This window comes from Amaranthus tricolor, chromosome 4 (assembly GCF_026212465.1).
Source record: "Amaranthus tricolor cultivar Red isolate AtriRed21 chromosome 4, ASM2621246v1, whole genome shotgun sequence".
Taxonomy (NCBI): domain Eukaryota; kingdom Viridiplantae; phylum Streptophyta; class Magnoliopsida; order Caryophyllales; family Amaranthaceae; genus Amaranthus; species Amaranthus tricolor.
The window spans coordinates 548,273-665,713 of record NC_080050.1 but is presented as its reverse complement, the minus strand read 5'-3'; the positions used below and the strand labels follow the sequence as shown (position 1 = coordinate 665,713).

The window sequence follows — 117,441 nt, the reverse complement described above, 5'->3', positions numbered from 1 at the left end:
CTTATTCCAAAATGAACCTTTGATTCAATTCTCTTTACCTTTTCCTTTATTTGGTCTACCATGTAACAAATATAAAAAAAAAATCAGTACTTCATCAATTTTTTACTTGCATGCAGACACCTTTTGCATTGTTTCGGTGTATTTTACGGGTTTTATTTGTATTTGGAGTTATATACAACTAAAAATTACAAAAATTTAATATTATGAAAATATCCAAGAGACGAAGAAAACAAGATCTTACTTGACTATACTTTTTCTTATATACTAACCGCAATATTTGATATATCATTAAATGATGAACAATGCAAAAGGTAGATTAGGAACAACTAAACATCTAATCGATTTATTTTAACAAATACCCCTTCTGTTCCTCTAGTTTAGCATGATTTTTCACTTTGAGTTGTTATTCTCATTTTGCATCATTTTTATATTTAGACAATAACCCATCACTTTCATTTAATCACATTCATATATTTTAATTTTTTTTATTTCATCCATATAATTCATTCTCTATTAATTTTATTTATTATTAATATTATATATCATTATTTTCCTTATACAACACAAATTTTCTCTTTTATTACTATTCTAGTAAGACATAGGGATATGCCTAAATCTAAATTCCTATGTTTTCTTAATCTTGATAAACATATGTGACTAAAGTTCCTCTTTTCACACTTGTTCACCAAAAAAGCATCCTAAATCTTGTTGTGTTTAATTTAAAATAAAAATAAGATCTAGACTTTGACTAATGATTTGTGCATTGAATTGTATATTTAAGTCATATAATAAAAGCTGTGGATTTGGTATTGTCTTGCATAGTAAATACTACTCTTAAATAAGTTTAAATTGGATATTTATTTAGTCCTCTTATTAGTATACCTTATAAATGTTAAGGATGTGAACAAATTGCTGATACTTGATTACATGAGTTGATATGATAAATTGATTTTATTAACTGGTTTGATCGGTTGGATTTAAATTTACTGTTATGATTTTGAGGAGCTTGTTCAAAAACATCTTATTGATAACAATAAATTGTTTATACCAGCTAATTTATCAAGTATTAATGTTGAATGATTTGACCATCTAAATCTCTATTTGTAACAAAATAAGCTAAAATTATTCAATAAACTATTTTGTCAAACACCTTATAATCAATCGGAAAAAAAAAATAATGACAATTGAAATTCGTCTTAGTTGGACTAAATATTAATTTTCTAAGGTAAAAATTATAGTTTCGATTTTTATTATTTCCCTTCTTTTTACAGCCTAGCTATAATTATAAAAAAAATAAATAAAAAGGTGGTATTGTCGGTTTTAGCAAAGACAAATTTGTGCATTAATTAAAGCTTTAACCATCTTAACCGTTAGATTCCTGGGGTACAAGCTGGAATTAAATCATATTTATGCCTTTATTTACTTCTCTGCTAAAATTTATTCTTGTTATTATTATTAATTAATGAAACAAAATAAAAACGTAAAATATAATAATATTGTAAAATATTATTTTATTTCATTAATTAGCACCCCTATGCTCCTTTTTTGTACGTTTCCATTAAGATTTAAGGCAACAAATTTTAATTATGGTAGTAAGTTTACATGGAATGTTCCATGTGACAGTTTTATTTATGAAACTCTATGATTAATTTTTACAGTTTTCGTCAGAGATAATTTGGTGAGATTAGGAATTAAGATATAGAAATATAAGATTTTGTAATAATACGTAGAGATGAATTCAGAATACTAATATAAGACGTATAAACACCCCTTATAACACATTTTCAAGTAGTAATTTGTAACACCCGAATTTCCTCCCGTCCTTTACGGTTTTGGTCGTGAAGAAAGGGAGAAAATTCGGGTGTTACATAATTAATGAGAATAGATAATTTTGTAAAGAAAAAAGCATGATTAGAGTAGGACAAATATGATCATAAATCATATTAAGTATAGTTTTCTAGCTAATTTACATTAAGTTTTTTCTACCATTTCAATCATTTAGTACCAATAATCAAACAAGTATGGTAAAGTTGGGCCATATAGATGATTCAAAATTGTTTGGCAAACGACCAATAGTTTATAGCTAATAGCTGATTGAAGTGACTGATTTAACTAATTAATTTTACCAATTGATTTGACCAGCTGACTTCAAACATGCTGATGTGAGCAATTTGTTGTAAAATAGGAGATTCATAATAGCAAATTGTTTCAACAAACTAATTTACCAAACAATATAACATTAGATAATTTGACTATTTGACCATCTTATTCAAACACCTCCTCTCTAAGCTTTTAATATTTTCGCAACTTTTATTTTTTTTAGTTTTATGACAAAATGATGCACAGGTCAACGCAGTCGAACACACCCAAGTAAATAAATTCCACATTAATATTCTGATAAGTCAGAATCCTGATAGACTTACATAATCTTGAATTTGATTGTATATTTAATTTACTGAGAAAATATATGTTTACTTTTCATTTATGCTATCCTTAAAAAGAGAAAATTAAGCTAAAATCCAGGATTGCATAAAAAAAAAAAAGAAAGCATTTCCCAAAGTATCAGGAACTCTCATTATATATCCATATTTAAGTTTATTTTCTTCCAACTTACTATATTTAGAAACCATATACGACTACCAAACCATTAACCATTCCTTTTTTATCTCATGGAGTAGAATCCTTGAAAACATAAACAAAACATAAAAAAAAAACCCATGATCATCATCAAATTATAGAAACAAAACTCTAATTTACAATTTTCTTACAAAATTTCCTGTAAAATTTCTTGTTTTCTTGCCTTTTTTGCTTTATTTTTTATCTGATCATATAATTTTCTGTAAAAGTTTTTTGGTTTTATGGGTATGGATTGTCGCATTCCTTTTCATTTCACGTCTTGATTATAGTTTTTTATGAGCGGATTTTCTATAAAAGTTTTTTTATTCTTCAAGTGTATGGGTTGTCGTCTTCCTTCCCGCTTCACACGCCCTTATTCCTATGAGCGGAATACACTGAATATGATGATGATGATATAATTAATGAGAAATAGTAGGACAAATATTTCAATCAAAATTTGTAATACAAAAAGATAGCAAAAATAGCTAAGGAAATAGAATTTGGTGAAAAAAATGCATGGAAGAAAGGAATTGGCAATGTACATGCCTTTCCTTCTTCCATGCAAGAGGTGGATAATGATGAAATGGAGACACCCATGATGGGTGGTGGGCCCATGACGGAGCTCCACCCTGCACAGTCTGCGGTGCTCATGACCGCGGAGGAGGAGGAGGTGGAAGACGAGGAGGAAGAGGGTGGAGGAGATTACCCTCCTATAAATAGTTTTGAAGATGTTAAGTATATATGGTGGGAAGAGTCTTATAAATTATGGGTTATTGCAGGACCAATTGCCTTTAATATACTTAGTAATTATGGTATTAATTCTTTTACTAATATATTTGTTGGACACATTGGAGATGTCGAGCTCTCTGCTGTGGCTGTTGCTCTTTCTGTTTTTGGAAGTTTTGTTTTTGGTTTCATGGTAAGCTTTCCTTAAATAGAACTCTTTGGTTTTTATTCTATTAGTTAAGTTTTCATGTTGCATTTATAGCTTCCTACTTTTGTGTCTCTCTTTGGCTAATTGGGAGTTTGGGTCTTGGAAAGAAACTTATAATATATATTAAGGTTATAATTATCAGTTTAAATTTTTAATTTAGTCAATGTTTTGACATTGTAAGGGTTCTTTTTTTCTTATACTCTTCATTTTAAGTGAAACATCCACACTTTCTGCCCCAAAAAGCTCTCACGTGAAGGGGCATGAACCTAGAGTTCGGTTTAGGGGTCGGATGTATGCGACCTTACTCTTGTTAGTCACAACACTAAAAAAGTGAGGTTGTTTCTGATTGACTATTGGTAGCAAATATTATGTGCAACTTCACATATATAAGAAATAAAATTGATCTAATAGTGTAATTAAAAATAATCCACATCTAAATAACAAAGATGTTAGGGACAAAACCGATATCAATGATTATGAGGAGAGCTTGTGCAACATCCACATTTTCAGCGCAAAGACCTCGGATCACGTGAAGGGGCATGAACCAAAAGTGGGGTTTAGGGGATCAGATGTACACAAACATCATGTACAGGTGCAGCTTCACGTAAATAAGAAATAACGTTGATCTAATGATGTAATTAAACGATAATCCACAACTAATATGAGATATAAATATATATGTAACTGATCTTTTATGTGATTTCACAGTTAGGCATGGGAAGTGCATTAGAGACGTTATGTGGGCAAGCCTATGGAGCAGGACAAATACAGATGCTAGGAGTATACATGCAAAGATCATGGCTAATCTTGCTTGGTGCTTGTTTCGCACTTTTACCACTCTACTTATATGCTACTCCGATCCTCAGGCTCCTCGGTCAGGAGCCTGATATAGCGGAGTTAGCAGGGAAGTTCACCATACAATGTATCCCTCAAATGTTTTCACTTGCCATAAATTTTCCGACCCAAAAATTCTTACAAGCGCAAAGCAATGTAGCAATCATGGCCTATGCCGGTCTCATGGCCTTGATCGCTCATGTCGTAATGCTTTATTTTTTCATTGAGGTGTTCGGATGGGCTACTATGGGTGCTGCATTGGCCTTTAATATCTCTGCTTGGGGGATTGCTTTGGCTCAAATGTTTTATGTATTTGGTTGGTGTAAGGATGCTTGGACTGGCTTCTCTTGTTTGGCTTTCCAAGACCTTTGGCCTTTTTTTAAGCTGTCTTTTGCTTCTGCTGTCATGATTTGCTTGGAGATTTGGTACTTCATGAGTATTATTATTCTTACTGGACACCTTCAAGATCCTGTTCTTGCTGTGGGTTCCCTATCTATTTGGTATGCTTATATACTTTTTGTTTACCTAAACAAACAAATGATTGTTGGCTGGAGCTGCTGAGTGTAGTTCTTGTTTGGTTTGACTAGCTATAAATATTGACTAATCAGATAAGTTTTTAACTAGTCAAACAAGATATGAGCTAACATAACTCCAACCAATAGCTACACACAGTCATTTGTCAAACAGACCCAATGTGATTAGTATACCAAAGACATGGATATGCATTGGAGTTAAACTTAAACAAAATGTGTGTTTGTTTGGCAAATCATTGTTAGCTGGAGCTGTTCGGTGTAGTTACAGTCTGGTTTAATTAGTTGGAAGTATTGACTGATTAGCCAATCTTCCAACTTGTCAAAACAAGTCAAGAGCTTCGACCAACAACGTAACTCCAACCAATAGCTCCACACAGTCATTTGCCAAGCAGACCCAACATGATTAGTATACCAAAGACATGGGTATGCATTGGAGTTCAACTTGAACAAAATGTGTTTGTTTGGCAAATCATTGTTGGCTTGTGCTGTTGGGTGCAGTTACTGTCTGGTCTGACTAACTGTAAGTATTGACTTATCAGCCAATCTTCCAACTAGTCAAACAAGACAAGAGCTTCTCCCAACAACGTAACTCCAACCAATTGCTCCACATAGTCATTTTCCAAACAAACCCAACGTGTATGCATTGGACATAAGCTTAAACAAAATGTGTGCTTGTTTGGCAAATCATTGTTGGCTCGAGCCGTTGGGGGTAGAAACTGTCTGGTTTGACTAATCAGCCAATCTTCCAACTAGTCAAACAAGTCAAGAGCTTCGACCAACAACGTAACTCCAACCAATAGCTCCACACAGTCATTTGCCGAACATAACCAATTAGTACACCAAAGACTTGGGTATGCGTTGGAGCTAAACTTAATCAAATGTCATTATTATGCAGCATGAATGTAAATGGATGGGAAGGCATGATGTTCATAGGAATCAATGCAGCTATAGGGTAATGTCCTTAATTATATCTACAAATTCTACAACAACTATTTGGTTATGTGCTAAAACTAGCTAAACTTTTCAGGGTTCGAGTCTCAAATGAGCTCGGATCAGGGCATCCAAGGGCAGCCAAGTACTCGGTTTTTGTGACCGTGGCTCAGTCGCTTTGCATAGGTCTAGTTTTTATGTTCAGTGTGATGCTCACAAGGAACCATTTTGCTGTAATCTTTACAGAAAGTAAAGAAATGCAAAGAGCTGTTGCTCATTTAGCTTATCTTCTGGGCATTACTATGGTTCTCAATAGTGTCCAGCCAGTCATATCAGGTACATTTCAATCATATTTATGTCTCTTATTTCGATAAGTCCGATTCTCGATTACGTATTTCAATAACTCGTTGAGTCATATGTACTTATCGTCTATCTGAAGCATGGCTGCCTTTTAGCCCATTTCGGATAGCCAACAATCTAGGGCTTCCAGAAATAAGGGACCTTAAATATTAAATAGTGCTATTCAAACCCGGTTCCAAGCAACACTTTTTAAGTGATTTGTTTGTATGCTTTTTTATATTTAAAGTAATTTTAGAATAAATAGGACTTTAAAAATCTTTGTCCCCATAATCTGAAGTTACAGATGATTATTAACAAGGTGAGATTGGTTGTAGATCTGAACTCTAAATTCCTACCTGGATGGAACCCATTTAATGAAACGAAAAAATTATTAATTAGATTATGATATTAATGATTTTGAGTATGTTTGGTTCTATTATTATTTAGGTGTTGCTGTTGGAGGAGGGTGGCAGGCTTTAGTTGCATACATAAACCTGTTTTCTTACTATGTTATTGGATTACCTCTCGGATTTTTACTTGGTTACAAAACTTCTTTAGGTGTGGAGGTATATTGTTATTGCTTATACATAATCCTTTGTCATTTCAATTATTTCATCTATGCATAAGGTGTCTACGATACACGGACGATTGGAAATTTACTCGACTTTATAATTAAATTCGATTTGACCTGACTTTAAAATAAATTTAAAATTATATAAAAATTAATGTGATATAAAACTCGATTTTAAACCGACCCAAAACATCTGATCAGATTTCGATCAAATGACTCGAATGAACACCTCTAGGCCATGCGTGTTTAACCAACTAGGTTGACATTCTTTTATGCTATATTTTACACCATTTAATATTTATAGGTTTTTAATTAAATGATCTGAACAATAACCTAAACAGGTTCGAACCTGAATCCCCTTGCCAAACTTAATATGATTGAGTGTTATCAGGGTATTTGGATTGGAATGATTTGTGGGACCAGTCTTCAAACATTTATCCTAGCCTACATAGTTTACAAAACGAATTGGAACAAAGAGGTAATATTCTATTTTTTTTTTTTTTTTTATTTTGTTCCAAATGTCAATATTAATTTCCTTAGTGGTTAATTAATCCACAGGTAGAAGAAGCTTCAGAAAGAATGAGAATATGGGGTGGACAAGTAGAAGAGTCAGTATATGATGAAAGAAAGTCTCTTGCCTTGGTTATAGTCCCCTCTGAATCATATGTTGACTAACTGGTTAAAAATTTTATAATTGATTTCGATTTTGAACTAACTTTAAAAATAGATTTATAATGATATAAAAATTCACGTGAACACAAAATTCGAATTTAACCTGATCTAAAATCGATTCAATAACTAAAATAAACATCTATATAAACAACGCTGCACAAATATGGTCGATTAGTAGTCGAAAATTTTTTCTATTATGACCAATTAAATGTCATCATGTTTTGTAAGTTGTATTATTGATCGATTAGATATCATTTAAGGGGTTGATTTAACGAGGATTAATCGATCAATAATAAATATGTACGTTTGTTTGTATAAATAATTACAGTATCCGTGTGATGCACATCTTTAATGATTTATTGTGGCATATTTGTATAAATGAATTAATCATAATTAAAAATCAATAGTTGAAAGTAGTATTATTGTTATTCCATTTTGTTGTACGAAGTTGTATATACTTTTATATTAGTATATGTGTTCGTATAACGTAGGAATGTGTTAATTGTTGATTTATATAAGTTCAATTGGAAAAGTTGGCAGTTATATATCTAAATTTTTCAATGTATACATCACAGGGTAAATAACATAAAAAATTATTACAAACACAATTATATAATTAAATAGACAATTTAGAGTAATTTTAAGTAATTAAGGAGAAAATACCTAAAATAATCCAACATTTTATAGATTTTTTTTATAGAAATATCAATATTTAATTAACCATGAATAATTCCAACCTTATGGTCAGTTATCTAGCGACATTGTTGCCCAAATGATGTCCAATTTTATTAGGTAAATTGTTACGAAAAAAGAAAAAATAAAATAAAAAATAGAAATAATAAAAATTAAAAGGAAAAACCAAAAGAAAACTTACCTGATTTCTCTTTTTATTTCAATTTTATTTTGATAATTTCATTTTGTTTTTACTTTTGAATTTTTTCGCAAAATTACTTGTTTTACATGTCATAAGTCACTTTGGTGCATTCTTAACAACAATCTCTATAGTTAAGAATATTCACAGTTAATTATAGTTGGAATTGTTATAAGAAAATCAATATAAGATTGAATTATATCTGGGCAATTTTCCTTTAGTATAATTAATCATATAAACTATATATATAGCTAATACCAATTAGTACATAAAAATGGTCAAATTAATTAATCTCAAATAATTAAAATTAATTACAATCTATAGAAAATAGGAATAAATCAGTTAATGGATATTATAAATATAATTAAACTAGTTTAGAAGCCCGTGTGATGAACGAAATTTCATATAGAGGTATGTATAAATAAAATTTTTAAAGAACGATCGCAAGAAAAATATAATCATTTGTTTAATAATAGTAAGTAAATTCTATATTGAGTTTTTTAATAAAATAATTACTTTGGATATTTACAATATAACTTACAAAAATATTTATACCGATCTAACTCTAAAATTATACTAAAATACATTTTTGATGGTCTCTTCTATTAAATAAAATAAACTAACTATTCATGAATGAATTAAGTTTTTTTTCAATCGATTCAAATTAATTTATTGGGTTTTAATTTTAACCTAATTCAAACATCATTTAATAAACTAAATTAATATATTTTTTAAAAAAATAGTTCCTTACTTACATATAATTTTTTTTTGTAAGTTATTAAACTACCAGCATAAAATCTCTTGCAATGCACGAAGTTTTTTTAAAAAAGATATAATAAATATAGTTTTCCAAGATTGTGTAATAATAAACATACTATGTACTAAAGATGAAGTAATAATTGTTATTATATGGACTATAGTGATATGACATCTTTTATTAATAAACTAAAATAGTTTGTAAATGATCTTAAACATGTGGAATGAAATTGTCTTATAAGTTTTTAAAAAAATTGTCTTATAAGTTTTTAAAAAAATTGTCTTGTAAGTAAAATATAATTGATTCATTGATTTGTCTATCAAATTACATATAAATTCTTTTTGATATAGCTTGTAGTATTTATCGTTCCCTATAATGTTGCGATCTGTAATATAAACAAACTAGTATACAAATTTCTGCAATGCACGAAATTTGTTAGTATAAAAATACCTATAAATAAAAATTTTAAAAAAGATGCAGTTGCATATTATGGTGAACATGATTTGAATGGCCCACATCACATTTTAACCTGTAAAAAAGTTTTCATTTAGCAAAGCTCTATAAAATCATCATTTGCAATTTTCTTGATCTTTTATAGTATTGTATGATTGTATGATTTAATCTAATAAAATATTTTTGAAAATTTACCTTTAATACTTAAAATCATATTTTTTTTTGAAAGATAAAATCATAATTAATGCAATAAATCTTTTGAATATCAGACAATTACATTTGAACCTATAAAAATGCTTCATTTGGCAAAACTTTATAAAATCGTCATTTGAAATTTTTTAAGTTTTTATAGTGTTGGATACATGATTTGATCTAATAATTTTTTTTAAAACTTACCTTTAATACTTAAATCATAATTAACGTAATAAAATCTTTTAAATATCACACAATTACATTTTAACCCATAAAAATGCTACATTTAGCAAAACTCTAACCTATAAAAATGCTACATTGAGCAAAACTCTACAAAAACGCCATGTGGAATCTTCCTAGTTTTTTATAATATTGTATGAATTTCCATAGATCGAATACAAAATTTAAAAAACTTAAACAGAAAAATTAATTAAAATGGTGCTAAAGATAAAGTAATAATTGTTAATATGCGGTGATATGACATCATTCATTTGTATAATAAACTTAAATAGTTTGTAATGATATAAACATGGGAAATAGAATTGTCTTGTAAGTTCTCTAAAAAAAACTATTTTGTATATTAAACATAATTGATTTATCTCTTAAATTACATAATTCTTTTTCATATATCTCGTTCTATTCGTCATTCCCTAATTTGGCAATTTACAATTATAAACACATTTTCTATAGAATACAAAAAAAACTTAAACAAAACAATGTTGCTAAACTTAAACCATAGAAAATTAATTTAAATGGTTTTTCTATGTGTCCTTTTGTTTAAATGATCTTTTTCTACGATACTTAAGTAAATTTTGATCATTCATTAACTAAATCTATTAAATATATTTGACTATACATAAAATTTAAAAACTGAAACTAATAATTTTATCAATCTACAAATTAATTGGTGGTCACAAATATTATAAATAACCAAAATACTTTTAGTTAAGTACTTCAGGACGAACAACAACGATGTGACGATGATGATAAAGCTAATTATAAAATCATGACTAACATTTTTCTAATTATAAGTAAATATATAATATAAGATACAAAAATAAATAGAAATAAAGCCTATTTTTTAGCTGGTATTTTTTTATCAATTATGTGTCCTCGTATTAACATTAATTGATAACTAACGTACTATTTATAGAGCAACAAATATGTAAATTTTAATAATTTATACAAATGCATATTCTAAACTAATCTTCATATAGAAGTATAATTCAAAGAAATATTTGATAAAATAGAATAATTTTCTACATAATCAATATCTTTTATTTAGTAAAATGAATAAACAGAATTTTTTCATAACTATAGTTACCATATAACATTAAGTTTCTATAATATATTATGATGACATTATATACTCCTATTATGATATCAAAATATTTAAAATAAATTCTTTAAATAAATCCCTAGGTATGACAATAATACATGATAAATTGACAATTACTCTCTAAACTATATTATTTAGGAATAACATTTTGTTTTCATAAGATCTTTAGAATAATTAAACCTTTTTTTTAAAACCTGGTTAAAATGATCTGTTAATTTTGACAATTAATTATTTAATTAATTGACACATAATAATGTGTTAACCATAATAACATTTGACAAAGCTCTCAAAACCTGTCATTTGTCTTTTTATAGCAAAATTCATAAATAGTATGATTCAAGATTCTTATTTAATTAAATAATTGTAATAATACAGTATTTTTTCCTTAAATGTAGATTAATTAAAATTATTAATAATTTTTTTCCTTAAATACATAATTGTAATTGAAAAATGAATTTATTATTGGTATATGTAAAAAGGATTTGTCATATTTATTAAAATTGACACATTATGATTGACTGATTTTAAATATCAGTTTATTTGTTTCAATTTAACTTTGAGGTTTAGTATTGTAAACGGATGTAATTAAATTGTGTAAATATTCAGTTGATATAATCATTAATTATTTCCTTGATTTCAAATTACAATATAAACATTTTTAATCCAATCAAAAAACACAAACAACACAACCATCCTAAGTCTCCCATATGTTATTATACATCAAAATTAATAGATTTTATGATATCTAGATGTAGAGGATAGATAAATCAATTTTCCTTCCATAATTCGGTATCTTGTATGATTTGTTGTTTTGCTCCGTTGATAATTTGTAATCCTTGATTCACCATTATTTGAGTATCTGCACGTTTACAATCTAACATCCCTAATTCTGTTTAGAAATCAAGAATATATCTATTTTGAGAAATGAAAATACCTTTTTTTTTATCTAAATACTTTAATCCCCAATAATTATTTTAATCTTCTAAGATCTTTCATCTCGAATTCTGGAAATAATTTTTTTCTTTGGACTTCCTATTTCTTCGTTATCACTTTCTGTGATAATCATATCATCTACATATATATAATGAGACATGCACTCAAATTTCCTCTTCTTTTTAAGAAGAGTGGGTGATCTGAATTATTTTGCTTGTACCCGAGCTTTTTTATAGCATAAGTAAATCTCTCAAACTATGCTGTTGGAGATTGTTTTAACCCATACAAAGCTTTCTTAAATCTAATCATTCTCCTGTAGAAAAATCTTTAGACAAACCTAACGGAGAACAAGTAATAAGTTCTGATCTGATCAGAACAGTTCTGAACTAATCTGAACAGTTATGATATGATCAAAACAGTTCTGATCTGACCTGAATAGTTCTTATCTGATCTGGTCTAGTCTGGTCTTATCTGACCGATCTGATTTCAATAAAATAATAAGTTGAAGAGAATAAGGCCTTAAAAATTACAATAATATAAGTTAGATTTAATATGTAGAGTGCAGGTTGATGATGAATTCAACAAATTCCTATGTTTATAAGTATTGTGGGCTAAGTGCATCGGCGAGGATATTTATCACAAGACATGTTTTGTAATAGTATTAAATAGTTATTTTGAACAAGTTGTATCTTAAAATTATTTCAATTCTCAAAGGTCTATAAATTAAATTAAACTTCAATATAAGTAATTCTTACAACACAGACATGAATTTTAAGGTCATCTTGAATCTCAGGTCGTGACGGTCTTAATCATTATATCTTTTGTTGATACTTTAATGGTGTTATTACAATATTATTAGTGTTTAGGCTGTTTCAACCAAATAGGGTTAACGGTTAAGTATTTACCTTATATTCTTACATATGTATCGACTAGTAGCGTAAGTAAAATATATTTCCTCCGTTTCATAATACTTGTAATATTTGTTTTTTCACGCAGTTCAATGCATTAATTCAATCCTTAATATCTATGATTACGTATAATAAAAAAATTATAAAATTTTATATTAATAATTTTTACAATAAGACAAATCAAACAAGATCTTCCTTGACTATGTTTTAACTTATAGATTAAAAATTAATCACAAATTAAGAGTGATGAATGAATAGTGTCGTATTCTAACGTTGCAACTAATATGGAACGGAGGAAGTATAATGATTTCATACTTAGATAGTCATATCACAGATTACATTTTTGTTAATAGTATATTGAATATACTTTTAAAACTGATGATAATTCATTGATAAAAGAGTCATACAACATCTACATCAGAATAATAACAAAAAAAATTCATAAAAATTGAGATCAAATAACAATCTAATGAAACTTTTCCATAAAATTAAATCAAAACCTCACAAAATACTAACAATAGGAATATGATAAGTCAAAAACACAAATCAACAATACAAATTTACATATAAGACAAATAATTTAAATTTCAAATTTCAAAAATAACCTAATATGTATAGACTCAATGATTTATAAAATTCTCCATTCTAATTAAACACTCTAGTTAAATATTAACCATAGTTAAGCACTTTTCCTTCTCATATAAATCAAATACCAAACCTAATGAAAAAGTTCCAAAATTTACAAAATCAATAAAAAAAATTCTCTCTCTTCTTCACCCCCCAAACCCAAAACTTTTCCTCTCCTCTCCTATAAAATCCCTAATTCCTTCTCTAACCCTTTCTTATAAATTCCTCTCCTATAAAATCCCTAAAATCTCTCAAATCAACCTCTAACTCATTAGTTTTCCCTACACCCAAATTCTAAATCTCAATTTTTTTAGGGCACCCAAAACAAATACACAAAATATACAACAAAGGGCCAAAAAGGGCCAAAAGCCAAGCCAAGCATAGGAAGAGAGAAAGAAAGGTCAAGGAAGTCTCCATTTCTCTTAATTTTCTCTGGTACGTCTCCCTATATCTCTCTTCTTTCTCTCTCTAGAATTCCAAATAAGACATCTCACTATTCGATTTTTTTTCGAGGACTGTATTTTTTTGTGGGGAACGGGGGGGGTGAAAACCCTTGAAAATGTTCAAAATTTTCAAACTTCCCGCTTTCTCCCTCTATTTTTTTTACTTCAACCCTTTTCTCAATTGTGTTTTTGTAAATACCCATGTCCTATTTTTGATCAATCGAGCTTGAAATTGAGATTGATCACATCATAAACCAAAACCCTAATTACATAGTTGATGAAATTGTAGACATTGTTTAGATTTATACGAATTTTGTTGTTTTAAGCTGTTTTATTATGTGGGTTTTGTTTGTATTTTGGATTTTTTGCAATGTAAAGTAATTTTTGGTTTAGGGTTTGAATTTGAAAATCAATGGCAGGGTGGTCGAAGTTAGAAGGATGTAAGTCCATTAAAAAGCTCGAATTATCATCAATTTGGTCTTTTAGTAGTGCAGAATCTGATTTTAAACATGCATTTGTTGAATTGATTTCCGTTTTCTTAGAAGAAAGTTGTAAATGTTCCCGACCTGTACCTCCGATGCTTGGAAATGGGCATTCAATTGATTTGCTTAAACTGTATTTTGTTGTGAAATTAAAAGGTGGGTTTGACGCGATTTCAAGTAAAAAGCTGTGGAATGAGGTGGGTTTGCTTTATGGTTTAGGTTATGGATTTGGGTCTGCTTTAAAATTGATTTATCTGAAATATTTAGATTCACTTGAGAGTTGGCTAGTGAAATTGCCAAGCAGTGAGAGCGCGAATCGGTTCAATACTGGCGTGTGGTCGAAAGGGGTTTTGATGGCACTAGGGTCAGAGTATGGTAGTTTCGTGTCGAATGTAATCGAAGGAATGAGGGAAAACGCCGATTCTTACTGTTTGAAAGAGGAAAAGAGTGGGATTAGCTATGTATTAACTGAGGAGAACAATGAAAATGAGAAGGTGGATTGGAACAAGTTTGTTATGAGTTTTGGAGACGAGGATTCAAATGAAGATAGTTCGAAGTCGAAGCAGGATGCCGAGATGAGTTTTGTTGATGGTGTGGAGTTTTCAGGTGAGAATGATAGTTTTAGACAAACAAAGAGTGAGATGAGTTACGCGGGCGTTTTTTCGTCTGATGTATCGGATGATGGGAGATCATCGGTTGGATTTGGTATGGCGGATAATGTGGTAAAGAGTTGTGAATTATCTTGTGATTCTAAGAAATGTTCAAATGAAGATGAGGAGTTGGTTATGGATTCTAGTGTTTCAAAGGAGGTTTCAAGTCTTAAGAGAAAGAGGGATGATCTATATGGAATGCTCCATTGGATGTTTAAAGTTTCTAAGAATCCTACTGACCCGAAAATTGGGATTATTCCTGAAATCCATAAGTTAGCAGCATATGGAAATGAGAATTTTGGGAAGCAAGTTTTGTTGGTTAGAGAAGCTCTGTTCATGAAGAGGAAGATGAGCACTGATCAATCTATTTATCAGGTATTCTTCTATTCATTTCTCTTAACTTTTTGATGAAGTTTGGTGTATGTTGCTCCATTTACGCCCGTTTGATAGATGGTAATAAACAGAGGTAATGACATTGAAACAAGTGTATTTTGGTTGAAAAATCTGTTGACTACCTTGATGACCATGCTTGTCTAATTTCAATCATCTAATTTTCTTCGTAAAATTCACTTTAATGTGTTAGATGGTAATGGAATTTTGTAAACAAAAATTTTTTTTTTGTGATAAAAGTTTCATCACTATGAGAATAGCATGGATCTTTGACGAAATTTTACGTTATAAATCATTCTAACCATTACCACCATTTAGTATCACTAACCAAATGAGCCATTTTCTTTATGATAAAGTTTGGCATATGGCACTTGCATTTAGTAGACGTCGATTGGAACTATGATTCTTCTATGTATGTAGTGGCGAAGCTTAGATTTTGAATTAGGGGCTAAATTGTCAATATACTAGCAAATTAATCACCATATAAAAAGTTAAAAACCATTTAAGCTATAGAATTTTTAAAATGATATATACTAAAATGAACTAGAATCATCGTAAAAATTATATTTAACAAATAGAGTTGAAGCTTCCCTATAATTAACCTTTTTTAAAAACAATTTATTTGACTCTATATATATATATGTCTACCAAGTCTCCATAAAAACAACACTATTAAAATTAAGAAAGTAAAAATTAAAGGAAAATTTACCTTGAATAATTCAATCTTTTAATGATTTTCCTAGGATAATCTTAACTTTTTATTAATCATGAATAATCTAAACTATAAAGTAACTTACCTACAAATATTGTTGTGCAAATTATGACTTGCTTTTGTAGGTAATTAGCAATAAAAAAAAAGAAAAACTAAAATAAAATGACAAAAAATAAAAAACATAATCTTTTCCCAACAGCCACCCTTCCTCCCACCCCACTACCACCATACTTCCCATCACACTGTCTTCCACCCCACTTCCCACTGCTCTGCCACCATATATACCTCCCTCAACTTTTGTAGAGATATTGTTGTGAGAGACGATTTCTTAAAAGTTGCATAGACCGTCTCTAATGGGCCGGTTTATTATTAAATATGACTTGTTTTTAATCAAACATTAATGGGCTGGCCATTTGCGAGCTGTCTTTCAGAAAGACGGTTTCTCGAGAGACTTGCTGTATTATGCACAACATATGCTTTAGGAGGGAGAATCTATTATGCAGTAGTAATGGCATGGGTGTACCACATATTTTCCTATCGTTGAAAGTATTTTTCTTGGGAAAATAAACTTAGTTTCATAGTGGATTTTTAAAAGACATAGATGATTTTCCAAAATAAATGGCTTGAAGAATCTTTTCCAGGCACCAATATGTTACAAACTTGGCTAATTCACGTTATATCTCGTACAATTGGTCTAAGATGAAGGGTTAAAGTGTCCTATTCATATCCTTGAAGGTATTTAAGTTCAAATAAAGAGTTTGAGTAATATAAGTTGCCTTAAATTTACCCTTTTTCCGAAATATATTTGACAATCACAACCAACAATTAATTTTCCGAACTCTCTACACGTATGATAATAAAAAAATAATTTTTCCGTATAACTTTTTTTAGAACACAATAATGCTAAAGTGGTATGTAAGGAATGATAATGAGTGGAAAATGTAGTAAAAAAAAATGATAATAAAAAGAAATGTAGTAAAATCATTGGGACATCTCCTCACAATGGAAAATGTAGCAAAATTTGTGATCAGAGAATAATACAAAACACAAGCGATTGGAAAAAATGAGTGGATGTAAGGAATGAATATAATAAGTTTGTGGTTAAGATTAAAAGAAAAAAACAATATCGTTGTCGAAAGGACAATGTAAGAAAGTGGTATAAAGTGAGTGCGACAAACAAAAATAAAAGTAGGTGCAATTTCATGGGGATAAAGAGAATATCTGGTTAGTTTTTTATCTCTTGATAGAGAATCCATCACAAAAATGAAATATGGTACATTTATGATACTTCTATATCTTAGTATCTAAACTCCCTTATTCAAAGGTTTGGAACTCTTTTAAGGCATTGGGTACTCTTGACATTCATTATGACTTCTTTAGGTGATCATGTCTCCTCAAAGTTAGGTTGAACATAGTCGTTAGCTTGAGACATTTCTTAAAACAGCTAAAAAAGCGGTTTTTTACACCTTTACAACGCGAGAAATATCAGTTTTTCTTTTTTAAAAATCTTTACAACGTAGCCAATGTGATGTGATGCTTATCTATGCTTAACAAGTGTGAATGTTATTTGATACAAGTGCTTTTGTGGGATTGTTTGTTGTTTGAATCATGATGGTCTTAAGAGTGCAATTTCAAGGGGATAATTTTTCTTGTTGAAGTGTAATTGAATGTTCAAAAACTAGTTTTTCTTATTTAGACATCACATCAGTTGAACCATTGCTATTTGCTTATTATTCCTTTTGTTCTTTTTTATTCTCAAATAAAATATTTAAATTTTAGAAACCAGCCTTTGACAATGAATTCAATCTATTTAAAAAAAAAAAAAGATTTAAGTGCGCATGCATGATTTGTTAAAGGAATTTGATACATTTTTTTAAAAAATAAAAATCATTAAATGTAATTGTAAGTTTATCATATATCTCAATGTATCACCTCAAAAAAAATTAATTATATTTATGATACAATGATATTAAAACGTGTATAGAGAACAAATCAATAATATGTTGTTAATTATGTGCAAATGACGAGTATATCATATTTCTTTTTTTTATATACTTTTAACATAAGATAAATATATTGAACATTGTTAACCCATAATTTTCTTCTAATATGTTAATATTTTTTTCCTTTTTCTGTATGTTTACATCTTTGACTTTCTTTTTTTAATTTCCAATGGATGATTTTCACTTTTTTCTTTAAAAATGTACTAAAAAAATGTGGTTTTCCAATAGAACATGCCCATATATATATATAGAGAGAGGAGGGATGAATAAAAAGCGTGTGCAAAATAAGAAGGATAAGAAGCATTCTACATTCTTAATTTCAATAAGATAAAAAAAATCTAAGTTCACGATCGAGCTAAATCACTATGTGATAAATCTGAAGAATGTTCTTAATTTTAACATAGTATCCCTTTATACATATATATTGATTAAGAAAAATCATTTTCATCCTTCTTATTTTTAGTACCCTTCTTATTTAATCATATATATATATATATATATATATATATATATATATATAGTACTATATGATATGAAATGATGATTCGGTATCTTATTTCGTAGAAAAAGCAGAAAATGCACCCATCCATGTTTGATGACAACACTGCAGCAGAGAGACCAAGATCCAGTCCCAGGCTCCTCTTTGAAAACTCATTGAACCCCAACCATTTTAAACCGCCTTCTGCAAACGTATGGCGTCCAAGGCAAAGGCTAGGGGCTCAAATTGACAAGCAACCAACTGCGTCAATCTATACAAATCGTCCATGCCAAAGAATCCCTATCGGAGAAGATTTCCAGGCAGTAGTACCTAAATGGACAGGCGTGGATTCTGAAAGCGACCTGAAATGGTTGGGTACTCAAGTTTGGCCATTAGCGAAGAGGGAAAACACCCATCTGATCGAAAAAGAGCCTATTGGAAAGGGAAGGTTAGATTCTTGTGGGTGTCGATTTCCTGATTCCTCCGAATGTGTAAAACTTCATGTGGGTAAAACGAGAATGAATATGAAGTATGAACTAGCTTCCGCGTTTTATGCTTGGAAGTTTGACAAAATGGGTGAAGAATGTAGCGTTTCATGGACTTCTGAGGAGGAGAAAACCTTCATATCTATCGTAAAACAGAATCCATATTCTCTTCACAAGCGTTTTTGGAAACAAATGTGCGAGGTGTTGCCCAAAAAAAGCTGGACCGATCAAGTGAATTACTACTTTAATGTCTTCGTGCTGCGTCGTAGAGCTTTCCAGAATAGATTCACACCGCGGAACATCGACAGCGATGATGATGAAACCGAACACAGATCCGCAACCAACTCTCTTGGATATCGCACTGCTGAGTCTCGTCCATCCATATCTTCGTCAAAACTACACCTAAACATGAAATAGCAACACCATTTAGCGCGATTCTTTGGACGCGAGTAATTTTTTGAAGTATACAAAGAACACGGCTATCTTTCCGACTAACTTTTGTTCGGCCAAATCAAATTTTTTTCCCGGTTTAGCAACACCACATACCACCTCAGTTTTGATTTTTGATACAGTTGGCAGGTATACCTTGTTCTGATGCTGCGTTGTGTATGAACGGGTTTCTTTCTTGTTCCTCGATACATTTAGGAATGCAGATGTTTAAACTAATGGTTGTATATATCAAAAACACGCTCATGTCGTCTGAGCTAAGTTTCGAGATCGAGTGTTTGGATGCTCGAGGGCGGTTTTCAGATGATCAGAATGTGCATTTTGCCTGCTGCATATCAAGTCAAGTTTGCAGTTGCATTTTGTTGATGTGTGTTTATGCATATTTCTGAATATTGTTATGTTTTTCTTTCAAATACTTTTGTTCTGTTTAGTGATTCTACTTCATTCATCATCATCAATGGATTTCGCTTATTACAAATGATTTGGCACTGACGTTTCTTATTGGTGTTCTCATTTCTCACTATTGCTTTTTGTGAGAAAAAATGGGCCAGGAAAATTGTCCTAATAAACTAATCTTTGCTTGCTTCGTTGTAAGTAATTTATCTATGGTCTGTTTGGTTAGTGGTATTAAATAGTGATAATGAGAATGATTTATAGCATAATATTTCATCAAAAATTTCATGTTATTCTCATGTTTATGAAACTTCGATCATAAAAAAGTTCTTTTTTATACAAATTTCTATTAACACCTAATGTCACTTATTCCAATGGTAATGTATTGAAATGAAATTTTTGAAGAAAATGAGATGATTGAAGTTGGATAAGCATGACCATTAAGGCAATAAGAGATTTTTCAACCAAAATTATACCAACTATTACCACCATTTAATACTACCTACCAAACGGACTACTATTGTTTATAATCATGTTCAAAGCTTCTTTGTGATCAAGCAATTAGGAATAAATAGTAGTTGGGTACTTGGGTTTATTTTTGACAATTATACTGAATAAATATGTTTATAGAAATAATCACTAGTTGAGTTTATTTTTAGCTGATCGAGCAAATGTTAGTTGATTTGTTTTTAACAATTTAGCATAAATAGAAATTCCAAAACTGATATTTAAAAGAGTCATATTACATATAGCATTTTGGTCGCATTATGTTATATGACATGTATATTAGAATTAGTTAGTTAGAGTTAATTTAGAATCAACAATCAAAATACATAAATCTGAGATTAAATAGTGATCTTAACGAATATAAGTATGATTGTTATACATGATGTTAGCATTTTTGGATATTATTTTTCACATTGGTGTTTAATATAATTTTCAAGAAGGAAATGTAATCTTTTATAGGATAATGGAAACAAATAATACTATTAAGTTTTAATATTTTTCAACTATCAGTTTCAATCATGCTTCTTTAACTATCGAGATAAATTTATTTAAATTAACTTAAATTATTTTTTTTATAAGGATTTGTATAAATGATGAATTTGTCCATCTATCCTATTTCTTTTTCCGCTCCCCTATTATCTTTTAAGGATGGTGGCTAAAGAGTAAAGAGTGATGTTAAAACTTAGCCACACACATCATTGTAATCAACTTGTCCTATTGTACTTTGTTCATGAAGCATGTCCGAGTTAAACAAGTACAATAATATTCTATTTTTCATTTACCCTTTATTTTGAAATTTTAAATGGATTTAAAATTAATATAAACTAAATAAATCAACTAAAAGTCTTGTTGATCGAATAATAGACATGGCGCATGTGTTCAGAATTATCTCTATTAAAAATAATATTTTACAACATTAAAATCGTAAGATAATAGTTAAATTCAAAACTTCAAATATGGAAGATAAAGTACCTTCACCAAACTATCACCTCATCCTAAAACTATTTATTATCCATTGCTAATAAGTGAAAGAGCTAGGGAATGTTTGTTTCGAAAATGACTGTTAGCTGAAGTTGTTGGCTGAAATCGTTTCTTATTTCAACAAATGAAAGTATTGCTGATAATCAAACTATTAAAATCAGCTATTATGGAAATATTTAATACAAATTATTTGTGGGGTTTTAATTGTTTATTAGATTAATTAAGAAACATGTAAAAGGTCAAATACTAATGAAAAAACTAATATTAGTAGCTTTTTAATTTTGTCTTAAAAGATTTAATTTTTATAATTTCATTTATCAAATAATTTTATTAAATAATTACTCAACCAAAAATCAATTACAAAGCAAATTGTCAACCAACTCAACTTCACGTAGCCTCCATAGTAAATGGTATCAAACAAATTATGCAAGAGGCGGCCTAAAATTTTGGATGGTTGAAACCTATTAGACAAGAAATCTTTTCAACTTTACAATTGGTCCCAAGCAAATCCTCACAAATCTCAATGATTATTAAAAGCTCATTTGTTGGTATTATTTCCCTCTCTTGTCTATTATTCTTTTAAGAAAAATAATATATACAGCCCTTATACAGAATTTAATATATACAGCCCTTAATAAGATAGAATTTTATATTTTATTTATATAATTTAACATAATTTTTGCTTTGATAACATAAAAATTTTATTATACTTTATTACTTTGAGTCTTTGACATTTATTTTTTTTGGGAAGTAAAAATAATTCTATAAATATTAATTATTATCCAATTTTTAGATTAAATTCTGTTGAAAAGTTAAAATTATTATAATAAATAAAATTTGTTTATCTTTATGTACCCTAAATATCATAACCCTTCTTTTAATTCTCTTATTGATTACTTATCTTATTGAACTCTTCATTTTGATACACCCAATCTAGTCAATTGTTGATACCTACTAGAGTCATATGAGCTAATTGTAGGTCATAAAATAAACCATATAATATGGCATATGTAAGTCAATATATAATTTGGTTGAGTTTTCCAATTGTGAGAATTAGGTTGGGAGCAAACACCAAGTAAGTTGAGCACTAAAAGATGCTCCTAATCTTCTTGCTGAATATGTAATTGTTAAAAGACAAGTTTTAACAACTTACACATTAATTGTGTTGTTATTGTTGTTCATACTTACTACTCAAATTGTTATGCCTAGATTATTTGTTTACCTTCAATTTATTTTTTTCCTAAATTTTGAACATCTAAAAAATAATTAATCATTATAAAAAAGATTTACACACACAAAAAAACTGGAGGGATGCAATAGAATATATATATATATATATATATATATATATATATATATATATATATATATATATATATATATATATATATATATATATATATATATATATATATATATATATATATATATATATATATATAAAACTTCTTATTTAGGTTAACTAGCATATGATGTTAACTATCGAGGGTCAATTAAAAATAATCTCTTAGATATTGTTATCACTAATAAGGATAAAATTGTGTACACCCGATCTTTCAAACCCACCGTAGGTGGAAGCCATTTAATACAATTGGGATATTGAAATGTTGTTGTTGTATATACTTTAAAACTATAATAAAATGGATAAATATATCAAGTTGCGAAACTTAGTTAGGGCCGGAGGGATCGCGCCCAGTACCAACTTTGTTTTGGCGATATATTATATGTACACCTTATAAATAAGTAAAAGTGCTTTGTTTGATGGTAAAGGTAATGTTTCATTGACGAAAAGGTACGTAAATTTTTACATTCTGAATTTTTAGCTGAAGTTTTTTTTTGGACTAGGTCAAGGTACCACTTAAAAAAATGTATTTTTCTTAGCAAAGAAGAAAAAGAATGTTTATGTGAAGTACACCTGTGTTTGTTTCACGCAATACTCATTGTGCACATATATTCAATAAAAGCACCAAAAATGCCTACTCTATTTTTCTCTCTTAAAAATGCCTACTTTTTAAGAGCATATTCTACTCTTTATTAGTCTTAAAAACCAACGAACTTGCTTTACCGTTTTAATTGAAGATTAAAAGTAAGCATTAATGATACAATAAATAAGTATTAAAAATAATATAAGTAGGCATTAAGAATATAATAAGTAAATATTAATCTTTTTAATGGGTTAGGCTTAAAATACGTCTCTTAAAAAGATGATCTCTTAAGAGATGAGCTGTTAATAACTCTTGTTCAAAGGTGGTTTCAGGCCCATTTAAGATATTTGATAGTCTAGGATTTCAGAAAAGAAGGGCTCATTCACAATTTTTTCCTCCTTACTTTACTTTCATTTTAAGTTTTACCCCAATTCAAAATAAAAAAAGTTGACAAATTCTTTAGTTAGTAGGGGCTAATCCGATTTTTAATTTCTTAAATTAAATGAAAAAATCTATTTTTATTTAGTTAACTGCTATATAAGTTTAACTTTAGATTGTTTGTATGGACTTGTTTCATAATGAGACAGTCTCATACAGTCTGAAAAAAGTTTATACTAACCTCAATTAAAAAAAAAAAAAATTTATACTTACCTTCCCTAAAAAAAAAAAAAAAGGTTTATACTTGCCTTATATTTTAAGTTAGTTGTAAACTTTTTTGTGCGGTTCTCAATGGAATAGGAGTGCATACTTTTTTAAAAAAAATCTTTTTCTTATTCTAATTAAATGTTAGATTTGATTTCACACACTTACAAATTTATTATATTAATTTTAAACATCTCTTACTTTGCTTTTGTTTTGAAATTAAAAAAAAGTTGATAATAAAATTTACTGTGAAATCAATTTAATAAAATTCCAGTTGATGATATTTTTAATTTATATATTGAGAATAAGAAAAACTAAAATTAATTAATAAATACCGTAAAAAAATAATTAAACATTATATATATATACATATATATATATATATATATATATATATATATATATATATATATATATATATATATATATATATATATATGGAGTAGAAGTATTAAGTTTCTTGGACAAAGACAAATTGGGTAATATTTATCAATAACTGTATAGACCATATAATAAATATTTTGGATTATTTAATGTTAACGGATTACCGATCATTAGATGAAAATAGTTAGAAATTGGTAGTTTTCAACAAAATTAAGTCATTTTTGTCAAAAAATTATTATATATCATTGACAAAAAAGTTTCTATTAGACAACATTTTGAAATTGTTTATTAAAAATAAAAATGAAGACAAACTAACAAAACAAAAGGAGAGTATAATAAATTAATAAAAGTAAAATATTATATATAATAATTTTTATATACAGAATATACTAAAATAGGCATATGAACGAAAAGTGAAAATCATGCCTGATTGATTAATTTCGCAAGTTGGTAAAGTAATTTCGTAATTTGGTGAAAGTCGTGTATGTATGAATTAGTCTTGGGTTGGGCTGTGCCGGGCCTGTGAGCCCGGACCATGAAGCAATTTCAGCATTGTGGGTCCCTTTTATGCAATATGACTCCTGTCCTATCATTTTCTGGCTTCCTCAATTTGCTGTCTCCCATAAATCAAAAGAGTTAAACCATGTGAATGTTAGACTAATAAAAATTAATTTAATCTATTCAAACTATACAATTCATAGACTTGAGATTAAGATATATTTGGCAAATGGTTGATATTTAATTGTTGGTATCTAAATAGAGTTACTTATTTTATTAGTTAACTTTATTAATTGGTTTGAGCAACTAATTTTAAACACTTTGTTATAAATAGCTTGTTAAAAAATAGATGATTCATATCAACAATGCAATCAGTATTAATCAATTAGTTTATCAAACACTGACCCAATCTATTTCACCGAAAACCCCTAGCTTAGACTCATTCTTTAATTTAAACTTTGACCAAATTCTAATCCTGTCAAACTCAGGACATATTCTAGACATATTTCTCTTACTATGGAGTCTATAATTGTAAAAATAATTGAGTAAAACCACAAGGGTATAACTTATTTTTTGACCTGCACTTATTACTTACAGTGAATTTAACTCTGAATTTAATAATTTTAAATTCTATGAGTGCGAGTTTGAGTGATAATAAAAAGAATAAATTTTTTTCTAAAATGATCTATCTTAAATCTAAATACCTTGATAAATTTTAAAAATTTTCAAGTATGTATGACAATAAGTTTTTTAAAATAATATTTGTTTTGACATAAAAAAATGAAAACAAAAATCGATTTTATGTTAATCGAAAACTGAAAACAAAAGAACAAAAATAATACCTAACATGCCCAAAATTAATGGGTTTTGAAGTAATGTACACCCTCCGTAATTCTTATATTGATCTACTTTCTTATTTGAGTTATTTCTTTTATAAACTTTATATTTTATTTTTTAAAAAATTATACTTTTATCAACATGTTATCAATATAAGGATCCCCACTTGAATGAAAAAGGTGCAAACTGAAAGTAAACATATTATCGGAGTAAGAGAGTAATGTATATTATTTGTTTTAAAATTTTTAGTTATCGGTCATATTTCTAGTGTTTGTCTCATTTGAAATTGTATGTTTGTTCATATATTTATTCAATTGCTAATGTCTATATTAAGCATAATTAAAAAAATATTAGAAATTGAGAATAATAGATTATCCTAGTAGTTAAGGGCTATTTCTTTCACCATTGTAACAGGAGTCTTATTCTTTTCATCTAAAAAAAATTAATTCCTTTCATCCTTGCATGAACAGATATCTAGCTTACAATCAAATCAAAAAAATCAATCTTATTAAATTTATATTGAGACAAATTAAAAAAGATCTCATTTGACTATATTTTTAATTTATAAATTATAAATAAAATACAAGTTAAGAACAATTGAAAAATAATGTCAAATTTCAAATAAAACAAATAATATGTATATAAAGATTATATTATTTATTTTCGGTTTTTATGATGGATTTGCTAAATTCTTATTTTGACAAAAATTTCACATTTTCTCTTTTAATTAGTAAAAAAAAATTACCTATGTAAAATACAAATACTTCCTTCCTTTTTATTTTTTTGTCTAAGATTTCAAATATATGTGTGTGAGTTAAAATATATTTATGTGGTATGTGAATTTGTTAGATTTTTTTAATGTATAATCTTTTAGCGATAAAATTGTTATTATTTTTTATGATATGTATTCATATATATCAAAGCTCAAACATGTGCTATAACAACTGCAAAAAAAAAAAAAAAAGCAAATATGCAAAAAATAAATAAAAGAAGTAACAAAATTATTTTTATTGTATTCTATGAAAATATTTTTTATTGTATAAATGAAATATTCATGATGATTATTGTTAGTTAAAAGTTAGAATGTAACTCAACTTGAGATGTTATAATAAACAATCACAAGATACCTATGTAAAGGAAACGTTTAAATGAAGTGATCATGCCATACATAATTTTTTAAATAAATTTTATTATTGAACTTTTTTCTTTGTATATAAAACAACTCACCTCCTTTGACTTTTCTTGGGTTAAAAAGATCTAAAAAAAAAAATAATAATAAAAAATAAATAAATAAAAAAAAAACAAAGAAAGAGGTGTTTATGATAGCTTTTCCTTGCGTGCCTTGTCAAAAAATAAATCATCCACATAAAAAGTTGCTCCCTTTCTGTTAAGGGTTTTGCTATATATATATTTTTTCCAAATTTTAGTTAGTTTTATTAAATTTATTATGTGTCTATTTTTGATCTATGTGTCTATTTTTGGTCATAATTCCATTATTTCTTTAATTTTCATTGATATATTTAAATTATTTTATGATTACATATACATATTTAAAGTATTTTTTTTATGAGATTTATATATCTATCCCATTATACTATAAATCATATTTTTTTATCCATTTTTATTCAATTTTTTTATTTGCTAAAATTTTATCTTTATAGCAAGCAAACTATAAAAAATGTAGAAGCAATAACTAATGAAATTTGATGCTATTCTTTAAGTAACATGACATTTTCATATAATTCTGTTTAAAGATTCTTATAATATTTTTAAAAAGTAAACAAGAAGTATTCTCATAAATAATAAGCCACTTTTAATTATTTTTGAAGTATTAGGTAAGCCAATGGAAGTGACAGATGCAAAAATTAAATATAAAACCTTATCTAGGAAAAATAATATATATTTCAATTAAAATATAATTCGATTCTCTAAAAGTAATTTACTCACATGCTTTCCAAAGATCACAATTATAACTTGAGAATGAAGTCCATCTATGTTAAATTAAACATATTAAAACAAACTAAGAAAAAACTATGAAAATTATTTATACCATTTTTTATTATTTTATTATAATAGTATGAGGATAAAGTAAAAATTTATAACAATAAGAGATGAATTAATAAAGAAAAATTTGGTTAAGTGTGAAGTTATTTATTTATTTATTTATTGAGTAAATGGTTGTGTAGTTTGTATCTCACATGAGTTACCTTTAATTAGTTTCATGCATTATTATGTTGCAACATTTGTGCTTCAAATTGCCAAAATGAATTAATTTATGTTTTTCCCCATTTAAATAAAAACAAAAAGGAAAATATCAAGAGATAATGTTGCAAAAGGAAAGCAACCTATCACCAAGCCTATAATTGTAATGGTGATATCATCACGTCCACATGGTTAGTAGATGATGCATTAGTGAAGGAGATTGATTTGAAATTAAATTAATGAAAAAATATAAACAAATTGCTAATAGATTATTTGCTTATTGTTATTAAATACATGATGGTCGAAAATAGTAATATAAATAATGGAAATTAATCTAATTTTTTTACTACTTGCCTTGTATATATAAGTATAAAACGTTATATAATTTCATTATTTCTACGGTTCTACCTATAAAAATGAAGACATATTCTCCTAAGTTCCTTCTTATTTGCTATTTTTATTTTTAAGAGGAAATTCAATTTTGATGGATCACGATAATAGATGTAGCTATAAAATTTTTAATGGATTCAAAATTAGATAATAAAATTATAATAGTGGTTAAATGGTCAAAATTTAAAGATATATATAGAAACTTACAAATTTTGTAAGAAAAAATTACCAATTTAATTGCTAGTTTTAGTGTGACTAATTGACCTCATAAACCTTGAAGTTGATCCATCGCTTGTATATTACTTAAAAATAAAGCAAAAAATTAAATAAATAAAATAATTATGTGGATGTGACGTAAAGACATATTAAAATTGTCGATAAATTTTTAAAAAATTATCAAACTCCACAAAGCAACTAAAAGCAAAGGGAAAATAAATATGTCATTTTTATTTTGAGCAATTTTATTATAGCATTTAATAACTTTGTTTTAAAAATTTGTTGTGGATTGATTAATTATTTGTTTATGTTGTATAAAATAATCCATTTAAGGTTTATGTAGCAACTTAAATTGTCAAAGGCAAATGAGAGGCTTGCTCTAAAATGAATAGAATATGGAAGTACGTTTAATATTATTAAACTAATTCAACAATTTATTGGTAATCTTTAGATAAGATTTAGCATTCATTCAATTACTACCAAAGTTGGAATTTTTTTGTAGTTTATTCATAGCAAAGAGAGTCTGACAAAAGTGAGATGTGTCAAGAGATGAAATCAAAGAATCTTGAAAGTGCAACTCATTCTTATTTTTAGCAATAATTAAAGTTCTACTCCTACGTCCCCACTAAATTACTCCCTCTTTCCTTTCAAATTTTGCCAATTTTTAATATTGCATTTGTTATATTTGAATTTTACGCAATTTAATATGTTATTTTAATAATTTATAATTTATATTGAACTGTATTCAACTAAAAATTATAAAAAGTTAATGTTATGAGAATATGTAATTAGATGATTCAAATAACATTTCATTTGATTATATTTTTTCATACACATTAGCTGCAATTATAATTAATATTAAATAATAAATAATGTTAATAATAATAATGTAGTTAATATTTCATAACGGAGAAAGTATATTTTTATTGGTTTTTCTTTCAAATATTTGTGAGTCAAATTTAGTAAGACCAAATGAGTGAAATTGTATAAAAGGAAATTATATTAAAGTAAAAAAATTCAGAAAAAATAAAAAAATACGACAAATTTTAAAGATGAGAGGAAACTCAATTTACCTCATATTTTATTTTAATTTTTCTATTTATTTTACATTATTTTTTTATTTGGGACTAGACTTTATCACCTTCATTTAATTTCATCTATAAATTTAAACTTCTTCCTCATTTTCATAATACCGACAACATTTCAACTTTCCTACAATTCATTGCATTGCTCCCTTTGCCTTTAAGACTTTGCCACATTTTTTAGTATATATTTTTATTTTTATTTTTGCTATAGTTTTCTTTTATCAAAATGTTTTGCTACCTTCTATTATTCTTTTTCACGCATTTCAACTCTCAATTAGCATCACTTATAAAATCCAAAATTTTTCACTATTTTTAATTTTTTTGTTGCAATTTAAAATTAACTAAGAGTATTTTGATGATTTATATGCTTGACTATAAAAATTGATAATTTATATAATATCTCATTTAATTATATTTTTTTTATATATTACTGTAATATACTCATAAAATAAGTTCTAATGATGAAAAGCAACAAATCCTCATATTGCAATTGTATAATGGAACAAAATACAGTAATTATATATTTTAATATCAATCACACAATTAAATCTTCATAATATATTAAACATCTATTACGCTGAATGACGAAAATATTACTACTCATCGTATTCCTTACAAATCAAATCCTAAATGATGCTCCCTCTTATTCTAAATAAATACTTTATTCATTTTATTATATTTTCTATATTTCTTTTTATTACGCAACATAATTTATAATTTTGATCATATTTATCTTGAGTTTTACATAACTAAAAATCATATAAAATTCAAGTATTTTATAACGTATATAATATATCATTTGATTTTCCATACCTACCGTCTGCCAATACGTTATTTCAATTCAAAATATCTCAAATTATGCTTTGTTCAAAATTATATAAATCGATATTATTAAAAATTACATTAATACAAATCAAATAAAATTTACCTGTCTACATTTCAACTTATAACTTGAAAATAAATAATGTAAAAAAAAAATATTTAATTAGAGTAGGATATAGAATTTGTGTAATTCATTGGGAGAGACATAGTATGATAGAAGTATCAATAATCAATTCTAATTCTATTTATAACATTAAGCATTGGGCCCCCTTTTCTCATCTTAATTCTTCTACTTTTCCCCTTTCTTGTATGATCTTTTACCATTGTTCTTTACAAATCTCCCATTCTTGCTTCTTACAACAGGAAAAAAAAAATCTCTTTCTTTTGACTACCCATAAGATTTTTTACTGTAACAAGCAATCATGTCTTCTCCAAGCAAACGCAGAGAGATGGACTTGATGAAACTGTGAAATCTCTATCTTAAATCAATTTATAAGTTTGATTTTTATGATTTATTTAATCTTCTGATATGATATGATTTTTTGGTTCCTTTTTGATTTTTTTTATATTAAGTTTTTATTTTTTTCAATTGGGTTTTCATTTATGTTTGATGGGTTTGGTTGTTTGATTTTGTGAAATAGGATGATGAGTGATTACAAGGTGGAGATGATTAATGATGGCATGCAAGAGTTCTATGTGGAATTTCGTGGGCCCAGTGAAAGTAATATTCTCTACTGATTATTTTCTTTGATTTCATTCTATTTATCACTTGTTGGGTAATTCTGGGTTGGGATTTGATCAATTTGTTTGGGTTTTATTTATGAGTTCTTCTGGGTTTTACATGGTTTTGGTACTTTGACCTTTTGTGGATCATTTGGGAAACTTCCTTTAAAAAATTAGCTGTTGTTTGGGTGTTACTTTTTTATTGTCTTATTGATGCTAGACTTAGGAATGGTGGTTTTTCAGGGTTGATCCTTTCATGTTTCACTTCAGCTTTGAATCTGTAAAGTAACATATGTGTCATTAGATATACACATGCTTCTTTGTCTTGCTGAGTTTGCTGCGTAGTGTAGCACACAAAAGTATGGGTTTGTTTGGTTTGGTTTTGGGATGATAAGAAAAAAAGTTAAATGTATGGTTAGTATGAAAAGATGGATGGATTATGTGGATGGAATTTACTCAAGGGTCTAGGTCTTTTACAAATTAGAAATGGAGCAAACTCGATCGACAAACATTATAAGAAATATAACAATTTCAATGGGACAGAGCGAGTATTCTTCACTCAATAATGTTTCAAATTACTTTGCTTCATATTCTTAGGGAAGAGGCATAGTGTAAAAATGCTGTAACGGAATGATGATGCGGTAACGGAAGTGATACGGTTATTGTAACGCCAAAATATCGTTCAGAACCATAAGATATGATTTGATACAACCCAAAACACGATTTTTTTACACCTTTACAACGCTAGAAATATCGGTTCGTTTAATTTTAAAACCTTTACAATGCGGCCGTGCTATGCAGCCATGTTTTTACTCTATGGGGAGAGGGCGAGAGGTATTCTGATTCTTCACTAGCCCTTTTTCTTGAATTGGGCTCATCAGTTTGTGTGAATGTGGTTATGAGGTATGTATTTAGGAATACTTTACTGTATGTTTTGGAAAAAATACAACACGTATATATCTGATTTATAAAGAGAATGTTTGTGGACGGCTACAAGAGATACACTCACATATCAAATCTTTTGGAATTAAGGCTTTGGCATTGTTTTATTTTGTTGTTTGATGGATGCAATAACGGATTATATCCTGAATTTTGTTAGGTCTTTATCATGGAGGTGTTTGGAAAATGAGGGTTGAGCTTCCTGATGCTTATCCCTACAAATCTCCGTCGATAGGCTTTATTAACAAGATATACCATCCTAATGTTGATGAGATGTAAGCTACATGTATATTGCTCTAGTTGCATATAGCTAGCTTTGCAAAGTTTTTGTTGTTTGTTTGATTAGTTGTACTAATTTGTTTTGCGCTATCAACTCCAGGTCAGGATCGGTGTGTCTTGATGTCATTAATCAAACTTGGAGTCCCATGTTTGGTAATGCAACGTAGATTTCCAATATATTTTAAAGCTATTAACTTGATACTGAATAAGGGAGTTGTATAACATGCTAATGTTTATGTTTCCCAGATTTGGTAAATGTTTTTGAGGTGTTCCTTCCCCAGCTTCTTTTGTATCCAAATCCCTCTGACCCTCTGAATGGAGAGGCTGCTGCTCTGATGATGCGTGACCGACCTGCATATGAGAAAAAAGTTAAAGGTACTACTGTGATGAATTTTTATTGCAACTTAGTTGGCGTGGTTGTTACTAATTGAATTGTTTTTTCAAGCTCTAGCTGTTTTTATCTTTTTGTATACCTTAAGCTTTCGATGGAACTGATCTTTGTTCATGTCAAGCTACGCATACTATATTCATCAGCATATTGTCATGCAATATATTTCAATGTCAAAAGACCAGGGAATTTTTATCTGTCTGAAGTCTCCTAGCGTCTTTATGATGGAATTAGTTAAATAGTATGATCCTAGAGCCTAGGCTAAAGCCAGTCATGCACCTCAAGGCTCAAGAAAAATAAATTAAAAAACTTGAACCCACAAAAAATCCCAAAAGAGAAACAAAGTAAAAAGACAATAAGAAGATAAGAGAGCCTAGTGTAGCCGCCCTGAATTATGAAGGTAAGGACTAACTGGAATCAAGTAATAATCAAGTGGAAGCCAATCTTGCCATCACAATTTGGGGTTACTTAATTGATGAAACAAATAAAGTAAAATGCTTGAACCAAACTAATGCAATGTACCATACTCTCATCATACTATAGGCTTAGGAAATGAAAAATTCGAATATGATCCTACAAGACCTCCCCTTTTTCAAAATTAGAAATGAAAGTTTCACCTTGTTTGACTCTAAGTAGTTGCATCTTGTGTAGTTGTGTTTGTAACTTGAGAGATAGCTTTTGTATTGTAATGTGTAATTATCTTCGTCAAGACTTTTTTATGTTGGAATTTCTTGGCTATTTTACATTTTTTGGTCACTCAAAGACCTGTTGATGAGGTTTGTAGGGCTAAAACAGGAAACTTTATTGTGATCTCTCTGTTGATGATTTTGTCGGAAAGGAATGCTATGATTTTTCAGTGCTATGTGTCCACTCTGTCAAATTTAAGGGTTTGGCATTGTTGTTTTATGTTGTGGGTGTCATCTCCTATAATTTATGTGGGCCAATTAGTTGTCTTAATTTGGACTTAAGTTTTATTGGATTTTCCCAAGCATCTCCTTTTCTGGTATTATGTGAATGATTTCTTCCTGTTTGCTTCATTTGGTGGGCCTCATGTTCCCTGTTAGTATTTTGATTGAAAATATGCTATCTTAGAGAAGTATGAAAAAGATGTTAAGATTCATTGCCTTTGTAACCCTTAAGTTATAACTCATAAAATCTAATGGCATGGTATGTTGAATGTTGCACGAGTTATTTTTTGCTTATTTGATTGCATTCTTAGTTTTAAGAGTGGCCTAGTAAGTTGTAACTCAAGCTCGTTGTGACAAACAATAGTTCTTTCTTTACCCTCCAACACCTTTCCACTTCTCAATGTTATTGCACTTGCACCATTCTTGGTTTAGGTTCTGTTTGTGATGGTAATTTTTCCAAACCTCTAGATTTTAGCTCGCTCACCACTCCAGTAATCTGACCCATTAATTTTTCAACGTTTTTAATGCTAAATTATGTCTCCTCTTGAAATGGTATCATGTTACCTTGCATATTTATAATATTCCTTGTCAAAGCATTCAACATATTTTTGGTGGTCATGCAAGAAGTTGAACTTAGTCCTTGGCCTTGATGTGGGGGCCTAAGATAAGGTTGTTGTGGTGGCCTACGCTGCTCTATATGTTGTTGATTTCTTGATTGATTACCATATCGGAAGTTTGGATGATATCTCCATCCTGGATTGTATGTGATGAAATAAGGATCAGATCTCCTTGGCCTTGAAAACCAATGGTATTCACTTCTTCTTTCCCACATTCACAAGAACAAATAACTTTTTGTGCTTTATCCTTCACCATTAACTCACTCATCATTGATGTTATAGGCTATAGCTCGCACTTGATCTTCATGCTTTGCTGCATAGAACTAGAACTCGAACATTCTTTACCTGTTCTCCTATGGTGGGATCTTTTGTTGATTTGCCTAGAGCTTGAGATAGCTGTTAAATCAATGCCTTTGTAGCATAAGTGTTTTGCTAATGAAAGAACCTCTACTAGCTACATTTTCCCTTCTCAAATCTTCATTGAGACCATTGTAGAAGTATTGGATGAGGTCTTCATCGAAATAACCATGATAGGGGAAATCGGTACACAATCTCTTGACTCTTTCCCACAGAATGACTCATCACTTCTTTACTCCATATTGCTGTTTTCTTTCTTTCAAAGTTGATGATTTTGAAGTCGAATAGTACTTCTCAAGAAACCTTCTCTTCATATCCACTCATGTTGCGACACCCTGGGGGTAGATAATATAACCAATCCTTAGCCGCTTCCTTTTAAAGAAAAAGAGAATGTTATAAGTTTAACCTTCTCCTTTGTTGCTCCGCTAGGACTCACACTACTACTCATTACATGGAACTCCGAAAGATTCTTATTTGGGTTCATTCAACACATGGAATAAAGGTAGCAAATTGATCAAACCCAATTTTAACTCAAAAGTAGCACCCTCTTCTTATTTTGGATATAGGGGTTGATGATCATGAATTCATGATTAGGATCGTTGGACTCCCTAAATGTAAGGGGTTCTGTACGAGGCATCTCGTCTTCTATCTAAACTGCAAGTGGTAACGCAAGAAACTTGCTCTGTAACTCCTTCCTTAGCACGAAAAGCGTGATTGCACTGTTAGTTTTACACGTGTTAACCACAAAAAAAAAAAAGAATAACAACACACAATCCTCATTTTACCCTAAGAACACACGAGCCCTTTGATTTCTCTGGTTGTCTTTGACCTAACCAAAAATAAATTCACTTACTCTCTATTCACAACTAAATGTAGTAGTAAGGTTCGTATCAGTGTCACGTGATTCGCTAATCTCCTAGCAAATCGCATATCAACAAAAACAAATTATGGTCGGTTTTGGGTTATGCTTCGGAAAATTTGAGCGAATCATGTGACACTGATACAAACACCTATAAAGACTAGCATGACTTTTTTTTGTTACTGTTTTGATTTTTATCCCTTGTCTTGTTAGATTTACTCCACATACAATATGAAACTCTAGTGAAAAGGCCCTTATAGGTTCCACGAGGCGCGAAAGTCACTTGTTTAAGGGGGTTTATTTTGGCTCAATATTCCTCTGGAGACCCTAGCGTCAGTGGGAAGGGTTTTGGCGAATTTTGAGCCAGGGCTCTTAAGGCAATTTTCACGACTGTTAAGGCAATGCAGACCTCAGGGGCAAATTGATAAGACATATGAGAAGCCTCGTTAGATCACCACATGCCCTAAAGAACCATAACGATGCCAAGAAAACCATAGAATGATCTCGGAAAACCCCTTAGTACGTCCACTCATCCAGTAGGCAAATACACAAGGCTATACGGCTGAATATGCATCAAGGGGGTAATATCCACCAAAAATCCCATCCTTGGCCTTCTAGCGCTACAAGAAGAGTTTCAGAGGAACTTAAGCTGAGCCCTGGTGAGCCGGACGTGAGGAAACCGGGAAAGCTTCGTTGGGGTCTTATTTTTCCTCTTGTAGATCAAACTCCTAACTCTAACTCAATGCTCATTAATTTCATGGTCGATTGCGTTCACGATCTATTTGGGTATTTTAAATATTATCTTTTGGAACGGTGTTCCTAATACTCTCTGTCCCAAAAGAATTGCTACAAGTACAAAATTGGTGTTTTTTAAGGCTTAGGAGTAAAACGCATACTTTATGATCTCAAATATTCGGTATTATTATCACTAATCGGGGAAATTTTTCATGATTCTTATGTTTCAGAATACTGTGAGAAGTATGCAAAGCCAGAGGATGCAGGAGCTGTTCCCGAAGAAAAAAGTAGCGACGAGGAACCGAGTGATGAAGAATATGCTTCTAGTGATGATGCAATGGTGGGTGAAGCAGATCCATAGTTGCATGTACTCAACGTTATCTGATTAAATTTACCGTATCCTTTATGTATCTGTACATTATAATCACCTAGATCTGGTTAAACTAAACTAATCCCCAAGACTAATGTAAAGACATTTCACTTTAGTCTGTTGGGAAAATATTGTTGGGGAAAATGTATTTGCCCCAAAAGCTCCTTTTAAGCTGTTTAATCAATGTTCCTTGTAAATAGTTGTACTCTACCCTTTGTATTTTCTGCACTTCTTTATGTTTCTAATCCATTAGGACCCACTTTCATTTTGTTTACAACCTTCCTTTCAAAATCGACCTATACCTTCTCTGTGAATTTGCTATTAACAATAACATGTTGTAAGAAAGAATATCACTATTTATGGCAAACTGAACGACCTGAACTCTTTTTTTCATATTTGAATATATGGATTTGTCTTATGGTGAGACGGTCTCGTATAAGATGAGTTGATTAATATTTGGTCTATAACATGTGAGTAAAAATGTAGTCAATGAAGCATTGGAGTATTTTTCATTTTGTTTTTTGATTTTGCTATTGAATTGGTGCAAATTAAATTCTATGTGCTTCTACTTTTGTTTTCCCATGAATTTGCTTGCGTTATTTAGTATACTATTTTTAACCTTTAATATTTTTAGTTGTGTAAAAGTAAATATTATAAAATGTTGAACTTATAAAACTATAATTTTAGACAAACCAAATAAGATTTCATATTATGTTTATTCTTATGTAATATTCACAACAAAGTGAAACATCATCAATCCTTCATTTCCTTTTTTACCTCTATGTGTAAAATTTCAGAAGGAATCTAATCTAGATATCGACATAGGTGAATATGTTAATATAAAAATATCAATTTTATAGATTATCGTGATGCTTTCTTAGTCGTTTTTTAATATTGCAACAAAAAACCTTTGCACAAAAAGTTAAAAAATAGTACAATCATTTAAATTGTGAAGATGATTTCAATAGAGTTAAAAATGTGTAAACGAGAATTAAAAAAATAATAGAAACATTTCCATAAAAGAAAATAGTAGCAAAATAAAAACGATAAATTAAAATATAAAGTATCGCAAAATCATAAGGACAATACAAAGGGAGTAAATAAATTAAAAAGTTTAAATGATGTCATAATTAATTATATTGGTTAATAGCATAAACTATGATGAGGGACTTATCTTGGCTTAGGAGCTTTGGTTGGGTCGTGGCATCAACGTCTTTTGACCGTTGGATGCGGCTTTTTCTAATATTTTATAAAATTTAATTTGTTAACAAAAAATGGACTAATTCAAAATAGAAAGAACATCGAATTTCTTTACATGAAATATAATATAACGAGAGAAATAAAAATACTATTCAACCTCACTTGATCTGATCCGTTGTAAAAACTTCTCCTTTATGGGTATGAGTTGCCACCATCCGTCCCTCCCCAAACTCTGACCATAATTTTCTATAGGCAGAATATAATGGATATGATGATAATGAAGTGTGACAACTGATTTCAATCATAGACTAACTAACTCCAATCAGAGGTAGTAGTAGAATACTAGACACAATTGATTCAGCCATAGAAGCTAATATTGAAAGCAACCAAATATACAAATGTTAGCGTAGATGCCCACATTATATTATAACTTGAAAAAACAAAGTAACATAAGACAACGTCAAAGTAAAAAAAGAGAGCCATTAAGACTAAAATGGACTAATACTACCAACTGTACTTGTACCAATCTACTACTACTACTCACCCTATACCTGCTTACACTTTTACTTTCAACATCAAATGTGTTTTACAATCACATAAGGTTTGGCCGCCTTTTTCCCGAAACTGTCCTCAATCTCTTCACAACGTTAGCCCATCCAACACCACTACTACCACCACTTCCATTCGCCTGTTGAGCCGACTGATTAGCCCATACTTGCTGTTGGCCTACCACTCGACTCTCCCTTGAGTTTGATATCGAGCCGGGGCTCCTTATACTACGCCCCATACTTGGAGGAGAGACTGGTCCTGTGGACCCGGACCTCGTATTTCCAACAACAGGCTTTTCTCTGTCTTTCCTCTTTTTCTTGCAAACTACAAGATCTCCTGGATGAGTCAGCAAGGGAGAGTCGTCTTGCTGCCCCACGTCTCTTTCTCGGCTGTTGCTGTTGCTTCCGAGTCTTGATTCTTTCACAGGCATATGGGAACGTGTAGTCCTCAAGTCTTCACTAACCATATTGGGTCCTCGTAATGACTGCCTTGGTGATGGGCTCATCTCACGTTCGACATCGTTCATTAGTCTTTGCTTTCTATTAATTTGTGATGAAGATGGAGATCTCAAGGAAGCAGAACCTGCACTTGATGGTGGACCCGAGAAGGATACGGTGTTTCTAGCCTCCTGGACAACATCCGGAAAAGGACCCTTCAACGTATCCAGAAACATTTCATGAAATTTCTTCGCTTCACATGTCACCTGTGCACGCAAACAAAAGGCAGTCATAATTCTGCAGAGAAATAAGGATATGGTCAGCTAAACTTCGGTGGGTCGTGTGTACGCAACCTTAATCTTCTAAAAACAAAGATGTTACTAATTATTGGTTAAGCACAAAAACACCCATATAGAATATCCAAATGAGAACAATGAGGAGCACTAGAGATGTAATAATCACAACTAAATCTGTTCAAATTATCATTATAAGACGTATAGACAGATTGATTATGGTATAATCATTTATACTTCTGAAATGAAAAATCATGGTTGATTGCAAATGAGGAAAACGTACCACATGTGAAAAACCGTAATACTGCACTGCATTTTTCAACATCAAATGCACATCGTTAACAACGTCCATCACACCACTATACTGCAGTCTGTCGATTCGATGATCTATTTTACGTAAATCTAACAATTTGCTTCCAGGTCCATTTATGCCAGAACTTTCAGTCTTTTTCCACAAATCTGATAGAAGAGGTACGACAACATGTCCTTCCTTGTCTAGTCTACTTTGAACCTTGCCAATCATGCTCTTGCACTGTAGATAGACAAAGAATTGAATTATACTACCACACATTTTGGCATTTTTCAGAATATTTTGTAGAAACAATGGGGTCCCATGAAAATCTGATTTTAGGGGAAGGTAAGACTGAAAGAGGCATAAGCCGCGTAACGGGGAGAGTCAGAAATACTAAAATTGGATGAATGTACGCACAATTTCCTTAAAAGAAGGAAATTAAACCATACCCTTTTCTGAATGAACTCGGACATCTTAGCACCGTAACTTGAGTTTCCAGAAGTGTTTGCATCTTTGTTACCATCCCAGCTGTCCTTGGAGTTCTCACCCGGTTCATCTGGTGGATTAGACAAGCTACTCAATCGACCGGGTTTAGTAGACGCATGCAGCTTTGATGTACTCCCAGTTTTCCTAGAAGGAAGGGTTCGGCGAGCTTTTGAAGACATATCCATATGATCTTGCTTCAAAGCAACAGGATCTACAGACCTTTTGGATTCCGATTCAATCTTCAGCGGTCTTCCAAATCTCTGATCCCCTAAAGATTGAGATTGAGATTGTGATGGATCTCCACGTTGAAGAGGCATCTTTTCTCCGTATCTCTCTTCTGACCTTTCAATGGTAGGCCTAGGTCGGAGTCTTATGCTACGTTTGCGTTTAATTTTAGGCTGCACCACCTGTTCATCTTCTCCTTCTTCATGTTCATGATTCCAACTCCCTGATTGCTGTATGTCCACATGTGAATCTCCAGACATGGCAATTTCCCCTTCCTCTAAGTCATCGAGCTGAACATGAATGATTGATGAATCAAATTTATTTTAGAAAAATAAAATTAAATAGCAATAGTGATGTTAAGAAGTAGAAAAGGCGAGAAAAGTACCAATTTTTTTGAACCAGAACTGGGCCTGGCATCTATAGCTGACAGAGTTGTGAACTTTTGAGAAGAAACAGAGGGCGAAACAGCTTGCACCATCCTTTGACTGCCGGATGACGATCCAGGAGATCCAGGTTCTACCATATGACCTGTCCTGGTGTTTCCGCTAGGTCGAGGATAATCGAACCCATCATTGCTGGGAGCAGCATCTTCCTCTATCAGATCTTTATTGCCTATAGCTGCTTCGTCGTCCTCTTCTTCGTACTCTCCAGCTTCAACTTCCTCTTCAGGGGCAGAATATCCATTTCTGTCCTCAGAACTAGCATCAGAGGATTCTCCATCGTCCAATTCAGTATACACAGGAACTTTCTTCCCTTTAAGTCGGCCCCTTCTCCTCTCAGAATCACCAGGATCCACTTCAACAGTGTTGCTAATTATGTCCTTTGATGGCTTCTTAGACAAAGCAGATATGGCAGCATTAACTTCCACTGTACTAGCACGAAGCCACTCGGGTACCTGATCATACCTCGTCATCTCCTCAATCCAATCAAATTCTTCGTCCATCTGATCAAAGAGCTCAACTTCTTCTTTACTCCGTGCAATCAATCGATTTACCTCCTGCAGAGAAGGAACATCATGAACGGTTTCTTGATATCTCTCTTCATCATGTAATAGTGTCTCTAGTGTCATCCGTCTCTCCTCATGTGTTGTTCTTTGATCAAAACGCCCGGCATTGATTACTTCATCAGCCATGTCAATCTTATATTGTTGAATATTATTCCTAATAAGGCTCTCAATTGAGCCCACATAACGATCTTTTCCTGCTAGATCATCCTCTAGGTCAACTGCTCCTTCACTTCTGAACTCGTCCTCCTTTAAATGACTAGATATTTTATCAACAACGGCTTCCATATAAATGACTTTTACTTCCCTGGTTTGTCCAATACGATGAGCTCTGGCAACTGCCTGTTCTTCATTTTTAGGGTTCGGATCAGGGTCATATATGATGACTGTATCAGCAGTCTGAAGATTTAGACCTCGTCCAGCAGCACGGATACTAAGCAAAAAAATGAAGCACTCGGTCTCTGGGTCATTGAAATCTACAATCGCTGATTCTCGATCTTCCAGGCTAGTAGTTCCATCAATTCGCCTATACAAGAGTCGCCTCCATTGTAAATATTCCTCCAGGATGTCTAAAAGCTTGGTCATTGTACTAAAGAGCAGCACCCGATGCCCAGTTCTTTGAAGTTTTATGAGAATTCTATCCAAGATCCATAATTTTCCACATGACTTCACAAGAAAATCCTTTGAAAAGTCATTAAAATACGGATAAGTAAGCAATGGGTGATTGCAAACTTTCCGGAGCTCCATACACCTATTATTTAAAGTTCTATAGGATCTAGCCTGGTAATAAGGATTTTTCTGAACCCTCAGCTCCTCATCATCAGGATCCACACGAAGAGTTCCAGTAGTTTTGACCCAGTCATATATAGCACTCTGGATAGCAGACATCTTACATTTTAAAACAAACGACACCTGAAATCAAGTTTAATGTCAGAAAGATAGAGCATAGAAAGTAGATAGCCAATATGAGATGTATCAAGATATATACCTTGGGTGGAAGGGAGCCTTCTACATCTTCAACGCGACGTCTAAGCATGAATGGCTCCAAAATCTGATGAAGTCTATGAATAATGATGACCTTCTTTTCAGTCTCAAGCCAATCATCTTCAGCATTATGTGATGGACCTTCCTTTTGAAATGGTTGTGAGAACCAATCATGGAAAGCTTTGCGATTGTCAAATACTTCAGGTAGAAGTAAATTTAATAGAGACCATAGTTCCTTCAAATCATTCTGCAGGATACAAAGAGCCATCATGAGAGAACCCATACAGACAAAATATCCATCAATATAATCTATTGACTATTGTCCATCCCTGCAGGGAATTATAATTAATTATCTATTTCTATAGGTGAATCACAGCCACTAGGGATGTAAGTAATTGGGTTAAAAACCGAAAACCAAACAAAATCCAACCGAATTAGTAATTTTGTTAAGATTTTTTTTAAGGAAAACTTACCTACAATAATCCAATCTTTTCTTGATTTTCCAAAAATAATATCATCTATCGATTAACCATGAATAATCCCAACTTTAATGGGTCTTTGCTTGGAATAGACCAAGGTTACCGGTTACCTCTTACAATAGGTCAAGTTGGCCAAAAAAAAAAAATTAAATGTATTTTAAAAAGTAAAAAGTAACCAAAAAAAAAAAAAACTTATGGCAAGATTGCTCTTCCAGACTTCCACCATGATCACCTTAGCTTCCACTCTCCCAAACCCCCACCATTGCCTGCCCCTCACAACCTAGTGCCCATAACCTCAACCCCCTCCCCCACCAATGTCCACCACTATTTGTAATGCTAACATAACCACAAAGCCACATCACCTTCCTCTGTTTTGCAAAGCCCATCAGCATTCTCTGCTTTTCTGTTTTGTGAAGGGGTTTCAGTGGTTAACATTGAGTTCAAGATAGGGGAAGGGGAGTGAATATAAGTGGTGGTCATCAGAATGAGGGAAGGGGAGGGGGTGTGTGATGATAGGGGTGTGGAAGACGGTGTGTGAGGATAAGGGAGGAAGGAATGAATGGCTGTGATGGAGTATTGGAGGTCTAGCATCTTCAGTGGGAAAGGGGAAGGCAGTGGAGGTGAATTATCTTTTAATTTTCTTAATTTTACTTTTGAAATTTAGTGTTTTTAAAAGTTGAGCAATAACATTTTGGTTAAGTGACACAAAAGTTGGGATAATAAATAGTTGCGATTTTTGTAGGAAAATGAGAAAAAATTTAGATTATTGTAGGTAATTTTTCCTTTTGTTTACTTAGTTCGGTTTGGATTTAAAATTTTAGTTTTTTTGGTTTATGACGTGAATTCGGTGATAAGCTAATAAAACCGAAAAACCCAAAGTTGATCGAATTGGACCAAACTATATATAAGGCAAACGGACTTTTAAGAGTAAACAACAATAGTTAAAATGTCCCGCATAAAAAAACTGAAAGCCCCTGACACTCTGTTCTCTTTCCTCAGTATTCAACCCCATTTCTACATATTTGTACTCTTGATGACAACAAGCTATTAAGGGCTCTCTTTACAATCCTCTTCATTCAAAAATGAAAGGACCTGATTATTTATTTAGTTTGTTTTTGCATTGATAGTAAAATGGTAAACCATTTTTCTAAGCGTGTTTTGCTTGAATAGTTAGTGAATACATTAAATCTTTGATTAGTGCAAGTTTCCTTTTTGGATTTTTTATTAGATATTGTTAATATTTGTTTCTAGATTTTTTAAGGGAAAATTGAAATTAATAATCTAATCTTTTGCTCAAAAGTTCATTTTTTATTAGTAGCATGTTGTATTTGCTCCAAATTATGTACTTGATGAAAAGAAAAAGATAGACCACTTCTACAATGGTCTCAACTTCAGCTAACAAAAACTCATGGGTCAATACAAGACTTTCCAGGCAATGTAAAAACATGCAGTGAAGAAAGAAATGATATGTTAGAGAGAGGAAGAGGTGAGAAAAAAGAGATCCGAGGGAGACCGAGGGAGACCGAGGAGGTCAAGGCAAGAAGCTTAAAGCTGAAGGTAACTCCAGCAGAAATCAAACCCAAAATCCCAAAAACAACACCCAAAACCACTTCAACAACATTAAAAATCCAAACCACTAAAAAGCCAGCTATGTGACAAGTGCAAGAAATGGCACTCGATGGGGTAAACTGTGAGGGTAAGGTTGTATGTCTAAATTGCGGCAAATTAGGCCATTTGGCCCAAGATTGTAGGAGCAAGAACCGGGAAAACCTCAAATGGTAGAGCATGACACTCGGGAAATCAGAGAACCAACGCAGCAACAACTCTTGGCTCCGCCTTGAATATAAAGGTGGTAATGGAGCCTCATCTTCTAGAGGACAAGGGAGCAAGCGCCGGGGAAAAGGAATACTCTTCGTCATTAACGCAACGGGGGAGCCTAGAACTTCAATGCCTAAAATGGAAGCTAGAGTCATTTACAATTTACTGTTATTGCTTTTGTTATGGTTCAAGTATTTTACTTGGGCATTGGTTAAACCTTTAAGTAACTCTTTAATTGAGTTGACAAAAGTCAATTTTCGCTTGATTAATGCTAAATTTTAGCTAGTTTTTGCCTTCATAATTTAGGATTTTTATTGTTGGAGTCTCAAGAAAAAGTAGAGTCTGATAAATCTACCACTTAATGTTATGCCTATCAATCTTGGAAAAAAAAATTGACTTAAATAAAATAAAAGAATTAAATATTTTGATAATGTTGGAGTTGGATGTTGTTGAAGTCAAATTTTAATTTGATTTTCAAATTTTTTATAAAGATATGACGAAGTCTATGTAATTGCAGTTAAAGTTGGGTTTTTTCCTCAAATTCACATCGAATTTGCACAAGTCGAGTTGGGCTAGGGTCGAATTTGGACTTAATAGTCATCCCTTCATACTATAGGTTCGTGGTTGACCCCTATCTATGGGACGCTATGGCATTGTTGTGATTCTATAAACGAACCCCAATGAAGCGTTAGATATTGCTATTAGATTGTGATAATAGAAATGAGTTGAAGTGTTAATTTTCACGTGTTATTCCCATGGTAAAGAAGTTGCCATCCTTAATGTGTTTTTCTTAAGAATTTTACATTATGCCTTATACCACCTTTAGGTGATTATGTTTGTAAATAATAATTTTTTTGAAAAAAAAGCATTAGAAATACTGTAAAAGTGAATTATAATCACTGTCAAATAGAATTCTAGTCAAATTACACTAAGTTTTCATTACCATTTCCACTATAAAAAATCAATAACCAAAAATACCATAAAAGTTGAACTACAAAATTGAGAAGTGCAAGTACACTTATGAATAGAGACCAAAGGTTTCCTCTGTTTTAAATTTGTTGCAATATTTGTTCTTCAGATCTTTAATTCTTTAATTAAGCAGATAAAAAATTAGTTTAAAAAAGAAGATATCATGAAATATGCAGAAAGAGAACTCAAATAGGATCTCACTTGACTTGATTTTCTTATACATTGGTAAGCAAAAATGAGAAAAGTCAAATACTGAGCACTTTGCAAATGTAGCAACTATAAAAACAGAAAAATTTACAAACCCCTAACAAAGCCACACAACCTGAATGCACAAGGACGGAAAGGATACAGGAACAGGTACTGATGAACATTAAAACCTCCAATAACAAAGAAAAAAAGCACCATAAATGCAAATATAAGCAAAGTATAATAATGCTGATTTTAATCACCAACATAAACTCTGTATAACACAACTTCAGCAGCACAAACAATATAGCACCAGAACCTGAGATAGTTTGAGTAGTACAACAAACCTGCAGTGGGGTCCCCGTCAACAGAAGACGCCTTTGGCAGCGATATCTATCCAAGTCACGTGCTAGAACTGATTCTCGATCTTTCATTCGTTGTGCTTCATCTATTATTATATACTTCCAATCGACTTTAGAAAGCTTTGAACGATCATACATGATAAACTCATAGGTTGTCACAAGAACATTGAATTTCATGGCTAGAACTTCCTAGGAAATCACAAAGAGAAGTTAATATAAGAAAGTGTAACGCATCAGTACATACGTAAATAACCTAAGCAAGTGGCTCTTACTTGAGTAAATAATTTAGTTCTTTGATCCTTAGTACCAACATAGTAAATGCAGGACACAGATGGCAGCCAGGTATGCAACTCACTCTGCAGGGAAAGCAAGCAGGTTTAGCAAAAATAAAAAAAGATACAGGCATTTCCATTCAATTAGGGAACTGCATTTACAGACCTTCCAATTCACCAAAACAGCATTAGGAACTATGATTAGATGGGGTCCATAATTCCCTTTAAACTCCATCAAGTAAGCAATCAATGACATCACCTGCAGATGGAAGAAAACAATTAACAAATTGCATCTCTTAGGAATAACACAGTCAAGTATAGTAAGCGACTACACGGAATTGTATAATTCACTCAAGAAAAGGAAATGATTATACTTCTACAATAAGAAAGAATTATGTTCAAAAACAGTAAGTGGCAGTGCAGCATGCACCCATGAATGAAAGGATGGCTACGGATAAAAAAGCTCATGTCCTTGAGGTGTAACGAAACAAATTATATACAAAACCAAGATACATTGAGTGTCATTAAGAGTGAAAGCTGAATACAAAAGGTTGCAAGGAAAGGACTAAAAAGAGGTAGTTAGTTCCTCTATTGAGTTCTAATTTTCCATGCATAAATGGAGTTATTTTTGCTTTCATTTCTCGACTTTTGAATACTTAACTCACAGTCTGGGTCTCGGTCTTGCTCCTGATCCAACAACAAATGCATCAATCCCAAAAGATGGGGAGGGGCCAGAAGGCTACATAATCCAAAACATAAAGCCATGATATCTCCTACAAACCTACTTTTCCATTCGCTCCTATGACCTATCTAGTGTTTATATGCTTATATGGTCCTCATCCAGCTCCTAAAAGAATAATCTCTCATTATAGAGTTTACAAATCCAGTTCAAGTAGCACCTGGTCTATGCATTTGCACTCCTAAGACAAGAAAAGGCTACACCCGGTTAGGCTTAGGACCTGATCTGCTAAACATTTGAAGGAAAAATGCATCATTAAGATTCATTCAGTCTCGATAAACAGATTCAAAGTCTAAAAGCCATTTAACCAACTGGAAAGGAAATCTTAAAAAACCCTAAACAAACTAAATGATAGAAAGGAGTTTTTGAACCAATTTCATGAAAAGCCTCTAATCAAACGATTAAAATTTATACTTTTATTCATGTACCCTTTACTTCATCTCACGCTAAATCAAAAAATAGCAATAGCCTGTAAAAGACATGATATTCATTGGACATGGTATGCAGCATGTCACCTGAACAGTTTTTCCGAGACCCATTTCGTCAGCCAAAATTCCGTTCAACTTGTTGTTGTACAGAGAAAGCATCCACTGTAAACCAACCTGTAAATAACATATTATGTCCCAAAGGTTAGAAGATCATCAAGATACACAAAAAAGAATCTTCACCAAAAATGCAACTTACTAGCTGATAATCTCGCAGAGTCCCAGCCCTCAACATGGAAGGTTGTCTCACAACCCTTTCATTTATAGCATGCGCAAGACTGTAATACCTGCTCAAATACAATAATTGGATAAATTGTAAGTTTACCCAAAAATAAATATTGAGAAAATATGACACAATTCATGGACTATTTTTTTAATAAGCAGCAAGTTACATACACCAAGACCCTACTCTTTTCACCTGAATACTGCTCAACTAAAAATATTACTGATACACACATGTTTAAACTGGATTTTACTCATTCCCTGTTGCTTTTCTTCAATGAAATAACTATAAATTACAGTTCAATCTGAGTTTCACAGATTAAGATCAATTATTTCTGATTAAAACTGATCTCTTTTGAATACAACATTTCGAATTAAGGTGAAGGGGCCTAAACAGTCAAATCAGGTCATTAAAGATGAAGGACCCACATTTGAAACCCTTGTCAATCAAATTAGAAATTAGAATCAGATTAATTGGAAAGCACAGCTAGCATTAAAATTTTAAGAGCTGGATGACATCAACAGGAACCACTTTACCCACTAAAAAATCACATGAAATTTTAACTTCTGGAAAATTAAACAATCACATACTTATTTACTGATGAATTATCCTTTGGTGCATTCATTTCAGAAAATTGATTCCTAATCATAACTTCTTCACCAGCACAAGCAGCCGCAGCTCTGACTTCTTCTTCTGAAAGACCCTATTTCCAAAAACACCATCCATTGTCCCAACGGATCAAAAAAAGATCATTGATCAAAATTTAAAGAACACACAACAAAAACTAAGGAGAACAAAATGGCCGAGCAAAACTCAACCAAAAACCTTGGTAGCTCAAGATCTTAAGCAACATATTTCAACCAGCTACAGCTAGCAGTCATACCTGCGCTCGAGCAGCTCCTGCTGCTGCAGCTGCTGCCTCTTGAACCTCTTGCTGACTTTTGGTAGCAGTTATTTTGCTCCCCAATTTGTGAAGATATTCTTCCGTTTGGGTTAAAAATGTAGATAGAACAGCGTATCTCTCTGCAGCATCACCTGAAATGCTTGTCTGCTGCTCCAGAAGCATTTCCCTATATCTTTCAACATCGTTATTCTTCAGCGCCTCCATCCTTTTATTTCTATCATCATCCTTTCTTTTTGAAAACTCTCTAAGCGTCCTCTCATGATATTTTGCAACACCTCGGTTTCGAGCAGTCCGGGCATCACGAATCGCCCAATGTGCCTCGAGAAGCTTCTTACGCCACTGAAATATAGACTTAAGCTGCTTTTCTCTCATAGCCCTCTGCGATGCTTGAACTTGCCTTGAGAGCTCTAAACGTTGTCGCTCACAAATACGGACAAACTTCCTGTATTCTCTGTCGTTCATTGCCATAATCTCCTGCTGCTCTTGATCAACTTGGTCTCTTAAACGTGCCTGAAGGTCCAGAAGTTTAAGCTTTTTTTCTTCAATTTGCAGTCGTAAAACAAGATCTGGCCTGATCCGCTTCCTCTCCAAGTTTACTGCTAACAATTCACCGATTTTCTTCAAGTTCTCTGCTCTTTTATTATTAAGTACTTCCATTCCTTCCACAGAAAGGACATCTTTGATGTCGTAAGCCAAGGGAATACTGTTATTAGAAATAACTGCAGAACCAAGAGAATCGTGTTTTCTAGTAAAACAGGGGAAATCAAACAATGGACCATGATACTTTCTACTTGATCCAACATCTTTCGGCTGGGATACTGAGCCAGTTTGCGGAGGTTTCTTAGCCTGTGTACTTTCACCAACAGATGTCGGGGATGCAATAGCCTTTCCCCTGTCCATACTTGCATCATTTCTAATAGGAATTTTTTGTATATTGCGCTCAACGTCTTGTTCAGCTTTAACAGCAACAGGAGTAGACTGTTGATCCTCCTTCCCAGAAAACACTGCAGGAGCCTCTCTAGTTACAGACGTTGCACCTGCCACATTACCAGGAACGTCAGTTGTTTTTTCATCACCTGTAGGAATCTCCTCCTTGAAGACATTTTTTGCAACAGCAGGAGGAGCCTGGGGAGTTTTCTCACTAGACTCCACATGCTTTTGACCTTCTTCAACATTCCTAGTAGAAAATTTCTCCTCTGTAGTAGAACCAGCAGGAACAACAGACTGTTGGAGCTGTGACTCCAGAGAAGGAGGTGTGATAGCTCGAAGTAGTTCCTGAGGAAGAGTGCTTTCCCCTTTCTGTAAGATAGGGCAAGAAAATGAGAAACACAAAAGAACATATTGCAACATCTTTAATAAGCAGTCATAAACATTACAGCAAAGAAAACAAATGATTATTATCCTTGTACTAGCACTGACAGGAGCCATTGATACTTCAACACACCTCCTTGCACTCTATAATTAAGCATTGGTGTTTAAGAGAGACATCATACATTTTGTGAACATACATTCCAAAAGAAAAGGGAGATTTTCAATATGCCCTTCCCCTTCCCCCCTCCCCCCCCCCCCCCCCCCCCCCCCAAAATACATAAACACCCTACAAAAACAGCAGTCAAAAAACTTAATCATAATGCAACGAAATTGAGGCATTTAAAGATGTTTATAGCATGTATATTTAGTTGTGGAAGGATATTGTGGGACAAACATAAAGCAAAAAAAACAGTAACTGTTGAAGTCCCTAGGGAATAATATACAGACAAAACCAGAGGCCCTCATACTACACAATTTTTAGTCTTGAGATTAAGATTGTGAGTAGAAATTGACAGTTCAGCAGCAAAAGATTAAGATCCCCGAGGATGACAACAAAACATAAAATGAACAACAAACAATGAGCAAAATTAAATTAAAAGGTGCTTGGATAATTTTCAAACCTTCAAACGTCTAAATGCAAGAATTTGCGCTTTGAGGACATGAAGTTGTTGTTTAGTAAACCCAGATTGGTGTTGGGAACTTTGGGATGGTGGCTGAACTGGGGGAGGAAGATGGTTTCCAGAGACTGCATCATTGGTTGCATTAGGCGGTCGAGGTGAGGACTGGTTCAACTGCCTCATATATTGCATCTGTAATGCTTCCTGACCAGTCGCTGTATTCTTAACATTCAGAGAATGTTCTGAACCTTGGTTCAAGTTCATCGAAGGCCGTGATGCCTGGACAGAAGCCATTCCGTTTCCCGCTGTCACTGGTTGCATTAAAGGGGTTGCGTTCTCTCTACCTTGTGTAGAAAACTGTGCAGGCAAATTGTTAGTACTGTTACTGATACCAGCATTGGAAGCGGAGCTAAATGGACCAGGTGGAGCTGTTTGCCTAGCTCTAGTAGGGCCTGATGACCCAGAAACATCACTGGACGAATTACCACGAGGCGAGCTTTCACTAGCAATGGGTGGAGAAGTAACCTGCTGCCTCTGCATAGGAGCAGGGGACGACAGTGAATTTCCTTCATTTGGTTTCTGATGAGCATTCATTCTAGACTGCATTAGTGGTATTAGCTGCGTCATCAAATTTGCATTCGCTGGCTGTGATAGATCAATATTGCGCTCACGCGCCCATGCTTGTAACTGGGCAGCAACCGCCATTTGGTTATTTCCCATGCTTTGAATCCCTTGCTGAGCCTGTTGATGTTGTACAGGCCTCATTATATTAGAAGAAGCAGAATTTCCCATTGTTTGTATCGGAGGCTTTGCCTCGCTCCTCTGCTCAGAAGCTCCCTGCTGCCCTTGTTCTATCTGCTTCTCAGCACGAACAAACTCAGATGATTTCTTTGATGCCACTGCCTGGACCTGGTTGGTAGACTGCATTGAAGCAAGCTCTTGCATTTTCAGATTTGCCATCCGCATATCCTGGTCCTTTACAGATGAAGGACTTCCAATTCCCAAGTTGGCTTGTCCCTGAGGTTGCATGCCTAGAACAGATTTTTGCTTTGCATTCTGTAAAGCATATTGCATATATGCTTGATGGACAGGATGTAGTGCTTGTTGCTCATGAACAAGATTTTTATTTTGACCTTCTTCACGTAAATGAGGGGACCCATGCTGCTGCACCATCTCAAGGTATTTTCTTTGCTGCTGTGCCAATTGCAACGAGCTCGGAGATGCCATGAAATTAGACCCTCCCATGACACCTTGGAAGCCTGGAGGTTGAAAGGCTAGGATGTTTTCATTTCCTTCAGGTTTTCGTAGTAGTTGATGTTGCAGTGCCTAAGAAATTAATTATAAAATATAAGAACAAATATCCTACAAATCACAAAGAAATGTTATACATTACTGCTATCCAGACACAATACCAGAATTTGGTGCTATGCAGCCAGAAGGATAGACATTTACAAAATTTAATCTTAGTGAAAATCATCAGAAGTCAAGACACGACCAATAGAATTAACATCATGGTCTTAAATCGAGAACATAAAATGAAAAATGGATAGCACGGTAAATGTGAATCAAACAAAAGCATGCAGCAATAAGATGTTGATCTAACTAGACCATACGCAGTAGAAAGCAGAAAATGAGACGCTCCAACCATATATTTTAGAAAGTCTCTATCAGTACCAATCCTGTTAGTGACACTAAAACTTGATAAACAACTAAAGAATGCCTTACAAAAATCTGCATATTCTTGCTGGAGCCAAAGCTTTTTAGTACTTGGTTCAAATTACAATCAACTATAGAAAAATGGCTCATTAAATCATGCGCACTTCTGACATTTGCAATCAAGAATCAATCGACGCAACCTCTTTGTTTTACAAGAGTAATGTTGTGTACATCCAACACCCAAACCCCTCCAAGGTATTGGTAATGGAATGGAATATACATGCAACTCATGAACTACAGCATAAGTTTCCTTCAAAAACGAAAGTATATCATAATGTTAACCTAACCCATAAAAATAAGCAAAATCATTGAATAGAAAGATTAGAAGTCCATCATAGTTCAAAGAACTTGGATAAGTCAGAAAAAAAAATTTTATTTAATCCTCACAAATCAAATGATACGCATTACAACCATTTTTAACATAGCCATTAACAAAACAATTTCTATGATAACTCACTGTGCAAACAAACAAAAACCAATAAAAAAAGCCAACAAAAAAGAAGGGGACAAGGTACAATAGCACTTGAGCATAAGACACAACTGAATCGAGATCAATGAAAATCCAAAATCCAAAAAAGCCAATAACAAGCAACCAGTAGTCCAGTACCAGACTAGCACTTTAGTAGCTCGAAATTCAAAGTAATAACTACCCAACTGCCACTACTTAATTCTTACAGTAGTAAGATACCCACACTTGACCAAATAGGAGTCGCCAGGCAAAGAAAAGACAACAGACAAAACATCTTGCCAACTATTGTCAAACTTCAATATTCACACAAACCATACTACATCAAAATCAACAAATTTTCAGGCCACTCCATGAGCTAGTAAAAATCCACTAAAGCACCATGAGTCATCCACAACAGCAAATAACCACTTCAAAATTCAAAAAAACAATTAATGGATTATACGCCATGAATCACGAAATGCTTCATTCCAATTAAAAAAGAGTGGAAATCATCAAATTCACGCTAATGCATCAATAAAAACCCAAATTAAGCACGGTTATTTGATACATTTCTAACAATAGTTTCAACAAATATTAAATCAACACCATGAATCACAATTTTGAACACTTTATCAAACCCACAAGCCAATAACACCTCAAATACCAAAACCAGGCAAAATCATCGAGAAATGTTAACATTCTTAGCAAAACAAAGAAAATCAACACCATTAATCACAAATTTAAACTCAACCCAACTGAGGATTTTCCAACATTGTCATCACAAACCATCAAATCAACACCACTAATGAGAAAAATTGAGCTCAACCCATCAAAATTAACAACCAAGATCACAAAATCCACAACCCACAAACATCTCAAAATCAATATTAAACCCCCAACCTGTCTCTGCTGCTGCTGAATTGCATCAAACTGCTGCTGCTGCTGCTGCTGCTGTGAAACCGAAACTGCTGAAGATGAAGACGATGGCGATGCAGCAGCAGACGCCGGGCTCCGTCCATGTGCACCGGCGCCGGCGTGCTGCTGAGAACCACCGCCAGATTGCATATATTAAAACCCCTAAAAAACCACCCACCCAACAAAACAATAAGAAAATCAAATTTTTACAATTACTCCCTGAATTTCATCAACAAAATGACAAAACCCTCATTTCAAATTTTTGCCCCCACTTCTAAAATAAAAATCAAGGTGTCAATTACACCCAAAAAATATACCCAATAGTACCCCACTTTTGCTCACTCACTTTTTTCTCTCTCTATACACTTACCCTTTTTTCTTTCTCACTCTTCTATCTTAATTTCCGCAGCGAAAATTAAAGATTTTCGAAGATGTGAAAATAATCAATTGGATATTTGATTTAGTGTGAGAAAGGAAATAAAATCAAGAAAATTTGGCGGCAAATTGTGGGTCCAAATTGATAGATCGGAGAAAGAAGAAGTGGGTTTTTCAGTCCGAACTCATCGGAATCTGCTAATTTATGCGCTTTTTTATGGAATTCTTTTTCTTTTTTTTGCTGGGTTTTCAACCAGTCAAGGAAACCCTAATTGATTTGTTTGTATCTGCTCTTTTTAATTGATTTTTTTCTCTCTGAGGCAGTAAATTGTTTCCTTTGCGTAATTTTGGTTATGGAAGATGTGAGATTGGTTTATTGTTACGGTAGGGTTAACTCAACTATGGTTAAGAGAGAAATTGAAAAGGAAAAAGGAGTTTCACATTACATCTCCAAGCAAAGGGTTTTTCTTTGTATTCTCGTATATTTGTATATTTATTATTCTTGTTCCATTTGGTTTTTACATGTGTTAATGTATATATTTAATCATAAATATTTTAAATTATATTTAATTAAAAATTATAAAACGTTTATCTTAAAAATTATAAAATGTTGATTTTAATAAAATTTACACTGGACACACTTGACTATGTTTTAACTTATTTATAGATTAAAATAAAATACAAATTAAGAGAGATAATAAATAGTATCAAAAAATCAAATGAGACAATAACAGTGTATAAGAGGGAGTAATTTTTGTTTTTTCTTTTTATATATTGAATTTCTTAAATTGTTCCTTATTTATTTTTTCTCTTTAACTTTTATCTTTAGTAAACATTAAAATAAAATGAACGATGAATTCAACCCTAAAAATATTGAGATAAGCATTGATTTGAAGCTTTTAGTTGAATTCGTAAATCTTTTTCAAAAATACTATGAGTCACGCAAAATGTGCAACGCGCGATTGGACCTAGGTTCAGTCGCACGTTTCGTGCGACTCTGTCTGACCGCCTAATTCTGTCTAGCACGATGGGCAGACCTGGTAACACCCCTCTCATGAGGTTCGCCTTTAAAAAGCATAGACCTAAAGATATTACTTAACGTGCAACTCTATTTAACCGCCTAATTCTGTCTAGCACGATGGACAGACCTGGTAACACCTCTCTCATAAGATTCGCCTTTAAAAAGCATAGACCTAAATCTATTACTTTACAATATTCCCCGAAGAAAGATTGCCTCTAGCCCGCTAACATGATTACCAATCATATTATTATATAATTTAGAAATAAAATAACAACACAACTAACTAATAATTAACAAAAAAAAATTTCGCAATAGATAAAAATATTCAGTAATCAATTTATCAAGGGAAGCTTGCTCGAGTAAATAGGTTGGGTGCTTGGATGAGCAACCTTTAACTCGGGCAAGCATTGTTGTCATATGTTTGTTTATGTCCATTTGCATGCCTATGACTATTAAGACTCCCAACATTTGATGCATTTAACAATTGGGACTACATTATAAGTTTATTTTTCTAATTAATTAATTTATAATTGTAAATAATTACTTTTATAAATTAAATGCACATAGATCAGATCTATAGAATTAGTTTCACAATGAGACCGCCTCATTTAAAAATTTGTTAAAAAATAAACTCCAACAGGCTCAAAAAATGCAAGATTGAAATTTACTTCATTGATTATTTCTCATCATGTAATCAACTAAACAAGGAATACTTTCAGTTATTACAATTTTACATGATACAAAACAACTAATATCCTTAGATTCAACAATAAAAGTTGAAGCAAATGCTAGAATCATTCAACTGGCACTGGTTGCATCTTCTCAGCTTCTTCTCTCAGCTCTTTGAACAGGGCAGATGACAGGTATCGCTCTCCGAAACTCGGGTGAACAGTCTATGATCAAGGAAAAAACATGTTAGAGTAAATAATATATATGTTGGGGCCTCAATTATCGGCTTAAGTTTTTGGATGAGTTGATTCTTTGACATGGTATCAAAAGCCAGCGTGACAAAAGTTCACGGGTTCGAATCTTAATCACCCCTCATTTAAAATGGAGTATTTAGCGCCAGGTATGAACAAGGCATGTGCTGCATCCATACTTCTACCCTAAAGGTTCTTGTGTCGGGGAGCACGTTAGAGCTAGTATAACATATCATGTGACCTTATCCATCAGTTTAAGTTTTTGGTTAAGGCCCCAACATATCCTGTAACCTTATACACTCTAACAAAACATTCTCATTTCAAGTAAAACCACAACCCACAAGAGTTGAAAGTAATTAGATCATATTTATTTGCATTTTCAATGTGAAAACGCATTTTCAATGTGAAAACAAAGAGTTTTTCACGGCAAATGCAGTAAATTCAATGGGACAAATGGAATAACTATAAGTGACGTATACTATTTTAAGACGCCATAGAATACTTGCACATCAACACATGATTATTTGTTTATGATTATTTTTTCTAATACTAAATATATGTCATATTTCATATGTAGATGTGATCATCTTCGAGCCACAAGCAATCATTTCATTTCATCACCAGGGTGGGATTTGGGGTTAGATGTACGCAATCCAACCCTTATAGTGAAAACAAAAAGATTGTTTTTGAATGATCCTACGTATCTACATCATATGCAATTTCATATAATAGAAATTGCACATGATATTATATATCGTTTTAATATATACCACTGTAATCCGACTATTGCTTACCACAATGAGCTTGCCCTTGTTTTCGGGTCGCCTAGCAAGTTCAAGAGCAGCAACCGTGTTAGCTCCAGATGATATCCCGACCTACAAGTTCACCAAAACAAAATTATAACTAATTACAAAAAATTTGAATTGTCAAGCTTGTTTATATATCTAGGGGCACTTATTTTCACATATTCACATTGTTTTCAATTAGAAACCAGCCCAATTTTTTACTTACCATAAGCCCTTCCTTCAATGCCAACTGCCTAGCCATCTTTACCGCATCGTCACTTTTAACCTATTATGTAATTTCAAGCAATTGGGCGTAAATGCAAGTTCAATGATAAATATTGATCAGAAGCACATAGATGCTACATTTGACTTCTTAACGAAGAGCTTTAGGATCAAATGTAGCAATCTCACGGGAAAACAGAAGTATGTTAAGAGTTTGAAAAACAGCTTAAGAGCATAAATACTACCTCAAGAACGGCTTCCATTATATCCATATCTAAAATATCCGGTTTAAACCCAACGCCATTTCCGGTTATAAGGTGAGGACCTATTTCACAAGAATCAAAATAATGAATACATAACGATAACAAAATAGTCTAGTAAACAAGAGCAATAATATAGTTGTGATTAGGTAGACTAAATAAGGTCGTAGTTTGTTTTAGCATTACCTGGTTTGCCTCCGTTTAGTATGTTGCTTTCAGCTGGCTCAACTCCGTAAATCTATAACATCGATCATAAGAAAGTCGCATTAGGCAAAAGTACCATGATGTGCACAATTAAAAGCATAACATTAGTTTGAAATACTATCTTTCATTTCTTTCTAATAGCTACACTTTAACGGAGGATAGTAAAACGTACCTTAACATTAGGATTTTGAGATTTGAGATAACGTCCAACACCAGACACGGTGCCACCACTTCCGATTCCCATGACAAAGATGTCCACTTTCCCTTGAGTATCCTCCCATATTTCAGGACCCGTTGTCTCAAAATGAACCTGTTTTAGCCAAAACACTAAACCCTTAAGGCCTTAACCCAACAGTACAGTACAGTACAAAAAATCTAAAGCAAAATATAATTTTTGTGTCCTATCTTTTGATTTCCAAATTGGTGTTTTTTAAATTGTGCTAATTTGCTAAGAAAATTTCAATGATTGTATTGGTATAATAGAAACAAGAAAGTATTCCATGTTTCCTTGTTGCTTATTTATTACAGACGAGGTGTTAAGTATCAATTCAACAAAAACCACTTATGGTTGTAGCTCCAGTACGTATATGTTATTTACTCTATCACATCTACTCAAATAACAGTCCTTTAGACTAAAGTTTAGACGCAGCACATACCCTACTCTTACTATCTTATGTGACGTTAAATATTCCACTTAAACAATGAGGGATGGATGAAATTACAGCCCATTGGCTCATGTCAAAGAACCAACTCAGCCAAAAGCTCAAGCTTAAGATTGAAAACATGTGTTTTGTACAATTATCAACACATTTGTAGGTTGAAGCTCATAATGCAACAATCTTAGAATGACCCTGATTTAGTGCAGCACTTTTGGACCTAATCATATGATAAGTTCAGATATTATGAACATGAGATGATCTCATGGTGAGATCATCTCTATTGGGCTGACACATGTACACTTAGTGTGTTAAATAGATCATTTACAATTTTAAAGTGATCAATTAAATTTTAGACTAATTATATAGGCCCGTCTCATGAAGACGGTCTCATACAAGACGAGCTGATGAACCTGGTACAGCAAATGTGCAAGAGAAAAGATGAAAGAACCTGAGTATTAGCAGGATTAGAAAACTGTTGAAGCATAAAACCATCAGGGGTTGAGTCCAGAAGCTGACAAGCCTTTTTGACAGTTCCTCCCATTCCCTTATCAGGGTCTGTCAGAATCAGTTCAGCACCAAAAGCTCTCATTGTCACCCTTCTCTCCAAGCTTGTGTAAGACGGCATCGTCAATATCATTTTGTACCCCTTCATTGCCGCCATGAACGCCATGCTTATCCCCATGTTCCCTGATGTTGGCTCAATCAACACCGTCTGATCACAAAACACAACACATCATATTAAGGCGGAGCAAAAATACACAAATAATGTTTGAAACTGGGTCTAAACCACGCTAATATTTGAGACCCTTAATTTAGGGGGTCTTAAGGGGTCAGACACCTTGCACATGTCCGAAACATCTCAGAATGACTAAAGAAATTACCTTTCCTGGTGTAATTAGCCCCTTTTTCTCTGCATCTTCTAGCATAGCCAATGCAGGCCTATAGGACACGATATGGAGTAGATTTTAGCACATAATATCACTTCTTAGTGCAAACCCATAAAAAAGAGACGAACAAAAAAGAATTACTCCCTCCGTCCTATTGGGTTTATTGCATTTGCTATATAGAGCAGTCATATAGAAAACGCAAATGTAGCAAACTCAATGGCAACATATAATCGTTAGCACATAATATCACTTTTTAGTGCAAACCCACAAAAAAAGAGATGAACAAAATAGAATTACCCCCTCCGTCCTATTGGGTTTATTGCATTTGCTATAAAGAGCCGTCATATATATAGAGAACTCAAATGTAACAAATTCAATGGGACGGAGCAGTATAGGTTTCATAAGCACCTGTCTTTCACACTAGCAGTAGGCTGCATCATCTCTTGTTTAACGGCTATGTATGCTTCACATCCATCAGAAATTTTGTTTAGAAAAACTAGGGGAGTCTTTCCAATAAGCTGCAGGAAAATCAATTCAAAAAAATTGTTCATCATGTGGCCATTCTATTACAATTTCAAGCATGGTCAATGAACATGTAAATAAGCTTCGGAATCTGAACACTCATCTCTTCATGTGTGTGGAAGCAAATCAACCGTCATTATTCTGCGTTATATATCACGCACTTTAAATAGAAGTTTTTTTTAATCAAATGACTCAGACCATATTAACTTGTCATTATCAAGCCTTAATTACAATCAATAAGTATCAATGTATCATTTTACTCCCTCTGTCCCTTTGAGTTTGCTCAATAAGACTCAAATATGTGATAGTTTTTTGAGTTATATGGTGCAAACTCAAAGAAACAGTATTTGTAGGTCCATCAACTTAAAAGATATACTTCTATCTAATTTGGTAATTAGCTTTCTATTCAATTTGTTAATTGCTTAGCTTTTTTGGCTTATTGTTTGATCAAATTACCTAATTTTTTTAAATGACTTTTAAGGCCGTCAAAAAGTCGACATTTAAGCCAAAATATAAAGTTGCTTTGGACAATCTCTTTCATTGGATTTCAGCTTGGCCTACTTTTCTCTAATAAACGGCCAAGAATAGCGAAAACAGACAATGCTACCAATAGTGCAAAATCATAGCTCTAACTCATAAGAAATTTCAAATTGACTGTAAGGTTGAGCAAGGGGCCAATTAGCCAAATTGCCCAAATATGCTAAACTTGGAAGTTGGAGTTTTATGGGAAATTCCTTCTCTAAAAAAAGAGTATCCCAAAGCAGATGGGATTCTGACCAGAATTTCCCACCTCATAAAACAAGCTGTCTTGTCTTTCTCTGAACTTAGTCTCTACAACATTTGTCTGTTATCAAAATAAAAAGATTATAATCCTAAAACCTGTCCACACAAATAATTTTAATATTACGAATTATTGGATGAGATGGTCTCATCAAAAAACACGTCTTATTTAAAGGTTATTTATTCAATCTTATATATATTATGAAAATATGATCTCTTTGTTTGAGGTCGACTCACCGAAAAATGGTTTTTGTAGTTATACTTCAAATAAGATGGGAAGCTCAACCAACAAATGCAATTGGGCTCAAATCTGGATTTAATTAACATATGAAATAACCTAACTTTAGTAAAACTAATGTATTGTCTATTAACCAATTCAACCAAAGTCGATGGTTGAAGCTCTACACTAGGGCGCCCCTCTCACATAGGAGTCCTCTGAAGCGTGAATGTTACATAACTTTTTCATAGTGTTGAAAAAATTATCCACTTCTGATCCCACGTCCAACAATTAAAGAGATTGATTATATATAAACTTGATGGGCTATTACTTCTGCTATCGATTGGGTTTTAGAATGAAATCTCATTAGGTTTGTTTGCAGTCAACTCTCTTCTCGTGTGGGTCTTGTGTACCAGCCCAAATCTATCCCATCGTACATGGCTTGGATGGATGAGATACCTAGGCTTCCAATACAAGACAATATATTCTACGAGGAGGATATAGACAGTTAACAAAAAGGTTGTTTCTGATTAATCCTTACGTAGAACACAAATTCTAAAATGAGATGGTTTTATGGTGAAATTATCTTTATTGGGTTGAGCCATAAAGTAATCAGATCAATTACAGAAATTAAGCTAATTATATGGGTTCGTCTCATAATTAGACTGTCTCATGCAAGACCAATTGTACATATAAACATATATAACTTTACGTAAATAAGAATCGGAAATGATTTGTGACTGAAACATGAATAAAAGATACAAACTCACTTGGGAAACATGAGTTTTAATAGTATGAGGAAAGGCAGAAGAAGCAGAATCAGCAACAGTTTGTGTAGAAGTGTTGGAAAAGCATCTGATTGTTCTCTTAAACATATCACAACTTGTTCTTGATCTTCTCAACATACAGCTTGTAACACTAGCCATTGTTGAACACTTTGAGAGTACCCAAATGAGATTATTTTAAGAGGGAGAAAAGGGAAAGATGCAAGAAAATTATAGTACATGATAGGCTTATATAGAGTAATTAGAAAGAGATATTCTAAGTGCTTTTCTCTAGGAAAAAGAGGGACTAGTACAGTTAGTGTGCAGTGGACTCTAGTGTGTTTGTTTTGCAAGACATGTGGAGTGTGATGGGCTTGACTCTTTGACCTTTGTCTTTGAACAAGGTATTCAAAACAGACCCAATGATCCGAAATTCACTTCACTTTGTAACTAAAATCGATTTGACCCGATTTTAAAAATGATTTACAATTACGTAAAAAACAATAAGAACGCAAAATCCGATTTCAATCGAACCCGAAATAAATCCTATGACCCGAATGACTCTTTCTTATAAATCGATTAGAAATAATTGTTTTATAGTAAATCGAGTGCTCGATCTGCTAAAAAATACACGCATTTATTATATATATTGAAGATAAAATATATGGAATCTTGTTATATTCGTCTTGATAAAGTTTTTTAATATAGAATTTTTACAATTTTTTAAGATACATACTTAGAGATATTGAAGTTCAAAATTTATTTTAAAATGCGTGTAAAAAGTAAAGTTGACAAACAAAAAAGAACAGATGAAGTATTCTAAATAAATTTATTATTAATAATTATTTTTAAACCTTCTTTATAAGTCAAGCAATTAGAAATAAGCAATAATTGTGTTTATTTTTAGTAATTATAATAATAGATGGATTTATTTTAAGATAAACAATAATTGGATTTACTTTTTGAAATTTTCTTTTAATTTTTAAGGTCAACTTTTTTATAGACTAAATATAAGTAATAATTAAATTAAAGTACAAAATAATATTTTCTATCCCACTTGCTACTAAAGGGGCTTGCACACATATCCCCACTACTAGATTTAATTTTAGGAAAAATTAAATAAATTGTATAGTACTCCTTTAGTGGGTATTTTATTACGTGAGGATAAGTCTAAGAAAATAATGTAACAAATTAAGTGTAAGGGACTAAAATAGTATATAGTAAAATTAAAAGGATAAAGAAAGTATAATCTAACACCAACTAATATTTTAAGCATTTTAATTTAAGGAATTATGTACAGTTGGACACCTTATATTTAATTTGTCCTTATTCATCCCTAATACTGATGATCTAAGCCATCATATGATCAGTATAGGAGGCTGTTGACTCTATACTATGAACTTAACCTTGCCTGCCTTTTTTGATCCCTTTGGAAATCATGAAAGAGTAGACACAATGGAATGAGCAAGGAACACCTCAATCTAATATCCCGTATAAGTTAGGGTTAAAAGAAAAGTTTTAACTACTAGACGCATTCATGATTTTTGGTTATAAATGTCTTAGATATCCGATGTTGATTTGCATGTGGAAAATAACATTTTATTATCTTAATGTGATTGACTAATTTTCATCTTTAGACTCTTTCCTGACGAAATTAAATATCAAAATATACACAATTTTACTCTGATAAAGATATTAAGTTTTTTTAATTAATATAAAGTAAGAGTAGTTTAAAATAAATATATGTTGTCCTAAGAAGATACAACCAAAGGAAAACAGCCGAAAATTTGGGAATATAATCAATCCGTTACATGATTAGTTTCGCAATAATTATATTGATAAAATGAGTAATAATACAAAACAAAGTATGTTTTGGTGAGTGATAATAAACTTTAACCAAATACTTAATTTATTTACTACAAGTCTTATTCTATGAGATTGTCTTATCATGAGATGAATTAATTAGTTAATTTTTTTGATTGATCACTTTAAAATTGTACTTCACTTTAAGGTTATAATTGGTCATTTTAAGATTGTAAATAATCACTCTAGAGTTATAAATAATCGCATTTAAACTGTATATGTACATTCAGTCATGTCCATAGAAACTCTGAGACTTGTCTCACTTGAAAATTTGTCAATTATTTATATGGATTTCTTACTTATGTTTTATCGTTTGCTATCAAGGATCAATCGAAAACAAATTCTTTGTTAGTTTTATTATTAATAAGGGTAGAATTGGTATATTCGACCATTACAAACCCTCTTTTAGGTGGAAGCCAATTAACGACAATTAGGATAGCATTGAAATGGGATTATTAAAAAAAAAAATCTCTTCATTGTAAGGAGATTATGAATTTGACACATTCTATGTGAAGCTTCGTATAACCCAGTCGGGTGGTTTGAGCTGCCAGACGTTGAACGCTCCGTTTGTTTGAATTGGAACAAGAGAACCAAAACGTCTTGGTTTGTGGCAGGAAGGTGCGTGAGGCTATCAATGGTCAATCCACACCACCTACTGGAGTCGGCCAGTCGGGGGAGGCTTGTCGCCGGTCTAATATCGACATCTTACTCTCTTCGATTCTACTCATTAGTCTCATTTATTTTTTGTCACTATTTACTTATCACTCTTTATTGTATTTTATTCTAATGTGTAAGTTGAAACATATTCATTTAAGATCTTGTTTGATTCATCTCAATACAAAATTATTATTATCAACTTTTTACAATTTTTAAGAATAATTAGAGATATTAAAGGTTAAAATATTACGTCGGCAAATGTAAAAAATTAAATGAGACTAATGGATTGAATAGGAGGTAGTATGTTTTAACTAGATTTTTTTTTATGTAACAAAATTTAGTAAAATTTAATAGTCAGAGACTCAGAGTAATAAAAATGAAAATGTTGAAAATTTTTGAGGGCCAGCTACAATATTAAATCGATAGACTTTTATCGTATGATTTTTCTATTTAAAAATATTAGAATTTTATTTTGCTTTTATATAAGAAAAAAATCAAAATAATTTAAATTATTGTCCATTAATTCAAAAAAAACCAACATGAGCATAACAATCCACTGAAATACCTACTTTTTCCCTTTTCACGGATTGTGTGCGAAAATTTGAAAAAAAAAAAATCATTTAATAAATTTATTTCAAAAACAAGCTTCGTGAAAACTTTATTCCCAAAATAAGTGTCCGCACATCCAAATCTAGACTTGGTGTAAAAACGTTGTTACTAACAGCGAAAACAAAAAAAATAAATAAAAATTAGTAAAGCCTCAGGTCACTGTTAGTAACAGCGACTTAAGGAGTTGACTGGTCAACTCCTTAAGTCGTTACTAACAACGACTTAAGGCTTTACTAATTTTTCTTTTACTTTTTTGTACGTATTAAACTAGCCGTTGTTAATTTGAAAAATAGTCGTTACGAAGTTGAAAATAACCGTTATAATTATGCTCTATAAATAACTCCATCATTTTCCTACTTCATTGTATCTAATCTACATCATTCTTGTTCTAGTGAATCAATTTTTGAAGGTAACATAAGGTATTATGTTAGTCTTATTCTCAATTTATAAATGTTAATATTAATTTTAAATGTTTACTTACGTTACTATATTATATGTGTTCTGTAGATGTCAAAAGAGCATTCTATTGAAGAGTTATGTGATTGTGGTTATGAAGTTGAGATTAATACAGATTGGAGTGACTTCAATCCTGGGCGTAAATTTGTTGCTTGTCCTTTCTACTTGGTTGAAGGATTAGGATGCACATACTTTAGATGGATTGATCCGGAGGGTACCAAATGGCAGAGACACCTAATAATACGGCTTGAAAAAGAAAAACAAGAGCTTAAAGATGAGGTTTTTAATCTCAAGAGACAAATAGATGATATGGCACATAGGAAAGAAAAGACCGAAAGGATTATGAGAAAATTTAAAACGCAATCTTAGTTAGCGACGGTGGTTTAACTTAACGAATGAATTATATAATTTGATATGTATTCGTTGAACATGAATGAAATTCTGATGAATTTTCGAGAGCATTTTCCATATTTGAATATGATTGTCTTTTTATTTTTGTTTTAATTCATACTGCATTCTTGGCGGAATGATTCATCGCCGAAAAGTCTGAGTACTGAGTACTTAACATCATTTCATTCATAATAAACGTGTGATAATATGATTAAAATATATACATCTACATATATATTACAAATTATACACAAAATTCCAAATGTTACAAATACTGAATATGTACAAATGTTCAATATATACAAAATGTCACTAATGTTCAATATATACAAACAATATTCTAATGCTAATCCTCCTCCTGTACCCTGTCTAACTGTGACGGTTTACGACGCCTCCTACGATAGTAAGAGGCCGTCGCATGACGCTCGGGGTAGGGGAGGTGATTGATACTGTGATGATGTGGTACCCTGTGAGGACCCGGCACCGTAGTCGGGGCACGTTAAGTCAACCTCCTCAAGATGAACGTCGGCATGATGAGGAGATGACTCGTACTCGTACATAGTGGTGTCGGGCATAGTCACTTCTGGAATGAAGTGTTGAAACTGCGTCCCTAGGAGTATGCCTTGGGCAATCTCCCGTACAGGCTCCTCTTGGGTGGAGCTGATGACAGTTGCAATGCCTTGTGCCTGCATAAAGACTTAAGTATTAATGAAATGTATAACGTGTAAGTTCTATGGATAATAATCAACGTTGAAGAATACTTACAAAGTGTGTCATCATCGGTGCTGCGAGAGCGTACTGGGCTGCCGCGATGATACCTCGTGGTGTCATCCATCGACGAGTAATGGAGAGGAACCACGACATGTAATCCGCCGAAGTAGGTGCGCTTACAGTCTCGATCGGCGCACCTTAGGCCAGCAGATCTAGCCTGTGCTCCCAACGAGCGATATGGCGCATGTTGATCTCGAGCCAGTTCTTAGGCTCCCGACCCTTGTGTGAGCTGTGATGGAGCTCCGCCTTTGTGTCACATGGCGGCGGGATGCCCTGTACCATCCCAAATTGGCGCAGTTCGCGCTCAGGGAGATGCACTTCGACTATGTCAAAGTAGATCAGAGGTACAAATGCTCTTCACGCCCCTGACATTATGCCTGAGTGCTGAGGCAATGTAGCGTATGCCTCAGCGTAGACCTGATCAAATACCGGGCCGGGCTGGGTGGAAAAAAACATCCCATTGATGCGGGTTGGGTCGAAGTGCGGGCCTAAAAGTTCCTGCCCAAACCCGTAATATGCGGGCATGCGGGCCTATGTTATATATTATTTATACATAATTAAAAACACAAATTACAAATAATTGAAATAAACAAATACAATTGTTACATATTATACATAATTTAAAACAAAAATTACAAATAATTGAAATAAACAAATACAATTGTTACATATTATACATAATGTAAAATAAATTCAAAATGCAAATCATGAACAAGCTCCTTTTCGGGCGGGGCCGGCCCGCGGGCCAAACGCCAATCTCAAACCCGTCCCAAAAAAATTCGGGCCACTTATTTTCTGCCCAAACCCGCCCATCGGGCCATATTTTGGTACCCAAACCCTCACTTTTTCGGGTCGGCGGGTCGGGCCGCCTATGATCAGGTCTACCTCAGCGGGGTAAGGGTCCCATCGAAACTAAATGTGAAAATGCGATTAATAAATTACGCAATGTGTAGTTACAAAACAAGTTGTAATGAAGTTTTTACCTGGTCAGCTCGAAGTAGATCGAATTGATCGCGGTAGAACCCCACGCTCGATCCTGTGTGGGTCCTTGTACGTCTTTCAAAGGACCACCGCGATCCATACGGCACATGTGGGGGTGAAAGAATTAGTGGCACAAATGCACCACGTCCTACACTCCTCATCGGTTGACCAATGAGAATGTGCTCCCACGCCCAAAGCTATGAATTACAGATATAAGTAAGTAAACGAAACACAAAAACATATAATAAAAGAAACATAGCGGTAACATGTAAAGTTAGTATTACCTGCAGAATAATCAGGGGCCCAGCGATCTCCTTCACGTTCTTCCGTGAAGTTTCACAAAGTCTCCTGTAGAGATACGCTAGGGCTGCGGAACCCCAGCTGTACCCGGAGATGACTTCCCATGGCGCATCAAGCAACGTCAAGTACAATAGTTGTACCCGGTTGCTAGTCTTGTCGGAGAACAAGACAACACCAATTAGATATAGGAGATACGCTAGGGCTTATCTCTCAACGGTAGCCTCATCAGCACCTTCAGGGAGGTGCGAGAAGTTCTGCGCAAGCCATGTTACGCGCAGACTACTCCCTTTGGCTACCTCTGCGGGGGGTCGCACTCCTAATAATCTATGGACTATGTCTTGCCAACTTTCGAGTTGGCGTTCAACGATGCACACGGCATGTCCCTCAATGGGAAGCCGTGTCAGCACAGCCGTGCACACGGTTTGATTTGAAGTCTCAGTTCGGTACTCAACGTTCCTATGAATATGATACAATCTAACAGCGTCCAACAAGGCATCCTTGTTATCAAACATCATACCCTTTGAAACTCTCCTTCATCGGTGTAGGTTGTATCACCATCCCAAGACCTCAAAGAGTTATCCTCAACGTGTTCATCTAAAGGGGGAACTAGTGCATAAGGTGTAGGAGCAATGATCGTTGGAATGTTGCCTAAGCTCATGTCATTAGCTAGAGCCTCCTCGTCAACACCCACATCTTCCTCAGAAGGAGCTTCTACGAATTCAATACTCTCACTATTAAAATCACCCAAGGCTCATTAGTCATTTGTATCTTCTAAGTTAAAAGTATCATCATTCGAAACTTGAATTTGTAGTTGATTGGGTTTATTAGAAGGATAAGAGGAAGATGGCATAAAGGAATTTTGGATTTCTTGGGTAGAGAAAGGGGTATGATAAGGAGCAGAAGAAGTTACATTCAAGATTGCATTCGTTTCTACAATATTGACATCTTGATTCCCTAAGGGTACCTCTTCTACATATAACTCTAAAGAAGGCGTAGAGGTAGACTTTGAGTACTCCCACATTGCATCTATAGCCTCTTCATCCTCAACCGGAAAAGCTAACAAATCTCCACTTATATTGTACTTAAAACTTACATTAACGGTACTTCTTGTAGTGTCAATGACAGTCTTAGAGCATATAAGATGTTTGAATTCATTCAAATCCGTGTTTGAGTTGCATGCAAACAGTTTACGTCTCCCCCCAACATACTTAACATTGTTACTACTTGATCGAATTGAACCATTCCAACAGCATACAACAGTCACACGAAATGAATCCATTTCTACAACAATACGTACAAAATCAACATCAACATCAAGTTCATAAATATATGACCACTATAGATGACATACATTTTAAAATCAACAACAAATTCATGAACAAACAACCTCATTATGAAGATCAAGGTAAATAACAACTACATTCGACATATTCATAGAGTTTAAGTGTAAATGACCACTATACATGACATACATTTTAAAATGAACAACAAATAAATAAATCTATAATAAAAACATACCTCAATAAGCTGTAGATCATCAAGAAGTAGTAAATTGCAAGTTTATGAACCTAGATTTATGTGAAAGTTGATTAAAAGTTTGTAAACTCTAATTTTTCAAAAATGAAAAAAACACAAAAAAAATAGTACCTTAGGTCAATGTAGGAAGATGACAGAACTAATTACTGGTACAAACTTGGAATTTGATGAGATTAGTTGAAGTATTGAAGTTGATTTAAATGGTGGAAAGAAGAGGGAGATCTCGTAAGTTTCGAAAATGTAATGAAGGAGCGAACTGAAATGAGGAAGAAGGAAACTGGAAAATATAATGCGTCTTAAGTCGCTGTTAGTAACAACGACTTAAAGAGTTGACCAGTCAACTCCTTAAGTCGCTGTTACTAACAGCGACCTGAGGCTTTACTAATTTTTTTTTTCGCTGTTAGTAATAGCGTTTTTACACCAAGCCTACGTTTGGATGTACGGATGCTTATTTTGGGAATAAAGTTTTCACGAAGCTTGTTTTTGGAATAAAGTTGTTAAATGATCTTATTTTTTTCAAATTTTCATTGTGTGCTAGATGCAAACGTCGTGCACCCTATCTTTGGAGTCTTGAGTGACGGCTGTTTCCATGAGACCTCCTCCATCCCAGCCCATTTACCTAAATTCATCCCACTAAAAATTTTTTTGGGAAATTCCACATGATAACTCTGAGGTTTTAGATTTTTCACGTGGTAATTAAAACTTTTAAAAAATCCACACGATAACTCTGAGATTTACCAAATTGATCCACCGTGATCTTTTTGCACATAAAAACGTTAGCAAATGTTAATTTCGAAGCTTTAAGGCTGTTGTACGCCTATTTATTCAACTCACCATTTCAAATGCTATCAGTTTCAACCATTTCTCCCTAAACATAAACCCTAACTCTACCATCTTTCATCCAAATCATATTTTTTTCCCCCAAAGCCAAAGATGGTAAACCTTAGGGTTACTGCGTGAATTTTTTAAAAGTTTTGGTTACCACGTGAAAAACCCAAAACTTTAGGGTTACCACATGCAATTTCCCAACTTTTTTTATAAAATAATTTTTTTGGGAATTGTCCTTTCAAAGCTTGAAGTGAGTATTTTACACCTTAAACCGAGATTTTAAACCTTAAAATGAACATTTAATTTTAACGGTTGGAAAAAGCTTAAAATGTCTAAAGCCTTAGAAATAAAGTTAAACTTTGGAGAATGAAGGTTACGGCTTGAGTTTATTACCTTATTTGGAGAAAGTAATTATTGTTCATCTAAGGTTTTAATATACGAAATGACGTGTCTAGCATTAAATAACTAATAAAAGTGAGTAGTTTTTTTTAGCAGTTTTTATATAATAAAAGTGAGTAGTTTATATACAAAAATTTGTGTTTTTGTCAATTTTATTGGCTTATTTAGCTCAATTTTAAAAACTATTTGAGGGTGAAACTATTTTTAATGAGAATTTGTAAATTAAAATTGGTATTCTCTATTTTCTTATCCTTTACAAACTCTAACCTTGATTTTAACATCCAAAGAGAATTAGATCTTATCTTCAAGACTTAAATTCGATTCTTAATCACGCGCGCCTGTCATGTGAAAAATTTGAATAAAATAAGTTTATTATTAAAAAATTCTCATAATGAGATTTGGGAAATTTTGATTCCCAAAATGTCTTCATGTCAAATCTAAGGTCGCATAATAGGCAACTGGTGAAAAAAGTCGAAACTCTTTTAAGGTCGCATAATAGGCAACTGGTGAAAAAAGTCGAAACTCTTTGTTTGCTATTACTAACAGTGAACAAAAGAAAGACAATGTCATAAAATTTGAAAGGACAAAAAATACTCCCTCCTATTCATCTTAAGAGTCTCATTTGACTTTTCACGAATTTTAATGAGAGTCAAAAGTGGGACCCTAAGGGTAGGAAAGAGAGTGGTATTATGAGTTTTTAATATAAGAGAGGAAAATTAGTATGGGTAATGGAGAGTATAATTGAAAAAAAGGATAAAGCTACTAAGGGCATAAAAGTCAAAAACCCATACCAAAAATAGAAATGGAACAATTAAGGTGACTTGACCATAAAAGAAAATTGGACACATAAGCTGAATAGAAGGGAGTATATAAAAAGGTCGCATAATAGGCAACTTTTAAAAATATTTCCCAAAATAAACACTTTTTTCCATAGCACAGTCATGTTTGTTTGCTGTTACCAACAACGAACAAAGTAATTTAGTCAAAAAAGTCAAGGTCTTTGTTTGCTGTTATTAACAGCGAGCAATTACAACGCTAAAATTTTAATTGCTATTTTTTTGGGGTCAAGGCTATTTTACAAGGCTAATTTATAGGCTTTTAATTATTAACTTTTGGTTATCAACTTTCTATAGTTGAATAAAATCACCTTTTATCCCATTATTATCAAATTTTCCAATTTTTTAGGAAATAAAATTGGAAAATTAATTTTAGGTTTTAATTAAAAAATACGTAGCAATCAAAATTTTCAAATTTTTAGGCTTTTAATTATTAAAAAGCTATGGTTATCAACTTTCTATAATTGAATAAAATCACTCTTAATCCATTATTATCAATTTTTCCAATTTTTTAGGAAATAAAATAGGAAAATTAATTTTAGGTTTTAACTAAAATAACTAGGCACCTTAAATCACCCCAAATTTTTAGGAAATGAAATAGGAAAGTTAATAATTAAAAGCCTACAAATTAGCCTTAACCCCAAAAAAATAGTATCAATTAAAATTTTAGGTTGTAATTGTTCCTTGTTATTTGTTAATAACAGCGAACAAAAAAGTTTGGTCAAATCTTTGTTCACTGTTAGTAACAGCGAATAAAGACCTTGACTTTTTTGACCAAGTTTTTTTGTTCATTGTTAGTAACAGCGAACAAACTCAAATCTGTGCAATGGAAAAAAAAGTGTCTACTTTGATAAATATTTTCAAAAGTTGTCTATTGCAACTTTTTTTTTATATTTTTTGTTTATTTGTTTCAAATAGATCTAAGGCTCAAATGTTTAATTTGAGAATTAAAATTTTTCTGAATTTTTTTTAAAGAAAATTTTATTCAATTTTAAAAAACCAAATGTTTAACATCATTTCTTAGTTTCCTTCCTATCAAAACAAAAACCTACAAATAATTCCAAATTTTCACCATTTGTACACCCGTTTAGAAACAATGACTAACCAAATCACTAACAGACTCTCTCTATTCATCTTCCTCACTATACTTGTCACTCATTACTCAATCATCCCATTTCCCAGATTCGCCAATGCCGGAAAAATTCACATCACAGATGATCTCGATGACATTATTGACGATGAAGAAGATGATGATTGGAAGAACTGGGGCAAGAAAAAACCAAACCCATCACACGAATTTGACTTAAATCCTTCCGATTTCGATAAAATGGAACCTGCCCAGATCCAAGCTGAGATGATGAAGCATCAAACTGGTCCTGTTTTCGGGTTTGTTAAGCTCAGATTAGGCGTCCAAAGAACCCCGGTATCTCATATTCTTTACTGTTTTCAATGTGTTCAATTGGGTTCCCGTAATTATATAAGATTATCCATCAATTAAGATTATATATTCAGAATTTATATGATTGGTTTATTGAAATTTGAAACCCCCATTTCCTAAAATGTTTTGTTCTTGATTGATCCTGCCTAATGGAGGAAACTTTTTTGGAATGGAAGTTTGAAATCTTTTTCAGGCAATCCTGAAACAGAGTAGTTTCGTTTTTTCTGTTGATGCTATTTTGTTCTTAGTTCATTTGTGCTTTTTATCTAATTATAGATTTTTAATACTCCAATAGTGATTATATATTTTGATTTTTTGAACTGAGGTTTAACAGGATGAGGTTTCAGTGACGGCCATGAAATGGAGTAAAGTTTCGAAAACGGGAGGTTTAGAGGTGAAGTTCATGGGGGTGGATCTTGGTACAGTCATGTTTACAATGGAAGCAGGCCAAGATAGAGATCAGGTACATGTTATATGCTATTCCATTTACTACTTACAATTAACTTTTTGAGATTTAATAGGATCTTTTCTTGATATGATGTTTAATTTGCACTTCATGTAAGACATTCTCATTAAATTATGTGCACTTCGTGAACTTGCTGATGATACTTGGTCAATGAAAAACAATGTCTTTGTTATCACTAACAAGCGTGACCGTGTCGTAAAGTTTTGGACCTGCGAAGCTAGGATCGAGTATTTTTGCATTATGAACTTGCGACCTTAAGGGATAGGATTTCGGATACTTATTCTCCATTCCCATAAATTTGACCTGTGCAATGTTTCTCCCTTATGTCTCAACTCCCATCCCGTCAAGGGTTTACATATAAAAAACAGATTTCACAAATTGTTGTATGAGAAGATCTTACCGAGAGACGCGCCTCATACGTGGGTTAAATAGTCCATCTCGACTCTTTGTTTGAGCTCGTCTCACCAAGAGACGGTCTCTCACAAGAGTAGCTCAACATGTTTTTGCCAAAATTGTCATGAAGGTGGCTTTGGGCCATGCCATGGGTCTGATGGCTAGTGTGCAGCTCTAGACCTTTTTACACTACCCTTGGCAACGATGGTCTGGGGACTGTCCAATCCATGGTCCACCAAGGGACTGGCTTTCATGCCCTGCCTCCAGAATTCTGGATAGTGCCTGCCACACGTAGACAATCGTGGTATGTTATGACTCCCAAGTTTTATTGGGAAGTTGTGAAACATCCCGAAACTTCAAACTCGTGCCAGTATGGCATTTTTCTAAACTCGGTTTTACATATCCTGCTGGTTGTATGGTGAATAGCTTGCCAAGGATAATATATTTTGCACTAGCAATGGCTACTGTAAGAGTTTTGTATATTCATCTTTCATGATAGAGATGTTGACTATACAGCCTTTGTGACACTTTCTTGATTTTCCAGCTCAAGGAGTTCATACTGGAGCAGCCAGATGCATATGAAGTCAAGATTGGGGACTATATTTACCGGAGACCTGGAGATCCTCCATTGGAAGAGGTTATTGAGAAGCTACAATCAGAGAAAGGTGATAGTCCTAATAGCGAGCATGAGAAGGATGAACTGTAGAGCAAAGTGTGATACATAGTCGCTTAGGCTCGACTCCTAATGAACACTCGTACGCACCTAACAACAGAAAATGTACTCCTAACTTGTAGTTTACCTAATGTATTATCAGACATTCCAGATGGACAAACTTTGCAATATCAATTACTATATTTCATTATTTCCTTTTTCCCATGAAAGTGCACATTTTGGTTTCTTTCTGAAGGCTGAAAGTAGAGTTCACTACTACTATGATGAAACATCAACGGAAAATTAGACATGGAAGCTAAGCTCCAAACAAAGATGTACAATCTTTTTGGAAAATTGGGGTAAGGTCAATATCCTACAAGCAAGGGCAGGGAAAATTGATTTTTTTTTATAGGTTGTGAGAATCGGGCCCCTAACACAAGTGAGAATCTCTAACTACAAGGTCAATCCATGATTCTCATAGACAAAGTTAAAAACATTGAAACCAGATATGAAATTGGAATAAGGAGTATATTATAATAAAGAAATTGGCATTTTGCAGATTTGAACTGTAGTACAAATAAGTATTTCTACAGAATGATCATGGATTTCGTGTTTCATGTGAAGAAATAATGTGCAAAAATTGCGCTGAACAAGACAACACATGTAGCTATATTCAACTTAATTTGTGGATCTATTTTAGCTTCTTACTGAAATCTGACAGCTCAAGCATGTGGATTCTTGGAATACTTGCTGCTTCTTCCCTTTCTTTCTGGGTATTATACCCCCAGTCACCTAGTTAAATATTCATATTTAAGAAATAAATATATGCAAGGGGTTTAATTAAGCAAAACAAAATATATCATATAATTAATATCCACACATCTGAGATATGAGAAGCTCGAAGAATGACTGGTTTACCTAGATACAAGTTCCAGCCGTCCAATTCTGGCTCTTTTATGACATTTTTAAGAGTAGCAAGTCGATCCTCCACAAAGCTGTATATAAAAGGTCACGATGTCAGCTGAGACCTAACCAGTGATGTTGCTTATAGTGTTCTGACAAACGCAGTTCATAAAAAGCTTGTTTCCTAGGATCACAGTATTAGTGATCCGCATCTTAGCATGTTAAAACAAAAAACATGATAAAGATCTTACTGTAGAGAAAGCCCCTGATGTTCTGGTTGTTTCTGAAGCATCTTAAGCACCTCCACCTTTGGACTGAAATTTCAACTTATTGTGAGAAAGATATAGTAGAAATTCTCGTAATTTACAGTCTCTTTGTCAAGTAAGAATAAATGAAATTTAGACAGCATATACTCACCCAGTCCCAAGTCCATAAATTCTTTCAGGTGTTATAGTTACACCAGCAAGTTCTCGCAGCAGTGCATCTGCAAATCGGCTCTGATCAGAAACAATAAATCACATAGACAAGTAAGCAGATCATAACAGAAAGAAATTAGTCAAAAGATCGAGAATATTGCCACTTTACAATTCCTTTTTGTTTCTCAACAGGGATCTAAGGTACCTGTTTTGTAGTAACAATGTATATCTTGGAGGTAGTAAATCTCAGAGCATCTGAAACCCCAGGATACAGTCTGCAAGAACATATGGAATCAGTAAATATTATGGATTGCAAGTGGCAATATCAGGGTTTTATTATGACTGAATGTATGGGACACATACTATCAAGTTGAAAATCCACCTAACCTCAAGGGAGATTCCATATGTGAGTCATTTTGAAGCGAAAAAAAAGATTATGAATTTATGACGTGAGAGATTATTACAAAGATCCAAGATTTTGTTATCAGTTTACCATTGTCTAAGCTTCCTGTTTTTTCCACTGTAAGTATATTTAGTGTTGTATCTGCTGATAAGATAAATGCATTGCAAAATCATTTATCATCATCTGCATCTCCATTCCCAGGTAAAAACAATGCATTGTATTTGCTAGAAGGTCAATTTATGAAGCACTTATGGAAGCAATGAAAATTTCGTTCAATCAATGCGCAGACAAACTTAGAGATAATGCAGTCTGTATAACCATCAACTTCAGTCCATCTGCAGATCCTATACTAAACAGTCATTTCTCTTTTTTGGAGGGAGGGTCAATAAGGGCTACACGCTACCTAAAATATGGTAGGAAAAGCATTCATATAGGCAGTAGGCTATTTGGACGATACTTGCAGAGAAAAATCTAAAACTCACCAATTTCTAGATGGTTTCTTTTTCTTCCTTAATTGGCGGGGGCAGGGGATGAGAGTTGAAAAGGAATTGGAACGTTTCATTATTGTGAAGATGTGTTTGAGCTATTCAAAAAGCACTGCATTACTTTCATGGATCCAAATCATAGTGAAAACAGAACTCACCTATTAGCACCAATCCATGTAGCCAGGTCCTTCTCAATCCATTCATCTCTGATCTTCCCAAACAGTTCTATTAGCTCATCTTTGTTATCCTTCTCATCCCATGCTTCCATAATAACTGGTTTTAGTTTGGACCAGTTTTCAAGTATGCCTTCAATGGTTAGCCCCTCTGCAACCTTGTCCATGTGGCATAACATAATCATGATCAATTATACAAACAATAGCATAATTAGTTAAACAATAAATGACCATCAGACTCACTGAAGATTTACGGAGGGAAGGGATTCTGATCTCCAACAGCAACCTCACAAGCAACAGATTTTCATATCCTGTTTCAACCACAGGTCGCACCTGCAACAAAAACACCGAACTTTATACTACTTCTACCTGAGAAGCAACTGCCCAATCCAGACATCAACTCAAAAAAAGAAAGCTACAAGCTATTATACTGTCTTAGACTCTAACGGCCCGTTTGGTTAGTAGTACTAAATGGTGGTAATGACAATGATTTATAGTGTAAAATTTCATCAAAAGTTTCATATCATTCCCATGGTAATGAAACTTTGATCACAGAAAATTTTTTTTGTTTACAAATTCCATTACCACTTAATACCACCTCTCCCAATGGTAATGCATTGGAATGAATTTTATGAAGAAAATGAGATGACTGAAGTTGGACAAGCATAGCCATCAAGGTAGTAAAGAGATTTTTCAACCAAAATTACACTAGTTTTTCATTCCCATTACTATCGTTTATTACCACCTACCAAACGGGCCGTAAGTTCATACCAAACCAAAAGAGTTACAAACACCAGAAAATTGTCCTTTGTCAATAGGAGACTTTGGGACTGACGGACATATTTCTGCATAACTGTAGTCAAATAAGACCAAAAGATAATAACACAAATCCTAATCATTTGTACAGATGTAAATAAATGGGTAATAATAACTAATTAATTTGAAGTCCAGGACTCCGGTCCAAACACAACTAGTAAAATGGATGATTATAAAAGAACAAAAAACCAGTTTAATTTGATAGAGATCTACATAGGCAATGCATGGAAAGATGGACACAAGTCAGTGATAACCAAAACGAAATTTGTGGGGAAGAAAGAAAAGGTTCATAAATGAGGTAGCTCAGGATTGGTGGGGAGACGGTGTTACTTATCAAATTCAGTTGCAAGAGTAGAAGACAGGGAAGAGGGAGAAATAATAATCTAGGCAGGGTACAAGAAACCAATACCCCCTGTTACAGGATGACATTACCTTCCTTAACTACTTCGAAGGTTAATAGGTGATCCACCATAATAATTCCTACAAAGGACACCACATCCAAACACTGTCCCTCTAAGCATTGAAAGAGTAGGTTACTAGAAAAGTTTTGCGCACTATAGGTTGTAAGTAAGAAACTTTAGGATGAGGATGAGTTCTATGGAATTTGAGATTTGAAAGGATATCAGGAAAACCCCCAGTCTAATACATCCAATATTTTCAGCGCTGGTGAGTATAAGCAGAGCTATGTATGTAACTGTACTCTAGCTGCTTCTATTATCATAAGCATTGGTAGTTGTTCTATGTTAAGTGACTAAAACATACATGGGTAATAAGTTCAAGATGCATGAAACTAAACCAGGTTTCTTACAGGCTAAAAAGACCTAATGGAAAAAGAAGAGCAAATATTAAAAGAGCTCGAAATGAATTTCATTATAATAAATATGGTTGTGTGTCGCATTTCAGCATCAAATCGGATAGCTTAATATGAAGTATTTGGTCAGAAGTAGTCTCTTCTACGAAATGTTCCCATGTAATTTTTAAAGAGGTGAAATGTATTTTTCCACTTGACATAGCTTCTTCAGAAATGAAAAAGATTTTCCTTATGGAAGGAAGGAATGCCCGATTTCCTCCCCAGCCCCATCCTTCACCTTCCATCTCTTATGTTTTCTATCCCCTTCCATCATTCTCCTTTCTTACTTGCTTTGATATATGTTATTACAAGTGCCAATCACATGACATCTAATACAAGTGGAGCTAAATCCTTTTGGTGCTCGAGTAAGGGGCTACATGTTTCAGTGAGCAAATGTGTAGGCTGACTGGGAAAAGTTGTTTGGGTGAGCAATAATATCGCTCTGGAAAGAATTTGAGGAGATCTAAGGCAATAACTGGCGAGGTGCCCCGTGCACATGCTCAAGCCAGTAAGCAACTGCAAGCAAAATGTTTTTTTATCTTGAAGTGATCAAATACAACTGTTTTAGAAGAGCCACAACTCTTTGGGAAGAGCATGAAAAGGAGCTTCCAACAAAGTCTTGCTCAAAAAGGGTAAGGGGTGCTCGGACAAGCATATGTCTCGCTAGACCTTGTTTTTGTGAAACCATGCGTTCTGGTTTTTGGGTAAGTCAAGTAATGATTCCTTTGAGACTTTGTGGCCTTTGAGAATGGTGTTAACGACTGGATTCGAAGAGTGGTGAAACTAGAGAAGCTTGTTGATATTCATCAACTTCCAATAGAAGCTCTAATATTTAGAGTGAGAAGGTAGCACTACCATTGAGGGGGAGAAAATTGTTGAAATAACTCTTGTTGTGGGCTTGTTGAAACTATCAAAACACTTGTGAGGGAGTGCAAACGCAAAAGAGCTTTAGAAAGCTAAGACTGTTGGTACTTCATGTATATGAGAAAATGCCATTAAAAGCTTTTGCAGTTGAGTGGAAAACACAGAGTGATTGTTAGTATTTATGTGTTAATTTCTAAGTGTGTATATTATTTATTGAAATACAGTCAATGATTGAAGTGGTATCCTAAAGATACCAAAAAATAACTTGTCTTCCTCTTATTTTTCTGTTTTTGTCATATGCTCAAGAACACATAACCATGACTTGTTCTTTGTTGTTTTTCCTCTTAAATTCTCTACCTTAGTGTCCCCAATTTCAAACAATATCTAGTAGAAATCCAATTGAAATTTGAAAACTGAAATTTCAATTTTTCGTTATAGTGCAAGGATTCTAGCCACTACACCAACTAGGAAAGAGACACTTTAGTGACAGGGCAACGCCATATAGTTATTCTGTGAAACTGGATTATAACTCGGGATGAATGTGGGTACATACTACAAAAGCAATAGTGTCAATAATACGACATACTGAATTTGAATATTCATCAATTGGGTTTGTAAAATTAGCAATCTCATATGTAAGTTCAGAGCCTCAAACGCTACAAGATCAAGCTCCAAGCACCACCTAGACAATATCTTATATCCTTCTTAGTATTCCTAGACAAATTTCTAATATCTTTTCTATGGAATCACACTATTAGATTTTCAATCAAAAATCTTATTTTCACATGTCTTGTGTCATTTTCAATAAGGCAAATAGGAACATTTTACGAAGGTCAGCATATCCTCAAATTCAAATACAGAACCATGTAAATAAACACTAAGTAGAAGAAATAGTCTTCAATCAATTCAAGCTGACCATACAGAATAATTAAATAAAGGGATAATGAAAACAAATAAGTGGTATATAGAAAGAGAGAAACAATTACACAATCATACAATATGCATTTGGTCAACAATCCAGTCTTCCATGGAAGAATCAACGCCATTGAATAGACCTGGCCATCGAAATTTGGCGGCCTGATTAAACAACAATCAAAAATTGGGTAAATTTCCAGAAAAAATTGAATTGTATCGAAAATCGAATAAAATCGGAACATTTATGAATTGAAAAGGAAGTAATTAACCTTGACAGCAGAAAGAGAACTCTCGCCACAACTATCGCAGATAATACCATCGAAATCTAGGGCGTACAAATCCCCCATTTTTGATTCTACCTTGCTGTTCGTTCCGTGTAAATATGAAATGTTAAAATTATGAACCACCCTACTCCTATTTTCACAACCGCCACTTACCGCGAAAGTTGACTACTGGACTGTAGACGATCATTGGGGAAGTAGCACAATTTTAGCCTTTTTCTACCAACCAAAAACCTCCACGTGTTCGTTTACTTTTTTAAAAAAAAAAAGTAATAATAATAATAATGAAAATTCCACATTGTAGCATTCATAAAACATTAGTTGTATTACATTTATAAAATTTTTCCGCATAGTAACATTCACAACAAGTAATTACTTAAAAGTTATCAAACAATAACCGGTATAAACCCGATACTTTACTAATCTCCAATCCGTCTCTTCACCGGCTCTCCCGGTTTCTCTATCTCATTCCATCCTTCCTTCATTATTTTAACATCTCCATTTTTTTTTCTCTAAACTCTTTTTAGTTTTCCATTTCTCTCGATCACTTCTGATTCTTTCGTCGATTTCTCTGTAAGTTCTCTCCTCTCTTCTTTTTAATTGTTGATTTCTAATTGTTTGGATTGAATTTTTTATTTTTGTGATGTTGATTTGATACTGAACTTAGCTTTAATCAGTTTTCCTTTTTTTGTTTGTTATATGTTTTGGATAATTGGATTTCTGTTGGCTTTGTTGAATTGATTGCTTCTGTATAAAATTTGCGTTTGTAGGATGTGATTGATATTTGTTTTTTTCATTTTAATGAGTAAACAATCACTTTGTGATTAAATGTTGATGATTTTTTCTGTTATTGAGGATGATTTGACGACTATTCGCTTATAGTTATTTTTTAATTTTGTTTTGATGTAATTTCTGGAGAAAATTTTAGTTAGAAATGAATATGGATGATCTTGCTGGAGAAACTTCTTAGGCGAATGGTTGAACAATGTAACTTTTTAGTCGTGGTTGTGGATGATCTTGCTTATGTTATGTGTTTGTGTTGTTGCTTTACATCATGTGGTTATTTTTAGTGTAATTGATTTTAGTTGGACCATCGTGAGGTAATGAATATGGATGTATACCTGGTTAGGTTAGATTAGGCTTCGAAGGTTCTTTTGTTAATAGTTGTAGCTTGTGAAAGATATTCAAGAATTTGGAATTGCATCCCTACTGATAGAAAATTTGAACAAAAATTGATTTACTTGTTGGAAGTTCCAGTTTTAAGTTTTGGTACTGTTATAGCTTTAAAAGGACTTTAGCAGATATGATTACTTTTATTCGACCGATTTACTGCTGCATTCAATCAAGTTACCCTTTGCTGAGAATTTTATGTCATTTATCTTTTTGGGATTTGATAGTTATCTTTGGATAATAGGAGTATCATATGCAAGATGGATGATAAAGATGTAGAATTTTATGCCAACTGATGAAAAACTAAACAATAGTTGATTTACTAGTTGGAAGTTCCAGCTTTAAGCTTGCTTTTATCATAATTTATAAAGGATTTTAGCAGATTGCATTACTTTTACTCAGATCAATATACTGCTGTATGCAATCAAGTTACAATTTGTTGGAATTTTATGTTACTTACCTTTTTTGGGGGGTTGATAGTCATTTTTCTTTACTTGGTCTGATCCTTGCATAATTTTATATGCTAGATGGCCAATGATAAAGATGTAGAGGAGACAAACTCCCCTGGAACTGAAGAGGGAGAGGAAGTCGTTCCACGTGGAAACGAATGGGAAGTTGTGTCACTAACAGCTTCCACTTACGCTGCAGCTCCTAGTCCAGGGGGAGTCGAATCAATCCATGAGAAGGATTCAACTGTAAGTGAAGATTATGAATCGGAAACTTCTAGGGCTCTTTTTATGTCTGGTCACTTTGTCTTTCCACCAAGTCAGCATGAGAATTTGCCCATAGCAGCAGAAAGCTTTGAAACATCTAAAGGAGTTAAAGAAGGTGAGCTTGCTATTGAGATGAATGTGGACAAAGAGGGTAAAGTTGAGCAGAAGGAAGAGGAAAATTGGAAAATAGATAGTTTAAATGTACCGGAGGAGTTTCCTGGTATTCCATTACTTGAGCAGAAGGGTGATCAGATGTTGTCAATTCATGGTTCAGGGTTTGATGAAGCTACGACTCTACACCGGCTAGATGTTGGTGACAAAGAGCAAAACTTGTATGGGACTGGTGCATTTAGTTCATTTCACAATGCGACAGATATTAGTGGATCTGAGATTTACGGTGAAAGTATTGTTTTGAGTGATCATCTTGAACCATCTGATGATGTAATGGATTCATCATCTTTTATATCAAAGCCTCCTACTGGAAAGGATGATGAAACTGATGATGCTGATCTCCCTTGTGGAGCTTGGTGGAAAAGAAGTGTAGTCTCTTTATGCGGCCAAGTGAAAGATACAAGTACTTTTTGGTCCATTTTTGTTGCTGCAGCTGTAATGGGTCTTGTGATTCTTGGGCAACAGTGGCAACAAGAGAGGTGGCAGGTTTTGCAACAAAGGTGGCAACTTAGTGTTGGTGATGAGGTATTGCCTTTTATAATAGCTCTTTAAATTACGATGTAATTTATGATGGATGATAAAATAGTTTCTGTTTCTTCCTTGATATGTGTTTGTGTGTGGTCTGTATAAGTATGAAACCACACATTATTTGTCGTCATAATAACAATCTTGAAAATGCTGCATCAGGCCATATTTAGTAAGGATCACTCTTGCTTTCTATATAATTACAGAAATAAGTATGACTACTGAAACAAAAACCATCTCTTAAGAGAAGGATTAACAGCTCTGAATAATTTTGTTGATATGGACTCGGTAGATGAACATCTTTATAAACGTGAAAAGGTGCTTTAGAATTTAAGGCACTTATGCGTGTGAGCATATGACTAAAGATACTCATCTTTCCAAACAATTTTTTTTAAAAGATGTTTGATTGCGGAAGATCCTCTGTCCTCTAGACAAGAAAAGTTAGAAGTCGTTTGGTTGTTGAAGATTCTCTTGTTCCAACTATATAACTAATTTGGTTGTTGTTATTATTATTATTATTATTATTATTGGTTGTTGTTGTTGTTGTTGTTGTTGGTGGTGGTGGTGGTGGGTAAAGAGTCCACTCAACAAAATGCAACTGCTTGAGTACTCTTTTCTAAGCTTGTGGAAGATAACAAGTCTTAGAGTGTTTCTTTTAAGCACATTTTGCGGGGACTTATCGGTATATCTGTATTATCTATCCTGCTTTGCTAAGAAGTTTCGACTCTTTTGTATCCAAAAGGGAAAATTAACTTTCCGTTAATGTTAGTTTGTCTAAACAGAACTGGATTTCTAATGTTTTTATTTATAGGGTTATGTAGTTTGAGCACATAAAATTACATTGGAAATTGTAACCGAAATACATCAATTAAGTGCAATTTTTTATATGCGCGAACTATTTGACTGTCATTCAATTACTTGACAATCTTTCCTTTGTATTAACTACCAATGAGGATCAATTTCAGAGTAAAAGTTCCAGGAGAAGAAATGACCAGATGCTACTAGAGAATCTAGTATAATATGGCACCAAGGGAAAGGAATGCATAATGTTTGCTAATCCTAAAGAGTTTTTCTAAATCCCATTTTTTGTGATGTGTACTAGATGCCAGGTGGTTTGCCTAAAAAGAAATCATTATTATACTAATGGGGAAAAAAGGCTGAGACATGATGAACTGAATTTCTAGGGCTTTTCATAGGAAGTATAATTCCTAGCTAACACTTTCTAGTCGTTCGTTTGATGACTGACATGGTATATGTCATAGGGGTAGTCAGGCTCTAGTGTTTCACCATAGATATTATAAAATTTAAAAAGAATTTTTGCAAGTTATTAAATTCTTGGGACTTTCTTTACTTCGTATGACCACAACTTACAAGTCATGAGGCGTAAGCTGCTTCTCTCTCCATATCTATCTGTAGGAAGTATGATCATCTTTTAAAATGTATTTGATGTGGAAACTGAGAGCTTAGAAAGATGTGAAATATGAAATATTGTTTACAAGAGACTGGTTAAGTTTACTCTGCCCTTAGTATTATATTTTTCTCCTACCTTTTTCCGAGGATTGACCCTTGAAGCAACCATGATCTAAGTCAAAGCAGAACACTATTTACCTTTTTGGATGTGAAAAAATGGAAGGAAAGAAAAAGTACGAGAGAAGGGATGAGGTCACCTTTATTTGAATCGAAAATGGGGAGAAGGAATTTGAGTGATGAACTACATATTTTTGCAAGAAATCTATCACTAAAACAGAGTTTTTAGAAGGAAAACTCGTTACTCTTCTTTCCCCACTTTTCCCCCCTTTCTGGATTGTCTATCCGAACAAGTTGTACATGATTAGATTGGGAAAGGATGTAAATCTCACATTTTCCTTATTAAAATAAGTCTCTCAGAGATTGGTTAGTATCAATCATTAAAATTCAGTTGGAAGTTTGAAGTTGAGAGAGATGGAAAAGCACACTTTAACCCTCAAACCAGTTGACATAAAATCATAAAACATAATTCAACAATGAACAGTAGGTGCAAACTTGCACTGTTCTAATGTACAGAGTTTTTTTTCCGTAGTGATTAAAAAATGCGGAAAATCAGCAAAAAATATATGGAAAAAAGCTTTCAAAGCAAATTACTGGTATCATTAATTGATATCTTAAGTTTTTTTACATTTCATTTTTTTGACTTGTTTCATGAAGTTTATAGTGATCCTGTACGAACGAAATGCAAATATATTGTTAATTTCATGGATAAGATTGCTAGTATGTAACTTGCATGAATAAGGTTTATGTTGGTCTAGTACACCGTCTCTCTGATTGTCTTCCTCTTCCTTCTTCTATACTTGAACTTTTCATGCAGAGAGAGTTGAGGTGAGAGCTTCAGAGGAATATACATTACCATAAGTACTATAATTTGCCTACTGAAAGAACTATTTTCTGATTGAATAAACTACTCCACCAAAGGAAACAATAAACCTCTTATCATTGATTGTATTTGTCGATTGCTCATGAGTTTGGCTGTCAATTCTCAAGGGACTAACTGATTTTCTTTGTATAATATTTATCATCTATTGCTTTAAGATTCTGAGCGCTCTTGTAAAGTTTAAGAGTGCTACCATCAACCTCACTTCCCTCCTTTTCCCCTGGTGTTTTGGATTGAGACTTGAGGCTGACTTTAATCTTTTTTCTAAGGACCTTAGTGCCTCTTAATGTCTGTGAGTCCCAAACCTCCACCTACAAAGTCCCGGAGTGAATGTGAGCCATGCCGTTATAGTTGTTCTTGATATATATGGGGTGGGTTAGGAGGAACTCAAGGAAGGTGCTCATGCTCGAAAGAGATCCAAGACTGTGTTTGCTACAAAAACATAAGTTTGATGACTGGTGCATTCTTAAGTTTAAGGTGTATAGTTGGTGCTAGTTGTAACCTTAAATTTTGCAATCTACAGAGATGGAAAATGTATTTTTGTTTTGTACTTTGCATGCGTGTGTTGTGCAAGGGTAGTAAAGCAGACAAACTTGATCTCTAGTCATGGTTAATACCCCTTCTGTACTAGCTAAACTAGTTGTCATATCCATCCACGTCCATATCCGTGTCTTTGTCTTCTAAGCTTATGTTTTGACATTTGTGTACCTTTAGATGCTGGACTTGGGTAAAAATTATTTCTTAGTTTCTGGAAGGGTGTTGCATTGACAGCGTTGTTTCTTTTGAAAGGCAACACAACATGTCTATGTTCGGAACTCAGTTTTTCTCGAGTAAGATGTGTTCGTTGTGTACTTGTGTTGCATGATTTGATTTAGGATTTCTTTTAACCTTTGTGTGGATACAAATGCTGACATGAACCAGGGCAACTATGAAGCCTGTCTCTTACAGGATAATTATCATAAGCATTTTTTACCGTCTTGCGATAACCTTTTGATTTTTCAGTGATTCTATTCTATTTAGTTAATGAGTGTCGTAAATTTTGCACCTTCCTGAAATTTATCACTATATATATGTTTTTGTATTCTGTAACAAATTTGAAATTCCCTTGACAGAAATCAGTGAGGATTTTATCACGCCTGAAAGAGATGATTGTTGGGGGCACTCGCCGAAGTACATGTATCACTGCTGCCTCAGCTGATCGTTAAGATGAAGACGAAAATTGGGAGAGAAATGTGAGACACAGCAGAGCCATGGTTACTTGATGTTGAATTGTGATGATTCAGACAACAATATCACGATGCTAAAAAACGTTTTCTCTGCTTTATGTTATTCATGTATTGTTAATATGTAATGGGATTATGTTTACGGGTTTATAAATGGCTTTGTTTAGCCTTTCCTAGTGGAGGTGGGAGAGTGGTTGGAACTTGGAGCTTGGAACTTAGCTTAATTGCAAACGTCTCGCTACTGCTTAGGTAAAAGCTGCTTAATGCAAAGCTGTACAGTTATTTTGTGTTTCCATTTGTACAATTTTCCTGGTGAATTTGGCTTACCTATTTTTGTTTATGATCTTGGAGTTTAATTGTTTTAGACTTTCTAAATATAGTGTCTCAACTTTTGAGACAGTCCAAACCAGCTAAACAATATAATGATATTGTCTACAAAGCACTGCGAAAGAATTAAAGTCTGGGCTGAAAGCACTGCGAAAGAATTAAAGTCCGGGCTGAATTCGACATCTGGCTCGATAGCCACAGGGCCCACAACAAACCAATATCAGAGTATTTAAAACTTTTTACATTAAATAAGTGAATACTATTTACAAAACATTATAAAATTATTCAAATATCTAATTTACATTATGAATTTCAAAAAGAAGTCATCGCCTCACACGTAACACATAATACAAGTAGGCATTGTCTGCACAGTAGAGCTAACTTGAAAATGAATTTATCCCCGTAAGGGACAGGCCCCCATCAAAGACTGTCAACAATTTGAATTGTTGAGTAATCCAACAAACTATTACATTTATATACAAGTCATTAACAAACATCTTCAATTTAATCTTTTTGCTCATTTGATATCTCCTTATGAAACATTAAATTATCAAAACCCAAACTTTTTAAAAGACCGTTTGGTACGACGTAAATACGAATAAGAACCTTTATTTCATAGTGAATCAAAACACGACTACAACTTTACAAGTTAATAACAAAAATCAAAATGTGGCTATTACTTTGCAAGTCAATAGCGAAACAATACGGCAAATGAAACATATGATTTCATTTGCGAAACAAACAAAACTTTATACCACTTCATTGATGCATTTGAACAAACACCTTGTGTCATGAACTTCGAACTCTAAAAGATAACAATACAAGCTCCCTTTTTGCATCGCTATCAATAATACTCAACAAATTCATACTGTTTCAGTCATGAAACGAGGAAGTACAAAAGACATTTAAATACCTGGATAAAAGGTGTGGTCGGGGATAACTGTCAGTATACTGAAAATGTTTATGATCCTTCCGCTGATGAGACCTCAAATCCTGCAATACAACGTTAGCCTTGTCCGGGGGGTGATTTCCCAGAAAACCCCTCCGACGCTCAAGTCAGATCGGAAGACAGAAAGTAATGAATATATGATAATGAATGAATACAAGATTAACGGATTGTAGGATGAGTTCAGATCAATTGAAGGAATATTTGGTTCAGTATAGATTGTACGTAGGAGGGTGAATATTATTGTGGTGTAACGATAGCAATATAAAAGCTTAGTTCGGTGCAAATGATGTACGCGACATGTATTTATAATGGTAGAATGGAGGTTAAATGGTGAATAAATGTGGGAATCATGGGGATGATGGGTGAGTGATAGATTATGATGAGTAATGGGTAGTTATTTTAAGAAGTTATTGGACCGAGTTGGGTGGTTAGGGTTTGACTAAATAAATTACGGGTTTATTTATTTGACCCCATAACATTAGCCCCACGCATGAAGAGTGATAGATGAGGGAATTTAATGTAGCGAGGGTATCAGTCTTTATGCGGAAAAAATCATACCTGTGATGCAGATCAAATAAATATTCGGAAGAAACCATGCAATAAGGTCCGAATAAGGTAAACTTCGAATTTTTGCCTCGATGGGCCCATGATGGTGGAAGCCCCATGAATTATAAATATTTGGCCTTTGGGCCACTTTTGATGATTCGACTTTTAGAGCCTGATATGATGATTCGGCATTTGAGCCTGATATGATGATTCGACATTTGAGCTTGATATGATGATATGGCCTGGCAGTCAAACACCTGTGACTTAGATAAGGAATCATACTAGATGAATCCTTCGAAAGCATTGATGAATATTCGGATCAGACTTAAGTCTGCATTTAAGGAATATTTGGATCGGACGTAGGTCCGCATTGCCCAGTCGTCAATCACCCGGGACTTAGATAAGGAATCATACTAGGTGAATCCTTCGAAAACATTGATGAATATACTGATCGGACATAGGTCCGCTGAATAAGTGATCGAGTTATCAAGCTAGGTGATACTCGCTAGAATATTTTGATCGGACGTAGGTCTGCATTGTCCAGCTGTCAATCACCCGGGACTTAGATAAGGAATCATACTAGGTGAATCCTTCGAAAACATTGATGCATATACTGATCGGACATAGGTCCGCTGAATAAGTGATCGAGTTATCAAGCTAGGTGATACTCGCTATGAATACATTGACAAATAACGCCCAAAATCACTCGTTTTGGGGCTTAATAAGAGTCCGAGTTACCAAGCTAGGTGACACTCGCAAGGATTTCACTTTCAAACTAGGTGAAATTTTGATAATTAAGATAAATACTTTGAAAATATTGCCCAAAATCAATCATTTTGGGACTTCAATAATAATATGGCTTTCAAACTAGGTGAAAGCTTAGATGATTCCATAATATGACGAATAATGCCCACATGTTAGGACTTTAATAATAATATGACTTCAAACTAGTTGAAAGCTCAGATGATTCCATAATGTGACAAATAACGCCCACGTGTTGGAACTTCAATAATAATATGACTTTCAAACTAGGTGAAAGCTCAGATGACTTTATACACTCATCATTGAAAACCACATATAAGTAAGACCCAATATATTAAGAATAATAATGGTGAAGTATTGAATTCCCATGCAGAAATAATATAATATTCTTCCAATGTGTCAATATCATACTTCATCACTTTTCATGTTGACCCATGAATATAACAAATATAAAACACCCGATATATGTTGATAAATAAAAGCAAGAGTAACCGTATGATCATCATCAGATTAATATAATATATTCTTCACTTGGCAATACTAATCAAAGATTTACATCGTTTATGTAGCATTTCATAAAAAGGCCATGGTGATGATTTTGCTTTATGTATCAAGTTACCTGAGATTGTTTTCTCACGGGTGGATGGTTCGAACCACTGTCAGATCATACCCGGATCCAGCCATTACAATCAATATAGGTAGTTTTCCGGGGATCTGATTAAGATAGTTTGAACCACTGTCAGATCGTACCCGAATCCAACCAATACCTTGAATTGGGCAATATTTGGAGTAATTTTTTCAGATTGAAATCACGTAGCTGAAGCTAGTTCGGAAACGTTCTACGGGTCATCTAATCCTTTAGATAGTGCATCAAACCGAACTTCAACAATGAGACTGAATTTTTTGGTCAGTGAAGTTGGTTTGGAAACGTTCTATGGATCTAATAACCCTTTAGAAGGTGCATCAAACCAAATTTGGGTCCGACTTTATGATAATACGTCATGACAATTACTCAACCGGGTCTTCGATGATTCGGATGTAGCATAACTCGGCTACTTTCAATACTTAGACAATTTTGCCAAATTATTGGAGGCCCTTGGGGGGGTCCGAGTTTTTAATATTTCGGACAAATTGATGATACGGCAAAAGACAAAACTTGTATAATAACCTTAGACAAGAGAATCCGGCTATTCGATGGTACAGAATGACTCATCGCATCCGAATCGCTTATGATATATAGCTTATTAATTAGACGGTCACATAGCTGGAGTTGACAAAAATTGGTGAAATTATAGAGCTGGATATAATATATCACATAATTAGACGGTCACACACGAGTGGGAACCTTCTTTTCCTCATATCAAAATGATCTTCAAATCAAATCTTCATCATTAACAAATAATTTTCGAATCCCCAAAAATAATGGGTGCCGAGAAAAATTCAGGAAATATCCACATACGGCACAGTAAAGATAAGATGATGGTCCTTTAGACCGAAACCACTTAGTTTAAGCTAGTTTGGAAACGTTCTATGGGTCATCTAATCCTTTAGAATGTGCATCAAACCGAACTTCAACATTAGGAATGAAATTTTTAGTCGATTGAAGTTGGTTTGGAAACGTTCTACGGATCTAATAACCCTTTAGAAGGTGCATCAAACTGAACTCAACATTTGATGATTCATGTTCATTGATGGTGAAGGAATGTATTCATATTAAGGATGATTTTTTTATACCGAAACCACTTGAAGAATGGTCAAAAATAAATACTTAATGATTTGACCCTCAATTTTCAACTTGAGGGCGACTAATAAGTTATCAAGGTATTAATTTGTACTTGATATGATTAATACGAGTTACAGATAACATAAAGTATAAATGACCGCCCAAATCATAAGAGGACCAATACCTCATAAGTGATTCCAATTAATAAGCTTGGTCCAAAATAATAACCAATTTTACCGTAATGAAAATAACTTATTATTAACCTTCATCCTAACCGCAACACAAGAATTATACCAACTAACTTTATTTAAAAGAAATTAAATAAGCTTTCATACCTGCGGAGAAAGCGCATAAGTATTGATAAACATATGAGGTTTGGCGGAAAAACCAATGGAAATTGTGATCCTTTGACCAATAGAAATAACTAGGAGTAGCAGCTTGTGAAATTATAAAAATTCTTAAGACTTAAATATCATGATTCATCAATCATCATGTAAAAGACATACATTAACCCACAAACTTTGGCCATTGAACTTGAGAGCATACTGACGGCGCATCACACCAATTATCAAGGCATTATAACTAATATGGTGGTTGCGATTTTTTTGTAAGTTATTTGGGAAAAGCCACGACTTTATGTTTCTCTCCCCACGACTAAAAGTTCAGGTAGTTTCAGAAGAAAATGCCATTGATGAAGAAGGTTGTGGTGACTCGTCATGAAACCAACAGTAATCTTAAATCTTGTAATCTTCCCCGCAAAAATCAAAGGAATTATTTTAAGCAATTAATTCCAACATGTTAACTCTTTGGGGCTACATACATTATTCATGACCAGTAGATATTTAATTTTGCTTCCTTCTGTTAGCTTTTAATCGTTTATCCGTTCCGACAACTACATTTGATTCTACTACATATGAACTCGTAAGTTGATCCTATTTTTCTCAGGGTAGACATGACTTTTATGTTTGAAATCCCCACAGACGGCGCCAAACTGTTTCAGTCATGAAACGAGGAAGTACAAAAGACATTTAAATACCTGGATAAAAGGTGTGGTCGGGGATAACTGTCAGTATACTGAAAATGTTTATGATCCTTCCGCTGATGAGACCTCAAATCCTGCAATACAACGTTAGCCTTGTCCGGGGGGTGATTTCCCAGAAAACCCCTCCGACGCTCAAGTCAGATCGGAAGACAGAAAGTAATGAATATATGATAATGAATGAATACAAGATTAACGGATTGTAGGATGAGTTCAGATCAATTGAAGGAATATTTGGTTCAGTATAGATTGTACGTAGGAGGGTGAATATTATTGTGGTGTAACGATAGCAATATAAAAGCTTAGTTCGGTGCAAATGATGTACGCGACATGTATTTATAATGGTAGAATGGAGGTTAAATGGTGAATAAATGTGGGAATCATGGGGATGATGGGTGAGTGATAGATTATGATGAGTAATGGGTAGTTATTTTAAGAAGTTATTGGACCGAGTTGGGTGGTTAGGGTTTGACTAAATAAATTACGGGTTTATTTATTTGACCCCATAACACATACCATCGATAATGACCCAACAAAGAAATGTAAAATAATCCTAAATACTTGATTAAAGGAATACCCAATTGAAATCCCAATTTGAACAATTAATCTCATATTTGACTCTTCCCGATTTTCATGACAGTCTGTTAGTATTTTGAACATAACTCTCTCATATGAACTCATTTTGGGGCGATTTAAGTGCCCACGCGACTGCGATTCAGAGCTATACAATTCTTATGAGACTCCAGGACCTAGAAATGTCCACAACTACCTCAAAAATAGTCATGAACACACAGACAGAAACCTTGTTCTGGAGCATAATTTTTTTAATTTTGTTTCTTCCAAAATGAAGAGATGAAGATGATGAATCAACTGAATAAATAGGTCATGAGTCATAAGCAAAATGACACTCATTCACCTACACATGACACATACATAGCTTAGGTGTCATCACATGATGACACTTCACATTTTAACCATTTTTCTTTTACCCAATTATCATCATACAACTTACTTTGATCCCAAACATAATACAGTTGATACCCAAATATAATAGAATCTTTTATTTATTTCCAATTAACTTAAATAACATACTTAAAATTTAATAATTCAAATTAACTTAATTAATTACTATTAATTAATTCGCTAAAATAGAGGTTGTCTCAACTATGCTCTTGGATCCTTAAAAGCCAGGTGATCGATTGACTTTCTAGTTACCAACTCATCATTCTCAGTTTTCATTTGTTTGTTATATTTGCTTTTTGTACATTTTTCAAATATAATATAATTCAAATATTAATATCTATAAATACGTTTATTAACGCTTTAAAAACCTTTAATTTGCACTATTACTCTTTCTGCTTAATGATTAGCTACTTATAGTAAAATATTTTTACTCTCAATTTGCTGCATAACGCTTAGAAAAACTTTTACTTAATGTAGTGTTTGGAAACAAGTTTTTCATTTCAAATTATTAATTTCATTTATGAAATCATAAATGAAGAATTTGAGAATGATAAGGTTTGAGTAGTCATTTTCAAATTCTCATATTTAATTACTTTAAAAACAATGGTGAAATTTGATCAAAATTCAAATTTGAAAATTTTTAATTTGCTAAACAATAATTTGAGTCAATTTTAAATTTTCAAATAAAATTATAATTTCCAAACATAGCATACAAGAATTATGTTACAAAGTAAAAAATATACCTCAATTTATTAAAACTATTATAACAACCACATTATTGAAAATGTGAAGGAGTTAGTATGGTCCATTGCTCTATATTTCCAACAGAAAGGATATCCAAGTATTATAATTTATAAATAGTTGGGGGTGTTTTTGACTCTAGTCTTAAGTCTTAAATACTACTCTTAAGTTGAGTTTTAGAGTATGTTTTTGAGATAAAAGGGAACAACCTTGGGCAAAATTTTATAGCAAGTCTTTCATTTTCAAGACTTGAATTAAAATTCTTATGGATTCAATATTTTTCAAAACAAATCAATTTTATAAATGAAAATGTGACAGCGTCTTAGAAGATTGAGATTTTTTTGAAGTAAAGAAAATTAAAATTTGAGTATGGTGATGATTAAAAATGTCAATACGTTATAATTCATCAAAAAATAAAAATAAAATTAAAAAGATAACAACAACGATACAAGTGTTGAGATTATGATTACAAATGAAAGCAAAATTTAAAATATACGTTAGTTAACAAAAACTAAAAAAAATGGTGTAAATATTGCTTAAACACATTTAAATTTTTAAATAAAACGATTTCATAGTTTCAGACTTCCAGTTATTCAAATTGCGTAAAAAACTATGTTGCCCTAAATTTAAATCGTCTACAGTTAAGACTCCCTCCACCATTAAACCATTTCACTTCCATTCATTGATTTATTTTTTCTGATTATTTGGAGAATTAAGCGGAATTCATGATCAATTGATCTTCAAGCAACTAATTTTCAAACTCCTGTTGCTGTTCATCTGTGCTGTTTTCAACTGATTAATCCAAATTCTTCAAGCAAATCGAGCATTCGGGCATCTCCAAGGTTACTTTTTTTATAAAATTTACTGAAGAACACTTCACTTTTCTATATATGGTGTAATTAAATTAAGTTTTGTCTACTTTCAAATTTTTGAACTTGTTTTGCAGGTTTTCTTGTTTTTTCTATGTTTTTTTTGGTTGCAATTCTGTTGAAATTTACCCAGTTTATGCTTTTTGTACAAACTTACATTTATGGAATTTGGATATTTGATAGCTTTCATTTCTTGACATGATTTTTTGTGGATGGGTACATTGTTTAATTATCAAAATTTCAGGAGGGTTTAAGAGAGATTATATATGGGGCAATTTTTGATACCTTTCATGGTGTGATTTTGATGATTGAGTTACGATTGTTATAGATTTCTCATTTCATTAAATGTTAATTGTTAGACATTGTTTGTTCATTCATGATTGATGATTATACAATACCCCAAATCATATTTGTTAATCAATTTAGGGTTTTTGGTTTAATTGGTTGTAAAAATATGAATGTAAGTTGTATTATCAAAGGTTTACTTCCAGACCACATAGGCCAAAAGTATTAATAAGTGGTGTATAACATTGTTGAAAAGATCTGATCTTTGGTGAACAATAGCTAGAAGCACTGTTAGATAACAGTATTAGATTGAAATAACTTGTTGCATTTGGGTTTTCTTAGATAAGGTTAAATGGGTAACAATGAAACTCCACAGTCCACTAGAAGAATAACAAGATCTTTGGCTGCTGCTGTCGAATCGGATAATGGTTCAGAAAAACCAAAAAAGAGTATTTCCTACAAGCCAACAATTAATGATCTTATATACGGGGAGAGTAAACCTATAAGCTTGGATGATCTACTTTCTTGCTTTCCTGGTAGAACTACTCAGATTAAGGAGGTTTTACGTCATTTGGGTCCCTTAAATTCCCCTATGCTTCCTCTCTTTATTTATGGTGGCGCTTCAACTGGGAAAACTAGCATCATCCTTGACATTTTTCGACATCTCAAGCGTCCGTTTGTGTATTCAAGCTGTCTTACATGTTATAGTCCTAAGATTTTGTTTGGGTCAATCTTGAATCAGTTGGCCTTTCATAAAAGGGATGAGGAAAATGGTTATGTGAGTGTTAAGAAATGTGATAAACCTTCTGATTTCTCAAACTTTCTCCGAGAAGCGTTGGTTAATGTATTGAACATCTTAAAGGGGAAGTCTGCAAAATTGAGCTCTAAGAATTCTTCAGACACATGGGGGAATATGATTTACTTAATCTTTGATGATTTTGAGCTTGTTAGAGATTGGGATAAAAGCTCAACAATTTTACCTTTTCTGTTTGGTCTTCATCGTTTGCTGGGTTTGCCTGAAGTTGGTATTATCTTCATAAGTAAGGTCTCTCCTGATGCTTACTATTCAAATGCTGGTTATATAGAGCCTATCCCCTTATACTTCCCCGGATATTCCGAAAAGGATCTTAGTGAAATCTTTGTACAGAAACAAGAAAATCCTGAGCATTATACCTTTTTCCTTGAGTAAGGATTTCGTACAGGTCAAAATTCTGTTAACATTTTCCTTTTTTACACTGAATGGTAATTATCGTGTCTTTTGTGTGCTTACAGTGTTGTGCTTAAGCCTTTCTATAGAGTCACTAGACAAGTCGATGAATTGTCTATTGCATTCCACCCTCTATATGAGAAGTACTGTGAACCCTTAAAAGATCCAGGATCTAACATCAGCTGGGAAACTAAACAAAAAAGAGAAGAGGCAAAGAGAAAACTTTATAGCCATCTTGCACCGCATCTTCGTACCTCCCTGCATGAAGTATTCCGAATTATGTCTCCAGATGTTGAAGCCAAAGATGATAAAGCTAAGGGACGAGGGAGTGCTAAGAAATTGGGAGGAGCTCAGGCTGAAGAGTTGGATTTTCACATGTCAGTTTCTGCAAAATATCTTCTTATTTCAGCGTTCCTTGCTTCTAGAAACCCAGCTACGCTTGATGCATCCGTATTTGATCCTACAGGAGGTCTTAATAGTCGCAAAAAAAGGAGAAGGTAATTTACTAAAATCTTAATACCCTTTCCTTCATTTTTATGATTTTGTTCCTTTAGTATCTAGTGGATGTCACAACATTGTGGATTAATCGTACTTCATGCTCGATCATATATTCATTTTTATCATTTGTATCGTCTCAGATGATGAATCTTGTATGGAGTATGATTTCACCTAGAATGTAGAACTTCATTGTTTTTTGGCATGTGACCTTCTCCTACCTTAGTTTTTACAATTTGATTTTCACTTCATTCTTCTTCGGTTTTCAGCAAAGCCGTCTCTTAAAATTATTCTATACTTTTACGGGCCGTTTGGTTAGTGGTACTAAATGGTGGTAATGAAAATGTTTTATAGTGTAAAGTTTCATCAAAAGTTCCATATCATTCCCATGGTAATGAAACTTCGATCACAATAAAGTTTTTTGTTTACAAATTTTCATTACCACTTAATACCGCCTCTTTCAATGGTAATGCATTGGAATTAATTTTATGAAGAAAATGAGATGATTAAAGTTGGACAAGCATGACCATCAAGGTAGCCAAGAGATTTTTCAACCAACATACGCTAATTTTTCCTTCTCATTACCACCTACCAAATTGGCCGTTATAGCCACTTGGCATTTAATAGGCTGTAATTTGAACTCCATGCTATTACATTCCACCCCCTTATAAGGCCCAATGTCCTCATTGGTCACGACTCACGACCGGCTTAACCTAGGCCCATAGAAATGTCCCAATAGCCTAGTTTAGTACTTGAGAGAGTCCATAGAATCTATAAATCCCTCATCTGTTGCGCACATAACCGTGTGGGATAAGTCCCATAACTTGTAATAGACTCAAATCCATTACAATTTAGCAACTACAAAATACATGGCGGGAGCACATAAGCATTACCTTCGACATATTATCTTGCAAAAACTCATTTAACTTCACTATCATCATCACCATTGATTACTTCCTGCCAAATTTTCTTATCAATTATGCTTGTGAATATGTGAGCTGTCCTTCAATTTTAGTGCTATTTTCGGGAGTTTTCTTATAGAATAGCTCATTAGGTGTTCTGAGAAAACAATCGAGAAGAAAGAAACGGCGGAGCAGGAATTACTTTTGAAGGGTCCAGGGACTTTCCCCTTGGAAAGATTGCTAGCTATCTTTCAGTGCATCACATCCTTTGCAGATGTTTCTGCCGATGATGAGGTGGATGATGATGATGACGATGACAACCCCCTGGGAAACCAAGTAGCTCAAAATGAACTCACATCTAATGTGCTCTTGCAAGTGTCTAGTCTCTGCAATGCTAATTTTATAAGCAAGGGAAGCAGTTGTCCTCTGGAGGGCTCAACTCGCTACAAGTCTACCGTTTCTGAAGATTTAGCTCTGAAGGTAACTTTCAGTTGTGATCGATTATAGTTTCTCTCTAGTCGGTTTTCTTATCCTTTTTTTTTGTTTTTCATCATTGAAACTGTTCACACAGATTGCAAAGAGCCTCCAGTTTCCCCTCTCGAGATATCTGTATAGATGAGATGACGACATTGCTATGTAGCGACTAGCAAGATTTGATTGTACTTTTCTTGTACTGAATCCTACACCACTACGTTATTGAGAATTTTGGTTTTAGGCTATTTTGAGTTAATCGCAAATTCATAAAGCAAATTGGCTGGCGAATTATGTTACATTGGCATCAATAATCAAGTAACATATGGGCGGGAGGAAGTTTCACTTGATTGAGAATGCGATGCGTAACTGAGGGACGATGCAAACAAGCTTGGCTATATATGTTTCCTGCTGCGGTTGAATTTATGTTCATGTAAATGATCAATTGGTTTGGCTTGTTGAAGCATTTGTTATGCTTCCAATCCCTTAATTCTAGTGAAGGATTTTGAGAAATGTCATTGGTTTGTAAAATAGTTTTCGATTTATGCCTTTTCGAGGTGATGTTGTAACATAATATTTATTAAGCTACATTTTCTGCCAAAGGCCCCCTTCGAATCCGTAAATTTGAAGAGCATGCCCCAACAGAAGGATGGTCCCTTATGCATTTCTTTCTTTTTAGAAGAATTTGTGTAGAAAAAAAGCCAAATGCAAGTTAGCAATGAGTAATTCTTATCATGTTGTAGTGCTAAATATGGGGTCAATTCCATATTAGACTAACAATAGTTTTAAACAAATGTTGGTAGGTGGCTTCTTGATGTTGGATCCGGTTTTATGTGTGCAATCTTTTTCTTGTTATACGCTTGTCAGTGAAATAAAAAATTGTTTTTAACTGATAATAGGTAGCTATATCATATGAAATTTTTAAATAAATAAGAAGTGTATATTAATAAGCCGTTAAAATCAAAAAAATATAAATCTTTATTTTTATCCAAATAAGGGATGTTATTGCTCCAATTCTATGAAATCACTTTCACTAAGGCGAAGGTTAAATATATCAATATATCTTTAACATTACATATCTAGAATTTCACATAAATATCATCTCAATGATGTTATTATAATTCGATGAAAAACTAATTTGAGTTTGCAAGGAAAGAGTTTGAAACAAATACTTCTACTAATTAGTAATTAAGGAGATATTTAATTATACGGAGATGGTCTTATAAAAAAGAGAAGAAAATATTATGTGAATAAATATTTCAAAGGTATTCAAAGGTATTTAAAAAGATATTTATTTGATTTGAGTATAAAAATCATTTTGATAAAAGTATATATTGCAAATTAAATGGATTAAACAAAAGTATTTCAAAGGTACAAGGAAAATAGACTAACCAAATAGTTGAAATTAAATTTAAGTATAAAGTAAAATACATCTCCTGAGGAGATGTAAGATACGTCTTTTAAAGAGACTACTAATAAAGTAAACATTGATGCATTTGTTAAATCTTGATTGTAGTAGTTTCTTTTAAAACAACTTGCTTGTCCTCCCACAACCGTACTTTTGGCCTACCATTCTTTCTCTTGCTAAAGAATACTCTTCCCAACCTTGAGTTTGCTATGTAGAAGTAATAGAATTTTCCACACCTTTTTGGATGTGTTTGACGCATCATTTTAAGTAAATATTAAAGGTTGAATGAGGTTAAAATACTATTTTAAATAAATATTAATGTTCGATAAAAAGCAGTTGAAGTAATTGTTTTCAGAATGTTACAACTTATAACGTTTCGGAATCAAAAGTACTCCCTTCTAATATGATCAAATGTCTATTTTATTTTTTGGCACTATTCACCAATCATTCTTAGTTTGTATGTTATTCTCAAGCTATAATTTAAAACATGTTTAAGTGAGATTTTGTTTATTCGTTTCAATGTATTAATTAATATATTAATTTTGTTATAATTTTTAATTATGCACAAATAGGGATCAAGTTTTAAGGATTAATGCATCGATAAGCGTACAAAACCAAGTGAAACATTCGATTATAATAAAAGAGAGTAACATTTTATGATTTTTGCTACAATTTTTCTCAACAAATAATACTTAAATAGTTATCATAATCGTTTCAATAATAAATTATATAGCTAATTAGACAGTTAGATATCTAACAATAATAATTGTACAATCACAATTACTCATAAATAAGAATTAATTTATTCAAAAAAAAAAAATAATTAGACTGATAACAAATCTTACATGCACAACTACCTAGCTAGCACCGATCAGATTAGAAGTTATTCAAAATTTTAATAAAAATTTAGCCCAAGTTTTTGGATTAGTGTTAATTTATATTTAATTACAATTGATGTAGAGCTACGAGCTAGTCAACTATAAAATACTTGTCAACATAGGTATCCTTTAGCCTTTAGGTAGTTGTAAGACAGTTAAATAAACAGGCTACCAATAATATGTGTTGTTGTATGCTTTTTCATCAAGCTGGTAGAGCAATAAACCCTTTTTGTTTCTCATTACTATAAAACTAGGTTTGATTTTTTTTCCGTAATTGATAGTTTTGGACCATTCGGCCATCCCTCCATCCTACCATGACATATACCAATAGATGATAATAATAATAATATAATAATAATAATAAAGTAATAGAATATTCCATACGACAATAGTTAAGTATGCTAAAACTCAAGCGGTAGCACTTTTTTATTTTGTATCCATAATGCAGCGTTAAACTTGTACACCTATTGACCATGTTGCTGAAACTAGAGAAAAACGTTAATATTATCGTTTTGCCTTCTACTCAAAACGTCGTATACATTTCATTCTTCAAACTCCGTTTTAGGCGGAGTCTATAGAGGTACTTAATTATTACGATAATGAAGAAGAGTAATACATTTGTAGATATAATATTATGAATAGATAGTATCTTGACTATCTTCAACCAACAAATGAAGATAAATTAGAAATCCTGCATAAAATTCTTAACACATTATGGTTGGTTTGCTCACCCAATCTTGACCTATCCTAGCCCCCCTTCTTAAATTCTCCTCCACCTTATTCATTTTTCATAATGCCCACAAACTACTTCCTAATTAGACTTCATTATTTCTCTTCTATTTATTCTTTTTCTTGACATAATACAAAATTTATAATACATCCATTTTAAGGGTATGTAGCACTTTTTAGTGTCATTTCTTTTATTCGGGTAAGGCTGTTTTCAACCACCAGGTCAATCCATAATTCTTTCAGATGTGATTATTGTATAAGCAATGTCTAATATTGTCTTAACCATAAAGTATAGTCCATACAAATATATGTAGTATCTCTCTAGCTACCATTAGCAATTACCCTTGAATACTTCCAAACAACCCTAAATAGGAGTGGGCTAGTTTTTCAACTAATCACAATAAATATTCATCCTCAATTAAATACATAAACTTAAAAGCCCTGCTAAAGTTAGGTGGAATGACAGATAGAAATAAAAAAAGGGGAGTAGAAGGCTTGATGCTGTGTTTTAGCCTTTGAGGTATGACTATTCTTAATTTCCACTTGTATATAATTCTACTTGCTTGTTAGAGGTTAGTAGTTATTATGGACATTTTTCATCCTCAAAGACCAAAGTTATAGGCCCCGTGCGTTTGTGCATCATTTTAAGAATCAATTTTCTTTTGGGTGAGAATAGAGTCATAAAGACTAGTGGCAAAACTTGAGAGAAAATTTGAATGGGGCAAGGCTATATGGGTTCATATGTGAAAGATTGTCTTTTAATGAGACGATTTTAAAATAAAGAGTTTATATTCTTATAATTTGTACTAGTTGAGTTATTTAATTCATGTATAGGGTGTAGGGGTATGCACAGATGCAAACTTGGACCAAATCGAAATTGATTTGGACCAAAATCAAATAATGGATGTTCATGGTTCCAGGATCCTATTGGATCCACCCTAGACCCGCCCCTATTTTTAGGGTATATTTCCAATTTTTGAGATTTAGTGGATCAAAGTCCGAGTTGAAGTCCAAAAAAATAAATGGGTTTGGGTCTAGGGTCTTTAAACCCATACCCACCCTAAACCTGACACAAATATTCTCTTTGGACCCTATTTAAGACCTAATCCGTCCCAAACTTGTCAAACCTGCTCTGAACTTAACCTATTATATAATTCAAAGTCAATTTTAAATTCGTTCAAAATCTACTTCTATCTTTATTTAGTCTCAATCTAGACTTATATATAACTCCGATCATAAACTCATCTTAGTACAAATCAAACTTTTAAAACGTAAAATGAATCACAATTCTATCACAACCGGCATAGTTGGAAAAACCTTCAAACACTAAGTCAACCAATGGTTCTAGCTTTCTTTTCACGCTATTTTCTTTTGAAAGCTTCATTATATATACATTATTAACAAATACAAGAAAACTCATGAAAAAACCAATAGTATTTACTACAACAAAGTCATAAATAATAGTGAGTTGTGAGTCTTATTTGAGGTCCTCCTCTATTTTTTCCATTAATGGGGGTGCAGGAAAATCGTTGCTAGTTAGCATACATCAAATTCTCTTTAGATAAATGGAGGACTGAGGAGGAAGAACGGAAGAAAGTAGGTGAATTTATGGACTACAACTGGCTATACTTATTGCCTTGTCTTTTTATTTAATTCATTACTTACCCTTCTTTTTTTTTTTTTATATATTTTCTCCCTCTTCTCTTATAACCTCATCTTTCTCACTCTTTTAATTTGTGTCCTCAACTAGCTTAGCTTGTTCTTCCCCTTTTTTTTTTTCTCTACTCATATTTTTTATATTTTGGAAAATAATTTTTCATTTTATCTTAATTTTCTTGTACTTGTTTTGTTAATTTTTTAGGGTATCAAGCTAAGAAGAAAGCTTGTATTGGAGTATAACAATGGTGGTTTGAGCTTCAAGGGAAGAACATGCATGTTTTGATGAGTATTTTGTGGGAAGTTTAGTGGGAAAAAGAAGAAAATATTGGGTGGTTTTATAAAAAAAATCTTGCCTTTTTTAAAGGAAGATAATTACTTCAAGTAAACCCTAATTTTCTACTTTCTTCTACATTTGGTTCACCTACTAGGATTATAATTTATACACTAGGAGAAGAAATTAAATTTCTTCATTATCACTAAATAATGGATGTTTATGTGGGTTTGATATTGTTTAGTGCAATTACATCTTATTTGTTATGGTTTACATACATCTCACGTTCGCTACGAGGTCCACGTGTCTGGCCTTTGGTGGGTAGTTTACCTGGTTTAATCGAGAATTTTGAAAGAATGCATGATTGGATGGCTGATAATCTTCGCGCGTGTGGTGGCACGTACCAAACTTGTATTTGTGCAATCCCTTTTTTGGCCCGGAAGCAAATAGTAACGGTTACTTGTGATCCAAGAAACTTGGAGCATATACTCAAAACCAGGTTTGATAATTATCCTAAAGGTCCGACTTGGCAAGCTGTGTTTCATGATCTACTTGGATATGGGATCTTTAATTCAGATGGTGACACGTGGCTCTTTCAGAGGAAGACAGCTGCCTTAGAGTTTACTACTAGGACCCTCCGTCAAGCGATGGCTCGGTGGGTTAACCGATCCATTAATGCTCGACTTTGTCCGATTCTTGAGTCGGCTCAAAGTCAAGCCGAACCAGTTGATCTGCAAGATCTCATGCTTCGGCTTACTTTTGATAACATTTGTGGGTTGGCTTTCGCCCGGGACCCGCACACATTAGCACCGGGCCTACCGGAAAATGTATTTGCTAATGCCTTTGATCGGGGTACAGAAGCATCCCTTCAACGGTTCATTTTCCCGGAGATTATTTGGCGGCTTAGGAAATGGCTTCGGCTTGGTTTAGAAGTGAGCTTGAGCCGTAGCCTTGTCCAGATAGACACTTATTTGTCCGATGTCATTGAGACACGTAAGCAAGAATTGATGAATAGGCAAAGTGATTATGATGATCTGCTCTCTAGATTCATGAGGAGGAAGGAATATGCATCCTATTCGGACAAATTCCTTCAACACGTGGCATTGAATTTCATCCTAGCAGGACGCGACACATCCTCCGTAGCAATGAGCTGGTTCTTTTGGTTGATCATGCAAAATCCAAAAGTAGAAGAAAAAATTCTGCTTGAAATCTGCACCGTCTTGATGGAGACACGTGGTGATGATATGTCCAAATGGACGGATCAGCCGTTGGATTTCACTGAGGTGGACCGATTAGTTTACCTCAAGGCAGCCTTATCGGAAACCCTACGACTATATCCGTCAGTACCAGAGGATTCAAAGTATGCATTATCCGATGATGTATTACCAGACGGTACATTTGTACCGGCAGGCTCATCAATTTCTTACTCAATATACTCGGCGGGGAGAATGCAAAGTACATGGGGTGACAATTGCTTAGAGTTTAAGCCCGAAAGATGGATATCTCCAAAAGGAAAGTTCATGACGCATGATCCATTCAAATTCGTGGCGTTCAATGCTGGGCCGAGAATTTGCCTAGGGAAGGATTTAGCCTACCTACAAATGAAATCGGTGGCAGCCTCAGTGTTGCTCCGCCACCGATTGGCGTTAGTTCCGGGGCATAAGATTGAGCAAAAGATGTCAATTACATTGTTCATGAAATATGGGCTTAAGGTGAATGTGCATCCTAGGGACTTAACCCAAGTAATTGCTAATCTGAAGCAGAAGAGAGAAAATTTACTGTCAGAATAACAGCAGATTCTGGTAGATTTCTGGGTTTTACTGCAGTAAAAGGAAAAAGTATGGGAAGATGCAAAATCATGGAATGGTAATAGGATTCAACATGTGAGCAATGAAGAACACAGGACAGTAAAGTAAAGGGTTTTGTTTTCTTTCATACAGCTGTTTGGTCTTGCACTTCATGAGAGATTCTTAAATTTTGTATTCAAGAATGGGCATTTAAAGCCCTCTGTATTTTGGGGTCAACCCTAGAATTGTAGGGTATACACCCTTTGGAAATTTGTTCAGGCCATTCTTTTTTCAATTTTGGTTTAGATTATTTATTGAGATTCTGTAATTAAAAGTATATTTGAAGCAATAAATAATAGTGTTGATTTCTATCTTATGTACACTTTATCTTTACTAGTTAGCACATACATGATACATTACATTCCCAATACCATTAATCGACTCGTATGAGTCATAACGGTCATCTAAGTAGGATGTAAGGGTTGAATATATGCAACTTTGCCCTTATTACTAATAACAAAGAGGTCGATTCCGATTGATATTTATCCTTGAATAAAGTATCATTATTTCGCTTAGCTCTCAGTTTTCATTACTTAAGTCATACATATATTATGAGATAAATATTGCAGGAAAAATGAATTACAATACTTTATTATAATATATGCCATGTCTACATATACTACTCTGTCCCTTTGAGATTGCTACTTATAATGACATATTTCCTCACAACATGTCACGATCAATAGCAATCTAAAAGGGACGGAGAGAGTATGTATAAGTGATGGGGTGATGTAATTCTGATAACATATTCTTCTTTCCTGAGATTGTCTGCAACATTCAGGTAGTAACCATGTTGTTCAGACTTGCAGACTAGGATGGGTGTAAATATGCATCCAGGGGTAGATGTTCGTGTTACCCTTTTCCTAGGGCTTGTTTGGTTTACGAAATTTGTTAGCAAATTGAGGTAGATTAATGAATCATATTCATATAAAAGAAAAAATTAGGCTATACTCGCTTCAAGTCACAAATTAGATGAATAGAACATACGTTTAACTTAAAAATCGCAACTTACAAATCACGTTGTAAGTTATTGCGAGAGATTAATTGAAAGTTACACCTCGAGAAATAAGGTCATACTCAAAATAAACAAAGTACGGATGGTCACAGACTAACACTATTCTCTGAATGGCTAATTGTAAGTCACCCTCATTCAAGATTTGTCATCAAAAAAGAGAAAGTATTTGCTCTCCTCAACTTATTTCGTTAGGGTTTGGGTGCAGTTCTTTGTTTTAACCTCATCTTCTAACTATTTACTCATTGTAAATCTGTCTTATACAAGCTTTCGTCATCAAGGGCTATGGAAAGACAACGGCTTTCATCTCCTCCGTTCCTTTGTTACGTTCGAGATCACTTCATCCTTCGGTCTCCATATAGTAGTTGAATTTTGAGGAAAAGAATACATTTAAAGAAAAATGAATTGCATTTTGTAAAAATATAAAATGTATGTTCATATCAATTATTTCTACGTGTATACAGGCAGCTCCAGGCTCCTAACATATTTTTCCTTTCTCCTAGTTTCGTACTGTGCGAACAGAGAAAAGGACTTCAATGAATAAATTTTTATTAAAGTTTAGATGAGGCAACATCTTCCTCAAAAATTTCTTAGAACACTAAGGTTGAAATATAACATATACAGATCATTGTTATTCATACCAAGACTTGCTCTAATGTTCACCAAGGGTCGAAGAGTACCTAATGTCGCCAAATCCATGTTCACGTCCTTGCTATATTATTTTCCATTTTTGAGAGATCGAACATGCCATCCGTCCCCTTTAAAGATGATAATTATCTTCGATGATTGTAGGCTCGGCAAAGGCCTATACTTGTTTCTTTTAATCACCCTTTCAGTCCAGAATTTTCTCCCCAGTTGCAAAAAAGTTCCATACTAGAGTGCCAATAATATATAATGCTATTGCCACCTTAAACACATCATCCCAGGAACCTGTGATACAGATTTGTGAAATAGTTGCCATAGTCAGCACAGATATAGCTCCAGGGAGAAAAACCCAAATCGAAAGAGCTAAGATTTTGAAATGCAAACAAAGAGTAAAAATCGGTGTATATACCTCGTTGGAGAATAATTCCAGTGGCAGCTGTTCCGAGGACTCCAGCAAGAACACCTGCCGTATTGGACAACCCCAACAATATGCCCTGAAAATTTGAAATACGGAATTTAGAGAGAAAGTAGTTTAAGGTTTGAAAGGATAGACTTGCCAAGTCTTAGTCGGGCTAAATTAAAAATGATAGTAAACAAAAAAGTTCCATAATAAAGTGCCAACAATGTGATCTTTCTACAGTCCAATGGTGACAAAGGCGGACCAGGTATCTTCCGTGGCTCCAATAACCACAGGGAGCTAAATCTGCATGGTTCTAAGAAATACAGCTAGAAAGATTGCTAAATAAGGGTGGAAAGCATGTCACGTGTCAAAGAATTCTCGTACACAGACAGCATTTTATGTCAACTAAACTCTGGAGGTACATAGGCAGCTATTCTCAATTGGCACTCACAAGTATCATACAGAAAGACAGGATATCAATTGGCGCTTTCTGAGAAAAGAAAGTCTCCTGCATATCCTTGGACTAAAATTGTAGCAAGATCTACATCTATCACTCAGAATTGTGGATCCATACTCTAGAGTATCATAACTCATAAGACAACCAACCCCTCTTGTATGAGACCGTCTCATGTGAGACGAGTCCATACAAAATTCCCATTATGCTAAAAGTTTTTATTATTGGGCTATTTAATTTAAGTATAGGGCACGTCTCACGGTGAGACCGTCTCATACAAGAATTTGTGTAAGACAACAGCAAATATACCTCTTTGGTAGGTCATTAGAAGAACTGGATCATACATCTTACATCTCATGTCTCAACAAAGATGGACTAATGAGCTTCGGTAGGATTTTTAAAAAAACTTGGAAGCTAACATTCCTTGGATCAGTTATGTACTTATGTTATGGGCCACGTTATCCAACATACACCTCTATGCTCTAGTCAATAATATGCAGAAAAAAATAAATGGGGTTCTTAATTTTTTCAGCAGATTCAGATATTCAATTGGAACATCTGTGGACGAAACAGAAAGATGAAGAATACTTACTGAATATCGAGGCCCAATGTCTTGGTGGTTGGAATATAATCCAGATTGTGAGAATGCATCTGATCCCTGTTACCATAAAATCCCAGAGAGTAGTTTTATCTCATTCTTGAACTTGGCCAATAAAACTAAAAAGACATAACAAAGAGAATAGCCAAATCTGTGCAGCACATATCAAGTGAACTTGCAAGAAAATTAGCTCATGTGAATCCTTTAGAAAAGCTTCTAAAAATATCCTTACGAACTAATCTTGTCAATGCACAATCACTAAATCAGTAATAGCACAAACTTCCACTGATAGAATCAAGATATACAAGATTCAAGAATTAAACAATATAACAAAATCAAAGCAAAAGAAAATACCTGACTGCATGCCATGCAGAGAACAGCTAAAGCAGGTGTCTTAACTTGACTCAGTAGTGAAAGTGAGAGAGCTGGGCCAAGAAATCCAATTGTTTGCATGATCTGGATAAACATACAAAGAGCTTCAGACAAGATCACATTAATATGACGAAAAATGTTACATTTTGTAATTTGTATCCTACCCGCTCATTCTTTCCATCCCTTTCAGTTGCCAGAATTGACCAAAATCATGTGAACCCTTTCTGGTCAATGTTGCAAATTCAAATGGAAAGAGAGAGTATATATACAGTAAGTTCTATACCTGAAGAGATCATAGACTTCTAGTTACAAATTACAATTATATATTCTTTCCATCTAGAAGGCTTGAAGCCTAGTGATAGGTCATAAAAAAATCTGCTTCAAATTTGGAAACAGACATGTGTATTAGCCACTAATCTTTGTTTGACATTATATCTTCTTGTATGTTCATATATTATGAGGCAGTTAGACACTTCAAATAGGAAAGTATCAAAAAGGAGGAAACTTAATGTAGAAGGCAGCTACAGTCTCCAGATCCTCAAACGTGATAGATTCTTTTCCTTTCCCCGCAATTTAGTGATGAAGATGAGCAGACAATAACATTGAACTCCTTTCAACAAAGCATATGTCTTCATCTTGTATGTACATGTTCCACGCTGTTGAATGGGACGCCAGAGGCAAGGGGATATAATTTCAAGTTTCCATGGTAGTTGATCAATTTATCCATCTTAACTTTCCTCAACTTATTTAATGTCAAGCGGGAAAAGAACCAAAGCTCGAGTTAAGCGTCACCATCTAAATATCATCTCAACATTATCAGGGGTATGTTGCATATTATGTTAATTCAACTCACAACTGCCTCACTTTCAATTTGTATCCAATACCTCAACTGAATATACTTATTGGTAATCCTTGGGTGTTAAAACCATAGCATGAAAACAAACAAAAAGAAGTTGTCCATAGCTATGCTGATTACTTTCAACAAGTACAAAAGTCGAAAACTAAAAGCCATCGAAGTAGTTAGGCTATGCATATCATCATATGTCTAACAGTCTAACTTCCCGGGAAACTGATTGAACCATTGAAACCATATGTCGAACCCTTTTGTCTCCAATTTCAACACCAGAAAACAATAATTGAATGCAAGACTTACCTTACGAACTGATGTAACAGAGAGGCCTCTGCTGATGAGTGTATCAGCAATCCAACCTCCTATATTTGCAAACACAGCCATAGTCAACCACGGAAGTACACATAACAGCCCAGATTCCGTAAGGTTGAACTTCAAAACCTGACATAAGCAGATGAAGTCAGAGCAGGAAAATACGAAAACACGTTACGGTACTAGCAGGTTGCAGTGGTGGAAACTGCATCTGACAAGATAAGAGTCCCAACTCCTAAGAAAAGTTCCAGAAAGGGATCACTAAGAAAATTAAGGGTAGTAGATACATATATGTATGTATGTGTGTGTATGTATGTATGTGTGTACATACGTATAAATGTATATATTAGTTAAAGCATCAAATTGAAAAAAAAGGGAAAGTCCAATTGTTGCATGGTAAATAATAGAGGAAATATTTTATAAATTACATTCTCTTTAGTACCTGATTGTAATATGTTGGCATCCATGTTAGAAGAATAAAAGTACCCCAGTTGTGGCAAAAGTGGGAGACTATGAGTGCCCACACTGGAGCTTTAGATAAAATCAACTTCCAGGGAATGACAGTAACAGGTTCCTTTGATCTGCTGCCTTCCATAATATATCTTTTCTCTTGGGTACTAATTTCTGGATCTTCTGTTGGTGAGCTATATGCCTGTTCATTGAGTATAAAAATCTTCAAAAGAATTCTCAAGTGGAATTCATCACACTTCTTAGGTAGTATCATTCATAGGAAACAAAAAATAATCATGCCACAGAAAGGAAAATGGGGATGGATCAACAAACCAACAAACTATGTTCATCAGAAGAATGAAGGCAGAATATCAGAATAAGGAACTGCATGCTGGCAAACCCTGAGATTTTCTATAGTTTTGGTGTCATTGAGGGATGTCCGGAAAGATCCTGAACAATCTCTTAAATACTTAAGTCCATGAATTAGGATTCAATGGAGTGAATAGTATAAAAGCCACAGGTCACTACATATTATGGATTTACTGGGGTGATTTTGGGTGAAGCATCGTAGATCTAGACCTTGTAGCACAAGGGAACTCTAAGCGATCACATTAACTACTCTTCAAATTTCTTGGTAAGAAAATCCATGGATTTCTAAAAGAGTTTGTAAGGTGTAAATTTAAGGCTTGAGTTTTCCCAGTCAACAAAGCTAGCCAAGTAGTTATCGACATTATTACAACATTCAGCTATTATGATCAAAATAAGAACGCCTTCAAAAACTCTCTTCATTTATCATTAAGAAGCAAGCAATCACTGCATTTGAAAATCAAGGATGGATGGAACAATTCTTAGGATGCATAAACTAGCACTCATTTCGCTAGCATAAACAGGATTCTCATTTAGTCCTTTATTTTGATTTATAGCCACGGGTTGCAGGATATGGGAAAAGTTTCTCCAGAAGCAATGTTGGTATCTCATCAGCAGTTCAAGCCTCTAAGGTTTTTTTTTTCCTTACAAGAATTTAGTTCCATCAGGTTAGGCTCCAATTTTATACTAGTTAACTGAATTACTATGAAAATGCCAAGACAAACGCGACAAAACATTCAACTAGATCCAGTAGTGCAGTCCATCTCACTTGTTTGATATATTTTATTTCTATAGAGCCTAAATAAACATGACTACAGAAGCAAACAGGGAATCGATTGTCATTCTGAAGAATTTTTCACTATTCTTTAGTGAGTGCTTCATTTTTCCTATTGGTACAAGTCACAACTAATAGATTGACTCAGCACAAAATCTAAAATCTGAGCCTTTTATTATTAGCCGTTGACAAAGTGCATGTGATTCTAACACTGAAGACAGTGAAAGTACTCAGCAGCAGTCTATCTTTATGATTACAGAGAAGTAATTGAAAGCTGCGGGGTTGAACTAAAAGGTAAATAATGAGTGTAAAAGAAGAGAGCATTACTTTAGCTAGCCACATTGCAAACCAAATGCTTCCCAAAGAGCCAAAGGAATAGAACACTGAAGGCCAGCCAAATTTGTGGATTAGAGCTGGTGATAAGCCCAATCCTGTTACAGAACCAAGATACATGCCACTGTATACCAAAGAAAGTGCTCTGCTTCTTTCAGACACTGGAATCCACTTTGAGATCATATTATTCATAGCAGGCATAGCAACACCCTGAGTGACATAGGTACATCGTTAGGAGGCACCGAGTGCACTATATAAGAATTGATCATACAAAAAGAGTGGTTAATTGACACCCAAATCTCTAATCCTGCTTTTAGATAAATCATCAATTACAGAAGTGTTTAGAAATATATATCACTGATTGAATCTACATCAATTTAGACCATGAGACATTTTCAGCCGCCTAACAAAATCATACATTCTAAACTTTACAAGGACTTGGAGACATGAGCATTCATAGTACAAAAGTGACAAAAGACTTAGTTGCTGTAAGTCATTGCAGCTAAATGCATTCATCCATGAAAAATCTATATATATCAATAAGTTACCCATATGTTGGGCTGAGCATCAGCTATGTGGCCAACTATCATCTCCAATTTCTGTAAGTTCCCAAGCAAGCACAGATTTTACTTTCGCAAAGTATTCAATCACATACTTCTAAATTAATCACAGTAACCAAAGAACATGGAGTAGAAGAGTATTTATTGAGATCCAATACGACTCAGATCAATTTCAACTGGTTACTAGATCGTCATCTACCACATTTGAGAAAGACAATGTAGTCCATAATGTCATTGCCTGATTGGAACTTAGTGTTCTTAGTACAGAAGATTATATTATTAACTGAATCATAACTATACATGCACAAGTAATCAATATGAGCCATATAAGAGTTACAGGCTAACCTCACCAATTCCCATAAATGCGCGCATAACGAGTAAACAAGGCAGGCTGATCCTTGCAGCAATAGGAGTTAAAACTGTGGCAATTGACCACCAAACCACTCCAAAACCCAAGACAAGCTTCCCACCGACCTTATCTGCCCATATACCTCCTACAATCTGTAAGTCAGAAAACACAAAGAAAAGTTAGAAAGGGGATAGCATGTGCCAGCAATAAGCGTAAAAGATTAATTAAACCTTGTGTTCCTTACACTAGGGCTCTGTTCCATATTATTGGGAAAAACAATTCAGATAAGAGCTTGATAAGGGACAATATATTCAAATATATAAGTTCCCATAAGAGTTTCCCCATAGGTCACAAGTAGATTAGAGCCTTTTTAAGCTTTTAATGTGATTATAAAATTTTGTTCAATTTCTCTTTGGGTTTGTTCAACAATTTATTATACTAATTTCTATTCAAGCGCACTTCCTCCTTAAACCTTTTTTTTAAATCAAGGAACGAAGCCTATAAACTTAGATGCAAAGAGAAATTTTGGGTACTGAAACTCATCAAAAAATTCTCCTAGGTCAAACAAACAAATCCTTCTGGCTACACTGGTATATCAGTCTTTGCTAAAACATCTTATCTTTCATTGTATCTTCAATTCAACATATAAATGGTCAGAAAATTCATTCCATTGCAGTAATAAGTCAACATATTAAAGAGTATGAAACAACAAAAACTTATAAATAAGTGCAGAAGAGAAGATTGCTGAATATTTATTACAAGATTGCCAATATCTGTCTACGAGTGCAATTTTCTGTCCTTTAGATATCCATAAAAACATTAAACATCAGTGTCTCCTTCATAGTTCTCATCTCATGTTCTTCAAACAATTAAATACTTATTGCAAATTATTTGATGCAAAAGAATTTTGCTGGGAAGTTTGACTTATTGAGCACTAGGGCTAAACCTGAGTAAGAAGATAGCCCCAAAAGAAAGATGACTGAATTAAACCAACAGTTGTGCTGTTCCAGTTGAACTCCTTGGACATTGGAAGTATTGCAATACTCATATTCACCTGCAAATGCATTTACAAATAAGGTTAGCAGTTGTCAAATAATCTGGAAGGTTCTGCAGCTTTTACAGGCACTATCCAGAGGGTCAACTTTTAAAAAATAATCATTGACAACTTACACGATCCATATTGCACAACAGAAATGCCACAAAACAAAGCAAGACAACAACCCAACGCTTAGGAAACTGATCCAACCAAAAAGCTGCATTCTGTGTGCTTTTATCAGGGAAAGCTACTTCACCAGCTCCTTCAGAAGAACTCAGTGATTGAAAGGTTGATTCTGTTAAGTCAAATTCTTCGGACTTGTAGTAAGCACGAGATCCATTGGCCCTAACATAATTGAATAAAGACTGATTATTATTCGCAGGAAACTTATCTACTGTTCCTGATTGTACCAATGCGTCTCTTCTACGACAGGATTTAGAAAAAGAGCATCTGAATACTCCTCTATCCCTTCTAACATAACTTGAAGCACCAACGAGCTCATGTGTATGTAGGAGATGCAAAGAACAACACTTGTTGTGAGTTGTCTGGGAATACTTAGAATTTCTGGAGTCTGAAGCATTTATGATGCTTATCAATGAACAATACAAACATTTGGTAGTTAGACACTTATTACTCAAGTGAAGAGATGTTTTGTTCGGAACTCGCAGCTGCCTACATAGCCCAATGGATACACCAAAGCTCTCTTTCTTGAGGTGTGCTACCTCATCCCTTCTATGATAGACTTCACCTGTGCAACATAAGAAGCAGCTTTAGAATTTGTAAAAGATGCAAAATTTTGGTTCGGTTAAGATCCCTCCCTAACCCTTCACAAACTGACAAACAATAAAAAATCCTTTCCTCAACATATACAATGCACGTTCACATCAAACTGTCATCACAAATCCATCCAACCATGTTAATAAATGCCCCAAGAATGTGACAAATTTAATTTCTAGATGGGAAACAAGAATGACAACAACGTGAAAAATCTTCTAGGTGTGATATCACTTTCCAAAAAGCAATATTTTGTCCCTTAATTGAGCAAAGTGATATGCGTGCGCTTTCAAGATACAAAAACGTTCATAATGTTTAGACTCCATATGAAACTTGTTAATAGAAACAAGTACAATGCGGTTGTTGTAAAGTTAAAACATGAAAAAAAATAATTTGAGCTTTTAAATTTAATGCGAATGGAGAAATATATTTTCTTCTTCTTACAACCATAATGTGATATAAGTGTCATATATTTAGATGAATAATGTGGCCAAACAACACATTTTGTAGAAGTCTGCTATTCTTATAAATAAACGACTCAATGAACAACACATCCTAAAGAAACACCTTTTTATAACTCTCGTATTATATACTAAATATGGAGTAGGAGAAATTAATAGCACACACCCTTTTCCTATAAACATTAAATTATATACCATAGACCAAACAGCTCAATTACTCTAAATATCCAACAAAATATTAAGTAAATTAAACTCAGTATTGGAAGTTGAAGGTCACACAAGGGGAAGGCAGCTGAGCCACATGTTACAAAACTACAAAAGGATCATTACTTTACATAAACTTAACTCTTTAAATACCAAAGACTATCAAGCAAACCCCATTATACCTTCAATGAAATTGATGACACAATGACCAATGGACCAGCCATAATCTTGCTAAGCCAAGTTTCACCTGATCTAAGCAGCCTTATTATTAAATAGTCATTAGAAGTTCATAAGTCCTTGACTCGAGTCTTATAAGATTGAAAAAATCAGAATTTTCAGCTAATGGCTCAAAAATATCAAGATCAACTACTAAAATTATAAGAAGCCTTACTCAAAGAACTTTACTTTATAAGATAAATTGGTTTTCAAAGCAATATCTAGACACATGACAAGAAAACTACTAACAGCTTGAGCTCTTTTGCTATTTATGTCTCTTGATATTGATTGTTGACACGAAGTCAATAGCTATTGTTTTGCCTCACCCATAACAATCAACAACCCAATTTTACATAAATTTTCTCAAACAAGGATAGTTTCTCATCTGAGAGAAGGGATAGCTTATGGGTTAAAAATGTTCCCCCAGCTCCTTAAAGTGTTGAGATCAAATGGCTACTTGCCTTCATGGTTCTCTATACACCCAAAAACTAAGGTTGCATCTAAAGTTTGTTTGGTTGCTTTCCAATTTCCTTAGAATTTAAACTTCCTAGGAGCTACATATGTGTATTGTTGTTTTGTTAACACTTTGTAATTAAGCATAGGAATGGGAAACGTCCTTGGAATTGGAAAATGGAAATTACTACAAACTGTAGATAATCAATTAGCTCTATTGCAAATTCTAGTGATCAACCAAACAAGTAAAAAGCATTTTCTAGTAATCCGACATGTTAGAGTATTTAACATATCTTGGGGCCTCAACTATTAGCTTAAGCTTTTGGTTGAGTTGATTCCTTGATATGATATCAGAAGGCAACATGACAAGAGGCCACGGGTTTGAATCTCAACCATCCATCATTTAAAGTGGAATATTTAGCACTATGTATGAGGAGGATATAAGTTGCATCCACACTTCTAACCCAATGGGCTCTCGTGTGAGGAGACGTGTTAGAGTATATTCAGATCTTAGGGGTCCTCAACCATTAGCTTAGGCTTTTGGTTGGGTTGATTTCTTGACACGACAAAGGCAGTAAACTCCTAGGAATTGAAACTTCCCATAGGAATTTTCTGTCGAAACAAACCAAACAAGGTCTAAAAGAAATTTGATGGTCCATAAAGCATTCTAATTGTATTAATGCCGGCAAGTCAAAAGAGGCTGCATTATATGCTTATGTGTCGGAATATTCTACAACACTGAACACATTTTTCACAGTTCATATTGATTCAAGTCAAACACACACACACACACATCACAACTATTCAAACAATCTGCACATAGAAACTCACGCCATCTAATGAAGCTATTGATTAAAATTATTAACTTTTAACTTATCAAAACTTCATCATAATTTCACCAAAAGTAAATTAAATATTAAAGTTTCCGAATCCAGAAATCAAAATGGAATCAAAATGCCATCAGCAAATCAACTCAAGAACTACAATTGCAGAAATATAAATTAAAAATGAACGAAATTAAAAATGAAAAATTCAGCATAAAAACCAGAAAATTACCAGGATATAGAAAAGTACTGAAACTTCGATTAGAGATAACACCTCCGATTGCCATTGTTATCGGCAACAACGAGAAAAATACAGAATTATTCAGCTGGAGTTCGGAAATTGTCAACGCATTTCAATTTACAGAAATCGGAACTCTGAAATTAGAGTGGTAATAAGTGGAAAAGGATAAGCAGAGAAGGAATAAGGTTCAATAGAAAAAGGAATATCTGCAAGGAATTTTGGCGCTTTTCCTAAACAGTTGCAAAAGAAGTACCATTGGAGAAGAAGGAGGTTCACAATTTGACACGTTGCTCTCACCTTAGCTATACATTTTCAATGTTTCCACTTTCCACCATTGCCCCTTCTTTCTCACCATATTAATGGTGCGTGCAGATGGGTTAAAAACAAACTCGATAATTTGATACTTAGTTACTTACATTATATTTTAATCGAACTCAATTTTAAGCCAACTTTAAAAAGATTCACAATTACATAAAACCCAATATGGACACGTATTTATATAATATTTGATTTTGAACCGATCCAAAACACCTAACTCGAATTAACACTGTACATCTTGGGCATGGCATTACTAAATACCAATTTTTCCTGCGGTTCTAAAGAAATAGCTCAAAGTATAAATATTGTGAAAATCAATAAAAATGAATAAGAGTGGTATTAATGTTGTGCGACAGTGGAAGCAAGGTTGATGAACAATAATGAAACAATAAGAAATTCAATGCAAACAATAAGAAAATGACACAAGAGATTTAACGTGGTTCACTATCAATGTGATAGCTACGTCCACCGGCACCGAGATCAAATAATTTCACTATGATCGCAAAGAACTTACAAGATGAACTACAATCATGCTCACAAATTATAATTCCCTAGTACTTATAATCACGCTCACAAATTACAAGATGGCTCTCTTGCGATCTCTCTCAATTTGTGAATCATAATTCCCTAGTACTAACAAGAGGGGGTATATATAATAAAACCATCTTAAAAGATAACTTGGGGTCTAAGTATCCACAAATAAAGGTAACCGTCCCAAAAGACACTTTCAGTGAAAAGAAACTGTCATTTCGCGAGCCGTGTAAAACTATGCGAGCCGCGAAAGGGAGACAGAGCGCACTCCGCGCCCCGCGGACTTCCTCTTTGACCCGTACTCATCTTCTTAAATGGTGTTTGCTAGTTTGAGTCACCATTAACAACAATCTCCACCTTGACGAAAACTCATATTCAGCAAACGATCTCATCACATATCTCAAGCCAAAACCCGATGTAAAGCTCATGCATAATCCGTACATCCTGATAAGTCTTCAACTAAGACTCATCCCGACAAGTCTCCAACCAAGACCTATCACATACTCGTCACCAAGTATAACAACTCATAATGCTCCACCTGCATCACAAGCCCCGGGCAAGCTCCACCTTAAGGCCAACATGCCTACAACAGGGGCTCCCCAACACCGCCCCTAAGGGCCTACTACATCACATAGTAATCAATATTTAGCAAGTCTAAGCAATGTTTAAACTTACTAAATGGAACATACTTAGTAAAGAAATCATCTGGGTTGTCAGCGGTCCCGATCTTCTTTACCTTTATCCTCTTGTCAGTACGCAAG

The 117,441-nt window shown here is 33.3% G+C and overlaps 11 protein-coding genes across 15 annotated transcripts; 7 read left to right on the top strand and 4 right to left on the bottom strand.

Annotated features, from left to right (window-relative positions):
- The first annotated feature begins 3,060 nt into the window (after positions 1-3,060).
- LOC130810210 (protein DETOXIFICATION 34-like) lies at positions 3,061-7,432 on the top strand. The gene is made up of 7 exons (XM_057676187.1): positions 3,061-3,535; positions 4,259-4,884; positions 5,813-5,869; positions 5,945-6,183; positions 6,634-6,752; positions 7,149-7,235; positions 7,316-7,432. The coding sequence occupies exons 1-7, from the start codon at positions 3,176-3,178 to the stop codon at positions 7,430-7,432; spliced, it is 1,605 nt and encodes a 534-aa protein (XP_057532170.1). The 5' UTR covers positions 3,061-3,175.
- Positions 7,433-13,632: 6,200 nt separating this feature from the next.
- On the top strand, positions 13,633-20,182 carry LOC130811336 (AT-rich interactive domain-containing protein 1). 2 transcript variants are annotated; one of them, XM_057677603.1, is made up of 3 exons: positions 13,633-13,944; positions 14,372-15,459; positions 18,754-20,182. In XM_057677603.1, exons 2-3 carry the CDS (start codon positions 14,530-14,532, stop codon positions 19,567-19,569), a joined length of 1,746 nt encoding a protein of 581 aa, XP_057533586.1. In that variant the 5' UTR covers positions 13,633-13,944; positions 14,372-14,529; the 3' UTR covers positions 19,570-20,182. The 2 variants fall into 2 exon arrangements, with proteins under 2 accessions (XP_057533586.1, XP_057533585.1); XM_057677602.1 differs by having other exon boundaries at positions 13,633-15,459.
- Positions 20,183-30,682: 10,500 nt separating this feature from the next.
- LOC130811335 (ubiquitin-conjugating enzyme E2 4) lies at positions 30,683-36,933 on the top strand. Its single transcript, XM_057677601.1, has 6 exons — positions 30,683-30,947; positions 31,123-31,202; positions 32,304-32,418; positions 32,523-32,575; positions 32,669-32,797; positions 36,517-36,933. Exons 1-6 carry the CDS (start codon positions 30,904-30,906, stop codon positions 36,645-36,647), a joined length of 552 nt encoding a protein of 183 aa, XP_057533584.1. The 5' UTR covers positions 30,683-30,903; the 3' UTR covers positions 36,648-36,933.
- Positions 36,934-38,249: 1,316 nt separating this feature from the next.
- On the bottom strand, positions 38,250-54,466 carry LOC130811334 (ATP-dependent helicase BRM). The gene is made up of 14 exons (XM_057677599.1): positions 53,555-54,466; positions 50,494-51,816; positions 48,542-49,861; positions 48,249-48,361; positions 47,635-47,722; positions 47,466-47,552; positions 46,378-46,470; positions 46,212-46,295; positions 45,925-46,128; positions 42,130-42,372; positions 40,524-42,053; positions 39,877-40,428; positions 39,419-39,667; positions 38,250-39,108 (listed from the first exon to the last, which is right to left on the bottom strand). Exons 1-14 carry the CDS (start codon positions 53,717-53,719, stop codon positions 38,449-38,451), a joined length of 6,711 nt encoding a protein of 2,236 aa, XP_057533582.1. The 5' UTR covers positions 53,720-54,466; the 3' UTR covers positions 38,250-38,448.
- Positions 54,467-55,615: 1,149 nt separating this feature from the next.
- LOC130811333 (bifunctional L-3-cyanoalanine synthase/cysteine synthase, mitochondrial) lies at positions 55,616-61,486 on the bottom strand. Its single transcript, XM_057677598.1, has 10 exons — positions 61,192-61,486; positions 59,311-59,420; positions 58,897-58,954; positions 58,464-58,727; positions 57,529-57,666; positions 57,339-57,390; positions 57,138-57,217; positions 56,897-56,956; positions 56,680-56,760; positions 55,616-55,858 (listed from the first exon to the last, which is right to left on the bottom strand). Exons 1-10 carry the CDS (start codon positions 61,345-61,347, stop codon positions 55,760-55,762), a joined length of 1,098 nt encoding a protein of 365 aa, XP_057533581.1. The 5' UTR covers positions 61,348-61,486; the 3' UTR covers positions 55,616-55,759.
- Positions 61,487-71,851: 10,365 nt separating this feature from the next.
- LOC130811332 (uncharacterized) lies at positions 71,852-74,192 on the top strand. Its single transcript, XM_057677597.1, has 3 exons — positions 71,852-72,234; positions 72,584-72,712; positions 73,653-74,192. The coding sequence occupies exons 1-3, from the start codon at positions 71,908-71,910 to the stop codon at positions 73,812-73,814; spliced, it is 618 nt and encodes a 205-aa protein (XP_057533580.1). The 5' UTR covers positions 71,852-71,907; the 3' UTR covers positions 73,815-74,192.
- A 79-nt stretch (positions 74,193-74,271) lies between these two features.
- Positions 74,272-80,069, bottom strand: LOC130811330 (uncharacterized). Of its 2 annotated transcripts, none has more exons than XM_057677595.1 (9): positions 79,855-80,069; positions 79,667-79,747; positions 76,384-76,473; positions 76,126-76,298; positions 75,285-75,354; positions 75,081-75,160; positions 74,915-74,977; positions 74,679-74,755; positions 74,272-74,552 (listed from the first exon to the last, which is right to left on the bottom strand). In XM_057677595.1, exons 1-9 carry the CDS (start codon positions 79,930-79,932, stop codon positions 74,452-74,454), a joined length of 813 nt encoding a protein of 270 aa, XP_057533578.1. In that variant the 5' UTR covers positions 79,933-80,069; the 3' UTR covers positions 74,272-74,451. The 2 variants fall into 2 exon arrangements, with proteins under 2 accessions (XP_057533578.1, XP_057533579.1); XM_057677596.1 differs by having other exon boundaries at positions 79,657-79,747; positions 79,855-80,056.
- A 177-nt stretch (positions 80,070-80,246) lies between these two features.
- Positions 80,247-86,415, top strand: LOC130811329 (ATG8-interacting protein 2). The gene is made up of 3 exons (XM_057677594.1): positions 80,247-80,439; positions 81,564-82,445; positions 85,965-86,415. Exons 2-3 carry the CDS (start codon positions 81,564-81,566, stop codon positions 86,055-86,057), a joined length of 975 nt encoding a protein of 324 aa, XP_057533577.1. The 5' UTR covers positions 80,247-80,439; the 3' UTR covers positions 86,058-86,415.
- Positions 86,416-93,694: 7,279 nt separating this feature from the next.
- LOC130811328 (origin of replication complex subunit 5) lies at positions 93,695-97,956 on the top strand. Its single transcript, XM_057677593.1, has 5 exons — positions 93,695-93,967; positions 94,622-95,464; positions 95,552-95,983; positions 97,036-97,363; positions 97,455-97,956. Exons 2-5 carry the CDS (start codon positions 94,632-94,634, stop codon positions 97,500-97,502), a joined length of 1,641 nt encoding a protein of 546 aa, XP_057533576.1. The 5' UTR covers positions 93,695-93,967; positions 94,622-94,631; the 3' UTR covers positions 97,503-97,956.
- A 2,556-nt stretch (positions 97,957-100,512) lies between these two features.
- LOC130811327 (cytochrome P450 86A8) lies at positions 100,513-104,462 on the top strand. Of its 3 annotated transcripts, none has more exons than XM_057677591.1 (2): positions 100,513-100,889; positions 102,231-104,462. In XM_057677591.1, the coding sequence occupies exon 2, from the start codon at positions 102,512-102,514 to the stop codon at positions 104,087-104,089; it is 1,578 nt and encodes a 525-aa protein (XP_057533574.1). In that variant the 5' UTR covers positions 100,513-100,889; positions 102,231-102,511; the 3' UTR covers positions 104,090-104,462. The 3 variants fall into 3 exon arrangements, with proteins under 3 accessions (XP_057533574.1, XP_057533575.1, XP_057533573.1); XM_057677592.1 differs by lacking the exon at positions 100,513-100,889 and adding an exon at positions 101,552-101,965; XM_057677590.1 differs by lacking the exon at positions 100,513-100,889 and adding an exon at positions 101,782-101,969.
- A 1,085-nt stretch (positions 104,463-105,547) lies between these two features.
- On the bottom strand, positions 105,548-116,218 carry LOC130811326 (ascorbate transporter, chloroplastic-like). Its single transcript, XM_057677589.1, has 11 exons — positions 115,823-116,218; positions 112,793-113,406; positions 112,569-112,676; positions 111,619-111,774; positions 110,708-110,923; positions 109,232-109,441; positions 108,781-108,918; positions 107,610-107,711; positions 107,250-107,315; positions 106,213-106,297; positions 105,548-106,088 (listed from the first exon to the last, which is right to left on the bottom strand). Exons 1-11 carry the CDS (start codon positions 115,875-115,877, stop codon positions 105,991-105,993), a joined length of 1,848 nt encoding a protein of 615 aa, XP_057533572.1. The 5' UTR covers positions 115,878-116,218; the 3' UTR covers positions 105,548-105,990.
- Positions 116,219-117,441: the final 1,223 nt, after the last annotated feature.

Coding starts and splice junctions, on each gene's coding strand:
- LOC130810210 (XM_057676187.1), top strand. CDS start 3,176: ATGCAAGAGGTGGATAATGATGAAATGGAGACACCCATGATGGGTGGT. Junction 3,536..4,258: donor GTTTTGTTTTTGGTTTCATG/GTAAGCTTTCCT, acceptor GTGATTTCACAG/TTAGGCATGGGAAGTGCATT. Junction 4,885..5,812: donor GTGGGTTCCCTATCTATTTG/GTATGCTTATAT, acceptor ATTATTATGCAG/CATGAATGTAAATGGATGGG.
- LOC130811336 (XM_057677602.1), top strand. CDS start 14,365: ATGGCAGGGTGGTCGAAGTTAGAAGGATGTAAGTCCATTAAAAAGCTC. Junction 15,460..18,753: donor CTGATCAATCTATTTATCAG/GTATTCTTCTAT, acceptor CTTATTTCGTAG/AAAAAGCAGAAAATGCACCC.
- LOC130811335 (XM_057677601.1), top strand. CDS start 30,904: ATGTCTTCTCCAAGCAAACGCAGAGAGATGGACTTGATGAAACT. Junction 32,576..32,668: donor AACTTGGAGTCCCATGTTTG/GTAATGCAACGT, acceptor TATGTTTCCCAG/ATTTGGTAAATGTTTTTGAG. Junction 32,798..36,516: donor ATATGAGAAAAAAGTTAAAG/GTACTACTGTGA, acceptor CTTATGTTTCAG/AATACTGTGAGAAGTATGCA.
- LOC130811334 (XM_057677599.1), bottom strand. CDS start 53,719: ATGCAATCTGGCGGTGGTTCTCAGCAGCACGCCGGCGCCGGTGCACAT. Junction 51,817..53,554: donor TTCAGCAGCAGCAGAGACAG/GTTGGGGGTTTA, acceptor TTAATTTCTTAG/GCACTGCAACATCAACTACT. Junction 42,054..42,129: donor AAGGCTCCCTTCCACCCAAG/GTATATATCTTG, acceptor ACTTGATTTCAG/GTGTCGTTTGTTTTAAAATG.
- LOC130811333 (XM_057677598.1), bottom strand. CDS start 61,347: ATGGCTAGTGTTACAAGCTGTATGTTGAGAAGATCAAGAACAAGTTGT. Junction 58,955..59,310: donor ACTGCTAGTGTGAAAGACAG/GTGCTTATGAAA, acceptor CGTGTCCTATAG/GCCTGCATTGGCTATGCTAG. Junction 57,218..57,338: donor ACTAAACGGAGGCAAACCAG/GTAATGCTAAAA, acceptor CTTGTGAAATAG/GTCCTCACCTTATAACCGGA.
- LOC130811332 (XM_057677597.1), top strand. CDS start 71,908: ATGACTAACCAAATCACTAACAGACTCTCTCTATTCATCTTCCTCACT. Junction 72,235..72,583: donor TAGGCGTCCAAAGAACCCCG/GTATCTCATATT, acceptor GAGGTTTAACAG/GATGAGGTTTCAGTGACGGC. Junction 72,713..73,652: donor CAGGCCAAGATAGAGATCAG/GTACATGTTATA, acceptor TTGATTTTCCAG/CTCAAGGAGTTCATACTGGA.
- LOC130811330 (XM_057677595.1), bottom strand. CDS start 79,932: ATGGGGGATTTGTACGCCCTAGATTTCGATGGTATTATCTGCGATAGT. Junction 79,748..79,854: donor GTTCTCTTTCTGCTGTCAAG/GTTAATTACTTC, acceptor TTGTTTAATCAG/GCCGCCAAATTTCGATGGCC. Junction 76,299..76,383: donor CTTCCCTCCGTAAATCTTCA/GTGAGTCTGATG, acceptor CACATGGACAAG/GTTGCAGAGGGGCTAACCAT.
- LOC130811329 (XM_057677594.1), top strand. CDS start 81,564: ATGGCCAATGATAAAGATGTAGAGGAGACAAACTCCCCTGGAACTGAA. Junction 82,446..85,964: donor AACTTAGTGTTGGTGATGAG/GTATTGCCTTTT, acceptor TTCCCTTGACAG/AAATCAGTGAGGATTTTATC.
- LOC130811328 (XM_057677593.1), top strand. CDS start 94,632: ATGGGTAACAATGAAACTCCACAGTCCACTAGAAGAATAACAAGATCT. Junction 95,465..95,551: donor CATTATACCTTTTTCCTTGA/GTAAGGATTTCG, acceptor GTGTGCTTACAG/TGTTGTGCTTAAGCCTTTCT. Junction 95,984..97,035: donor AGTCGCAAAAAAAGGAGAAG/GTAATTTACTAA, acceptor ATAGCTCATTAG/GTGTTCTGAGAAAACAATCG.
- LOC130811327 (XM_057677591.1), top strand. CDS start 102,512: ATGGATGTTTATGTGGGTTTGATATTGTTTAGTGCAATTACATCTTAT.
- LOC130811326 (XM_057677589.1), bottom strand. CDS start 115,877: ATGGCAATCGGAGGTGTTATCTCTAATCGAAGTTTCAGTACTTTTCTA. Junction 111,775..112,568: donor GGGGCTATCTTCTTACTCAG/GTTTAGCCCTAG, acceptor TCTGACTTACAG/ATTGTAGGAGGTATATGGGC. Junction 106,298..107,249: donor ACATTGGGCCTCGATATTCA/GTAAGTATTCTT, acceptor TCAAATTTTCAG/GGCATATTGTTGGGGTTGTC.